The 142,275-nt window shown below is 43.6% G+C and overlaps 1 protein-coding gene across 1 annotated transcript; it reads right to left on the reverse strand.

The window, feature by feature from the left end:
- Positions 1 to 3,992: 3,992 nt before the first annotated feature.
- Positions 3,993 to 118,579, reverse strand: LOC117512200 (LHFPL tetraspan subfamily member 4 protein-like). The gene is made up of 4 exons (XM_034172190.1): positions 117,350 to 118,579; positions 16,319 to 16,555; positions 14,300 to 14,316; positions 3,993 to 4,821 (listed from the first exon to the last, which is right to left on the reverse strand). Exons 1-4 carry the CDS (start codon positions 117,756 to 117,758, stop codon positions 4,768 to 4,770), a joined length of 717 nt encoding a protein of 238 aa, XP_034028081.1. The 5' UTR covers positions 117,759 to 118,579; the 3' UTR covers positions 3,993 to 4,767.
- Positions 118,580 to 142,275: the final 23,696 nt, after the last annotated feature.

The following is a 142,275-nucleotide window of genomic DNA, read 5'->3' on the forward strand; positions in this document are numbered from 1 at the left end:
AGCGGGGAGTCCGATAAGGTTCTCCATCCTTGTGCCTACTATTCCCGCAGGTTGACCCCCGCTGAGCGGAATTATGACGTGGGCAATCGAGAACTACTCGCGGTGAAGGAGGCTCTGGAAGAGTGGAGACACCTGTTGGAGGGAGCTACGGGGCCTTTCACGGTTTTTACGGACCTCCGGAACCTAGAGTACATCCGGACCGCCAAGCGGCTGAACCCCAGGCAAGCCCGCTGGTCCCTGTTCTTCGCGCGCTTTGACTTCCGGATCACCTACCACCCCGGGACCAGGAATCAATGATCCGATGCACTGTCCCGGGTGCACGAAGAGGAGGCCAAGGCCGAGTTGTCGGACCCCATCGACACCATCCTTCCCGAGTCCACTGTCGTGGCCACCCTCACCTGGGACGTGGAGGAGACCGTCCGGGAGGCCCAGGCAAGGAACCCGGACCCGGGAGACGGTCCGAAGAACAAACTCTACGTCCCACCAGAGTCTAGGGCTGCTGTCTTGGACTTCTGCCACGGATCCAAGCTCTCCTGTCATCCCGGAGTGCGTAGGACCGTGGCAGTAGTCCAGCAGCGCTTCTGGTGGGCGTCACTGGAAGCCGACGTCCGGGACTACGTCCAGGCCTGTACCACCTGTGCCAGGGGCAAGGCGGACCATCACAAGACCAGGGGTCTCCTCCAACCCCTGCCTGTGCCTCATCGCCCCTGGTCCCACATCGGCCTGGACTTCGTCACGGGCCTCCCGCCGTCCCAGGGCAACACCGCCATACTGACGATAGTGGACCGGTTCTCCAAGGCGGCCCACTTTGTGGCCCTCCCGAAGCTCCCGACGGCCCAGGAGACAGCAGACCTCCTGGTCCACCACGTCGTGCGTCTGCATGGGATACCGTCGGACATCGTCTCGGATCGTGGTCCCCAGTTCTCCTCGCAGGTCTGGAGGAGTTTTGTAAGGAGCTGGGGGCCACCGTACGTCTCTCGTCCGGGTATCACCCACAGACGAACGGCCAGGCAGAGCGGGCGAACCAGGACCTAGAACAGGCTCTTCGCTGTGTCACCTCCGCGCACCCGGCGGCCTGGAGTAACCATCTGGCCTGGATCGAGTACGCTCACAACAGCCAAGTATCATCTGCCACTGGCCTCTCCCCTTTTGAAGCGTGTCTGGGCTACCAGCCCCCATTATTCCCACTTGTGGAGGGAGAGGTCGGGGTACCCTCGGTCCAGGCCCACCTGCGGAGGTGCCGCCGGGTGTGGTGGACCGCCCGCTCTGCCCTGTTGTGGGCCCGGACGAGGGCCAAGACCCATGCAGATTGCCGGCGTTCCCCGGCCCCTGCATACCAACCGGGGCAGGAGGTGTGGTTATCCACCAAGGACATCCCGCTCCAGGTGACATCCCAAAAACTAAAGGACCGTTTCATTGGGCCATTCCCCATCGCCAAAATCCTCAGTCTGGCCGCAGTGAAGCTGACACTCCCGGCTTCACTGCGGATCCATCCGGTTTTTCATGTCTCTAAACTCAAGCCATACCACACCTCACCACTCTGCACCCCTGGACCCGACCCACCTCCTGCCCGGATCATCGACGGGGAGCCGGCATGGACTGTTCGTCGGCTCCTGGACGTCCGTCGGAAGGGCTGGGGTTTTCAGTACTTGGTGGACTGGGAGGGTTACGGACCCGAAGAACGCTCCTGGGTGAAGAGGAGCTTCATCCTGGACCCGGCCCTTCTGGTCGATTTCCACCACCGACACCCGGACAAGCCTGGTCGGGCGCCAGGAGGCGCCCGTTGAGGGGGGGGTCCTGTTGTGTGGGCCGCTGAAGAGGAGGTACTGCTGGCCCACCACCACCAGATGGCGCCCTGCTTGGAGTGCGGGCTTCAAGCACAAGTGGGCGCCAGAGCCACTGGGAGTGACAGCTGTCACTCATCCTCAGCACCAGCTGTCACTCATTCATCTCATCACCATCACCATAAAGGCCGGACGGCAACTCCACCTCCTCGCCGAGAAATCTTCTACGACTAGAGGTAATCTTCTCTGCTGTGATTACTGATTATCTAATATTGTTCTGTGTGCAGTCGCATGCCCGTGAAGACCCAGAAGAGGGACAAATGGGAGCTGCACGAGTAAAGACGTACCTGGAGGTGGAGGTTATCCCTCCCGGAGGAATTAATTGTAAAGGTTGCTGGGTGTGAGGACTCACACTCACCACCTTCTGTTTCTTGTCTGCCAGCAGTACCAGGGCCGACAACGGAGGACAGAGACCACCTGGGGACTCAGGGCTTGGCGGCTTCGGTGTTCTTCAGGCCGTTGGTGGTGGAAGCGGTGTGGGCCCCGGCTCTTCGTTCATCCGAGGTCTCCTATCTTCAAGCCTGCCCACAGTCCTCCTGTGTATAATTGGCATTATTATTCTTGTTTGTATTCCGTTGTGTTCTTTCACAACATTAAATTGTTACTCCTTTTCTTATCCATTGTCCGTTCATTTGCGCCCCCTGGTGTGGGTCCGTGTTACGACACTTTCCCAACAGGAAACTGTTAATAGTGTGAAAAGAAGTCATCAGAGTGATGTGCAATACGGTGAGGAGCCAGGGGTTGTTTGTGCCCACACAGGTGCTGAACACGCTGGGCTTCTGGCTGATCAGTCAGGAGTGTGCCAGTCAACCTTGAGCCAAGCCATGCCAGCTGTGTAGACAATAGTCACCCGAATGTCATCCAGGTACATCACATTCCAACATTATAGCGCATTTTGCAGTGATAGCCAGTTTCCCTAATGTAATCGAAGCTATTAATTGCACACATATTTCTTTAAAGGCACCCATACATGATGAATTTGTTTTTGTTAATAGGAAACATTTTCATTCCATCAATGGTCAAATGATATGTGATGCGTAAATGCATTGGGTTGGGAACAGGCTAGAGGCTGGCATAGTGCATGATGGATGGCTGCATGGGTAATTTTTTTTTTTTTTTTTATGTAATAGTTCCAAACAAAAACCAACATGGGTACATTTGTGAATTTGCAGCATGAACTCACTGTGTCTACAGCCTCACACACACACACATGCACGCTCCCACTAACATATTTCCCATTTATCCCGTTTAACAGGGTAACAAATAAACTATCCCTGCATGTGTGCACACCACTTCCAGTCACCTGTGGCTCACAATTGGTGTAATTTCTTTTTTGTGTTCATGTTGACTGATCTGACGGAGGGGAAATCCCAGCTCCAGGGCCTAGTTACATGGTTTTGCATATTTAAATAGGGGCATGGAAAGGGAGGAGCTTGGTGCGTGTGCATATGAATTCCACATTGACTGCGATGTACAAAGGGAACATGCGTGGATGCATGCCTATGCACACTTTGATATATCTGGAAATTTTTGTGCTTACGCCAATTTCTGAGTTTTGGCGTATGCCATGTTTTAGTAGGAAATCCACACAAGTCTTTGTACATGAGGCCCCTGGAGTGTTAATCTAGCCTAAAAGTGTTTCCACTCATGTCACTTTAAAATGCGAAGTAGCCCCTTTCCTTTCAGAGATGAGTAATTGTACGCCTCAAACAGTTCATATATGGATCTCTGTGACATATATCACATATGTCTGAAATGAAGTGTTTTGAGCCATAATTTAGCTTTTAACACAAGGGTTTTTAACATCCCCAGATGTAGAATTGTGGGACTTATTTAACATGAAACATTATGCATATTATGACAACATGACCATACAAAACCAGTACCACAATGCTTAAAACTTATGGGGGGGGGGGGTTAAATGTTAATTAAGATGGGACACTAATAAGGTCAAGCAGGATATACTATAGGACTAGCTGGACACGGATGGTTTGAAGCCATTACTGAATTTGTGGAAATGTTCATGATGATTGTTAATGCACTCATTTGTATAATCATTACTATAAAATTGTAACTATGTGTCAACACCTTAATTCACGGTGCTTTGCTTTCTGTTTAATATCAAGCAAACTATCCACTCTGTTCCCATTTTCCTGATTGGGTTTTGGTGTTTTACAGAGTCAGATGTTGCTGTGGCACCACACACGCTGAAACCAAGGGGAGAAATGCACAAACCAAATGCATTTGAGTCACATGAGGTTTTGTTGTCAGCAGTAATGTTATTTACATTGTTCAGTATGTACAACAGAGAATCTCCCAGAGATGTTAAGTTCTGTAAAGCTGCAATGGGGTACTCCTTTAAATTCCTCCACATTTGAAGTCCTCAGATGAAGAGCCATACAAATCCCTGCTGAAGCGATTTAGAGTGTTGGATGTTCTTCTTGCTGGATTGAGAAACTTGATTATATCACGGTAGGAGGATCCACGTATGAAAACAGACAACCCCTGCTTTCTGATGCTAAGGATGCGCACGATGCATAACTGAAAGTGAACCAACAGCACAACTTTAAATAAATCATTAATTTCAAAAAAATGTACATGGTTCTTCATCTTCAGGATTGAACATCTCACACAAATCAAGAGTTTAAATACAGGTATTTTTTCATAAAGGTATTCATTAAGAAAGTTGACTGTTAAATGCACTGTACAACCTTGTATAACTTTTTTTTTTCCAAAATATAGTTTATCCCAGTGTGTTTTGTTGATTTAGGGTTTTTTTTTTTTCTCATTTACAGAATCCTGTACACTTTGTGTCTGCATTGGGTGATATCCTGATCATCGGAGAGTAGAGAAGAGGAGCAGAAGAGAAATATGAATTTAGAGAAGAGAAGAAAAGAGAAGTCATCCAGTGCAGTCACCGGTCTCAGTGAAGACGCTGCACCCCGTACCTCGGCTCTCTTCTGTCCCGGACTTCAATCTGAAAAAAAAACAAAAACAACAACAATAAGTTTAAGTTTAATAAGTAAGGCTCCAGAAGTGAAGGTGAAGCCAGAGACCATGATTGAAACAAAGGCACAAAAAGGCAAGACGAATGTTTGCATAAACCTCCACAGATACTCTACTGTCTCTCTGGGATTGTATTCTATGAACACATAAACCAGTGTGCAGTCCTTTGGGGATGGATGGAGTCCAACATGTTGTTGGGAATACAAAATGAAGACCATAAGGAAATCAATTTTGCAATAAAACATGGCAGAAGATCTGTTATGCTGAGGGACTGCTTTGCTGCTTCTGGTACTGAATACTCTAAGGGTCTGATTTGCTAAAATTTTCTATGTATAAAAACATGCAAACTCAATATCATCAGTAAACACATATGCAGCCTGATCTTTTTAAATGAACAAAATAACATGTATTGCCTAAGTCACACAAGAGTATAAATTAAAATGGCAAAGTTTTTGCAACTACAACAAAATCATAGACTTTATATACAACCCCTGGCAAAAATTATGGAATCACCGGCCTCGGAGGATGTTCATTCAGTTGTTTAATTTTGTAGAAAAAAAGCAGATCACAGACATGACACAAAACTAAAGTCATTTCAAATGGCAACTTTCTGGCTTTAAGAAACACTATAAGAAATCAGGAAAAATAATTGTGGCAGTCAGTAACGGTTACTTTTTTAGATCAACCAGAGGGAAAAAAAATATGGAATCACTCAATTCTGAGGAAAAAATTATGGAATCACACATCACTAGTATTTTGTTGCACCACCTCTGGCTTTTATAACAGCTTGCAGTCTCTGAGGCATGGACTTAATGAGTGACAAACAGTACTCTTCATCAATCTGGCTCCAACTTTCTCTGATTGCTGTTGCCAGATCAGGTTTGCAGGTTGGAGCCTTGTCATGGACATTTTCTTCAACTTCCACCAAAGATTTTCAATTGGATTAAGATCCGGACTATTTGCAGGCCATGACATTGACCCTATGTGTCTTTTGGCAAGGAATGTTTTCACAGTTTTTGCTCTATGGCAAGATGCATTATCATCTTGAAAAATGATTTCATCATCCCCAAACATCCTTTCAACTGATGGGATAAGTGTCCAAAATATCAACATAAACTTGTGCATTTATTGATGATGTAATGACAGCCATCTCCCCAGTGCCTTTACCTGACATGCAGCCCATATCATCAATGACTGTGGAAATTTACATGTTCTCTTCAGGCAGTCATCTTTATAAATCTCATTGGAATGGCACCAAACAAAAGTTCCAGCATCATCACCTTGCCCAATGCAGATTCAAGATTCATCACTGAATATGACTTTCATCCAGTCATCCACAGTCCATGATTGCTTTTCCTTAGCCCATTGTAACCTTGTTTTTTTTCTGTTTAGGTGTTAATCATGGCTTTCATTTAGCTTTTCTGTATGTAAATCCCATTTTCTTTAGGCGGTTTCTTACAGTTCGGTCACAGACGTTGACTCCAGTTTCCTCCCATTCGTTCCTCATTTGTTTTGTTGTGTATTTTTGATTTTTGAGACATATTGCTTTGTTTTCTGTCTTGACGCTTTGATGTCTTCCTTGGTCTACCAGTATGTTTGCCTTTAGCAACCTTCCCATGTTGTTTGTATTGGTCCAGAGTTTAGACACAGCTGACTGTGAACAACCAACATCTTTTGCAACATTGCGTGATGATTTACCCTCTTTTAAGAGTTTGATAATCCTCTCCTTTGTTTTCAATTGACATCTCTCATGTTGGAGCCATGAGTCATGTCAGTCCACTTGGTGCAACAGCTCTCCAAGGTGTGATCATTCCTTTTTAGATGCAGACTAATGAACAGATCTGATTTGATGCAGGTGTTAGTTTTGGGGATGAAAATTTACAGGGTGATTCCATAATTTATTCCTCAGAATTGAGTGAGTCCATATTTTTTTTCCCTTTGCTTGGTCTAAAAAAGTAACCGTTACTGACTGCCACAATTTTTTTTCTTGATTTCTTATAGTGTTTCTTAAAGCCAGAAAGTTGTCATTTGAAATGACTTTAGTTTTGTGTCATGTCTGTGATCTGCTTTTTTTCTACAAAATTAAACAACTGAATGAACATCCTCCGAGGCCGGTGATTCCATAATTTTTTGCCAGGGGTTGTATACTGGACAAATCCTGCATGATGTCACTCATACATTTTCTCTAGAAACCTTGATGACCCATTTGAAGCCCAAAAACTGCTGCTCTGGGTGTCTTCAGGTTGGCAGCACTTACTTTACCTCTTTCACAGCCAATCTATATTTGTATAAAGAGGATGAGCTTGGGCAATGGCATGCATGGCAGAACAGGACAAATAAAGACTGAACATGTCCAAACCCAAGCTAAGCTACCAGGCTAAACTCACTTTGGGTGGCCACCAAGGACACAATAAAATCAAGGGTGTTTATTTATTTGTCTGTCTGTTAGCAGGATTACATCAAAACTACTGCACAGATATTGACGACATTTTCACCACAGATAGATATTAGGTCATGGAAGAATCTCTTAAATTTTGGAGGTGATCTGGATTCTGGATCAAGATAACACTTTATACAGGCTTTGAAGGATTATATCAACACAACTTTACAAATTCTCATCAAATTTGCACCACAGATATTACGACATGGAAGACTCCACTGAATTTTGGAGGTGATCTAGATCTGGATTCTGGATCAAGATTTAATTTTATAGGCTTTTATGGGATGAGAGATGAGATGAGATGACACACAGAATCTCATCTCTGCTGTTTGCGGATGATGTGGTCCTGTTGCCTTAGTCAAACCAGGACCTTCAACGTGCACTGGGGCGGTTTGCAGCCAAGTGTGAAGCATCCGGGATTAGGATAAGCACCTCCAAATCCGAGGCCATGGTTCTCGACTGGAAAAAGGTGCCTTGCCCTCTTCAGGTCGGTGGGGTGTCCTTGGCTCAAGTGGAGGAGTTTAAGTATCTCGGGGTCTTGTTCACAAGTGAGGGACGGATGGAGCGTGAGATCGACAGACGGATCAGTGCAGCGTCTGCAGTGATGTGGTCGCTGTATCGGACCGTTGTGGTGAAGAGAGAGCTGAGCAGCGGGGCAAAGCTCTCGATTTACCGATCGATCTACGTTCCAACCCTCACCTATGGTCATGAGATTTGGCTCATGACCGAAAGAACAAGATCGGGAGTACAAGCGGCCGAGATGAGTTTTCTCCGCGGGGTGGCTGGGCGCTCCCTTAGAGATAGGGTAAGGAGCTCAGTCACTCAGGAGGAGCTCGGAGTCGACCCACTGCTCCTCCACATCGAAAGGAGCCAGCTGAGGTGGCTCGGGCATCTTTTCCAGATGCCCCCTGGACGCCTCGCTGGAGAGGTGTTCCGGGCACGTCCCATTGGGAGGAGACCCCGGGGAAGACCCAGGACATGCTGGAGGGACTACGTCTCTCAGCTGTCTTGGGAACGCCTCTGGGTTCCCTCAGAGGAGCTGGGGAAGGTGTGTGTGGGTCCAGAGGTCTGGGTGGCTTTGCTTGAGCTGCTGTTCCCGTGACACGACCTTGGATAAGCGGAAGAAAATGAATGGCTGGATGGATGGATGGCTTTTACGGATTACATCAAAACTACTCCACGGATTTTGACAAAATTTTCACCACAGGTAGATATTAGGCCATGAAAGACTCCACAGAATTTTGGAGGTGATCCATAACCAGATTGGAGGATGTCAGAAATCTCTGATTGCTCATGTTAAATTGTATTTTTGGTGACTGTGTATAATAAAAATACTCAAAATAGCAGACAAGCCAACCATAATAGCTGGCAGCCACAGTGAGCAGCCTCTGAGCTACTAACACATAGAGAGTCGGTGATGCATGGTGATTGGAAAAGTGTGATTTATACTGGAGTGTCCTTGCCTCAAGTGGAGGAGTTTAAGTATGTTGGGGTTTTGTTCACAAGAGAGGGAAGGATGGAGCGTGAGATCGACAGACAGATCGGTGCAGCATCTGCAGTGATGCGGTCAATGTATTGGACCATCGTGGTGAAGACAGAGCTGAGCAGGGGGGTAAAGCTCTCGATTTACCGATCGATCTACGTTCCGACCCTCACCTATGGTCATGAGATTTGGCTCATGACCGAAAGAACAAGATCGCGAGTACAAGCAGCCGAGATGAGTTTCCTCCGCAGGGTGGCTGGGTGCTCCCTTAGAGATAGGGTGAGGAGCTGGGTCACTTGGGAGGAGCTTGGAGTTGAACCGCTGCTCCTCCACGTTGAAAGGAGCCAGCTGAGGTGGCTCGGGCATCTTTTCCAAATGCCCCCTGGACGCCTCGCTGGAGAGGTGTTCCAGGCACATCCCATCGGGAGGAGATCCCGGGGAAGACCCAGGACACGCTGGAGGGACTACGTCTCGCAGCTTGCTTGGGAATGCCTCGGGGTTCCCCTGGAGATGCTGGGGGAGGTGTGTGTGGATTGGGAGGTCTGGCGGCTTTGCTTGAGCTGCTGCCCCCGTGACACAACCTTGTATGAAGCGGAAGAAAGTGGATGGATGGATGGATGAATGATTTATACTCCACAAAAAATTATATATAAAAAAGTGATACAAAATTGATTAATTAATACACTGTTGTGACTCTACAGTATGCTATGTTTTTCGAAATCTCAAATTTTAAAATTTTGAAGAGTGGCTTTTCTTAAATGCTTTTTCCCACAAATATACTTCTATACTAGCACATTGCCTATGTGGATCCAAGGGCTGTAGATTGGGTATTGTTTATAACATAGCATTACAACATTTTTCAAGGGTGGTAATAAAGTGTGCAAAGTTTCTACATTGAGTTGGAATGGTGTGTGATTCCAGAATGTTTTTAGAACCTTAGACCATAACAGTTTTTAGAAGAAGAACTCAACCCTGTTATTTCCTGTTAATTACATACGATTTTAATGTTAATTTACTGTCCTAATATATTTTTAAGTGCATCACAATGGGAATAATTGTTTTTATTGTGTCATCCATGCATTTTACCATATTTACAATTATATTTTGTACTTACATTGAACTTGCTAAAGAAAATCTAGCAATGCACACACTCATGCTTTTAGTACATAGATGATTTGCTGCCCTCTGCTGGATTGGTGTGTGAGTTCGGAATGTAAAAATGTCCATTGTTCAGTGTTGTTGGCAAATATATATATAGCTTAATTAAAGATATTAGTCCTATCAATTGTCTGTTTTGACCACGTTCATCCTTGACCCAAAATACGTAAACATACCATTTGGCAAATGTCAGCTCTCCCCCAGTTTGTGTGTGATCAAAATTGCATGCACATATGAGCACATGCATGCATGCACGCACGCAAGCACGCACGCACGCACGCACGCACACACGCATAACTTTTTGTGTTTTCTGCATTCTGCTGTAAGCAAGTGCTTTTAATCTGACAAACAGAGACTGTGGTGGAAGACATTAAAAGCACTACACTTTCCACTTATGGTACCAGAAGCATGATTCTTAAGTCACTCATGGTAACAGCAACATAACACTTAACTAAACTGACTATATGAATTGAACTATAAAAACACAATAAGTCAATAACACTAACAAAACTGTTAAACTAACATGAACCACAATAACAACATTTAAAACCCCAAAACTCTGAACTCCCATGGTGCATTGCAGCACAATGCCCATTGTTTTCTGGTTAACTAAAATTACTAATTTCTCAAAAAAAAAAAAATTGTTCTGTCAACTGTCCACTTTTGCAGTGTTCATCCTTGACCTAAAATACATAAGCACACCAAATGGCAAATGTCAGCTCTCCCTGATTTCTGCATGATCGAAGCCATACAAACATGCACGCATACAGAGGCCACTTGCCTATTATAATATAGATATTATGAAGATACAATAATCAGTTGGTTTAATAGGTTGAGCAGTTTTTATTGTGGTGTGAGACCACAGAGCCAGCACAGACAGGAGCCGATGGGTTTGACTGTGCACACACTAATCATGTGTTTGCATGATTAATGTGTGTGTGTGGGTTTTGAAACTATTTAATTGCTATGTTTATAGAAGTTGATGGGACACTCTGCTCCCACTGCAACTCTCTGTGGGCTACTTTGTGACTGACTTTTGCCCCCCATACCTCATGGTGCTGAAACAGAGGGAAAATAAAGACAGAAAATAAAATCTCCCACACTTTCGAAGCATGTGGCTGCCCACCTGTAAACGCACACTCTGTGTGTGTTTAAATATAGACATGCACTTTTGGCTGAAAACCCCATGAAAACTTGTGTGGCACATGGCATAGTACTGGAATGGATGCAGTGAAAATGTGGTAATGAGTGCAGTGCGATGTGATTGTAATAGGCTTGCATGTGGTATGTGCATGATTATAGCCTTGGTAAGAAAATATTGGGAACATAATAGTAATATATTTTACTGCTCCATCATTTACTTCACTCGCAACCCACCCAATAAATCAGAATTTTCCTGTTGCTTGAGCCATCCAACATAGTGTGCATACCTGCAAGTGGGTGACTGAATTTCACTTCATGCTTACAGTCACTAACACACGCAAAATCCTCATTTACTTACTGCTGTCTGTGTCATGTTGCCACCTGCTGTCATTTCCGTAGTTTCTCTTCATAGAACACCATCAAAACATTCACCAAACCAATGTGCAGAATAGTCAACACAATATTGAAATTTCTAAAACATATACAACTGAGTTGAAAGTCCAAAACATGTCAGAACTCTTTGAGCCAAAGAAAATAAGTGAGTGGACATTTTAACATTTCCCATAATGCCCCTGGCGCCCCCCTGTGCTTTCCAGAATGCACCGCGGTGCCAGCAGAGTTCCGACGTCTCACAGTGCGTGTAAACAATGGCTAGCGAGGATGTGGATGCCACCGATTAAGCGAATTCACGGGTGATTATGATTAGGGATTTCCCGATCAGGTTTTTTTTGGCCCCGATCTGATTCCGAGTCATCTGATTTTGAGTATCTGCTGATACCGAGTCCCGATCTGATACTTTAAAAAAACTGAATGAACAATGAACAAATGCTAAATATATAATATTTTCATTTTAATCACCTTATTTTATTATTTACCACTTAAACAGTGCACTTCTCCTTGAGGTAGCTTGAACAATCAAGTAATAATCTACCAGACTTAAAAAATGTACAAATTTCCATGTTATTTTATTTGTCTAAAAATAAATGTCCAAGGTTCCTTATGTTAAACAAAAAATTATCTCATCTGAAATAACAGGTGGTTTTAATTTACAGATGAAAGGTTTCTAAAGAATCATTTATTGATTGATTTAGCTATTTTAATTACAATTGTTCTATAGTAGAGAAGCTTGAATCTTCGACTGGACTGGGTTGCTTGACGCGAGGACGTTTCGCTTCAAATCGCAGAAGCTTCCTCAGGTAAAATTCTTGTTCTGGTAGTCTGACTTCTGTCTTGACTCTTGTAGAGAAGAAAATACAGAAGCCAGACCGAGAGGCCGACTGCTATAGGCTAGTGACTAAACAATAGCTCTAATTAGCACCTATTGTGTTCTAGTTAGCACCCTCCTAATGACAGGGCAGCTGTCCCTCCTAATGATGGGACGGAAGCCTCTCCTAATGGCTCCCTTGACGACTCTCCTGATGACGTGAATGACTCATTACTTCTTTTGTTCATCTTTTGTTCATGGTAATGAGTTGGATTAGTTGAAAGTTGGATTAGGTTGAACTTGTTATTTTTTTTTCTTTTGTTCAATTAAAAAAAAAAAAAGAAGATTGGGTTGAACTTTGACCGCGTCAGCCTGCCGACAAGCGGCAATGCGCGCTTCATCAGAAGCATCGCTTTAGTTCGGCTTTTGATGCGATGCTTCTGATGCCTCTAAAAAGCAACACGTCTCATTGAAAGTAATGCTTTTTAGACCAATTCTTGATGCTTCCGACGCATGAAAGGCCCATTAATCTGCAATAATGAGCTTGAAATAGCGCTGATCAAAATAATGAGGATAAAATCTATATCGGATTCCTGATCGGGATGCAACGTCCAATTTCGATCAAGTCTGAAACCACGCGATCGGGCCCGATTTCCAATCACGTGATCGAATTGGGACATCCCTAATTATGATGATGACACGTTCTCCAAAGTTAAGAGGGTTATCTAGAGGAGGTGTAGCACTTGTGATGGACTTCTGCTGTGCCTCGATGTTTTCTTGTTGTCCACACTTCATGACGCTTGTTTACATTGTGCCTTGAACCGGTGTCGCAGAACGAACGGTCTGCCCCTAAAAATTGGTCTGCCTTTTGCATCTAAGCATGCGTCATTTCGGAGCTCTGCCGCTCGTCAAAGACAGAGTCTCTTCACCCAAAGCAATCAAATGGATTAATATGATTATTAACCATCAGGTGAAGGTAAAACCTCTTAAATCATTGTAAAGTCAGTTTTATTCAGAAACCAGGCCGGTTTAAGCAGAAGCTCAGCGAAATTCCACGATGCTTTGAAATGGCCGAGGCGCAGTGAACGCATCAGCTAGCAGCTCATTTAGCCATGGCGCTCATGATCGCTTCTGCTGCCTTTTATGATGAAATAACACTGAATTTATGTGGAAATGATTGTTGTACAAAAGCTTCAGATATCTGTCGCTGAGATAGATGATGACTGGAGTGCAGTTTTAAGCAGAAACGAAGTTTTAATTCGTGAACCGCAGCTAATAATGCATGCGCAGATGCAAAAAGCGGACCAAACGGTTGGCAAAACTGGAACTCTCTGCTTAAACTGATTTCTTGTCACAGACCACGAGATGGCGCGAGATTCACAACTGCAAAACAACGAATGGGTATCAAACTTTTTAGTTCTTTTTTCTTTTCCAGGGATTGGAACAGACGGAAAGATTGTCTGCTTATGCATGGCACAACAAATAGAAGCTCAATGTTTAACATGTTGCTGTTTCAAAAGATTAAAATTTCAGAGCACAGATTTCGATTCAGATTGACTTGTTCTTGGTGCAGGAATGAGCCACGGCGACATCCAGCCTTACTGAAAAATTACAAGTCACTTCCAAGCACATTGTTGGAAGTAGAGTCCAATACACCATGAAAGCTTTAATCTCTGTTAAACATAAAAGAACAAAGAAGCAAAACTAAAATAGGTTTTTAGACACAACATCTGTGTGCTCTTAAAAGACAGATTATTATTTATTATTATGAGACATCATGTCCACAGGCAGGCAGACACTGGACAAGATCAGTGTACATATTCAAGTTCTTCATTAAGATTTGAACGTACGTGACCATAATGTATGTCCTTTGACAGGATTCTTTTACCAAACAAACTCAGTTATTACAAAATCCAATGCAATGTAGCTGCAGATCAACGATACCTTAGTTAATTGTGTCTTTATGTTGGGCATGCACTGTATTTCTGAACACATATCACATAAAGCAAAAAGAACCTTACCCTTGACACAGCAAAATCTGCAACGAAAGAAACAAATAGTTGGCATATGCACATAAATGCACCAGCACAAATAGTACAGAATTGTGCAAAAGTTGAAAGTGATTGAATCAGTTTAGTATTTCATCACTCAATGTTATAAAATAGTTCTTACTCATTTATTGTTCTTGCAGGGGTGGTGGCCAAGTGGTTAGTGTACTTGCCGCATTTCTCTATGTAATGTGTAGTTGCGTCAGGAAGGGCATCTGGCGTAAAACTTGTGCTAATTCAACATGCAGATCCACCTTGGATTTGCTGTGGCGACCCCGAGTGCAAACAAGGGAGCAGCTGGAGGGACTTACTTTTACTCATTTATTGTTCTTAGATATTTTTGTTTTTTATTTCAGTCGTTATGCTAATTTGTGACATTTAGCATTACTGGCTGTCATCTGAACATTTTAACTTTGAAACAATTTGAATTTTAGAAACTTACTTTTAATGCACCTGATGTACAGGGTGTAGTTGAGGTGCTACGACCACCCGCCTACACTCCTCCTTGGCCCTTAGATGACTTGAGAACAACTGGGATATTCCCAAAAATAAAAACTGCAGGAGACACAGATATTGAAGATGGTGTCCAAAATGGCCACCAGAATATGATGTTAAATTATTATTAATTCTCTCGGTTACTAATGAGGCATTATGAGGGAATTTTAATTAAGTTTGCTGGGCATGTTGGATGCAATTTTGAATTCCAAAGTCCTGAATTATTTTGTGACAAATGTGTTTACTGTGACCTAAAAATTTCTCCTCATTAAATATTCTTGGCAACTAAGTTTTTTTTTGTGTATAGTTTTAATATGTTTTACTGAAAACAAGTATTGTGGTAGCCATTTTGGACATTACCTTGGGTATCTGGCTTGCAGTTAGTTTTCGTTTTTGGGAACATCCTGAGCTTGTTTGAAGTTGTCTAACCAACCGAACAAAGTTGGTTTGGTTTAGTTCTGTATGGGTGGGCCGGGGGAGGGTGGGGGGGGGGTATGGCTCCCCAATTCATACATTTGTTGAGTGCTTGTTTACTGTGACCACACCAGCCCTCTCATGATTTACTACAAATCTGCTCATTCACAGCTGTTGCTCTCAATTTTTGTTGTTTCCCAGTTTTTAGTTTTTGCTTATTTATAAAATAATTGGAGATGACTTATAAATCATGTCTTTATCTATAAGCCACGCCCACTCATGAGATGTCATTTTCTTTATATCTTTGGAACCAAACACATTAGCTTTTGACACATTTATTTAGAGAAGCAAACTTTCTAACAGCTGTGGTCGCGGTCGAATCGGTATATGACACCTGCTGACATAAAGGCACAAACAGGTGTCCATTTCTACTTTAAAAAAGTGAGAGGAGAAAAATAAGCCGCATAGACAAATGATACATTAAATCTGTAAAATAACTGAGACTGTCAGTGAGATTAATCAGATAAGAGCACAAAGACACGCCCACGTGCAGCAATATCCCTAGTTACCATAGAAACCACTGTGGAGATAGACCGTCAGAGAACTGAGATATCTTCTGTCACTTCTCTCTCTCTCTCCAACTCTCTATCAGTTAGTCTCTTTTCCTAACTACATCTCTGTCTTTTACCTCCTCTCTAATGATGTATGTCTGTGTTTTTATCCTCCCCTCTGTCTCTCTTTGCTTTGATACTGTTATATATTGGTTGTATAGAGCGAAACCGCAACAGAAGGTGACTACTTCTTTCTGTTGTTTTGGTCGGTGTCATTTACTTTTGCCCCTCCGTCCATCTTCTTTTCTGCTGTCATCCTTCTTTTCTTCACTCTTTGTTCAAACAGCTAAAACATTGTGATTCAACTGTCCTGATGCAACGTCTTGCAAACTACTGGAAATACTCTGGAGGGCTCTCTCTCTCTCTGTCACTCTTGAATACAGCACAGAAAGTAATTGTGCAGAAATTACTGACGTCATGATGCAAATCTACATTATTAATGTTACTACTACATTTTATGTCCTCGATTTACCTTTGTTGTCTGTCTGCAAGTCATCCAGATAGAAGTCTGTCTGCTGGTTGCCAAGGACAAAGGCCAGGAAGGACAGGAAGAGAGCATCCAGGATGCCCATGATGGCCAGCATATAGGCCCAGCGTACAGAGCAGTCACCCAGGGAGTACTTCCCCGTCTGCTCCCCGCACATGTCCCGGATCACCTCGGCATCCCAGCCATTAGGAAAGATCATGCAACCCAACACCAGGCACACCCCTGCAGGAGGACAAAAAGAGCCAGGCTAGAATCGGATCAAAATAGAGAGGCAGAACCTTGGATTGAGTTTAAATGAGGGGAATCAACAACAAGATATCATGGAGTCATGTTAAAGAAAAATAGACAAGTAAAAAGATAAATGTAAAAAAGTGAGTGAGACAAAGCTTTGTTGCATCAATGAATGCATAAATGCATTTATGCATTTGCATAAATGCATTTATGCAAATGCATAAATGAAATACTCATGGGTTAATGATATAGACACAACTCTACTACTATTTAACCCTTAACCCTCAAGTGATTGAGTAGGGCCATTTATGACACCGAGCATATATTTTTGTGCACCATTTTTTTTTCTAATTTTAATCAGAAAAAAAAATTCCTACCATGAATTTGTCAATCTATTTGTCCTGCATTTGTTCATAGAATTTTGCAAGGATCGGCCGATCCATGTGGCAAGTATAAGCCAAAAGTGCGGGGCCACTTATGACCCTGGGGAAGATCTGACATTTTTGACATTAGAGTTTCAGATGGTCTTGTGATTTGACAACTCTGATCATTATACTTTACTGTGTGCAAGGAAGCAGGGCTTACAAACATAGAATAGCAAGATTTATAGCTGCACAGGCATTGAGACTGATTCTTGATGCCCAGAGTGTGTATGAAAAGGATAATGGACAAATATATTAGAGAGTGAAATAAATATGAAGAACCCTAACACAGTAATTTATACTGAAGTATTCCAATATAAAGTCAATGTGGTCATAAATAACCCCAATCGATCATATTAGTTGCTAAAATAGATTGGTCGCTTGAGGGTTAAATTTGTCCTTCATCAGTGGTGACCATAGTAATCACCAAACCTTTTACCCAAGTAACATTTTAATTATTTATTTATTTTAATTACAGGCCTTTAAATGTAGGAATGGCTGAAATAATTAACAAATAAAACTGAGTTGATGACACAAGACATGAAATATCTCAGGTATAAAATGTCTGCAATGAAATACAAGTCAAAATAAATGAAAAATCATTGCATTTTTTATTGACTTTGCCACAAGTTCCAACCTTTTCTGATTTAAAGTTGTATGTAATGGGTTTTATGCAACAAATTTATCTGACAGATACTGAGTTGAGTTGTGGATCTTGGTCTTGCTGTAGGCCAGCGGTAGGTTACAAAATTGTGTAAATTCCTCTTTAAAAATGGCAGACAAAAATATCACTAAAAGGAGCTGGATGTCTCATCCAGAGCTTATTAAGCTCTACGTACTTACCTGCACTGTCCCTCAGATACTGTCCCTCTGATGTGCACAATCGTAATTCTGTCTATCCTCCTCACTCCCAAAGAAAAGTGCAACAATTTCTGCCCTTCTACTTCCAGGTCCGCCTTCTTTTATTAGCACCACTGCATCTAAGCTCTACAGCATATCTTGTCTCACTACTGTCTTGTGGACTTTCCCTTTCACCCTTGCAGACACACTTCTCTTACAAAGCACTCCTGCAACTACCCCACTCTCTATTACCTTGGATAGTTGATTCAGAGCATTTAAATTAGGCTTGTCCAGTTACATTTCATTTATTTAAAAGGGACAGTACATATTAATGAACATATGAATATGTAAATATCTCAGAGTGTAGCCATAGGCTAATTTCCATCTGTAATCCCTGACAGACTGGTCTAAAAATTAATAAACAGTTTTCAATAAGAACACACAAAACGTCATTTATCGGCGAGCTGATAATCGGCCCAGCTTAATTGCAACCCAGTCTCACGTCATGTCGTGATTCAGCAGCATGAAATATAGATTAATCTATTGGTTCGTCATATTGTCACGAAAAGTGCAAAATTTTCATCATGGGAGCACAAATTTATTGTAATTCATTCTGTGATGGGTGTACGAAATTAAAAGTGCAGCAGGGGCAGGGGTCAGGGTGGTTAGGGTTGGGAGTAGGAGTAGGGTTAGTAATAGTTAAAAAAAAAAACCTGTCATGCAAATTTTGAATCATTTCGTGACAGGAGGATGAAAAAAAAAGTGTGAGACTGGGCTGGATAATCGTCTATCCCTAATTTAAATTAATCTACCTTCACTACCTCTACTCCTTGTAACCGCACTATTTCACTGGGCTCCCTCTCATTCACGCAAATGTACTCAGTCTTGCTCCTATACGGACTTCCATTCCCTTTCTATCCAGATCATATCTCCCCTTCTCCAGGCTAATATCAATCTGCTCCCTACTATCACTGTAAATCACAATGTCATCTGGAAACACCGTAGTCCATGGAAACTCCTGTTTGATCTCATCAGCATGTCCATCACCATTGCAAACAAGATGGGGCTCAGAATCAATCTTTGATGGAATCCCACCTCCTCATTTTAAATGCATTTGTCATCCATACTGTGTATTGCACTCCTGTCACACTGTCCTTGTACATATCTTACATATCCTGCACCACCAGTGATTCAGCTGGGACAGCGGCCTGCTTCAATAATACAATAAATAAAGTAATGTATTGTTCTGACCTCTAACGCATCCAAAATCAACCCTCAACACTTTTCCATGGTGTGAACTGTGGATAAAAGGCAGATCTGGCAAGTTGCTTCTGACGGATTGTTTGTTGCTGTGACGCCATTCTGAACTTCACACGGTTGTATACGCTTCTTTTATTTCTGTTTAGCACTCTTCTGGTTATTAATTGTATCTACTCTGAACGTTATTTAACAACAGTCCTGTTGTGAATCGCTAGCAGTTAGCATTTGCTAGCAGTTAGCATTCGCTAGTGGTTAGCTTTCGCTAGCTAGGTCGACACCTCCCCTCTCCGTTGTTACTTTTTATAGCTGCTTCTTTTCTACCCGTTTAATACTTCTGTTCATTTTTCAGTTGAACTGCTGTGAATTTTAAGTAATTTTTACTCCTGTGTAAAATCTTAGGAGCGGCTAGCATTTTCGCTAGCGGTTAGCTTGCGTTAGCTATTTCTGACCCTTCTCATCATTTTTTCATTTAATTTTTTACACTCCTGTTAGTTAATTAACTGTTTAGTGTATTTTATAGCTGCTGCTTTTTTTAACCTGTTTAATACTTCTGTTAGTTTTTCAGTGTAACTCATTCATTTATCTGCGTCTGTGTGAGCCTTAGGAGTGGTTAGCTTATCCATTATTGGTTAGCTTGTGTTTGCTTGGCTACATTTTTGAATTTCTTAGTGCACAAAGTACACTACTTATTATACTTTATACCCTCCGTAAATCCTGCGTGATGTTGGAAGATTGGGTGGCTCTCTTAGAGAGCCATGTCCGTAAGTTAGAGCAGCTTCTTAGCGCAGTGGAGTTAGATGTTACGGGCACTCCAGATGAGGAGTAATGTTTGGCCGGCTAGCAAGCCCATTAGCATCAGCTTAGAAACGCCGGCTGTGGAGGACGGCTTTCGGACTGTGGCTAGGCGGAGGAAGCCCCGTAGGGCTTGGTGCCCCGGTTGTGGCACCCCGATCACACTCGCCAGTGCGAACTGTGAATCGGTTCTACCGCTTGGATTTGCCAGATGTGAATTCTCTGAGCCCATGAGTGACTTCCACTCCTGTCTCCAGGCCGAAACACCGGACTTTAGTGATAGGGGATTCTATCACCCGCAAAGTCAGGTTACAGACGCCGGCTGATGTTAAATGTATTCCTGGGGCCAGAGCTCCCGACATTGCATCTCATCTTAGGGTGCTGACGCTGCAGAAGGGAAGACAGATGAAGGAACATGACATGAGATATAGTCACATAGTTATTCACATTGGCACCAGTGATATTAGGATGAAGCACTCAGAGGTCACAAAAATGGACATAGAGAGGACTTGTGACCTTTCCAGAAAGATGTGTCGGCATCGATTAATAGTCTCTGGTCCCCTCCCCTCCCGGGGTACTGATGAGGTGTTCAGCAGGCTGCCATCATTAAATAGGTGGCTGGCACAGTTTTGTAGACAGCAAGGCTTTAGCTTTATTGATAACTGGCCTTCGTTCTGGGGCCACCGTGGCTTGCTGATGCTGGACGGCCTCCACCCTACTGGGGAAGGCACCGCTATCTTGTCTGCGAACAAAGATAGAGCTCTACAGGGAGGGTAACATTAGGAATCTACAGCAGGCCACGAAGCAGATGATTAGAGACCCTGCAAGGCTTATGACAAATATGGGTGTGGAATCCATTAGCTTAGTGGGAAATTTAGTGCAGAAAACCCACTATGGTGATAGTGCAGTTTATTTGCCAGGGAGGGAATTTCAACAAGTTGAGACTGTGGCCTGCTTCCGTAGTCATTTCCATAAAAATCATAGAGGGATATGCTTTCCAAAGTTAATACCCATTACTATATTGGATGATGTTGAAATTGAGGATGGCCCAGTGGTTGTTCCAGCAATAGCAAAGATTTCGTGTCTGCTACCTACAACGCACATGGAATGTCTTAAACCCAAACCTACTTCTAGGCATCTTATATATGCTACTCTGGAACCACCCCTAAACCCAAACAGTTCAACTGTCAACCCCTCTGAGGTCCTTAGACTGGCTCTCATTAACATAAGATCACTGTCCTCAAAATCATTGTTGATCAATGATCTAATTATTGATCATCACTTAGATATGATTGGGCTATGTGAAACCTGGCTTAAACCTCCCCTTAAATGAGGCCTGCCCACCAGCATATACAATTAGTCACATCCCTCATGATGCGAAGCAAGGCGGGGGTGTTGCTCTTATTTATAAATCTAGGTTTAGCTTATTAGCTGTTGGGGGTTACAAATATCACTCATTTGAGCATCTGATTCTCAGCTCTGCTCAGGATATTACACATTGCCAAGGTCAGAAGAATAAAAATCAGTCGTATTACTTTGTCACTGTATATAGGCCTCCTGCCCCATATTCTGAATTCTTAGATGAATTTGTTGCATTCATCTCTAACTTGTCAACTGTCGTAGATAACATTCTGATCATTGGTGACTTTAACATTCATATAAATAAGCCTTCTGATTCCCTCTGCAAATCATTTATGGAAATTGTGGATGCATTAGGATTTCGGCAATGCGTTCGGGATTCGACGCACATTAGTGGAAATACCCTGGATCTGGTTCTTGCACGTGGTATTGCTGTCACGAATATTGACATCATGCTTCTTACGTTAGTGGTGTCTGATCACTCACTTATTAAGTTTACAGTTTTGCTGCCGTGTTTAGTGGAACAACAACCTTACGAGGTCTGTCCAAAAAGTATCGTACCTTTTTATTTTTTCAAAAAACTATATGGATTTGAATCACGTGTGATTACATCAGCCAAGCTTGAACCTTCGTGCGCATGCGTGAGTTTTTCCACGCCTGTCGGTTGCGTCATTCCCCTGTGGGCAAGCTTTGAGTGTAGTCACATTATGTGCCGCATCAACACAGTGTTCAGTTTAGAAATGATCTGGTCGATCCAACCTGTCGAATGGCCGCTTAGCGCGCCGCGTGCCCTCCGCCGCTGTGGGCCATCTTTAAAAAGGTTTTAACAGTCCATAATCCGCGTGACGCCGACAGAATCTTCACCGATATCCAACTGAATCTTTCGAATGGTTTCCAACTGCCTGTCTCTAACAGTTTCTGAAAAAAATTTCATGGAGCAAAGCGGCAGTCTCTCAGCAAGTTCTCAGACAAAAGAAATCCGATGGGAGAGGTGGACCAGTACTCACTCAAAGCCTGCCCACAGGCGAATAACGCAACCGACAGGCGTGGAAAAACTCACGCATGCGCACAAAGGTTCAAGCTTGGCTGATGTAATCACACGTGATTCAAATCCATATAGTTTTTGAAAAAAATAAAAAGGTACGATACTTTTTGGACAGACCTTGTATATATCTTTATGGCGATGAATCAACTCCTCAACTAAGACTGAACTCGAAGCTAGACTGCCTGATGTCTTAGCTTCATATTTGACAAATACCCAGTCAGTAGACAGACTTGTGGATAGTTTAAACTCAGTGCTCAAAACTACACTCGACATGATTGCACCACCTGTGTTAAAACCACGCTCCCCTAAATCACAGTCACCTTGGTTCAATGATTATCTGCGTGACCTCAAACAGAAAGCAAGAGTTCTAGAATGGAAATGGCATCGTTCAAAATTATTCAAAAGTATTTCACCTTGCATGACGTGATGCTATCTTGGACTATAAGCATGCATTATTGGCTACAAAGCGGACTTACTACTCTGATTTGATCAACAAAAACAAGCATAACTCAAAGTTCTTGTTCGACACGGTGGCAACACTTTTGCATGGACAACCATCTGTAGTTCGCTCTCCTTTTACAGCACAAGATTTCCTGGATTACTTTGGGAAGAAAATAGAAGACATCAGGTTAAACATATCCCGGCATGCCTTAATCCAGCCACTACACCCTGCTATTGATGTAGGCGCCACTACTGAGGTATTACCTAGATTTACAGAATTTGACAGTATCTCACTAGGCATGCTGACAAAACTCGTAATGTCAACAAAAAGCACAACCTGTTCATTTGATCCTATACCAACAAAACTATTTAAGGACCGTGGCCCACTATTGGGCCTACTGTGCTGGAAATTATTAATCTTTCTTTAACTTCTGGATCTGTTCCTAAATGTTTCAAATCTGCAGTGATTAAACCATTACTTAAGAAACCTAATCTTGACCCTAGTATATTGACAAACTATCGGCCGTTATCAAATCTATAATTTTTCTCTAAAATTCTGGAAAAAGTGGTGTCACGGCAGCTCGTAGACTATCTTACTGAGAATAATCTCTTTGAGCCACTGCAGTCTGCTTTTAGAAAATATCATTCCACAGAGACGGCTCGCACTAAAGTGGTGAATGATCTTCTGCTTACAATGGATTTGGACACCACTACGGTTCTGTTGCTGTTAGATCTCAGTGCTGCATTTGATACAGTGGATCATCATATTCTACTTGATAGGCTGGAAAATCATTTTGGGATTACTGAGAGTGCCCTTGCATGGCTGACGTCATACTTGACCAGTCGTTCTCACTGTTTTGTACAGTAACACTACCTCTAACATTAGTGACATGAAATTTGGGGTTCCACAGGAGTCTGTCTTAGGGCCCCTGCTTCTCTCCCTTTATATAGTACCCCTTGGGCACATATTGCGGCGTTTTGGGATTACCTTTCACTGCTATGCAGATGATACTCAGTTATACATGCCAATAACTGCTGGTAATCGCGTTCACATAAAAGCCTTAGAAGATTGCCTTGCAGCAGTGAGAAGTTGGATGTCTAGAAACTTCCTACTTTTAAACTCTGATAAGACTGAAATGATGGTTCTTGGTCCAGTGAGACATCAGCATCAATTTGACGTTAACGCTCAGCCTCGGCTCGTGTGTCATACATCACACTGACAAAGTGAGGAACCTTGGGGTAATTTTTGATCCTTCGTTGTCCTTTGGCCTCCACATTAGAAATATTACTAGGACTGCTTTGTTCCACCTGCGAAATATAGCGAAGATTCGTCCCATCCTGTCTATGGCTGATGCTGAGACCCTGATCCATGCATTTATCTCTTTTAGATTGGACTACTGCAATGTTCTATTTTCTGGTTTACCGCAGTCTAGCATTAGGGGTCTCCAATTGGTTCAAAATTCTGCAGCCAGACTTTTGACACAAAGCAGAAAGTTCGACCACATTACACCCATTTTGGCATCCCTTCACTGGCTTCCTGTCCCAGTGAGATCAGATTTTAATGTTCTGCTACTAACCTATAAAATTATTCATGGACTGGCACCTCCCTACCTAGCTGACCTAATTAAACTGTACGTACCGGCCCGGGCTTTACGTTCTCAGGGTGCAGGACTATTTTTTGTCCCTAAGGTGAATAAGAAGTCTGCGGGTCACTGAGCTTTCTCTTATCGTGCCCCTGTTCTGTGGAATGATTCTGTGGAGACTTTCAAGTCCAGACTTAAGACACACTTATTTTCCCTTTCATATGGCTAGCATACTGGTACAGTTTTGTTTTACGCTTTTTACTCTTTTAATTCATTTTATTAGTAATTGGAGCGGGCCGCGGCCTCAACTTTACCTAAATTCTGGGTCTTTTAGTGAAGTTTAGGGCTAGTGGCCGGCGATCACCTTAATATTTCTGTGTTTTTATTATTGTTTAATGCTGACAAATTATATAGTATTTCTTGTCTTTCTGATGCCTGATTCTGTTTTTTCTCTCTGTTTAAGGTGCAGCTCCATCCAGAGATAGGAGTTGTGTTCGTGTTGGCGATCCTCCTGTCCTGTGCGCCAATTGCATTTCTTGTATATTTGTCCGTGAATTGTTCTGTGAATTGTTCTGTAATTTATGTTTTGTAGCATGGCCCAAGCAAAGGGTCACCCCTTTGAGTTTGGTCTGCTTGAGGTTTCTTCCTCAGAGGGAGTTTTTCCTTAGCACTGTTGCTCTGGGGGTTGGTAAGGTTAGACCTTACCTGTGTGAAGCACTTTGAGGCAACTCTGTTGTGATTTGGTGCTATACAAATGAAAATAAATTGAAAATTGAAATTGAAATTTAAAGTTTATGTACATTGAGGAAAATAAGTATTTGAACACCCTACGATTTTGCAAGTTCTCCCACTTAGAAATCATGGAGGGGTCTAAAATTTTCATCTTAGGTGCATGTCCACTGTGAGAGACATAATCTAAAAAAAAAAAAAAATCCGGAAATCACAATGTATGATTTTTTTTAATGATTTATTTGTATGTTACTGCTGCAAATAAGTATTTGATCCCCTACCAACCAGCAAGAATTCTGGCTCACACAGACCTGTTAATTTTTCTTTAAGAAGCCCTCTTATTCTGCACTCTTTAGCTGTATTAACTGCACCTGTTTGAACTTGTTAGCTGTATAAAAGACACCTGTTCACACAATCAATCACACTCCAACCTGGCCACCATAGCCAAGACCAAAGACCTGTCTAAGGACACCAGGGACAAAACTGTAGAACTGCACAAGGCTGGGATGGACTACAGGACAACAGGCAAGCAGCTTGGTAGAAGACAACAACTGTTATTATTTTTTAGAAAGTGGAAGAAACACAAGATGACCGTCAATCTCCCTCGGTCGGGGATTCCATGCAAGATCTCACTTTGTGGGGTAAGGATGATTCTGAGAAAGCTCAGAACTACACAGAAGGACCTGGTCAATGACCTGAAGAGAGCTGGGACCACAGTCACAAAGATTACATTAGTAACACATGATGCTATCATTGTTTAAAATCCTGCAGGGCAGCAAGGTCCCCTTGCTCAAGCCAGCACATGTCCAGGACCGTTTGAAGTTCACCAGTGACCCTCTGGATGATCTAGAGGAGGCACAGGAGAAGGTCATGTGGTCAGATGAGACCAGAATAGAGCTTTTTGGAATCAACTCCACTTTCCATGTTTAGAGGATGAGAACAACACCAAGAAAACCATCCCAACCGTGAAGCATGGGGTGGAAACATCATACTCTGGGGGTGCTCTTCTGCAAAGGGGACAGGACGACTGTACCGTATTGAAGGGAGGATGGATGGGGTCATGTATTGCGAGATTTTGGCAAACAACCTCCTTCCCTCAGTAAGAGCATTGAAGATGGGTCATGGCTGGGTCTTCCAGCATGACAATGACCCCAAACACCCAGCCAGGGCAACTAAGGAGGGGCTCCGTATGAAGCATTTCAAGGTCCTGGAGGTCCTGATTTGCAAATCCTCTTCAAACTATATTCAGTTGAATACACCACGAAGATAAGATCTATAATATTCAAGCTGATAGATTTTTTTTTGTTTGTTTTTGTGCAAATATTTGGAACATTCCACAGGTGAACAGGTTAATTGGAAACAGGTGAGTGTCATGATTGGGTATAAAAGGAGCATCCCCAAAAGGCTCAGCCATTCACAAGCAAAGATGGGGTGAATTGTTCACCACTTTGTGAACAACTGTGTGAAAAAAATAGTCCAACAGTTTAAGAACAATGTTTCTCCACGTTCAATTGCAAGGAATTTAGGGATTCCATCATCTACAGTCCATAATATAATCAGAAGATTCAGAGAATCTGGAGAACTTTCTACACGTAAGCAGCAAGGCCAAAAACCAACATTGAATGCCTGTGACCTTTGATCCCTCAGGTGACACTGCATTAAAAACCGACATCACTGTGTAAAGGTTCTTACCGCGTGGGCACAGGAACACGTCAGAAAACTATTGTCAGTTAACACAGTTCGTCGCTACATCTAGAAGGCCATCCAGATTGTTACCAGCGCAAAGTTCGAAAGCCAGTATGTGTGATGGTATAGGGGTGTGTTAGTGCCCATGGAATGGGCAACTTACACATCTGTGATGGCACCATCAATGCTGAAAGGTACATCCAGGTTTTGGAGCAACACATGCTGCCATCAAAGCAACATGTTTTTCAGGGACATCCCTGCTTATTTCAGCAGGACAATGCCAAGCCACATTCTGCACGTGTTGCAACAGCATGGCTTCGTAGTAAAAGAGTGCGGGTACTAGACTGGTCTGCCTGCAGTTCAGACCTGTTGCCCATTGAAAATGTGTGGCAAAATACGACAATGGAGACCCTGGACTAGAAATGGGTATTGATAAGATTTTATTGATATTGATCCCATTATTGATTCCGCTTATTGACCCGGTTCCTTATCGCTTCCCTTATCGATGCGTCTTGTGAATTTTCTGTGTACTAAAAGTAGGCTTTACAGGTTTTTTACGGAGGAACAGTTCGCATGAGTGAACTACGAAAACTTCGAGCAGACAGGCAGGTGTGAATGATGCCACTGTGACGGTTTTGTGCACGTGGGAACACAGTGCAAGCAGCTGCAGCATGTGTAACCACATCACGTAGCTGCTGTGAAAATAAAAAAAAATACATGCCACCCATGGGATTCAAACCTGCAATTTCTAAAAGCTCTGATTGCTAGCCAGAAACTTTACCACTGAGCTACGATTACTGTCATGTAATAGGTGCAGGAAAATGCCTGACATCAAGAAGGACATGGATGTATTTAAGAAAAAAATAAAACCACACACCATATGAAAACTACACATTTTATTGAATCCCTCTTATCAAGCAGACAATACAAGTACACTCAACAAAAATATAAAGGCAACACTTTTGGTTTTGCTCCCATTTTGTATGAGATGAACTCAAAGATCTAAAACTTTTTCCACATACACAATATCACCATTTCCCTCAAATATTGTTCTCAAATATTGTTCACAAACCAGTCTAAATCTGTGATAGTGAGGACTTCTCCTTTGCTGAGATAATCCATCCCACCTCACAGGTGTGCCATATCAAGATGCTGATTAGACACCATGATTAGTGCACAGGTGTGCCTTAGACTGCCCACAATAAAAGGCCACTCTGAAAGGTGCAGTTTTATCACACAGCACAATGCCACAGATGTCGTAAGATTTGAGGGAGCGTGCAATTGGCATGCTGACAGCAGGAATGTCAACCAGAGCTGTTGTTCGTGTATTGAATGTTCATTTCTCTACCATAAGCCATCTTCAAAGGCGTTTCAGAGAATTTTGCAGTACATCCAACCAGCCTCACAACCGCAGACCACGTGTAACCACACCAGCCCAGGACCTCCACTTCCAGCATGTTCACCTCCAAGATCGTCTGAGACCAGCCACTCGGACAGCTGCTGAAACAATTGGTTTGCATAACCAAAGAATTTCTGCATAAACTGTCAGAAACCGTCTCAGGGAAGCTCATCTGCATGCTCGTCATCCTCATCGGGGTCTCGACCTGACTCCAGTTCATCATCGTAACCGACTTGAGTGGGCAAATGCTCACATTCGCTGGCATTTGGCACGTTGGAGAGGTGTTCTCTTCATGGATGAATCCCGGTTCACACTGTCCAGGGCAGATGGCAGACAGCGTGTGTGGTGTCGTGTGGGTGAGTGGCTTTCTGATGTCAATGTTGTGGATCGAGTGGCCCATGGTGGTGGTGGGGTTATGGTATGGGCAGGTGTCTGTTATGGACGAAGAACACAGGTGCATTTTATTGATGGCATTTTGAATGCACAGAGATACCGTGATGAGATCCTGAGGCCCATTGTTGTGCCATACATCCAAGAACATCACCTCATGTTGCAGCAGGATAATGCACGGCCCCATGTTGCAAGGATCTGTACACAATTCTTGGAAGCTGAAAATGCCCCAGTTCTTGCATGGCCGGCATACTCACCGGACATGTCACCCATTGAGCATGTTTGGGATGCTCTGGACCAGCGTATATGACAGCGTGTACCAGTTCCTGCCAATATCCAGCAACTTTGCACAGCCATTGAAGAGGAGTGGACCAACATTCCACAGGCCACAATTGACAACCTGATCAACTCTATGCGAAGGAGATGTGTTGCACTGCATGAGGCAAATGGTGGTCACACCAGATACTGACTGGTATCCCCCCAATAAAACAAAGCTGCACCTTTCAGAGTGGCCTTTTATTGTGGACAGTCTAAGGCACACCTGTGCACTAATCATGGTGTCTAATCAGCATCTTGGTATGGCACACCTGTGAGGTGGGATGGATTATCTCAGCAAAGGAGAAGTGCTCACTATCATAGATTTAGACTGGTTTGTGAACAATATTTGAGGGAAATGGTGATATTGTGTATGTGGAAAAAATTTTAGATCTTTGAGTTCATCTCATACAAAATGGGAGCAAAACCAAAAGTGTTGCGTTTATATTTTTGTTGAGTGTATGATCCATCTGTTCCTCTGTAGATGACCCATGGTCACAGACATACAGTCATGAAATGACATGAATGAGAAGCAGGGCGCTGTTATCATGTCCACATCATATGAAACAGAGCTCACGTGGGTGATGTGACATTCAGATCACCTGCTGGGTGTTATGATCTGACGGCCTGTTTCACCTGGGATAGCCTGTCAGTGTGCGCTGTGTGAGCTCGCTCACTGCAGCCTATTGCAACACTGGTATATGTTTTTACGTATGTCCATGTGAGGACAACAAGCTGACACACGTGTGTCAGAATGGACAGTTGTTAGTTCATGTCCATCCAAACACAGTACGTGTTCCCCAGCCATGACGTCCAGAACCACAGATCTCCACAGCTGCTCCTGTTGGCAGACACACCCCCTGTCAGTTAAGAGCACACACCAACGTATCACTGTGTCTGTCTGCAAAGCCACACTCATGGCATAACTTAGACAAATTTCACATCCACCTCGACAGTGATCGTCTACTGACTGGCCACACATTTTCTAAGTGTCAAGCGAGCGGTGTTAGATGTTGATGTGTGTCAGCTGGAATTTGGCCGACACCTACCGTGAAAGGGTTCGATGGGCTCTCACAGTGCACACTCGCTGGTGTGTGCAAATAGTTGATCATGTCTGTGACTTTTCCGGCACATTGAGACAGACATGCGGAGGAGTTCCGCGTGTCACGGTGCAGCCGTGAAAAACTCCTGTAATGGTGGAATGTGCCGGAAAAAGTGCTGATGTCCACGTCTTTTCACAATTCCGGTGCTAGTCAGATGACATACCGGATCAAGACAGCGTCCAATTTTAAAATGAATGGCACATTTCACTGTTACAGGAGTTTTTGTCATGGAAAGAGAAGCTGCTCCACCATGCGTCGCGGTGCAGCCACTCGGCGCAAAGCAACGCCGTGATGAAGCCTCACGGGACATGTTCTGGCATGTCCAGCTCATGCACAATTACAATCGGATATTCACACGACTGGAAAGCAACTGGAATCCATCTGAAATCCACCTGAAAGCTGTCCTGAGAGACCAACACCAAGGTGGTTTTGTCCCGCATAATGAACGGAGCCTGGGCGCGTCCCTCCGCTTTTCTTTCCATGAAAAAACTTCTGTAACGGTGGAATGTGCCAGAAAAAGTGCTGATGTCCACATCTTCTGCCTTTTTGGGAAAGTCAGACAAGGTCCCGGATCAACAAAGCTTTCACGTTGGAAATGAACTGGTTGTTCCAGCGGGGTGTCAGCCTGTCGATGGGGGCTGGGAGCGCGCCGCGCTCTCAGCAGTTGTGGGCCGTCCTTAAAGCAGCAGTAACACCCTGTAATCTGTTTAATCCCCATAAAATCGTCCCTGAAAGCCATATTAATTTTTCGAATGGTGTCCACCTGGAGGTCTCTCACAGTTTCTGGAAAAAAATTGATGCAGCAAAGCTCCAAATCGTTCAGACATTTATTCGCAATAAAAAATAGATGAGAGGGGTGGACCACACCTCACTCGAAGCCTGCTCACAGGCGAATGGCGCAACCGACAGGCATGAAAAAACTCACGCATGCGCATGAGGGTTCAAGCTTGTCTGACGCAATCACACGTGATTCAAATCCATATGGTTTTTAAAAAAAATAATAAGGTCGGATACTTTTCTAACAGACCTTGTATGATGAAAGCTGCTGGGATTCATGTAATTTTACAGGCAAAGGTGTCACCTTCAACTGAGTACTATTAAACCAACAGTATGTGCATGTGTGCATTTCCAGATTTACACAAAAGTAAACAGACAGTAGAAAGATGAAAACCATGGTGCAGTGTATACATTATTCACCTGGAATAATTGGGAGTCTGCAAAAACATGCATGAAAGAAACAAACCCAAAGAGAAGCAGATGCACACGTTGAGTGGAAAAGCTCTCCAGGGTCGAGCTTACATGCAATTTTGATGCTACAACAGAAAAATGGTAATCTATATTCTACCTCTGCTCATTCATCAAAGTGAGCATCACTGGGGAGCTGATTGTGCCACATTCCTCGCTTGCTTACCAGCACTGTTTAAATAGTAGCAGCCTAAGGGACTGTAACGCATCATGATCTGCTGAGAGATGGCAAACATACATGGCAAATGTCACGCCAAATCTAGTACATGCCAGACCAGACATGTCTTTTCAGACAGTTTCACTCATGATAAACCTGAAAGATTTGGCTTAGTCAGTGATTATTACACTGCAGTCTTATAAATGTTCAAAACATTCCATGTCTGAAGCTCAATTGTTGAACTAACATGAATATTTTAAGTGACATGTATGTGTAGCGAACCTGGCCTCGTTCAGAATTATTCCCTAACAATGATGCCGGTAACGCATTACACTAATCTGACCGCTTTTTTCAGTAACCAGTAATCTAACACATTAATCTTTCCAAATCAGTAATCAGATTAAAGTTACTTCTCCAAATCACTGTGTGTTACTATTATTTTTGCATTGCGGGTTGATTGCAGCATTAAATTTGGCCCATGGGCAGTGGGTCGGGGTTCGACTGAACTGCCCACTTTCAGTGAGGCAGGAGCTTTTCATCCGCAGTTTTCTTCAACAGCTACGATTAGTCCTCATCTCTCAAAGTGTGATGACAACAGCACACCTGCACTGAGATTTACAAAGACATTTTTATGTTTTTTCCCCTTTATTTAGAACTCTGAACTGAGCCGCTCCATGTCTGCTCTTAATAATGATAAAATACTTAAACTTGTGACATCTTATGTTGCTGCCGTGTGTGGCCAAAGTTTAAACTGCAAATTATTTAAATCTGCTACATATGTATGCATGTATTTAGTATACTGTGCCACATAGTGTGAAAAATTATTTGGTGAATCCACTTGAGTCTTTCAAGTCAGCCTGTTGCTTTTAGTGAAATGTATTATGCCAGTTAAATTGTCATGGTTTCATACAATATCCAACCCTTACATACTCTTTTCATGCCTTCACATAATGGTTGGGGTTCATTAAAACCCTGGTCAAACATTCCCTCATCATTACGTAGTAAACTATGCCAAATTTTGAAGGACATATCTATTTATAATGGAAATATAGCCTATCTGACTTTAATAAATGGATGATTAATGCTTAATTAATATATCAGGGAGCAGGGACAATGTATTTATTAGGTTTTATAACAGCTGTTTTTGGAGAAAACCATCTGCAATCGCACAATATGTCGCAGTTTAATCAAAACATTAAAAAAACATAATAGCCATAATGATTTAATATATTTTATTGAAATATTCTGGAACCGTTTGAATTATATGACCACATATAATATTTTTAGAAGGGCTGTAATCAGAGTTTTCCCCTATGTTGTCATCCTGCTCTGACACATCCTCCTCCAAATTGTTACTTGCTTCTTGAATTTGGAAGATTAGGAATGAAGATCAGTGGCTGAAACCCCTCTCTCACAGATTGCATTGTTGTGCTTTTTCAAGGTGCGTGTAGGACTCACCATCCAACTTGCCACTACCCACCACAAACATGTCACACACAGTCGCAGTTGGTAGTAATGATTTTTAAGAGGGCACACCTTCCTTCACTTGTTCATGAATGGGGATTTGGTACAGGGCTTTCCACTAGGTGTACCTACTAAACCCGCAACTGACTGCGTATTTGTAGACAAATACTGTAACCTTGATCTCTCTCTCTCACACACACACACACAGTCATGGCATAGAACTGTTATAAACTGTTAAAGCGGCTCTTCAGATAGTGTTAATATTTCTCCTAGGCTGTATAGGAGTATGACGCCAACTGAGAAGTTTTGAACCTGACCCAGAAAAAGTAGGGTGTAATTCTTCATCTTTTGCAGTCTGAGAAACAAACATTTCTTAGGGCCCCTTCACACATAGTACGAATGTGGCCAAACTGCGCATGAAGTGCGCATGAAACAGGAATCGTATGCAATATGTGTAAAATCATAACTGCCTCCAATGCCTTGTACACCTGTTGCTATGTTTGTGCAGACTCCCAGTTATTTTCAGGTGAATAATTATACACTGCACCATGGAATTCATCTTTCTACTATCTTACTGTTTACTTTTGTGTAAATCTGGAATTGCAAACATGCACATACTGATGGTTTAATAGTACTCAGTTGAAGGTGGCACCTTTGCCTGTAAAATTACATGAATCCCAGCAGTTTTCATCATACAGTAGATGAAATCCTCACAAACTGACAATCTTTCATCCAACTTATGAGCAAGAACTTCACCAAAGAGATATGAATATTGTTTTATAATAATATGTGAGTATAGTTCATGGAGATGCCATTGAGGATTGTCAGTCATGTGTCTAAAAGGTAAATGAAAAACATAGACTGTATATATCCTGGACAAACCCTCCAAGTCCTTCTGGAAGGTTCTCCTCTCTCCACAGTGTATGCTGGAGCTCTGACAGAGTGACCATCAGGTTCTTGGTCACCTCCCTGACTAAGGCTCTTCTCTCTGATCTCTCAGTTTAAGGCCCTGACACACTTTGACAATTTAGCCTGCGTATGCCGACCGTATTGAAAACGCTGGCACACGTCTAACAAATTAATGCAGCTGTCACACCTTGACTATTAGCCAGCATATACCAACAGCCCTATTTCCACCGAGTGGTTTAGGTCGGTACTGCAAGTTGTGGTGCAGGTCAGAAACAGAGTAATTTAACATTATTTTATTTTTTATCTTGGCGGACCATTTTCATTGTTTACAGAATGCTAAAGAGTCGACTGGCTGTGGTAAACGCTGCCATGAATGAATGATATAAACTTTTAAATTGTTGCGCGGTTGCTTTCTGATCAGGTCCGCTGATCAGACCTGATCAGGTTATCACAGACATGAACACCTGTTACAAGAACTATTTGCGCACACCAGTGGCTGAAAGATTGATTTTGTCCTGTGACAGCCCATCGAACCCTCTCACGGCAGATGTCGGCCAAATTCCAGCTGACACACATGAACATCTAACACCGCTTGCTTGGCACTTAAATGTGTGGCCACTCAGCAGATGATCACTGTCAAGCTGGGTGTGAAATTTGTCTACGTTACCCCACGAGAGTGGCTTTGCAAACAGAAACAGTGATACGTTGGTGTGTGCTCTGAACTGACAGGGGCTGTGTCCTCCCACAGGAGCAGCTGTGGAGATCTGTGGTTCTGGACGTCATGGCTGGAGAACATGTATTGTGTTTGGATGGTCGTGATCTAACAACTGTCCACTGTGACGTGCATGTGTCAGCTTGTTGTCGTCACGTGGACATACATAAAAACATATATTGGTGTTGCAATGGGCTGCAGTGAGCAAGCTCACACAGTGCACATTGACAGGATACCCCAGGTGAAACGGATCATCAGATCATAACACACAGCAGGTGATCTGAATGTCACATCACCCACGTGAGCTCTGTTCCATATGATGCGGACATGATGTGGACATGATAACAGTGCCCTGCTTCTCATTCATGTCATTTCATGACTGTACGTCTGTGACCATGGGTCATCTACAGAAGAACAGACGGCTCATACTTGTATTGTCTGCTTGATAAGAGGGATTCAATGAAATGTGATGTTTTCATATGGTGTGGGGCTTTATTTTTTCTTAAATACGTCCATGTCCTTTTTGATGTCAGGCATTTTCCCGCACCTTTTACACGACAGTAATTGTAGCTCAGTGGTAAAGTTTCTGGCTGGCAATCAGAGCTTTAAGAAATTGCAGGTTTGAATCCCGTGGGTGTCATGCATTTTTTATTTTTTATTTTCACAGCAGCTGCGTGATGTGGTTACAGATGCTGCAGCTGCTCACACTGTGTTCCCGCATGCACAAAACCATCACAGTGGCATCATTCATGCCTGCCTGTCTGCTCGATGTTTTCGTGGTTCACTCATAGGAACTGTTCCCCCGTGATTCACCCTGAGTTGTAGTTATTCATAGTATGTGTGAAGGGGCCTTATTGTTATGTTTTGCCCTGCCTGGCCCTGTAATGACTTGCTTTCTCCACTAGGGGCTCCTGTTCTGTTCATGTAATTTTTCTGTTCTCCACTAGATGGGGTCCATAGGTTGAACTACACTATTTAATCCTCTGGGGTCCGAGGGCATTTTTTGGACAGTTCTCTCGCCTGTCATAAATGTTTTATTATTGCTGTTAACAGCTCTTCCTGCATCCCACAATCAAGTTTTATGTCTCTTTTTTTCCAGGACAACCTGTGCTTTCAGAATATATATGTTTTTGTTGTGTTTTATAAGTGTAATAAAGGTTTACAATCAAAAATAGGCAAGGAAAAAATAAAGCAAAAAATAATTTTCCACACACATTTATTCAAAACACACAGCAAACTATAATAAACAATTGTTTTGACACTTTATAAAGGTAATTTGAGGTATTGTGTGAAAGACTGAACAACAAAAAGGTTCAAACAATAAACACAAATGCACATTTTGAACAATATATACAAAATGGTCTATGCGTTTTGTTGTCCATTGATATGGTAAACAGTGCCTTACGCAGAGAAAGCAACAGAGTTATCCAGTAATATTCACATGCAAACTAGTGGAGCAATCCTGATAGTTACACACTCTTTGTTTGAGCATGTGAGATTGTCATCAGAGGTTCTCTGTGTGCTCCTGCTTTCACTGATCGCTGTGAGTAATGGCGCAGGGCACACTGAGTATGTACTAATAGTATGTACTCATTGGAGCTCCCAGGGGCCTATTCAAACGGGCCAACTAGTAACATATCACTCCTGAAAACGATCTTTGTGTTTCACGTGAGGTAAATCTTCCCTACGATTGGATTTGGGAAAACCATGTGACCGTTAACCAATTCCGATTGGACACTCACATTGCACATGTCATCACGCAGCTTCTATGAGGAGTACAAAGATGGCTGGCTCGAAAGTCAGCGGAGTTAACTTTTCAGCAAAAAAAAGTACGTTTCTATCTTATATCATTCAGAAGTTATTTATAATTTAGTAAAGCTTGGTCTTATTCATCGTATACGACGGCGTCAGCCCCAGAGGGTTAAACTCAGACTTTATGTTCATTAATTGCCAGATACTTGGTTTTGTCTTGCCAGCCTAGGTGAAATACCACTGTGGACTCCCATGTCTATTTGTCTTGCCTGGCTTAACCTTTTGCCTCGCCAGCTGCCACGCCTCATCCACGCTCCAGACGGAGATCAGAGAAGTTTAGCTTTTTTTAACTCACTATTCCTAACCCTACTCCCACCCCCAACCCTAACCGTAACCATAACCACACTTACTCCTTCGCCCCACCCTAACCATAACCACCCCGAACCCCCCGCTTCACTTTTAATTTTGTGCAGCCATCATGGAATAATTAGATGAATTCATGCTGCTATAACAAAAATGAGGCGCTTTTTGTCACAATATCATAATATCATGAACCAATAGATTAATGTATTTTTTGTGCTGCTGAAGCACGACTTGCCGTGAGACCATGTTGTTATCTCCTTGTGTGCCTTATCCTTCTAAGACTGGCTCGGGAATCTGCAGCTCCCTATTTTCACCACCAGGAAGTGGGCCACTCTCCATAATGCAGAAGGACCCCAGCGCAGCATCCTTATTTATATTAATAAATAGTATTTCTTTTTGTACTCCTGTGTCCAGCTCCCTGCGTTTGGGTCCATAGTTTGAATGGTTTGGTTCCACCCAAACCCCTAACTATAACACTTATGGAGTCAAGAGGTTGCTGGGTAGAGATCTTTGGTGATGCCATTATCTTTGCAGGCAAACGAAAGTCCAAGTCTTTTGGGTTCTTGTACTGCCTGTCTTGCTGTGTGGTTGTGAGACTTGGTGTTAACCAGAGACCTAAGGTGACGACGGGATGTCTTTTGTACTAGGGGTATTTGGAGGATCCTTGGGTACTGCATGGAATGACTTTGTATCCAAACAACTAGTGACTGAGAGTGACTAAGATGAGGAGATTAATTTGCATTAAGAGAGAGCATCAGTTTTGACATTTTGGACATGTGGCTCATTTCTCTGTGCATGATCCTGCACACAGGTGCTTGAGTGCTGAGGACCCCAGTAACTGGAGAAGGCCAATGAGGTGTGTAGGTTTCACCTGGCTGTGGCAGATAGATGGTAGTTTTAGAGATGTGGGAATGAACAGTTTATCTGCCTGGGTAGTTGCCAACCAAGACCCAAGGCAGTTCCGTGGTGTCATGATGCAGCAAGGCACAGCACTAGTCCTTCCAGGCCTGACTTGACTCGATGACCTGCTCAAGTGGAGTCATCAAATCTTTACAGTGCATGTAAGTAGCGAGTGAAACTTGCAGCCCCAATAATAACTGAAAATAGTTTGGACTTTAGAATACTAACTAGTTTCTAGTCTGTTATCCTCTTCAAAATCTGAATGAACAAAACTGCATGTACGAGGTCTGTCAATAAAGTAACGGTGCTTTTTATTTTTTTCAAAAACTATATGGATTTCATTCATATGTTTTTACGTCAGACATGCTTGAACCCTCGTGCACATGCGTTGAGTTTTTCCACGCCTGTCGGTGATGTCATTCGCCTGTGAGCACGCCTTGGGAAGGAGTGGTCCCGCCCCTCGTCAGATTTTCATTTTCTGGAAATGGTGGAATGAAAAGGACTTTTTTTCCATCAGAATTTTTTCAAAAGCTGTTAGACACTGGCACCCGGAAACCATTCGAAAAATTTAACTGGCTTTCGGTGAAAATTTTACGGGCTTCACAGAGAATAAGGTCTGTTACTACAGCTTTAAGGACCCCTTTAAGGACGCTCGGCGCACCGCGCTCCGAGCTGCGACGACGCGGCACAAATCACCGGACCATTTCTAAACAGATGGCTCTGTGGATACGAGACCGTCGTGTGCTCTTTCTCTGGTTATCACAAGAGCTGTACATCAGCCATTTTCCGGCAGATTTCACTTTTAACAAGAGATTTTGTCATGGAAAGCCGTGCGGAGGCTTCGTGCGTCACGACCAATTCGCTGATGAAGCGAGACAAAGGAACACCTCCGTTTCGGAGTGATAAAGGACAAGTTGGGACATGCCCAGCTCTCCACAATTTCACTGATACTTACTGGACTGGTAAGCATTGAAAGCTGAGCTAGACATGTCCAAACTTGTCCTCTGACACGCCGAAATGGAGGTGTTCCTTTGTCTCGCTTCCAAAGCGAATCAGTCTTTACGTTTGAAACCTCCGCGCGGCTTTCCATGACAAAAATTCTTGTTAAAAGTGAAATCTGACGGAAAATGGCTGATGTCCAGCTCTTGTGATAAGCAGAGAAAGAGCACACGACGGTCTCGTATCCACAGAGCCATCTGTTTAGAAATGGTCTGGTGGCTTGTGCCGCGTCGTCGCAGCTCGGAGCGCGCTGCGTCGAGCATCCTTAAAGGGGTCCTTAAAGCTGTAGTAACAGAACTTATTCTCTGTGAATCCCGTAAAATTTTCACTGAAAGCCAGATAAATTTTTCTAATGGTTTCCAGGTGCCAGTCTCTAACAGCTTCTGAAAAAATTCTGATGGAAAAAAAGTCCTTTTCATTCCGCCATTTCCAGACAATGAAAATCCGACGAGGGGGGGCGGACCACTCCTTCCCAAGGCGTGCTCACAGTGCGAATGACGTCACTGACAGGCGTGGAAAAACTCACGCAATGCGCACGAGGGTTCAAGCATGTCTGACGTAAAAACATATGAATGAAATCCGTATAGTTTTTGAAAAAAATAAAAAGGACCGTTACTTTATTGACAGACCTCGTAGTTGTTCTGAAGGAAATGAATTTAAGTGTATTACAGTGGAGTCTGTTAGTCATGCAGTTGAACCTCATCACATTAGAGATTCCCTCTGAAGACCTTCCTTTTTGCCTGTTGCCAAAATCCATCAAAAGAAAAATTGTGGGCGGTGAACCTGAGTTTCAATAAATGAGGGTGGATATGAGATTAGTCACCATCTCTATTGTGTAAAGCAGAACATCATGCATATATGAACAGCTTTATTTCAAGATGAGACGGACTGTAACATCATTTGGAAATTCTGACTGCTATTCTGACAAAATAATTGCAGATATCATGAGAGAATATAATGAGGAAGAATTAATGAAGACAATACAGTAAGTAATATGAGAGCAGAAGAGCAATGGGAATATCATCATGGGAAATCATCACGTTATTAGCTTATTTTATGACCTTTATGGAAGATATTAACATGCATAAAGGGTGATGAACCATTAACTTAAGTAATCAAGCATCAGGTAACATGTGTAATGGATTTTGATGAATGTACCCCCTGTAATGAAAATCCTGAAAAGTTAGAGTGTTCAACTTTTCAGAAATGTGGATCCAACAGTTTATGATGAGAGAAACAACTTCACTCTTAATGAATTAAGATAATACTTATTGATAATAAATGCTATTTTGTTTCTAAAGTCAATAATGAGGTCCAAAAGGCACAAATGTCAGATGGAGAAAATACAGAATCAAACAGTGAAACAAATATATCTTATATTGGTCTTGAGGCCCATTGACAACCAGACGTTATCCTCAGATACATAGCATGAAGTGATTATACAATTATGTGATGTACTGCATACTTCCCTTATCCATCATCAGAAGGAATTGCTTGCTTTAGCGAACGCCCAGGTGTACTGGTAGTCTATACTGACTAGAAGTTATTTAGCTGCTGTAGCCAGGTCTCCTTGACTTTGTCCAGTTGCTCAGTTCCTCAGCATGAGGTTCCTTAGTCATAGTTGTTGCTTTGGAGCCTCAGTGTTGTTGAATGTTGGCACATGTCAATAGTCATATTTGATGTTCCCACAGAATGAAACTGCAGTCTCCCTTAGCAAAATTTGTTCCAGTGGTACACAGTGATTCTTCAGAGACAACTGGTACCAAACACATTCAGTTCTCATCTTAGGTCAATCATCTGTGTGCAGATCTCACAGTCACACTGGAAGTACCAAGATGCTGAAGTACTCTGACTTTGTAAGCTGACCGAACTGTCCCCCCTAAAATTGGTCGCCCTGTCTTCACTGCGCATGCATCATCAGCTGCAGTTCACCGATTATCTTCTTGTTTCTGCTTAAAACTGCACCCCAACCATCATCTGTCTCAGCGACAGATATCTGAAGCTTTTGTACAACAATCATTTCCACATAAAGTCAGCATTATGTCATCATAAAAGACTGAGGAAGCCATCAGAGCGACACGGCTACATGGGCTGCTAGCTGCTGCGTTCACCTGCTCAGCCGTCATTTTAAAGCGTTACAGAATATCGCCTCGATTTCTACTTAAAAGGGCCTCGTTTCTTCTGCTTAAAACTGACTTTAGAATGATTTAAGAGGTTTTACCTTGTCATCTGATGGTATAATCCCATTAATCAGTTGATCATCAGGATCTTCAACTTTTCTCTGGACCAGGCAGTTATCCCGTCCGACCTCAAAGCAACCATAATAATACCTGTGCCGAAGAAGTCTCCCATCACCAGCCTGAATGATTACCGTCCGGTGGCCCTTACTCCGGTAGTCATGAAGTGCTTCGAGAGACTAGTTCTCCAACACATCAAGGTCTATCTTCCTCCAGACTTTGACCCTCACCAGTTTGCATAACGTGCGAACTGATCCACAGAGGATGCCATCGCCATAACTCTCCACTCTGCGCTGAGCCACCTGGAGCAGCAGCAGAGTTACGTTCGGATGCTCTTTGTGGATTACAATTCAGCCTTCATACAATAATCCACATTCTCACTACAAAACTGGCCGAATTCCTCCGCTCCTCTTTCCATGACAAAAACTCCTGTAACAGTGGAATGTGCCGTTTATTTCCAAACTGGACGCTGTGTTTTATCCGGAACGTCGTCTGACTACCACAGGAATTGCGGAAGACGTGGGCATCAGCACTTTTTCGGCACATTGAGACAGACGTGCAGAGGAATCCGCGCGTCGCCGTGCCGCATGGCGCAAAGCAACACCGTGATGAAGCCTCACAGGACATGTTCTGGCATGTCCAGGCTCATCCACAATTTCTCAGATAGTCACATGACTGAAAAACCACCGAAAGCCGTCTGAAAGCCATCTCAAAGCCGTCCTGTGAGACCAACACGGAGGTGGTTTTGTGCTGCGCCATGAGCGGTTCCGTGGTGCATCCCTCCGCTTCTCTTTCCATGAAAAAAACTCCTGTAACAGTGAAATGTGCCGAAAAAGTCTTGATGTCCACGTCTTCTGCCATTTTTGTGTAAGTCAGACGACGTCCCGGATCAACAAAGCTTTCACGTTGGAAATGATCTGGTTGATTCAGCCTGTCGATCGGTGCTCAGAGCGCGGCACGCTCTCAGCAGCTGTGGGCGGTCTTTAAACCGGCTGGAGCACTCCTTAATCTGTGTAATCCTCATAAAATCGTCCCTGAAAGCCATCTGAATTTTCCGAATGGTGTCCACCTGGAGGTCTCTCACAGTTTCTGGAAAAAATTGATGCAGCAAAGCTCCAAATCGTTCAGACATTATTTGCAATAAAATCCGACGAGAGGGGTGGACCCACTGCTCACACAAAGCCTGCTCCCAGGCGAATGACGCAACCGACAGGCGTGAAAAAACTCACACATACAGCACGAAGGTTCAAGCTTGGCTGATGCAACTCACGTGATTCAAATCCATATGGTTTTTGAAAAAATAAAAAGGTTGGATACTTTTCTAACAGACCTCGTATTTTTCTGATACATATTATTTGATATCACTGCTTTTCTTCTTACTTGCCTGCACTGATTTGGAGTTGGCTTTAATCTCATACATCGTATAATGACAGTAAAAGGCATTCTATTCTATTCTATTCTATGATTGCTTTGGGTGAAGAGACTCCGTCTCAGACGTGATGCTGTGGTCTGAAATGATGCAGGCGCAGTGGAGGCAGGGCGGACCTGCTGGAATGACTGTGTTTCAAATAAGTGGTAACTTACAACCCATTTACACCGAGTCCACGACCGAGTTGCAGTCGACTGACCTCTGCCCAACGTCACTCTCATTGGACTCCCACTGGGTTGCAGGCTGGTCACAATGGGGTCTCTATGTTTGGAAAGAAGATCCTCTTGGTCGCCATCACTCTCCATCACTCTCCAACAGGTGTGCGAGTGTATTAAACTGTTTAATACACTCACACAAGTTGTGTGACCAGTTAACATATATATCGGTCTTAAAGTTTCACATCTCACTCACTCTCACTTGATCCTATGGGTCGCAATAGACTCTCAACTGACTCTGCATGGGGTTGCATCAATGATCATGGATATTAACATATTTTTCACTCACACAATTCAGATCGCAATGCGAGCTTGGTGGAATGCAAATAACAAGATCACAACAGAGACCAGCCAAGACTTGTGAGAGTTGACAAAATGCCATGATCTCAGTAGGTCTTATGTAGGGTCTGGTGAACGGAGTGTTAAGGAGACACAGATGACGCTTACTACTAGAATTATAAGGAACTATCAGTTACAACACTATTGCTATTTGGTGTGTTTTCCTGAACTCTACCAGGTGCCTCAGTGCTGTAAGCTAAGTGGCTAAATGAACCAGATGTGGACAGATTTGTGCATGCTCCTAATTGAACTTACAAGCTGATTTAATGAATTGCATTTATTTACTACTGCATTTCAGAAGCCACAACAGACCTTTCAACTACATGAACTCCAAGCCACACCTCAAGCCTTCACCATGAAGTCTGTGGGTGAGAGGAAGAAAGGGAAGTTATCATCTCTGCTGGAGAAATCAGCCTCACCCCCTGCAGGACACCATCACACCACTGGGTGGCTCCTGCAGTGACAGACTGTTTCACCCGAAAAGTCTAAAGGAGAGGTATCACAGGTCCTTCTTCTTGGTGCTGATGGATTGTATAATCTACATGAACTGTTCCCATAAGTGTACTTATGTATATCCCAGGTCACAAACTGTGCAATACTTTTGTTTAGTCTGTTTTACTGGACACTGGGGCAGCATAGTGGGTAAGTGCTTAGCACTGTTGCTTCACAATGAGAAGATCCTGGGTTTGATTCCGACCTGGTCCTTTCTGTATGGAGTCCCCCCCCCCCCCCCCCCCCCCCCGGTGCTCTGGCTTCATCACACTTCCAAAGACATGCAAGTCATATGGACCAAAAACATTAACTTGACCATAGGTATGAGTGACGGTGTGAATTTGTTTACCTGCTGTGTATCGCCCTGCGACAGATTGGCAGCCTGTCCATGGTTTTCCCCCGACACTCACCCAATGACTACTGGGATAGGCTCCTACCGTCTCATGATGCTTAATTAGAATTAGCAGGTAGAGAAAATGAATGACCTCCCGCTTACAATGTGCATGGTATTTCTATATTTTTCATTTTCTTGATTTACCATGTCTGGGTATTTGTGTTTTCCTTCTGGGTATGTGTGTTTGCCAATGAGTGGCTCGATGACCCCCTCCCCACCCCACCCCCACCCGCCACCCTTGATGGTGGACAGGATGCCCGCATGGACTCTCATCAATTGTTGTTTGTGTTGTGTTCTGTACTGTAAACCTTTTGGTAGAATGGTCTTTGCAGTGGGTCACCACCATTGAGTCTGGGCTGCTTGAGGTTCTTCTTCCTCAAATCATCAGAGGAGTTTTTCCTTACCACTGTCACCTGTGTTCTTGCTCTATGGTGTTGTATGTTGGGGGGTTTGGCTGGACATTTTTGGTGCTGCTTTTTCTTTTCTTTGCTCTCCAGGTGGGTGTGCAAAACTGTTTTTCTGTGGAGAAGGTGCTGGCGGAAGAGTCCTTCACCCTCATCAGAACTATTGGCTGCACCTGTGGAGGATGCTCACGTGCAGCCCTAACGACTTGCAGCACCTGTGGATGATGCTCACGTGCAGACTTAAAGACTTTCAGCTGAAGCAGATTATGAGATGGGCATTCTGCATTTAAGCCATGAGTGATTTGAGCAGAATTGCCAGGAACTCGACCTTGTGAACATTCGTTTGTGAGACGCTGAGGACCGCGCCAGGGTTTGACACATTGTGCCTGGGAAGGAGGACAGGTGAGGACACATGCTGTCAGCACACATCAGAGGTGAATTAGTGTCTGAATAATTGCTAATAGTAATTTGGCGTTTTGTTACGCAGTATATTTGAACATTGATGAGAATTGTGCAGTTTGCTCCTCACTGCCGTGGCATACAGACTGATGATCCTCAACCTGTTGTAGAAGCTGCTCATTTACATAAAGCTTAAATTCAATCAATCAATCAATCAATTTTTTATATAGCGCCAAATCACAACAAACAGTTTGCCCAAGGCGCTTTAATATTGTAAGGCAAGGCCATACAATAATTATGTAAAACCCCAACGGTCAAAACGACCCCCTGTGGAGCAAGCACTTGGCTACAGTGGGGAAGGAAAAACTCCCTTTTAACAGGAAGAAACCCCAGCAGAACCAGGCTCGGGAGGGCAGTCTTCTGCTGGGACTGGTTGGGGCTGAGGGAGAGAAACCAGGAAAAAGACATGCGTGGAGGGGAGCAGAGATCGATCACTAATGATTAAATGCAGAGTGGTGCATACAGAGCAAAAAGAGAAAGAAACAGTGCATCATGGGAACCCCCCAGCAGTCTACGTCTATAGCAGCATAACTAAGGGATGGTTCAGGGTCACCTGATCCAGCCCTAACTATAAGCTTTAGCAAAAAGGAAAGTTTTAAGCCTAATCTTAAAAGAGAGAGGGTGTCTGTCTCCCTGATCTGAATTGGGAGCTGGTTCCACAGGAGAGGAGCCTGAAAGCTGAAGGCTCTGCCTCCCATTCTACTCTTACAAACCCTAGGAACTACAAGTAAGGCCGCAGTCTGAGAGCGAGAGCGCTCTATTGGGGGTGATATGGTACTACGAGGTCCCCTAAGATAAGATGTGACCCTGATTATTCAAACCTTATAAGTAGAAGAAGAATTTTAAATTCTATTCTAGAATTAACAGGAAGCCAATGAAGAAAGGCCAATATGGGTGAGATATCTCTCTCCTTCCAGTCCCCGTCAGTACTCTAGCTGCAGCATTTTGAATTAACTGAAGGCTTTTTAGGGAACTTTTAGGACAACCTGATAATAATGAATTACAATAGTCCAGCCTAGAGGAATAAATGCATGAATTAGGTTTTCAGCATCACGCTGAGACAAGACCTTTCTAATTTTAGAGATATTGCGTAAATGCAAAAAAGCAGTCCTACATATTTGTTTAATATGCGCTTTGAATGACATATCCTGATCAAAAATGACTCCAAGATTTCTCACAGTATTACTAGAGGTCAGGGTAATGCCATCCAGAGTAAGGATCTGGTTAGACACCATGTTCTAAGATTTGTGGGGCCAAGTACAATAACTTCAGTTTTATCTGAGTTTAAAAGCAGAAATTAGAGGTCATCCATGTCTTTATGTCTGTAAGACAATCCTGCAGTTTAGCTAATTGGTGTGTGTCCTCGGGCTTCATGGATAGATAAAGCTGGGTATCATCTGCGTAACAAGGAAAATTTAAGCAATACCGTCTAATAATACTGCCTAAGGGAAGCATATATAAAGTGAATAAAATTGGTCCTAGCACAGAACCTTGTGGAACTCCATAATTAACTTAGTCTGTGAAGAAGATTCCCCATTTACATGAAATTGTAATCTATAGACAAATATGGATTCAAACCACCGCAGCGCAGTGCCCTTTAATACCTATGGCATGCTCTAATCTCTGTAATAAAATTTTATGGTCACAGTATCAAAAGCAGCACTGAGGTCTAACAAACAGCACAGAGATGAGTCCACTGTCCGAGGCCATAAGAAGATCATTTTTAACCTTCACTAATGCTGTTTCTGTACTATGATGAATTCTAAAACCTGACTGAAAACTCTTCAAAATAACCATTTCCTCTGCAGATGATCAGTTAGCTGTTTTACAACTAACCCTTTCAAGAATTTTGAGAGAAAAGGAAGGTTGGAGATTGGCCTATAATTAGCTAAGATAGCTGGGTCAGTGATGGCTTTTTAAGTAATGGTTTATTACTGCCACCTTAAAAGCCTGTGGTACATAGCCACTAACAAAGATAGATTGATCATATTTAAGATCGAAGCATTAAATAATGGTAGGGCTTCCTGAGCAGCCTGGTAGGAATGGGGTCGAATAAACATGTTGATGGTTTGGATGAAGTACTAATGAAAATAACTCAGACAGAACAATCGGAGAGAAAGAGGTCCTAACCAAATACCGCATCACTGAAAGCAGCCAAAGATAACGATACTTCTTTGGATGGTTATGAGTAATTTTTTCTCTAATAGTTAAAATTTGTTAGCAAAGAAAGTCATGAAGTCATTACTAGTTAAAGTTAATGGAATACTCGCTCAATAGAGCTCTGACTCTTGTCAGCCTGGCTACAGTGCTGAAAAGAAACCTGGGGTTGTTCTTATTTTCTTCAATTAGTGATGAGTAGAAAGATGTCCTAGCTTTACGGAGGGCTTTTTTATAGAGCAACAGACTCTTTTTCCAGGCTAAGTGAAGATCTTCTAAATTAGTGAGACGCCATTTCCTGTCCAACTTAACGGGTTATCTGCTTTAAGCTACGAGTTTGTGAGTTATACCACGGAGTCAGACACTTCTGATTTAAAGCTCTCTTTTTCAGAGGAGCTACAGCATCCAAAGTTGTCTCAATGAGGATGTAAAACTATTGACGAGATACTCTATCTCCCTTACAGAGTTTAGGTAGCTACTCTGCACTGTGTTGTTATATGGCATTAGAGAAATTCAGACCTGAATGTGTTGCTGATAGTGTGTGCTTCTGAAGGATATTGGTGTAGCTCTGTTGACTTACCTCACCTTTCCGTCCTTCACAGAGTCAGTTTGTTATATCCACCTGGGAGGTGTTCGGCGGTGAACCTGGGTCCAGAAGTGCCGGGCTTTGATCCATTTTGGGCGCTGGAGAGCGTGCCGTCCTTCACCTTGCCAGGCAGCTGAACATTTATGTTGTACACGAATTATTGCACAGGAGGGAAATAATTTGTTTCTTGGAACCGCTTTCTGGTTATTTAGCACTGGGCCCTTGTCAGACGCTGGTTCGGTTCTCTGACCCGCGTGAGCTCATAACAGTAGTTCCCGGCCATTACAAAATGGACCCAGCAGCAGAAGCGGTTCCATTTGCTGAAAGAGTTTAAGAACACTTGGAGAAGATTTGGGAGCAATTACAGCATCTCGCAAACCAAATTAAACAAACAGATGCCCGCATTATGGAGCTTGCAGCGCAAGCCGTTCTGCTTCCTGCTGCTCCAGCTGTGGCACCATCGATACCGGTGCAGATAACGCCGTCACCCAGAGATTCAGCTTCCGAACCAATTATTTGTCATCCGGAGCCATATGCGGGAAACGCTGAAGCCTGTGCTCCGTTTTTGATGCAATGTTCTCTGGTTTTTGCTCAGCGACCGACGTCCTTCTCTTCTGATGGTAGCCGTGTCTCATATGTGACAAATTTGCTTCGAGGTGACGCCTTAGCTTGGGTCACTGCGTTGTGGAGCAATAAATCTCCGTTGCTAGGATCCTTTATGGATTTCTCCCGGGAGTTCCGATTGGTTTGACCATCCGGTAAAAACAATACCGTTGCCCAACGGTTGCTGAATCTCAGGCAGGGGAGGCGGAGTGCGGCGGATTATTCTGTTGATTTCTGAATTTTTCTGCTCAGGGTCCGGTTGGAATGCCGCAGCTTTGAGAGGAGTGTTTGTAGATGGTTTGAACGATTCATTAATAGACGAGCTAGTAGTCCGTGACGAACCAAAAGATTTAGATGAGCTATATCTTTGGTTATTCGTCTAGATGATCGGATATAGGAGCGTGGACGCGAGAGAGGGCGGACATCCGAGCAGGTCTTTACGTTTTGGGGTTTTCCCCGACACAGATCAGGGCCGCCTCTTCTTCGCCCCACTGAGACTCCTCTGACGGGACCTCTGGCTCCTCTAGCGGATGAGCCCATGCAGCTCGGACGAGCTGAAACAGCCATATTGCCCCGGTCACATAAGCATCAAGAAAGATAATGATGACGTTTCTCCAGGTGTTTATAGACAGGCATCATAAAAAAAAAAAAGAAAAAAGGGCAGACCACTGGTTATTTAGTTATTTGGTCTGTTTTTGTTTTCATGTAGGGGTTATAAAGTGTTTATGGAATTAGAGGCGGTCCTAGTGGAGTGAACGACTGGCAGTTCGGAGCTTGGCTGGACTCAGGTAATCGTATGTTTTAATTATTTGACCTTAGGTAATTTTTGTTTGTGGATAGGGTCGTTTTGTTTTGTTGTTTTTATTTCCCTGTTCCCTAACCTCAACCTCACATACTCTAAGACCGTTCGTCTTTTGGGTTGTGGGGTGGTGCAGGTTGGTTACGCTGAGCATTTCTCAGACAACCTCTGCACCTGGGGGGGGTTTCAGGGGCGTTTTTTAGGTTTGGTTGATGCCCGGTTCCACTCCAGCCCCGGTGGGCCTTTGACCATTCGTCATTGGCGTTACCGGGGTGTAGTGCAGCGGGAACGTACCTCAGTCGGAGCGGTGGGCCGATCTGTGCCATTCGCCATTTCGGTTGTTCCACCCCTCCCGATAGGCTGGTGGTATGGTCGGTTTAGGGGCACCGGACGTATTTCCGGTTTTCCACTGCGTTTAGGGGATGGGACTGGGTTAGTTTTTCCAGTTTCCTTCCCCGGCTTGGTAGTTTTGTGCCATTCGCCTAAATTGAACTGACGATGGGCTCAGGGAGTAATCTGGGGTCTTTCGGGATGCTGGAGAGGGCAACAGAGTTTCCGGTTGTTTTGTTTGCCCCCGGGGTGGTTTAATGAAGTCTGCTGGGGGTTTGGAATTTTGTGTTTTTTTATGTTTCCTTCCAGGTTCCACCTCCAGGGTTGATGGGACGGTCCTCTGGGGGGGGAATTGACTGTGGGGCCGACTAACCAGGTGTGGCCGGGTCTGGGGTTCCTGGGTTGTGGGAGGGGGAGTGCCTTCTGGGGTTGATGGTACGGTCCTCTGGGGGGCGCTGTTGCTCCATGTATGCCTGGGGATCTCTGTGGGATTCCGGCTTTGGTTATTACTCCTGGAGCTGGCGGTAAAAGTCCTCTGGGGGGTGTCTGGAGGGGTTATTTGTTATTTTTCTTTGTGAAACTGTGTTTGTATTGTGTTGTTGGGGCTATGTTGGGTTATTGGATTTGGGAGTTTTCCTTTTCTTCCCGGGGTTGGATGGGACGGTCCCCTGGGGAGGGTATGGGTGGGTTTTGTATTTTTCTTGTATGTTAGGTTGTATATGGGATTCTTTTGGGGTTGTTTTTGTTGATGCCAGCCGGCCTTCCAGCCACGGTGCCCTGTCCTGCTGCCTGCTGTGGACTTTGGGAATGTTACACCGTTTGCTTCCTGCCGTGGACTCCGGAGGGAGGTGCTGTTCTCGGGCCAGGTCTGTTCGGTCGCCGGGAGGCTTCCCGTTGATTGGGTACTGTTGTGTGTTGGGGGGTTTGGCTGGACATTTTGGTGCTGCTTTTCTTTTCTTTGCTCTCCAGGTGGTGTGCAAACTGTTTTTCTGTGGAGAAGGTGCTGGCGGAAGACTCCTTCACCCTCATCAGAACTATTGGCTGCACCTGTGGAGGATGCTCACGTGCAGACCTAACGATTGCAGCACCTGTGGATGATGCTCACGTGCAGACTTAAGGACTTTCAGCTGAAGCAGATTATGAGATGGTGTTCTGCATTTAAGCCATGAGTGATTTGAGCAGAATTGCCGGGAACTCGACCTTGTGACGTTCGTTTGTGAGACGCTGAGGACCGCGCCAGGGTTTGACACATCGTGCCTGTGAAGGAGGACGGGTGAGGGACACATGCTGTCAGCACACATCAGAGGTGATTATTGTCTGAATAATCGTTAATAGTAATTTGGCGTTTTGTTACGCAGTATATTTGAACATTGATGAGAATTATGCAGTTTGCTCCTCACTGCTGTGGCGTACAGATTGATGATCCTCCACCTGTTGTGAGAAGCTGCTCATTTACATAAAGCTTAAATTCAGACCTGAATGTGTTGGTGATAGTGTGTGCTTCTGAAGGATATTTGTTGTAGCTCTGTTGACTTACCTTTTCCGTCCTTCACAGAGTCAGTTTGTTATATCCACCTGGGGGGTGTTCGGCGGTGAACCTGAGTCCAGAAGTGTCGGGCTTTGATCCATTTTGGGTGCTGGAGAGCGCGCCGTCCTTCACCTTGCCAGGCAGCTGAACATTTATGTTGTACACGAATTATTGCACAGGAGGGAAATAAATTTGTTTCTTGGAACCGCTTTCTGGTTATTTAGCGCTGGGCCCTTGTCAGACGCTGGTTCGGTTCTCTGACCCGCGTCAGCTCATAACATATGGGTTGGTAAGGTTAGACATTACTTGTGTGAAGCACCTTGAGGCAGCTTTGTTGTGATTTGGCACTATATAAACTAAAGAAACTGAATTGAAATTGAATTGAAATTCTGTTTGCAAGTATGATATGAGTGGAGCAGCGAGCTGAGTGGATAGGGAGCTGGTATGCTGACATAGTGTTCACATGTCGCTCATGGTGCCTCTGTGTCCTTGGACTAGACACTTAATCAACATTGCTTCTGTCCATCTAGCTGCAAATGGATACTGGCCTCACCTGGGGAAGTATCCTATGTTGGACTGGCCATCCCGTCCAGGGTAAGTTGTAGACTCTTGCTACGAAATCTGGAGATAAGCACTGTTCCCAATGCACCCAAGGGTTTATGTAGGACTTACATCTTCTATTTGCACATTTTACTCTATCTTACTGTTGAAGAAGAAGAGCCTTTATTTGACATTGTACATATATACAATGAAATTTGTCCTCTGCATTTAACCCATCCTAATTACGGTTAGACACAATCCAACCACTTGAAGAAGTAGACTGCCACAGTCCAGTGCACGGGGACCAACCCCAGATGTAGAGATGCTACCTTGGTCAAGGGCAGAGAAAGACTCTAAATAATCATGGTTTGATTGTGGGAGGAAGCCGAACTGCCCGGAGGAAAACCACACAGACACAGGGAGAACATCCAAACTCCACACATCCAAACAAAGGGTGGGAAGCGATTCCATGACCTTCTTGCTGTGTGCTAACCACTAAGCCACCAAGCCATTGCATAATTCTATTACCACTACTGTGACACTGCAAATTTCTCTACACAGAACTAATAAAGGAATATCTCATCTTATCAATAAGATATCATGCCTTAAACCCAAACCACTCTATCAAGTTTTATCAGTTCATTTGCATAACACTGGTGACAACTGATCCAACCAACCAATCAATTAATTAGTGGAGATGACAAATAACTCTGTGGTATGTTCCAGGGCAGAATGACAGATGTGACAGTGACAGATGATATTGTCATATTCCTGCACTATTTCCTTTTTCTGGCCTTATATTTCAAGTCAAGCATTTAAGTCTGCACCAGGACTTTAAAAATAATGCCAACCTTCCCACAACCCAAGAAAAAACCCTTTGAAGTTGTTAGGGTTGGTCCTTTTCTTTTCCTCCTTTACACCCTTTCAGCCTCCTCTGAAGACTACATATTTTGAACAACAAGGGAGGAACATCAAAGGTGGCACACAGAGGGATCGAACAGAGAGGGATAGGACGAAAGACAGAGAACTGAACAAAAAACAATAAAAGCAAGTCATGTGCTGCTGCAGTCCTCTCCATTACTTAATTTTCCTCGTCTCCTTCCATCACTCAGTGTTTTGCTGTTGTTTCAGCTTTCACAGCCCATCAGCTGTTAGAAAGAAAGCATCAAAGCAGACTCATAAAAGCATCAGAAACATGTTGCCAGGCCCCATTTCTCAGCCAAAGTTGTGAAAATGACTGTGAATCAACTTATTTATGGTGCGATAAAGATATTTATCAATTTATTACATAACCATTTTGTCAGGCTTTCCTATCCACACATTTTTTTTCATTCCAGACAAACAGCAAACATATATTACATAAGAGCTCTAAAAATACCATCTGTCTGCTATATATAAGTATGTGATGAGAGTATTTGTCCTGAGAAACTCACCATGACTCCATTCAACACAGTGTCTTGTACTCTGACAGACTTAATTTGGACCAGTAACTTCTGTAATTAAATAGTAAATGTGCTGTATTTCCAAATCATGTCCAATCAACTCAATTTACCTCAGATGAACTCCATTTAAGGTGTAGAAACATCTCAAGGATGATCAGTGGAAACAGGATGTACCTGAGCTCAATTTTGAGCTTCATGGAAAAGGCTGTGAATAGTTATGTACATGTGATTTGTATTTTTTAAAATTTTAATAAATTTGCAAAAATCTAAAAAAAAACAACACCTTTTTTCACTTTGTTATGGAATACTGTGTGTAGAATTTTGAGGAAATAAAATAATTTTATTCATCTTGGAATAAGGCTGTAACATAAAATGTGAAGTGCTGTGAATATGTTCTGCATGCACTGCATTTATTCCTAAAATCTTACAAAATCAGACTGATGTTTCTGTGCAATGATGAGTACTCAGTGCTGAATACAAGGGCTCAAAATGATAATTCAATAAATAATCAAGAAGGTGGTTAATAGCCATGTCTTACAAAAACATAAAAAAAAAATAAAATATGAATTACAACTGAGACTATAATTCTTCAACAACCCAGACTGCAAACTGACTTTCTTTGGAAAAAGTTTCAACCTCAGCATAACACTTGGAATGTTGAAAGCTTGGAGGAATCAATCAATCAACCAATCAACTTTTTTCTTATATAGCGCCAAATCACAACAAACAGTTGCCCCAAGGCGCTCCATATTGTAAGGCAAGGCCATACAATAATTATGAAAACCCCAACGGTCAAAACGACCCCCTATGAGCAAGCACTTGGCAACAGTGGGAAGGAAAAACTCCCTTTTAACAGGAAGAAACCTCCAGCAGAACCAGGCTCAGGGAGGGGCAGTCTTCTGCTGAGACTGGTTGGGGCTGAGGGAAAAAAACAGGAAAAAGACATGCCGTGAAGGGGGGCAGAGATCGATCACTAATGATTAATTACAGAGTGATGCATACGGAGCAAAAAGAGAAAGAAACAGTGCATCATGGGAACCCCCCCACAATCTGCGTCTAAAGCAGCATAACCAAGGGATGGTCCAGGGTCACCCGATCCAGCCCTAACTATAAGCCTTAGCGAAAAGAAAAGTTTTAAGCCTAATCTTAAAAGTAGAGAGGGTATCTGTCTCCCTGATCTGAATTGGGAGCTGGTTCCACAGGAGAGGAGCCTGAAAGCTGAAGGCTCTGCCTCCCATTCTACTCTTACAAACCCTAGGAACTACAAGTAAGCCCGCAGTCTGAGAGCGAAGCGCTCTAATGGGGTAATATGGTACTACGAGGTCCCTAAGATAAGATGGGACCTGATTATTCAAAACCTTATAAGTAAGAAGAAGAATTTTAAATTCTATTCTAGAATTAACAGGAAGCCAATGAAGAGAGGCCAACACGGGTGAGATATGCTCTCTCCTGCTAGTCCCCGTCAGTACTCTAGCTGCAGCATTCTGAACCAACTGAAGGCTTTTTAGGGAACTTTTAGGACAACCTGATAATAATGAATTACAATAGTCCAGCCTAGAGGAAATAAATGCATGAATTAGTTTTTCAGCATCACTCTGAGACAAGACCTTTCTGATTTTAGAGATATTGCGTAAATGCAAAAAGGCAGTCCTACATATTTGTTTAATATGCGCTTTGAATGACATATCCTGATCAAAAATGACTCCAAGATTTCTCACAGTATTACTAGAGATCAGGGAAATGCCATCCAGAGTAACGATCTGGTTAGACACCATGCTTCTAAGATTTGTGGGGCCAAGTACAATAACTTCAGTTTTATCTGAGTTTAAAAGCAGGAAATTAGAGGTCATCCATGTCTTTATGTCTGTAAGACAATCCTGTAGTTTAGCTAATTGGTGTGTATCCTCTGGCTTCATGGATAGATAAAGCTGGGTATCATCTGCGTAACAATGAAAATTTAAGCAATACCGTCTAATAATACTGCCTAAGGGAAGCATGTATAAAGTGAATAAAATTGGTCCTAGCACAGAACCTTGTGGAACTCCATAATTAACTTTAGTCTGTGAAGAAGATTCCCCATTTACATGAACAAACTGTAATCTATTAGACAAATATGATTCAAACCACCGCAGCGCAGTGCCTTTAATACCTATGACATGCTCTAATCTCTAATAAAATTTTATGGTCAACAGTATCAAAAGCAGCACTGAGGTCCAACAGAACAAGCACAGAGATAAGTCCACTGTCCGAAGCCATAAGAAGATCATTTGTAACCTTCACTAATGCTGTTTCTGTACTATGATGAATTCTAAAACCTGACTGAAACTCTTCAAATAGACCATTCCTCTGCAGGTGATCAGTTAACTGTTTTACAACTACCCTCAAGAATCTTTGAGAGAAAAGGAAGGTTGGAAATTGGCCTATAATTAGCTAAGATAGCTGGGTCAAGTGATGGCTTTTTAAGTAATGGTTTAATTACTGCCACCTTAAAGGCCTGTGGTACATAACCAACTAACAAAGATAGATTGATCATATTTAAGATTGAAGCATTAAATAATGGTAGGACTTCCTTGAGCAGCCTGGCAGGAATGGGGTCCAATAAACATGCCGATGGTTTGGACAAAGCAACCAATGAAAATAACTCAGACAGAACAACCGGAGAGAAAGAGTCTAACCAAATACCGGCATCACTGAAAGCAGCCAAAGATAACGATACATCTTTGGGATGGTTATGAGTAATTTTTTCTCTAATAGTCAAATTTTGTTAGCAAAGAAAGTCATGAAGTCATTACTAGTTAAAGTTAATGGAATACTCAGCTCAATAGAGCTCTGACTCTTTGTCAGCCTGGCTACAGTGCTGAAAAGAAACCTGGGGTTGTTCTTATTTTCTTCAATTAGTGATGAGTAGAAAGATGTCCTAGCTTTACGGAGGGCTTTTTATATAGAGCAACAAACTCTTTTTCCAGGCTAAGTGAAGATCTTCTAAATTAGTGAGACGCCATTCCTCTCCAACTTACGGGTTATCTGCTTTAAGCTACGAGTTTTTGAGTATACCACGGAGTCAGACACTTCTGATTTAAAGCTCTCTTTTTCAGAGGAGCTACAGCATCCAAAGTTGTCTTCAATGAGGATGTAAAACTATTGACGAGATACTCTATCTCCCTTACAGAGTTAGGTAGCTACTCTGCACTGTGTTGTTATATGGCATTAGAGAACATAAAGAAGGAATCATATCCTTAAACCTAGTTACAGCGCTTTCTGAAAGACTTCTAGTGTAATGAAACTTATTCCCTACTGCTGGGTAGTCCATCAGAGTAATGTAAATGTTATTAAGAAATGATCAGACAGAAGGGAGTTTTCAGGGAATACTGTTAAGTCTTCTATTTCCATACCATAAGTCAGAACAAGATCTAAGATATGATTAAAGTGGTGGGGTGGACTCATTTACTTTTGAGCAAAGCCAATAAGAGTCTAATAATAGATTAAATGCAGTGTTGAGGCTGTCATTCTCAGCATCTGTGTGGATGTTAAAATCGCCCACTATAATTATCTTATCTGAGCTAAGCACTAAGTCAGACAAAAGGTCTGAAAATTCACAGAGAAACTCACAGTAACGACCAGGTGGACGATAGATAATAACAAATAAAACTGTTTTGGGACTTCCAATTTGGATGGACAAGACTAAGAGCAAGCTTTCAAATGAATAAAGCTCTGTCTGGGTTTTTGATTAATTAATAAGCTGGAATGGAAGATTGCTGCTAATCCTCCGCCCCGGCCCGTGCTACGAGCATTCCCAAGCTAAGAGGAGGTCAGAGTCCCGCCCAATCTGGGGACGGTGCCCGGTGGAGTACCACGACCTTGTCGACGCTGTTCAGCAAGGATCTGGCTCTCACTCTTCCCCCCCACCGTCCGTACGATTGTGCCATTGATTTGGTTCCGGGCAGTGGGTTCCCGTCCAGTAGGCTGTACAACCTCTCACGGCCTGAGCGTGAATCAATGGAGACCTACATCCGGGACTCGTTAGCTGCCGGGTTGATCCGGAATTCCACCTCCCCGATGGGCGCAGGTTTCTTTTTCGTGGGTAAAAAAGATGGCGGACTCCGTCCATGCATCGATTACAGAGGGCTGAACGAAATCACGGTTCGCAACCGATACCCGTTACCCCTGTTGGATTCGGTGTTCACGCCCCTGCATGGAGCCAAAATTTTTACCAAGCTTGATCTTAGAAACGCGTATCATCTGGTTCGGATCCGGAAGGGAGACGAGTGGAAAACGGCATTCAACACCCCCTTAGGTCACTTTGAGTACCTGGTCATGCCGTTCGGCCTCACAAACGCCCCCGCGACGTTCCAAGCCTTGGTTAATGACGTATTGCGGGACTTCCTGCACCGGTTCGTCTTCGTTTACCTAGACGATATACTCATCTTTTCTCCGGATCCTGAGACTCATGTCCGGCATGTACGTCAGGTCCTGCAGCGGTTGTTAGAGAACCGACTGTTTGTGAAGGGCGAGAAGTGTGAGTTCCACCGCACTTCTTTGTCCTTCCTGGGGTTCATCATCTCCTCCAACTCCGTCGCTCCTGATCCAGCCAAGGTTGCGGCGGTGAGAGACTGGCCCCAACCAACAAGCCGTAGGAAGTTGCAACAGTTCCTAGGCTTTGCTAATTTCTACAGGAGGTTCATTAAGGGCTACAGTCAGGTAGCTAGCCCCCTGACAGCCCTGACCTCACCAAAAGTCCCCTTCACCTGGTCGGATCGGTGCGATGCCGCGTTTAAGGAGTTGAAACGGCGCTTCTCGTCTGCACCCGTTCTGGTGCAGCCCGATCCTAGTCGCCAGTTAGTGGTTGAAGTGGACGCCTCGGACTCAGGGATAGGAGCCGTGCTGTCCCAGAGCGGGAAGACCGATAAGGTCCTTCACCCGTGTGCCTATTTTCCCGCAGGTTGACCCCAGCCGAACGGAACTATGACGTCGGCAATCGAGAGCTCCTTGCGGTGAAAGAGGCTCTTGAGGAGTGGAGACATCTGTTGGAGTGAACGTCCGTGCCATTCACGGTCTTCACCGACCACCGGAACCTGGAGTATATCAGGACCGCCAAGCGGCTGAACCCCAGGCAAGCCCGCTGGTCACTGTTCTTCGGCCGTTTTGACTTCCGGATCACCTACCGTCCCGGGACCAAAACCAAAGATCGGATGCTTTGTCCCGGGTGCATGAAGATGAGGTCAAAACGGAGCCGTCGGATCCCCCGGAACCCATCATCCCGGAGTCCGCTATCGTGGCCGCCCTCACCTGGGACGTGGAGAAGACCGTCCGGGAGGCCCTGACACGAGACCCGGACCCCGGAACCGGACCGAAGAACAAACTCTACGTCCCACCAGAAGCCAGGGCTGCAGTCCTGGACTTCTGTCACGGTTCTAAGCTCTCCTGTCACCCTGGGGTGCGAAGAACCGTGGCAGTCGTCCGGCAGCGCTTCTGGTGGGCGTCCCTGGAGGCCGACGTCCGGGGTTACATCCAAGCCTGTACCACCTGTGCCAGGGGCAAGGCGGATCATCGTAAGACACCGGGATTGCTACAGCCGCTGCCCGTGCCTCATCGCCCCTGGTCCCACATCGGCCTGGATTTTGTCACGGGTGTCCCGCCGTCCCAGGGGAACACCGTCATCCTCACGATAGTGGACCGATTCTCCAAGGCGGCCCACTTCGTGGCCCTCCCGAAGCTCCCAACGGCCCAGGAGACAGCGGACCTCCTAGTCCACCACGTCGTCCGTCTGCATGGGATACCATCAGACATCGTCTCCGATCGCGGTCCCCAGTTCTCCTCGCATGTTTGGAGGAGCTTTTGCCGGGAACTGGGGGCCACGGTCAGTCTCTCGTCCGGGTACCACCCCCAGACCAACGGACAAGCAGAACGGGCCAACCAGGAGATGGAGCAAACCCTACGCTGTGTGACAGCCGCGCACCCGACGGCCTGGAGTACCCACCTGGCCTGGATCGAGTACGCCCACAACAGTCAAGTGTCGTCCGCCACCGGCCTCTCCCCCTTTGAGGTGTGCTTGGGGTATCAACCCCCGTTGTTTCCGGTGGTTGAGGGGGAGGTCGGTGTGCCCTCGGTCCAGGCCCACCTACGGAAGTGCCGTCGGGTGTGGCGTGCCGCCCGTTCTGCTTTGTTAAAGGCCCGGACGAGGGCGAAGAACCATGCAGACCGGCGGCGGGCCCCGGCTCCCACGTATCGTCCTGGGCAGGAGGTCTGGTTGTCCACCAAGGACATTCCCCTTCAAGTGGACTCCCCGAAACTGCAAGAACGATACATCGGCCCCTACAAATCCTCAAGGTCATCAATCCCGCCGCAGTGAGGCTCCAGCTTCCGGCCTCACTGCGGATTCACCCGGTATTTCACGTCTCCAGGATTAAACCCCATCACACCTCACCCCTCTGCACTCCGGGTCCGGCGCCGCCTCCTGCCCGGATCATCGACGGAGAGCCGGCCTGGACCGTACGCCGGCTCCTCGACGTTCGACGAATGGGCCGGGGCTTTCAGTATCTGGTGGACTGGGAAGGGTACGGCCCCGAAGAACGCTCCTGGGTGAAGAAGGGCTTCATCCTGGACCCGGCCCTCCTGGTTGACTTCTACCGTCGCCACCCTGACAAGCCCGGTCGTGCGCCAGGAGGCGCCCGTTGAGGGGGGGGGTCCTGTTGTGTGGGCCGCTGAAGAGGAGGTACTGCTGGCCCACCACCACCAGAGGGCGCTGCCGCCTCACAGGAGCAGCCAGGACGACAGCTGTCATCCATCACGGGAGACAGCTGATCCCAATCAAGACGGAGGTATATCAGCAGGACGGCATCTCCACCTCATTTGCCGAGATATCGCCATACCAAAGAGGTAACGTACTCAGCCACTTGTGTTGTCTTTTTGAACATAATACGTTGTTGCTTTTGCGCAGATAGTGAGTGGAACAGCAGGAGACCGTATTGGACCTTTTGATAAGTACACATATTCCTGCACTTCAGTGTTGCTTTGTTGACGAGAGGTGAAGGTGGACTCTCCACCCTCCGTGTTGCTGGGTGCAGCCGCACCCACACCTGACTGTTTCTGTTTCCTGCCAGCAGTACCGGATCCGGCGAGCGGAGGCCGTGGCCACCTGGGAATTCGGGACTTGGCGGCTCCAGTATCCCCGGGGTCCGGTGGTGGAGGAGATCGGGTTGGTTCCGGTTCGACTTGGACGGACGTCTCCTATCGTCGAGCCTGCCCACACGACACCTTTGAATCAGACTTAATCTTTCTATTGTTATCAGTTGTATTTGTTGTGCCTTTTTCACAACAGTAAAGACAGTGTTATTTGATTCCTCCATTGTCCGTTCATTCTCGCCCCCTGTTGTGGGTCCGTGTTCCTACACTTTCCCAACAAGTTGTCCGCAGCTCCGCACAGCAGACAGGGGGGCGGTGTGAGTGGCCCGCTGCCGTGTTTACCGAGCCCGCAGACTCAGTAAGTTCATTGGAGGCAGTGAGAGCAATCGCGGTGATGCCAACCGGTGCCACGACCAGCATGCAAAATTGCACTAAAAAAATCTGCGAAACTGCGAGGCCGTGAAAGGTGAACAGCGTTATAGCGAAGGACCACTGTATTTGGTTTTATTATTTGGTACTATATGCCCTGAGAAATTAAGTCATAAACATGGCAAATTTAGCTTGATAAATACTTGTACTCAGAAACGTGAACCTGTGAGGAATTTACACTTGGCATCATGTAGGGCCATGCCTCCTGAGACCCTCTCATGAAATGAATGGAGAAAACAGAATTTTTGCAGTTTGAAATCAATGTTTTTTTTTGTGGAGTTTGTCAATGAGTATGTCAAAATGGTGAAAGTTGTGTGTTTTAGGAAAGTTCAACAACAGATGTATTCTGGTTGTGTTATCATCAATTTTGTTTTTCTGCTTGTGTGTTTGTTTGTGGGCTGTCTAGAGCCCACAATTTTTCATATATCGTCATGACATTTTACTGAAGTTTCATATCCTGATAGGCAAGAAGTGATCAGTTTTCAAGGTCATAGGTCAAAGGCAAAAGTCAGGAAAAATCTTCGAAAATTGGAAAAATCCCTATCTTTAACATTGAATGAATTTTCAAAAATTCATAACTGTCAAAAATATATAAAATTTATTTCATATTTGATAGCTATATGTAGTACTGTATCCTTTATTGACAAAGCTTAATCTGGATCTGATCCAGATTACAGATTTCATAGTCATTTAAATTTAACATTGAAAACCCCACTTCATTCATATTTTACATTATGTCTTAATCAAACATGCCCCAATCACTCTCATATTTGAAAGTGAGGGTCAGACTGGCACCCACTGTTGCCTGACAAAATTTGATCCAGATCTGATCCGGATTGTGGATTTTGTGGACACTTGAATTTAATATTGAAAGCTCATTTGGTGTACATTTGTGACAGTGAGGTACAAACTGGCACTGTCAATGAATAGACTAAGTTTGATTGGCATCTGATCCGTATTGCGGATGGAGCAGATATTTGATTTTTAACATTGAAAAGCCCTTTTGAGCTATATTTTGTATTATATTTCATCTTAGGAAATTTGACCTTGAATTTTCAAGGTCAAATTTCATTCTTTTTTTCAATGAAAAACAAAGGAAAAAATGTGGAACTTGTGGAAACTAGTGTTGGTGGAGGTTTGTGTATGTTTATGCTTATGCTCTATCAGGAGTCGCGCAAATCAGAGAGTTGGAAGTAATGCTTCCAACTCGCCACAGCAGATACAGCCAGATCTGCATAGGTATTTGGCACAAGTTTTATGCCGGATGCCCTTCCTGACACAACTCCAGTTTCACCTGGAGAAACACACACAGCCACTGGCATTCCAAAGCGGTCTCCCAGTCCAGCTTAGCTTCTGAGATCTGACGGGATCAGGCTTAGACAGAGCAGACTGGCAGCACTTTATAATCTGGTATGTCATTTTTTTAAAATGCTGACTGGAGTGAGATATGCCCTTTAAACAAATATAGAGGGTTAACAGGTCCAGAAACTACATATTGCATTGACAATGTTAGACAAATTCTCAAAGGAAATAGTGTTCAATTCAGATAAAAGCCATCTTGAGTCAGATATTCCATTTAATAATACCAAGAAATTCCTAAACCCAGGACGACTGAGTTGTTTGTTTCTAATATCTTCCATTTGACTATTTCAGCTCAGTGATTCGGAGCTGGGATACCAGTATGTAAACCTGAGTCTACAACCTATATTTTATTCTTGGTCGTGTTACCTATTTGTGTCCTTGGACAAAACACAAACAGTTTTCCCTCTTTTTTGTGTGACACATAGAGGCCACAGACGTCAGAAAACACATTAACATACCTGTCGTGTTTGAGTCAAATCTGACCGATTTACAACTTAAAACACTCGTAAAAATTGTGTTTTACATCTGACTGCCTCAACACCTCAGATGAGAAAACATCCTCACACACACACGAACTACACGTTTCAGACTGAACAAGGTGTTTTGTGGGTACACATCTCTTTCCCACCCTTACATGTCAATCCTCCCATGTGAACCACCTTCCTGATGAAACAATATATCATATTGTCACACAGACTAGACAGGTGTCTGAAACCCATCTCTTTCCACAACCTGCAGTTCCACTTTGGATGTGCTGTGGCAACCATGAAACATGGGAGCAGTGTACTTGCTTTTTTAAGAAACATCTTTTTTTTTTAAGAAAGACAACTTAGAACCGTTAATGTATTTTAACAGACTTTTTGGTGTTTTGGCCATTTTTTGAGAGAATATGAATGATAACACAAAAACGTTTTGTTACACTCATGGTTAGTGGTTGGGTGAAGCCATTTATTGTCAAACAACTGTGCTTACTCTTTTTAAATGTATTGCCCCCTTTATCAATCAGTGACAGCTTGGAGTCTTTTGTGGTAGTTTTAGATGAGGATCTCTGATGGTAAAGCTGCCACTGAATATGTCTTGGACTTTATTTACATCAATTATGAAGAAATACAAACAGTATGGCACTCTATGGTAAATCTGTATGGAGTAGACAGTTCTCAAAAACTGAGTGACTGTGCAAGGAGAAGAGTGAGGAAAGCCACCAAGACACCCAGAAAACCCAGAAGTTATAGGCTGTGATTGGAAAAATTGAGCAAAGTGCAATGGAGCAGAGCGGAAAAGGATATTCTTTCACTAAAACAGATCAAATCTAGGCTTGCATCTCAGATGTACCTTCTGGCAATTTGTAGCCAAAATTTCAGGTATTCTTTTTAAGAAAATCCTCCTCTGTACCACTTCATCATGAAGGTGTATAACTTGTAACCGATAACCATGAGTAAAAAAAAAAAGTTTTAGTGTTATCATTCATATTCTCATTCATATTCATATTGAAAAAATGGCCAAAACACCAAAGAAATGCCAGTGTGCAAACCTTGTGCCTGTAGCATACGTGGTCTTCTCTGGGTTTAGAAAATATTCCATGCATTTCAGTTTGGAAGCACTTCAGACCCTTCGTGGATGAAGTCTAAGCTGACAACAAGATTATACCTATGGCTATGACTAAATTGTAACCTACGAGGTTTGTCCAAAAAGTAACGGACCTTTTTATTTTTTACAGAAACTATATAGATTTGAATCACGTGTGATTGCATCAGCCAAGCTTGAACCTTCGTGCACATTCGTGAGTTTTTTTTACGCCTGTCAGTTGTGTCATTCGCCTGTGGGCAGGCTTTGAGTGAGCACTGGTCCACCCCCCTCGTCGGATTTTCATTGTCAGGGAAATGTCTGAATGATTTGGAGCTTTGCTGCGTCAAATTTTTCCAGAAACTGCCAGCTAGGTGGACACCATTCGCTAAATTCAGATGGCTTTCAGGGACGATTTTATGGGGATCACACAGATTGAGGAGTGTTACAGCCGGTTTAAAGACCGCCCACAGCGGCTGAGAGTTCGTCGTGTTCCGAGCGGCAATCGACAGGCTGAAATGACCAGATCATTTCCAAACTGAATGCTGTGTTGATCCGGGACGTCGTCTGACTACCACAGAAATGGCAGAAGACGTGGACATCAAGACTTTTTCGGCACATTCCATTGTTAGAGGAGTTTTTGTCATGGAAAGAGGAGCGGAGGAATGCGCCACCGTGCTGCGAATGGTGCAGCACAAAACCACCTCCATGTTGGTCTCACAGGATGGCTTTCAGATGGCTTTCAGACTGCTTTCGGTGGCTTTTCAGTCGTGTGACTATCCGTGAAATTGTGGATTAGCTGGACATGCCAGAACATGTCCTGTGAGGCTTCATCACGGCGTTGCTTTGCGCCATGCGGCTCCGTCCCGACTGGTTCACGGCACCACTGTAGCAGCTGCACTCTGTGTTGTGTTGTGTTGTTTGTCCCTACCCATTTGTTCCTCTCAGGACACAAACTCAAAGTACCTGGCATGGGAGGCGGACTCTCAAACCAGAAGGCCAAAACCCAGGGCTCTGGCCTTGTGACCAGAGAATCCTTTTGAGCTGTTGGGGAGTGAGGTTTACGAATTACATATGCACAGGAATTCCTGCTGGCCTCCGTTAGATATTGGTCACCCAACTCCTATTCCACAGAAGAACTGATGCAAGTATGGAATAGTTCTATTCATTTTCAAGCCAAATCTGCATGAAGTGAGCTAACAGTACATCTGAGATTTTTTTTTTTTTTTTTTTTTTTTTTACAATAGGGGCATGTTACAACAACCTTTATAGGTTGTGAAGCCAGTTGGTGCTGGTACTTATACCAGGATCCCATGGGCTAAACAGGATGAGAGTTGATGCATCCCCTGCAAGGAATACCAGTCCATTGCAGGTATTTTCCCCAGCTGGGTGGACTGGGACAATGCTGATGAACTGTCTTGATCAATGACACAAACAGGTAGCTTGAAAAATAAACCTAGAATTGAACTTGAGTAATGGTAGTCCAACTCCTATTCTATAGACCCACCTGGTCTGTAGCTACAGGTACAGAATGGTACTATTAAATTGTTAACCAAATATAGGCCCTGAGAACCATTGGTTCAAGTCCTCATCCTCAGATTCCCTTGACTCTTATCTGCAAAAGCCGGTAGCCATTTACAGTTGGGTGGACTGAGACAATTCCTATCAAATGTCTCTTTCAAGGCAACAGGCAAGTAGTGTGACTGGGAATTGAACCCAGGTTTACATCTTGGTTGCCCATCTCACCCTGTTTTTTTTTTTTTTTTTTTTTTCTTAACACTGCAACAGGAGACATTTATGCTGCTACTGGACTTACACAATGTAGAGTTTATAAATTTGTCATTAATAAACCTTTTTTTTCCCTTTCTCCGTAAAATGAATGAAATAATTGAAAGAGGTCATAAAGGTGGCTGAAGATCCAAAGGGAGGGTTAAAGGTCAGGATTTTAAAACAATGGCAAGACCAGGAGTAATACTGGCGGAACTGGTAAATATAATAATAATGATAGTATATCCTTTATTGTCATTGTATTTACATACAATGAAATTTGTTCTCTGCATTTTCTAAGTTAACCGGATGCAGTTGTGTTAACTTTGGGAACATGATGAAACCAAGATTAATCCCTAATCCCTGTCCTAAACCCTATGACTTGTTAAAATAAAAATACTATTTTCAAGTGCATGACCCTACTGGTACACAGAGGCAGCTCACAAGAATGTGTTGATGTTTCATAAATGTCTTTGAAATTTACCCAAAATGAATAAGTGTAGATTTGATTCTGTCCTCCATCTGTCTGTCCATACATCCATTTTGTAAACCCATGTTGTCCGGTTAAGAGTTGGGACAGGGAGGTGCGGGTTGGCTGGAACACTCTGCACAGGCTACCAGTGTTGCAGGGATTGACACATATGGACAAACAAATTCATTCACACTCTAACTCACACCTACAATCAATTTAAAGTTTCTAATTCACCTAACCTGCATGTCTTAAGAAGTGAGATGAAGATGGAGGACCGGGAGTGAACCTTTGCAAACACAGGAAGAACATGCAAACTCCACCCAGAAAGGACCAGGTCAGAAGCGAACCCAAGACCTTCTTGCTGGACAGTCTCTCGTATGCTGCTACCATTTTCATGTATGCATCTACTTTGATTTTTCCCAGAAAGTCCTTTGTCTTCAGTTACCAGGCTCTTGTTGCATCATGGGATAGTATAGTGTTGACTATTTGTACACTATGCTGGTAATGCAGGGAACATTTTGGTGCTATTAAATGCATACTGAGCTTTTGGACACTTTACACATTGTGGATAGTCTTCATGCCTCTTTTGTTGTTGCTTCTCAAAGCCTTTGATTTTTCTCACAGAGAATAGGTATTCAATGGTACGCGCTACCATACTGTTGTGACGGAAAGGGAGCTGAGCCAAAAGGTGAAGCTCTTGATCTACTGGTCAAGCTTCATTCCTACTCTCACCTATGGTCCTGAAGGTTGGATCATGGCCGAAAGAACTAGATCCTGGGTACAAGTGGCCACAATGGGCTTCCTTAGGAGGGTGGCTGGTGTCTCCCTTAGAGATAGGGTGAGAGGTTCGATCATCTGTGGGGAGCTCAGAGTAGAGCACCTGCTCCTTCGCATTGAAAGGAGCCAGTTGAGGTGGTTCGGGCATCTGGTAAGGATGCCCCCTGGGCGCTTTCCTATGGGACATGCCTATCTAGGCTTTCAGTGCTTACCAGTCGAGTGAGTATAAGAGAAATTGTGGAGAGCTGGGCTTGTCCTCTAACACTCCGAAATGGAGGTGTTCCATTGTCACGCTTCATCAGTGAATCGGTCGTGACGCGCGAAGCCTCCGCGCGGCTTTCCATGACAAAATCTCTTGTCAAAAGTGAAATCTTCCTGATGTCCAGCTCTTGTGATAACCAGAGAAATTGCACACGACGGTCCCGGCTCCACACAGCCATCCGTTTAGAAATGATGTGGTGGTTTCTACCTCTCGATGGCGGCTCGGAGCGCGGCGCGCCGTGCACCATTGTGGGCCGTCCTTAAAGCTGTAGTAACAGTCCTTATTCTCTGTGAAGCCCGTAAATTTTCACCGAAAGCCAGATACATTTTTCGAATGGTTTAGAGCTTCCTGTCTCTAACAGTTTCTGAAAAAATTCTGATGGAAAAAAAGCCCAAATCATTCCGCCATTTCCTCGCAATGAAACGACGATGAGAGGGGTGGACCAGTGCTCACTCAAAGCCTGCCCACAGACAAATGACGCAACCGACAGGCGTGGAAAAACTCACGCATGCGCACGAAGGTTCAAGCTTGTCTGACGTAAAAACATATGAATCAAATCCATATCGTTTTTGAAAAAAATAAAAAGGTACGATACTTTTCTAACAGACCTCGTACAAAGCACCAATCAAATGACAAGGATCCACTCAGCCGTTATATAAAGTAATCTATTATTCAGCTGTCATGATATTTTTAGAAACACTCTGGTAACTTGGGAATTATTTATTAAATGCTTGATAATTAAAACATATACATTTGGATGGTAGGAGCTGCCCAGAGAGAGAGCGAGAGAGAGGAGAAGGCAGGGATATCCCCAAGGAAATCTCTCTCTCTCTCTCTCCAGTTCTATATTTAACTCGACCACTGCAGCATCTGTTTAGCTCCAGCTGAAAACACATGAATATGATTTAGCTATGTGCACTGACACAGCTGCTCATGCCCACGCACACACACACATATGCTCACATTCTTCCACATAATCTCTGCACATTATCACACAGAGTACAGAAAGGAAACGCTCTCAATAATGCAGCTCCAGCGCCAACATCTATACATTTGTACCAGCTGTCGTGTGCGACTGTGTGTCTCCATATGAACAAACAGAGCAGATTTTTAAGAACACACATGAGAAACAGGCCAACAACCAAAGGACAGCATAAGGAAAAATATCAGAGGGAGAGATTTGAAATCAGGAGGAGTACTGTTGAATCTCCAAAGACTGTGTCTCAAATGAGTCAGCAGTGAGTCTTTTCAACAACAGTGACTGCAGATTTGGATCATTTCAGTTCTTTGATATTATTGCGTAAACTTTTATTCATGTTTATTTCAGCATTATAGAATTTGCAGTCGGAGCCAAATGGTGTCAATGACAAATGAATAAGAGGAATTTTACTCATAAAAGAGAGCAATATCTTGTGACTTCTCAAAGGTAAGCACTTCTTGCAATATTCTTGCACACTCGACTGTATTTAGCATCCAGGATCTGGCATATGCTGAACGAGATCAAACGAGTGCAGACACCGTAGTGTATAAAAATTCAAACACATGATGTCCTCTCTTAATGGAAAATGACCAGTTATTGTTCGGCTCAAAACCTACTTTTAAAAATTTGTTGCAAAAAACAGACAAACAGGCAAAGTGAGGTGAGGTGAGTCAAATATGCATGAGTCATATATACAACTATAGGGGCACTCCGTGGCGTGCATATACCTCTACTTAGGTGCAAGAGTAGGGCTGGGCATTTAAATGATTTCGAGACTAAATCAATACTCAAGAGTTATTTATCATTATTATTATATGGCAACGATGGTACGAGCACTCTGATTGGCTGATTTCCGTTCTGATATTTTCCCATTTGAGACCGTTACTATGACAATCACTCTGGATCACGTATGAGATTTGCAACTTTGTTTACATTTTTCACGGCGCAAAAGAAAAGAAAAGAAAAGAAAAAGCGAACAAAGAAATTATCAGCAAATGTTATTACACTGACAAGTTTGAATTGGAGGAATTAACAGCAAACAAGCTTGAAGTGGACATGCAAAAGGAAGACCAACAAGATGAAAACACAGCTCCAAACAACCATATAATAAATGATTTATTAACCTCCCTTGCTTGGTCTGTACGGTAATATCAAATCACATTCTTTTTTGTACCGTCAAGACCTCAATCTGATATTTCCCATACATACCTTGAACTCAGTTAATAATCCTTTATTATTGATCATTTTTAGATATATTTTATATAGTTTAATTCATTTGTTCTTTTTTAATGCTGTGGTTTATTTGGTCACATCTTTCCACAAACAGACCAGGATTGTAGGTTTTTTGTCAACAAACATTTTATTAAAAAAACATCCCCATGCAGAGCAACCACAAAGTGCCATCATTATATCAGCAATGTAAATATGTCAGACTTCTATGCAGTTGTTGTTTATCTCTCGGCTGTCTACAGTCATCTGGGGTTACCACAGTAGATCCTGTACAGATTTGTATGAGGATTTGGCACAGCTTTCACACAGGCCTTCTTGACACAACTACAGTTCAGCATGGAGAAAGATACTCAGCCCTTATGCCGCGTTCACACCGGGAGCGACCAGACACCACAAATTCGCATTGGTCGCGTGGCGACGGACACGCCACCATCGCCCAGTGTGTCACTCTGCTTTCGCTGCGAAAATGCACCCCAGTGCGTCATCATATAGGAGGAGCTTCCATTCCGCTCGCCTGCTCTGGTTGTCAGTCAAGTTAACATGACGGACCTTGATCACACGGAGCGAGTTGTTGTGGAAAGCTGACAAACGTCATGAGATGTTCCCAATTCGGGGAGTATCATTATTTGCTGCAGGAGCTGCGTCTGGATGACGGCCGCTTTCAGCGGTCCTTCTGCCTCTGCAGTACCCGGTTTGAGGACCTCCTGTCCCGTGCACGCGCACACATGTAAACAATAAAAAAAAAACTCAGCCGCCCCTGCTGTGGGGCTGCTGCTCACTCTCTCCACAAACTCTGTCATAATTGTGTTGATGAACCAGTCACCATTTGTTTTATTATACATCTGTGTAGTTAATAAATAAAATAGTCTTCACGGACGATTCGCTCGCGCGTGCATGTAAAAAGAAAAAAAAGAAAAAGAAACCTCCGCTCCCCCTGCTGCAGGGCCGCTGCTCGCTCCAAAAACTCTGCCATAATTGTGTTTAGAAACCAGTTACCATTTGCTTTATTATACATCTGTGTAGTTAATAAATAAAATAGTCTTCACAGATGATTTGCTCGCACGTAAAAAAAAAAAAACTCCACTGCCTGTTGTGGGGCTGCCGCTCGCTCTTCCCCCAAACTAACATAATTGTGAAATAAAGGACAAAAGGGACATAAGTCCTGCTCACAGGCTGGCTACCAGAGACAGGACATGTTCACATCTTCAGTCAAACTCCAGACATCTCCACGTCACTACATATTCAGTCCCTGATTGGTCATTGTGGCGCGACAAAATGAAAAAGTTCAGATTTTTCAACTGGGGGAGGAGGGCAACGCGACATGCGCAACGCAATATCGTGCCACAAATGCGCTCGCTCAAAATTGCTTCACTTGCGTCGCTTCATTCGCGTCCATCGTGTCCCGCTGCATGGCTTGGTGCCACAACGCATCCTTCCATAGGGATTACATGTCAACCTGTCGCTGCTGACGCTCGCGTCGCGCCCGGTGTGAATGCAGCATTAGTATTTCCAAGCAGCCTCAGCACCAAGTGCTAATTAGGACTGAGATCTTATCTGACAGAATCAGGTGCACAGAACACAGTTTGTGATTTTACTAAATACTTTATCTGCACAGTTCTTTCATATATGTGTGTGATTAGTTCTACATTGACAACACAATAACCATTGGTGGGCACAGTTATACTCATTCACTAAACGCTAATTAATGAAGCTAACATTTTTGTTAGTGAATTAGCTTTTCAGCTAACTTTGAAAACCATCAGCGCTAACATTTTTTTTTTTCTGCTGGTAAAGTGAGTAAATGTAATGGTCAAAATGTTTGTAAAGCCTAAAATCATGTTAGTTCCTGTTTATGAATGCACTGAGCTAGCTAACACTTCCAGTTCACAGGTGACAGCACACAAACGCTGGTAAGAAGACAAGAAGTTACACTTTGGACGAAAACGTATGTAAGCAGCTCAAAAGTCAGTATTTTTATTTATTTATTTTTTGTGCATTTGTTTTGTGTTTTTGAATGCAATACAGGTGAGCCATAGCTTTGTCAGTGGTTTATAAATGTATAATATAGAGATAAAATGTGACATCTAATACTGCAATTTACTGCTTGTGTTTGGGGGTTTATTTTTTATTTAGTTGTTTTTCGTGTGTTCCTTTTGTGTTTGTGATCACCTCTGAAATTACCTATAAGCCCTTGCAGTGCTTAAACTCGAAACTGGCTTATCAGTAGCCGACAGCGGCCGAGTCAATACTAAATGTTAGCAGTAACGTCCGGTTTAGCATTATAAAAGGTAACTTTTCAGTTTGCAGTTTAATGGTTATCAAAGGTAACTTTTTGGTTAGCTGTGCCCACCACTGACCATAACTACTACCAATCTTCCACCTGATCATATTTGAGTAGACAAGGTCGGGAAAGGTCTGGGCATATAAAATTGCTGCCATAAATTGCCACAACCACCACAGCATGGAACCACACTGAGTCATAACAGGCAACCACCCAGACATCCTCATCCTCCAAAAGTGATCATTTATCTGCTGCAGCCAGGTAATAATGGGCAGCCCCTCTGTTTGTTGCACTTCTGTGGTCCTTGGCACTGAGGTACTCATTCACTGGGTTATGCTTAGCAAACACACTACATGCTACAATGTTGTAATTGACATTCAGCTGAGTTTCTATATAGAACTGACCATTTGACATAAAGTCATTCAAGCGGTAGCAAAGTATTTTTCAGATCGACTGCTCACACTGACGAACGTTCATGAAACCGCTGGAGTGGGATCATTCACACCTGTCCAACCATGTGTCGCTCCCGACAGCAGGTGGAATTTTTTGTGGATGAACAATTTTTTTTTTTCGTTCTTTTTCGGCCGGTTTCTTTTTCTTTCGACAAACTTTGTATTATGTGTGAAGGGGCCTTTAGCAGAGTTCATACAAGGTGTTTTTTCCATTACCCTCCAAACTGCAAAACAATAATAAACTCAAAATATGCTTAATGGAAATGAGTGTATTTTGAAAAACAAACAAAAAACAAAACAAAACAACAAAACTCAAATATTGCAAAACCATTTTTACACTCACATGATGTGTACTATTTACCAATCAATCAATCAATCAATCAATCAATCAATTTTATTTATATAGCGCCAAATCACAACAAACAGTTGCTCCAAGGCACTTTATATTGTAAGGCAAGGCCATACAGTAATTACAGAAAAACCCCAACGGTCAAAACGACCCCCTGTGAGCAAGCACTTGGCGACAGTGGGAAGGAAAAACTCCCTTTTAACAGGAAGAAACCTCCAGCAGAACCAGGCTCAGGGAGGGGCAGTCTTCTGCTGGGACTGGTTGGGGCTGAGGGAGAGAACCAGGAAAAAGACATGCTGTGGAGGGGAGCAGAGATCAATCACTAATGATTAAATGCAGAGTGGTGCATACAGAGCAAAAAGAGAAAGAAACACTCAGTGCATCATGGGAACCCCCTAGCAGTCTAAGTCTATAGCAGCATAACTAAGGGATGGTTCAGGGTCACCTGATCCAGCCCTAACTATAAGCTTTAGCAAAAAGGAAAGTTTTAAGCCTAATCTTAAAAGTAGAGAGAGTGTCTGTCTCCCTGATCTGAATTGGGAGCTGGTTCCACAGGAGAGGAGCCTGAAAGCTGAAGGCTCTGCCTCCCATTCTACTCTTACAGTGTACCATTTACCAGTGGTTTACATTTTGGGACACCTCCCAAATCCGACATCACACACAAATGGCTGTTCACATGTCGTCTTTGGCTGAAAAGGCTGTGCTCCATAGACGGCTGTGTGCACGTTCGTGTGCCGTCTTTGGCTGAAGTGGACATGCACGTGTGCACAGACGTCTGTGGTGCATAGGCGCTTGTGTGTGTGTACAATGTTCGTGCAAGATGTCGGACTTGGGAGGTTGAACGAAGTTGGATGACAGTCAAACGGAACGCTGACGGTACGGGAAGTATGTAAATAATGAGGAACCATCAAGACAGAAAGCAAGATGGAATATAGACGACTTCAGGTTGTTGTCGGGATTCCTACAGGAACGACGTTGGACGATGGTTAAATGATGTCTCTGAAAGTCAATGTAACATTTCTTGTTTCGTTTTGGCTTCAGTGTTCTTCATTAGTGCCATGTGACTGGGGCTTCAGCTCAAAATTCATACCACTACTGCACTCCTTCTCATTCCTTGTGGGTTAACAACAACGACAACAAATTTACTTTCCGATACAGCATGGAATTCACCTCGAGTGGCCATTTAACTCCCTGGAAATCTGATAGCTGAGCAGGTGTTTCTAAAGACACCAAACATGCGTTCGAGAGGTTCACTGTTACGCAGTATTCAGCATTTAGCACAGCTCCCTCAATCCACCAAAGATTCTTGCTGGGAATCACTCCCAATAATGAGACTCTTTAATTTCTTTTCCTCATTTATTTTAGGTAGAGGTGAAAAACCTTTAACACACAAACACCAGTGTAGGTTTTCCACAATTTTAAAATACAATTTTAGCCAAATTTGTAATTTGTTAATTCACTGTAAATATTCACAATTAATTTTTGTTTAACATTTAAAATACATAATTTCATATTTTTTAAATTAGCAATCATACAAGTTTAATTTTGAATAGATTTTTACTGTTTCTAGAATTGCCCCATTTAATCATTAAATGGTAAAATGGTAAATGAACTGCATTTATATAGTGCTTTTCCATCTGCATCAGACGTTCAAAGCCAGGGCTCGAAATAGTATGTGCATGTGCTAGTTTGTACATGTATTATTCGAGTGGTGCACGTAATTTTATACTTCACTAGCACTGGTGCAAGTAACTTTATCTAAGTTTTATCAGTAGAATGAACCAATAAAGGAATAAATAAGGAAAAAACTAATTTCCAGTGTGTTGTCTTCGTCTTCCCTGCATTTTAAGACTCTCACACATGGAGCGAATTCCTGTGAGGATTTGTTCGCGCGCACACATGGAAAAAAAAATCTGCTGCTGCTCTTCCCTCAAACTCTGTCAGAACCACAACAGACCTGCTTCTAGTTGATTCCTGTGGCGTCATGACGACGCATGAATATCTGTGTCAGGTGCGTGCAGCAGGGGGCAGAGAGGAGATGAGAACGCAGCCTGCAGGTTCTCTGCACAGAGAAGTCAGACTGCACAGTTTGGCTGCAGCCAGACTGTGCACTCTGACTTCTCTTCTAGTTTATATTTGTTCTTGTGCTGAGCTGCAGGTCTGCGCTCTGAGTTCTGTTATAGTTTATCTTTCCTCCTTTGACCGTGAGATGTGCACGCGTGAATGAACCATCTGTGAGCAAATGTGGAGATGTCTGGAGTTCTACTTAATGTTGACATGTCCTGTCTCTGACAATCAGTCTGTGAGCAGGACTTATGTCCTTTTTTTTAACACTGTGATGAGAGAGTTTGAGCAGAGAACAAGGAACTGCCTGCAGCCAGACAGTTTTTTTTTTGTTTCTTTCTTTTAATTGTTCACATGTGCGCGCGTGAACGAACCGTCCGTGAGCAAATGGGGAGATGTCTGGAGTTGTACTTGATGTTGACATGTCCTGTCTCTGACAATCAGTCTGTTAGCAGGACTTATGTCCTTTTTTTTAACACTGTGATGAGAGAGTTTGAGCGGAGAACAAGGAACTGCCTGCAGCCAGACGGTTTTTTTTTTTGTTTCTTTCTTTTAATTGTTCACATGTGCATGTGTGAACGAACTGTCAGTGAGTAAATTTGATGTCTGGAGTTATAGTTGATGTGGACATGTCCTGTCTCTGGCAATCAGTCTGTGAGCAGGACTTATGTCCTTTTTTTGTCCTTTATTTAACACTGTGATGGGAGAGCATTTTATTTTCTGTGCTCTTTTTTGAGCATGTAGTTTTACTGCATTGTGTACACGGTATGAAAACAATCCTGCCTGATTTAAACTTCAGGAACAATGGAACACAGACGGCAGGAATCATAAATTGGCATCGGGTAACGTTGACTTGTGTGGCGTCCAGTCACGTTGAGTACCGTCCTGTTGCTCTGACTTGCGCTGAAACCACTTAATTTCTGCATTGAGCAGAGGACGCAAACAAAAATTAAACATGTTTAATTTTTGGCATCTGATTTGCTTCGTCCTTTGCCTCCCTCCTGTTGTTGTGGTGTCAAGCTGCTTGTCTCGGCACTGAGTTGCTTCCACGCAGCGTCGTCATGACAACACATGACAACTGGGAGCAGCCCCGGTGTGAAAAAAGGGGCTTTACAGGCCCAAGGGCCCAGAGAGGAAGAGTCTGACACATCACAGGAGGAGTTTTAAGGTTGATATAAGACTGACTTTTGGTTGTGCAAGTAACTTTTTTTGGTGCAAGCAATTTTTTTGTTACTAGCACCAGTGCAAGTAGGTTAAAAAATGTATCTCGACCCCTGAAAGCGCTTTATAAATAATGCCTCACATTCACCCCAATGTCAGGGTGCTGCCATACAAGGCGCTCACAACACACCGGGAGCAATATGGGATTAAAGACCTTGCCCAAGGGCCCTGAGTGATTTTCCAGTCAGGCTGGGATTTGAACCGAGGCTCTTCTGGTCCAGTGTGTTAAAACCGCACTCCCCCAAATCACAGTCACCTTGGTTCAGTGATTATCTGCATGACCTCAAGCATAAAGCAAGAGGTCTAGAACGGAAATGCCGTCGTTCAAAATTAGAAGTATTTCACCTTGCGTGGCGTGATGCTATCTTAGACTATAAGCATGTATTACTGGCTACAAAGCGGACTTACTACTCTGATTTGATCAACAAAACAAGCATAACTCAAAGTTCTTGTTCGGCGGTGGCAACACTTTTGCATGGACAACCACCTGTAGTTCGCTCTCCCTTTACAGCACAAGATTTCCTGGATTACTTTGGGAAGAAAATAGAAGACATCAGGTTAAACATATCCCGGCATGCCTTAACCCAGCCACTACACCCTGCTATTGAGGTTGGCGCCACTACTGATGTATTACCTAGATTTACAGAATTTGATAGTATCTCACTAGGCATGCTGACAATGTCAACAAAAAGCACAACCTGTTTATTTGATCCTATACCAAGAAAACTGTTTAAGGACCTGTGGCTCACTCTTGGGCCGACTGTGCTGGAAATTATTAATCTTTCTTTAACTTCTGGATCTGTTCTTAAATGTTTCAAATCTGCAGTGATTAAACCAGTTTTTCCTTCCCACTGTCGCCAAGTGCTTGCTCACAGGGGGTCGTTTTGACCTTTGGGGTTTTTACGTAATTATTGTATGGCCTTGCCTTACAATATAAAGCACCTTGGGGCAACTGTTTGTTGTGATTTGGCACTATATAAATAAAATTGAATTGAATTGAATTGAATTGTAGTCTGCTTTTAGAAAATATCATTGCACAGAGACGGCTCTCACTAAAGTGGTGAATGATCTGCTTACAATGGATTCGGACACCACTACGGTTCTGTTGCTGTTAGATCTCAGTGCTGCATTTGATACAGTGGATCATCATATTCTACTTGATAGGCTGGAAAATCATTTTGGGATTACTGGGAGTGCCGTTGCATGGCAGTCGTTCTCACTGTGTTTTGTACAGTAACACTACCTCTAACCTTAGTGACATGAAATTTGGGGTTCCACAGGGATCTGTCTTAGGCCCCCTGCTTTTCTCCCTTTATATAGCACCCCTTGGGCACATATTGCAGCGTTTTGGGATTACCTTTCACTGCTGTGCTGATGATACTCAGTTATACATGCCAATAACTGCTGGTAATCTCGTTCATATGAAATCCTTAGATTGCCTTGCATCAGTGAGAAGTTGGATGTCTAGAAACTTCCTACTTTTAAACTCTCATAAGACTGAAATGATGGTTCTTGGACCAGTGAGACATCGGCATCAATTTGACCAGTTAACACTCAGCCTCGGCTTGTGTGTCATACATCACACTGACAAAGTGAGTAACCTTGGGGTAATTTTTGATCCTTCGTTGTCCTTTGGCCTCCACATTAGAAATATTACTAGGACTGCTTTCTTCCACCTGCGAAATATAGTGAAGATTCGTCCCATCCTGTCTATGGCTGATGCTGAGACCCTGATCCATGGATTTATCTCTTGTAGAATGGACTACTGCAATGTTCTATTTTCTGGTTTACCGCAGTCTAGCATTAGGGGTCTCCAATTGGTTCAAAATGCTGCAGCCAGACTTTTGACACAAAGTAGAAAGTTTGACCACATTACACCCATTTTGGCATCCCTTCACTGGCTTCCTGTCCCAGTGAGATCAGATTTTAAGGTTCTGCTACTAACCTATAAAATTATTCATGGACTGGCACCTCCCTACCTAGCTGACCTAATTAAGCCTTACGTACCAGCCTGGGCTTTACGTTCTCAGGGTGCAGGACTACTTTGTGTCCCTAAGGTGAATAAGAAGTCTGCGGGTCACAGAGCTTTCTCTTATCGTGCCCCTGTTCTGTCAAATGATGTCCCTGTGTCAATAAAACAGTCAGATTCTGTGGAGATTTTCAAGTCCAGACTTAAGACGCACTTATTTTCCCTTTCATATGGCTAGCATACTGGTAAAGTTTTGTTTTACGCTTTTTACTCTTTTAATTAATTTATTAGTAATTGGAGCGGGCTGCGGTCTCCACTTTACCTAAATTCTGGGTCTTTTAGCGAAATTGAGGGCTAGTGGCCAGCGATAGCATTTCTTGTATATTCGTCCGTGAATTGTTCTGTGAATTGTTCTGTAATTTATGTTTGTAGCATGGTCACCCCTTTGAGTCTGGTCTGCTTGAGCTTTCTTCCTCAGAGGGAGGCTTTCCTTACCACTGTTGCTCTGGGGGTTGGTAAGGTTAGACCTTACCTGTGTGAAGCGCTTTGAGGCAACTCTGTTGTAATTTGGCACTCTATAAATGAAAATAAATTGAAAAATTGAAATTCTGGTCTCAAGCCCAACGTCTTAACCTCTAGACCATCACCTCCCCCTTAAACATCACTAGTAAATAAAATGTCAAATGAGCTGACTAAAGAGGCGGTTCATCCAGGCCCGAGGCGTCAGCTAGATCTGAGGCTAACAGCGGCTACGTCCGAGGCTAGCAGCGGCTACGTTCGAGGCTAGCAGCGGCTACATCCGAGGCTAGCAGCGGCTACATCCGTGGCTGGCGGCGGAGGCATCGGTGGAGGCGGTTCATCCAGGCCGAGGCATCGGTGGCGGCGATACATCCAGGCCCGAGGCGTCGGCTACATCCGAGGTTAACAGCGGCTACGTCCGAGGCTAGCAGCGGAGGCATCGGTGGAGGCGGTTCATTCAGGCCCGAGGCATCGGTGGCGGCGATACATCCAGGCCCGAGGCGTCGGCTACATCCGCGGCTAGCAGCGGCTACATCCAGGGCTGGCGGCGGCTACGACCGTGGCTGGAGCGGCTGTGAACGAGGTTAGCAACGGGGAGGGTTGGGGTGTGGCTACCGGACCTGTGGTGGTGGAGGCTACTGGTGAGAATTGTTTTTGTAATCAATAGTGGCCATACTGAGCCACGACAGTCGGCATGGCACCACCCAGGAAAACAGATAAACTCGAGGAAGATATAGAGGAGATAAAGACCTCACTAAACCATATATCAAAAGACATGTCTAATCTAGACAAACTGATGGTGGAAATTAAAGAACTCCAAAATCTGGTTAAAGAGAAGGACAAGATCATTAAGAAACTTGAGCAACGTGTAGATGAACTTGAACAATTTACTAGAAAAGATGACGTTATAATATCTGGACTAGAAACAAGGCATCGGACATATGCAAGGGTGGTGGATTCTGGTGTAGCCAGTGGGGAGGATGCACCACCTGAAGAAAGACAATCATTGGAACAACAAGTTACAAACTTTTTATATCAAAAAGGTGTTGTCATCCATCAAGATACAATATCAGACTGTTATACTATTCCAACTAAAGATAGAAAAAATAAACTATCTAACATTGTTATACGATTTACAAGCAGAAAATATAAATATGAGTTATTAAGACAGGCAAAGAATTTGAAAGGAACGAGTGTCTATATAAATGAGCATCTAACAAAAAAAAATGCAGATATTGCTAGGGAAGCAAGACTACTAAGAAAACAGAAACATATTGTTGCTACATGGGTCTGGAATTGTAGGGTGTGGATTAGAGTGAAAGAAGGAACAAACGGTATACAAATCAAAAACATGGAGGACCTTACGAAATACAGACCTGAATAGACAATCAAATATAACATCTGTTGGTAATTGGACCAACAAAAAATCAGATCAAACATGGAAACAGAGGATAAAATATATGACATAGACACTAATATTGATGAAAGTATATTTGACTTAAAAACGATTGGTTGTGAGTATTATACAGTAGAACAGCTGAATAGTGAAAAAATTGCAGAAGATACCCTGTCACTCATACATATAAACAGTCGAAGCTTGTATTGTAAAATGTCACAAATAAAAGATTATTTAAATCAGTTTAAAAATAGATTTAGTATTGTTGCAATCACTGAATCTTGGCTTAAAGATGATCTCATGGATGAAGTTCAAATGGAGGGATATGAGCTGTATTTTGTAAACAGAAGATATAAAAAAGGCGGTGGTATTGCTCTGTATACAAAAAGAGATCTGATGTGTACAATTGTTTAAGAAATGACAATTATGAATGATGTCATAGAAATTGTAACAGTGGAACTTGTACATGAAACATCTAAGAATATTTTAGTTAGTTGTGTATACAGAGCACCAGATTCTTGTGTTGTGAAATTTACAGATAAAATAATTGAATTATTCCATCAAATTAAAAACAAAACGCTTTTTATGTGTGGGGACTTTAATATTAACATAGAAAGCTCCAGCTGCCAAAGATCAAGTGATTTTGTGAATACAATGTATAGTTTGGGGTTATTCCCCTTGATAACAAAACCAACCAGAATTACATCGCAAAGTGCAACGGTAATTGATAATATATTTACAAACAGAACAGATGAAATTATCAAGAATGGGATCTTCATGACAGATATTAGCGACCATTTACCAATTTTTTCAATATTTAAATATAAAAATAGGTACAACAAAAAAACTGATATAAACTTTAAAAGAGATAAGTCAGTAAAAGCCTTAGAGGCATTAAAATATGACCTTAAAAATCAAAACTGGGAAGAAGTTTATGTCAGTGATGTTAATGTAGCATATAACTCATTTATGAAAATATTGATGAAATCATACAATAAAAATTGTAAATTAATTGAAATTAGTAAGAAAAGAGTAAATAAACCATGGCTGACAAAGGGAATAAAAAATGCTTGTGCAAAGAAAAACTATTTATACAGGTGCTTTTTAAAATTGCAAACAAAGGAATCAGAACATAAATACAAAAAATATAAAAATAAACTATTAACAATAATTAGGAAACAAAAAAAAGATTATTACAGTGAAAAACTAAATAAGAGTAAAGATAATATGAGGGTAACATGGGGAATTATAAAAAGTGTGATTGATAGTGATGGAACGAAAGAAACTATTCCAAATTACTTTGTTAAGGAAAATAAAGAGATATATGATATAAAAGAAGTTGCAAATGGGTTTAATGATTATTTTTCAAAGTCTGGTGGGAAATAAACCAATAATAGAAGATAAATTATGTACATTGGTAAATACGGTCAATAGTATTTTCCTGGACAATGTGGAAAAAGATGAAATAAGAAATATTGTAAAAAACTGTGTAAGCAAAAGATCAACTGACCATGAAGATTTAGACATGATGACTGTAAAAAGTATAATAGAAATTGTTATTGAACCATTTACTTATATTTGTAATCTGTCTCTGTCAACTGGGGTTTTTCCAGATGAAATGAAAATTGCTAAGGTAGTCCCATTATATAAAAATGGAGACAAACATAATTTTTCTAATTACAGGCCAGTATCATTGCTTCCACAGTTTTCTAAAATTATGGAAAAAGTTTTTGTAACAAGATTGGATAAATTTATTGAGAAACATCATATTTTAAATAATGCTCAGTATGGATTCAGAACAAAACATTCGACAGCTATGGCAATTATGGAACTGATAGAGAAAATATCAACAACAATAGATAATAAGGATTATTTTGTAAGTATTTTTATTGACCTGAAAAAGGCTTTTGATGTTATAGACCACTCAAGATTGCTCCACAAGTTACAACAATATGGAATAAGAGGTGTTGCACATCAGTGGGTAAAAAGCTACTTAGAAAATAGAAAACAGTTTGTTCAGATAAATAATACCAAATCAGAATTGTGTAACATTATTTATGGAGTACCACAAGGATCGGTACTTGGACCCAAACTGTTTATTTTGTATATCAATGATTTTGTGAATGTATCCAATGTGCTTGGCAGCATTTTATTTGCTGATGATACAACGCTGTTTTACTCTGGATCAGATATACAGGAAGTAGCACAAGTGATAAATACAGAGTTGGAAAAAGTTAAACATTGGTTTGATATAAACAGATTGTCACTAAATATTAATAAGACAAATTTCATATTGTTTAATGATAGAGCGAAAGAAAATAATGTGTCATTACAAATAGATGGAATGGATATACAAAGGGTAAAAGAAATGAAATTTTTAGGAGTCATGATTGATGAAGATCTTACATGGAAGTCACACATAAATTACATAAAAGGAAAAATAGCGAAAGCCATTGCTGTTTTGCATAAAGTAAAATATTCATTAAATAGTTATGGTTTATTAACATTGTACAATTCATTGATTGTCCCATATTTAACTTACTGTGTAGAAATCTGGGGATCAACATATACAACCTATATACAACCTTTATTTATTTTGCAGAAAAGAGCTTTAAAAGTGATTAGTAACAGTGGTTTTAGAGATTCATCTAATCCATTGTTTATTAAGTATAGGGTACTTAAATTTCATGATTTAGTTGATTTGAAAATATTACAAACGATGTACCAAGTTAATAAAAATACTTTACCAACAAACATTCAAAATATGTTTGAAAAAAGAGTAAGTAGTTATAAATTGAAAGGAATAGAAGTCTTTAAAAAACCAAGATTTAGAACCAAAGTAAAGGAAAGGAGTATTGCAGTAAATGGTGTCAAATTATGGAACAATCTTAATAAAGAAATTAAAGAATTAAGGTCGCTTAAATTATTTAAAAAACATATTAAATTAGATGTATTAAGTAAGTATGAAACTATGAAGTAAGTCAGTGGGCTGCAAGAAAGTCAAAAAAAAAAAAAAGTAAACTGTTAATAATGTTTGGAGTGTCTTAAGTTTAAATGTAACCTGTCAGTGATGTAATCTATTAATTAATGGTCATAATTATGAAATGGGTCAGTGGTATGTGACAAGTTAAAGAAATGCAATCTGTTAAATAATGTTGACTATGATGCTGTATATTGAAAGATTGTATTGTTAAAAGGGGCAGAAATCATAAGACTTGTTCTTCTTTCTGCTCCTTTTCATTCTGGTATTGTGGTGCTTTTGTTTTTTGCTTTTCTGTTTTTCTTTTAAATGAATGAAATAAATATTAAAGAAAAAAAAAAAAAAAAAAAACCCAAACTTTCCAATGTTCACACTGAAAGTGCACGTGAAGCCCATATTTACAGAGCACACTTCAAACGCACCGCCAAAGAAATGGAGTAGAGTGCTGCTTACCGGCAGTTTTCTTCAGTTTGTTTGGTGAGTTTCATCCGTGCATTTACACTGGTTTTATTTTGCTTTTTCTTTTGTTATAAGCCCATCTCCTTGGCTACTTTTCCTCCTTTTTGCGCATACACTGCAGCGCCCATGCCCCTTGCCTTTTGCTGTGCGTCACATAACATAAAGGGGGAATGGGGCAGGCTTAACTCTGTTCGCCGCAACATTCACTAAGTGGAAGACTCGGTTTCAAGATTGCGGCACATCTTGAAAATTGTCCATTCTGAAGATAGTCATTCTTCCTCTTTGAGAAAAACCCCACAGTTCAGCACCACAGACAGCTCCTGTGGGAGTGACGGCAAAAAAAGACAACAGTCTTAAATTCGTGTCACATACACTGTTGTCAAGCACTTTTCCAACCATCGTGCATGTGCACACATCTGTGCCGTTCGCAAAAGAGTCTTATATATGTGACTGCAACTTTTCATTTTTCATACTCAGTCCACTACTAGGAGCTATGATGGAAACTATTGGCGAATCTCTCAATTCACTGGCATTCTCATCTCTGTGTGACTGAGGCTTTAGTCTTAATCCAGAACAATCACAAGCCCAGACACTCTAATACTCAGTTTCTGAAGCATTCAAAGTATTTGAATTGGCTGACAGGGCTGCTCTATGGCCCATCCTAAGAAAAAGTGGGCTTCCCCACAACTTTACTGAACATCATAGGCAGCTTATAAACAGGTAACAGTACTATGTGGAATGAGGGCAGTGTCTATGAATCCTCACCAGTGAATTCTGGCATTTGTCAGGGATGTGCTCCAGCTCCTACTCTATTCAGTGTTCATTTTGACTGGGCGTAAGGATGGACTGTGGAGTCCAGCGCATTAGGTGCATTTGTAGGCGAGGAAAAATTTACTGACCATGACTTTGTGGATGATAGCTTCCTTGACTGCCAGTGAAAATCCAATTTATGTCCTCATGTGCTTATCTGATCTGACTGACTGTGTTAACTCTTGAACTTAAACGCAAATTGGAAATCATCTCGGAGCAAATGCCTGCCCTGCAAAGGAATTGATATTGGAGACCAGTGAATATTCACAATTGGATCTGGACGGTTAAAGAGAGGCCGTATTGGAACTCTGTGCTTCTGTTGTGTGGGCCGCTGAAGAGGTACTGCTGGCCCACCACCACCAGAGGGCGCCCTGCCTGGAGTGCGGGCTCCAGGCACCAGAGGGCGCTGCCGCATCATGGGAGTAGCCTGGGTGACAGCTGTCACCCATCACCAGACACAGCTGTTCTACTCAGCACCGAGGTATATCAGGAGGACGGCGTCTCCACCTCAGTGCCGAGATATCGCCTAAGACCAAGGTAGTATTCTCTGCAGTTATACATTGCATCATCAGCTAAGACTGTTAAAACCTTTTTCAGGACTGGTGACTACTGAAAACCTCATTCTTTGGATAAGTACTCACCTTCCTGCTATACTTTGCCAAGAGGTGGAGGCGGCTTCTCCCCTCTCTGTTACTGGGTGCGTTCATCCACTCCTGTGTGTTGTTGCTCTCTCCTGCCAGCAGTACCGGATCCGACGAGCAGAGGCAGTGGCCACCTGGGAATTCGGGACTTGGCGGTTCCAGTATTTCCAGGGTTCGGTGGCAGAGGAGATCTGGGTGGTTCCGGTTCGACTGAGACAGACGTCTCCTACCTTCGAGCCTGCCCACACGACACCAGCGGATTCGACCCCAAATTGTGTTTGTTGTATTACTCGTGCTTGTTTCAGTAGTAAATCTTGTTATTTACTCTCTCCATTGTCCGTTCATTGCGCCCCCTGTTGTGGGTCCGTGTTCCTACACTTTCACAACAGCTTCTCTGCCTAACCCAAACATGGCAGCCTTACCAGCTACCGAAGACCAAAATGCCCCGTTTGTTTTCTTCCAGAAGGATTTCAATGACCTTGGTGAAGCATCTGGCTCTTCTCCATTTGCTCTCTCCTACAGTCTGTGGTTGTCATCAAGACCACTCCAGACTCTATGCATACACGGGCAGAGACTGATATGAACTCATCTGCACACATGACACATGCCCCCCCCCCACCCCCCACCCCTACCTCACCTTGTGTTTCTGTCCCCACCCCATCTCCGCTCTGCCACTCTCCCCAATTCAGATGGATGACGGACTGTTTCAAAGCTTAGCCTACATGAACAAATCAAATGTATATGTGTGGTTGTTTTAATTCTGATGTGTACCATTATTACGTTCAACTAGTAACAATTGTGGATTAATTGCTGTATTTTTGTTTGCGGTAACTGGATGTGAAGATGAATTGCCCTTTTAGGGATCAATAAAGTTGTTTGAATATTTGAATCTGATCCTATGTTGCATGTCTGAAAACTCAAAAGTCATGAAATCTGTTTGTTTTCCAACTCTCTTTCAAGTCTCATTTGTACGTGGTTTGATTTGATTTAAATTGCATTCTTGCAAATCTGCTTTGGTCTGAATGCTCAGATGGGACTCAGGGTGTGATCTTTTATGAGCTGTGCTCTTCACCCACCACTCACAGCCACTGTAGGCCTCTTTCCTTATTAGCCCATTATCTCTCCAGTCAATTTTCACTTCGCTCCAATGAAATCATTCACTACTTGCTCCAAAGAAGAAAACAAAATGTTTGACATGAGGTGTGTTTACAGGGGCATGCAGTCAGGTGACAGCTGCTGTTCAACTAAATGAGACCATGTACAAAAAATGCACACACCCAAACACATACACACATACAAAACAAGACCCAAGTAACCCGTAAAAACAGTCACAGAAGACAGACTGCAGCATAAAAGTGACTGTCAAAGAGAAATGACGTGAAAAGATTAACTAGTGATGCAACAGCTGCCTTCATCTGCAGCATGTGTATGCCGTTTGTGTCCAACATGACTCTGGGTGAGTCACGCTTCAGATGCATGGTGGGAGCAGGACTGGTAGCGCTCCAGTGTGTGAAAGTGGAGTGAAACAGAACAAGTGATTTTGTCTGGTCATAAGCCTAAAGGGGTAACCAGTGAGAGATCAACTTGATGGTACAGCTTATTTGAAATATGCTGCTCCATGTTCACTCCTGCTATTCTCATTTATGAAGGCAGCATTGTGGCTTGCCTGGTTAGCACTGTCACCTCACAGCAAGAAATTTCTGGGATCGCTTGCCCCCTGGGCCTTTCCTTTGCATGCTTACCCTGACGTTTGCATGGGTTGCCTCCGGGTGCTCCAGCTTCCTCCAACTTCCAAAGATATGCAGGTTAGGTGAATTGGTAACTGTAAATTGGCCATAGGTGTGCATGAAAGTGTGAATAGACTTGTATGTTTATATGTGGACCTGCGATAGACTGGCGTCTTGTCCAGGGTGTACATGTGTCATCCCTATTTCTCCTGGGATAGGCGAAAGCCCTCTTGTGACTCTTGATTGAAGAAAGCAGGTATACAGAATGAGTGACTTTTAGGAAGTGGTGCTGACCTCAAAACGTGAATCTGCTGCAAATGGTGAATTATCCGCAAAACATTCATGAAAATTTATCCAAACTGTGAATATCTCCATCCATCCATCCATCCATCCATTTTCTTCTGCTTTATCCAGAGTCGGGTTGCGAGGGCAGCAGCTCAAGCAAAGCCGCCCAGACCTCCCGATCCACACACACCTCCCCCAGCTCCTCCGGGGGAACCCCAAGGCGTTCCCAAGCCAGCTGAGAGATGTAATCCTTCCAGCGTGTCCTGGGTCTTCCCCAGGGCCTCCTCCCAATGGGACGTGCCCGGAACACCTCTCCAGCAAGGCGTCCAGGGGGCATCCGGAAAAGATGCCAGAGCCACCTCAACTGACTCCTTTCGACGTGGAGGAGCAGTGGCTCGACTCCGAGCTCCTCCCGAGTGACTGTGAATATCTGCGAACTGTTAATAATTTTCCTGCAAACCATGAATTAAATATCACACAAAATGTGAACACAGGTCTCGCTGTCAGGCGTGGCACAAACCAGGTGGACACAAATGCAAACTCTCACAGCGAATGCAGTTAGAATTAGGTTTAATAGAGGGAACAAGCAGGGATTCGGTACACGTGTGGTCCAGCAGCGATGCAAAGGTACAGACAGGCAGAAGACTAAGGCTAGGTCCACAAAACAGGCTGAGGTCAAAATACATGGTGTGGTGGCATTCAGAGGCAAAGACAAAAATGTGATCACAGACAGAACAAGGTAGGCTGAAAAAATAAGACAAAACAAGACAAGGTGTGAGAGCTGAAAAGTGAATAACATTCAACAGTCTGGCGAGGGACTGTGAGACTGTGAGAGCTTAAATAGTGGCAGGCTAATCAGGGCGTGGAATGAGGAACAGGTGTACTCAAGGTTCTAGAAGGGGCGTGACAGAGAAAGAAGAGCAGATGCAAGAGGGTGTCGTGAGACAAAAAGCAAAGCGGACTGGGGCAAGATAAACAAGTGACAGGAAAACCAACGGTGACAAACGTGACGTGCTCAAGACAAATAATAGATGTGAACAACACAAAGGGAGCAACCAAGGAAATAACGTGACCAGCCTAAAAAGAAAGATAAGCAAATAAAAGACAATCATCCAAAATCAAAACAGAATTGATGCTGGCTTAAGTATAAATGTAAATGCAATAACAGATAATAAGATGGAAAAGCAGACTAGAAGCTAAACAGAAAATAAATGACAGAAAACAAAACCAGTGACTAAAGAATACAGATTATATAAATGCAAAATAAATGATAAACAGAGAATGCAATAAATAACTAAAGTAACATCACCAGTTTACTAAACACAGAACGTAAATGAAGCAAAACCAGACTACAAAATGATCAACAGAAAACCAGACCAGTGACAAAAACATAATACAAGAAATGAAATAAACATAATCAATCTAAGACTGAAGTGACTAAGAGACCAAGAGTGAAAAAATAAAAGGCAACACAATAACCGAAAACAATATGGCAAAACAGCTACTAAGATAAAACTACACAGAAGACCACAAATAAAAGAATGATGAACAGAAACAAAACCAATGATAACATCACCATAACCATGATGACATGACAAGACATGGATAAACACTGAAGACTCAGAGCACGGAAGTGGATACGAATCCATAACTATGGCAGATGGCCCTAAAGGGCCGAATCATGACACTTGCAAAACATACGTTGCAAAACATGAAAATCATCCATGATATTTATTTTCTTTCAGTTTAAATAGTTTGCAAATTTCAGTTTATGGATCAAGTACTTGAGGAAATTTTGATCCCAAACCCTATCTCCGCAAAAATATTTGAGGCGGTGAGGCACTGAGCCGGGAAGGCGAACCCGAGCAGCCCAACCCAAACTCAAACGGTAATGCAGGTGTCCAAAGGCAAACTTGAGAAGGACAGAAACCTCCCGTGGAGCAGAAGGGCAAAACCTTGCTTGATCCTGATTTTTGTTATGAATACAGACCATGAAAGTGGAGCCTCTCGATTCTTGTGACTTTTAAGGGTTTTAAGCAGGAGGTGTCAGAAAAGTTACCACAGGGATAACTGACTTGTGGCAGCGAAGCGTTCATAGCGATGTCACTTTTTGATCCTTCGATGTCAACTCTTCCAATCATAGTGAAGCAGAATTCACCAAGCCTTATCTTGTTCATCCACTAACAGGGAATGTTAAAGAGTCTAACGCACATGTGAGTCGATGTGCGTTCACGTTTCAGGAGATATTTTTTTCAGTATTCACATTTTGCAATTCACAGTTTGCGGATCATTTATGATTTGCAGCCGATTCATGTTTTGCGGATTAACAACGGTACTTTTACTGTTAAGCAGATTTGGGAAGCATTACAGGTTTTAGCAGCAGCTTTAAAAAATCAGTGTCATGTAATTTTATCTATCTGAAGCTCAATACAGTGATGACAGAATATCAAGGAGTTCATTGTAAATGGACTGCATATATATATATATATATATATTTAAATTTAATTTAATTAGCTTATAATGCGCCAAATCACAGCAAAAGCCATCTCAAGGAGCCTTACATAAAACAAGTCAACATAAAATTGAATAAATAATTAGAAATGAAAAAAAATTATATATATATATATATATAGCGCTTTTCCATCTGCATCAGACGCTCAAAGCGCTTTACACATCAATGCCTCACATTCACCCTGATGTCAGGCTGCTGCCATGCAAGGAGCCCACTACACACCGGGAGCAACTAGGGGATTAAGGACCTTGCCCAAGGGCCCTTAGTGATTTTCCGGTCAGGCCGGGATTTGAACCGAGGATCCTCTGGTCTCAAGCCCAATGTTTAACCACTAGACTATCACCTCCCAAATACCAGCAGACAATATGAATAGGCTGCATATCAATAAAGCTTTTCCATCCATGCTCAATGTTTCAGAATGATGCTTCACACACACACACACACACACACACACACACACACACACACACACACACACACACACACACACACACACACACACACACACACACACACACACACACACACACACACACACACACACACACACACACACACATTCAGTCATTTATGCTATATGTCCTGATCCCATTGATGCTGATTCTTATCCCTGAATTCCATATAATATTGTGAAGTGGTCGAGTATACTACTCCACTTGGATGGCACACCCGTCCAACACAGTTTACTTCCCCATTAAAGGTCAGAACCCATATACAGCTTAGAGGACAACAAACAGCAACAGGGTATTAATGGTGGAATCTTGTCCAAATAAAAAACTTTATTATATGGCTGCGACTCTATGCATGCTCTGACTGGCTGATTACTGGTTGGATATTTTCCCATATCGGGCCAGGTACCATGACAATCAGTCCGGAGTGCATATTTTCGTTACCAGATAGATAAAACACAATTAGAAAAACCAAGTCAGACATAAACGTACTCTAGAAATATATAAACAGCATTAGAAAAAAACAGATTGAATGACCGTTACCATCTGTTAAGCTAGTGGAGGTAAAGAAAGCGAATGGGTCTGACTACAAGCTCAACACCGTCAGCAGCAGCCTTCATATTTGGGCGATACTATATTTTTGTGTGTCTATATCAGCCCAGTCTCACGTTTTTTTTTTTTTGTTTTTTTTTTGTGCTCTCGTGACGAAATGAGTCAAATTTTCATGACAGGGTTTCTTTTTTAAACTCACTATTACTAACCCTACTCCTACCCCCAACCTAATCTTAACCATAACCTAATCCTACTCCTTCCCCCCACCCTAACCATAACCACCTTCCCCCCTGCTTCACTTTTAATTTCGTGCAGCCATCACGGAATGAATTAGAATGAATTTGTGCTGCCATGACGAAAATGAGGCACTTTTCGTCACAATATCACAAACCAATAGATTAATGTATATTTTGTGCTGCTGAATCACGACTTGCCGTGAGACTGGGTTGTTTGTATATATAATAGCCATATAATAAACAAATTATTAACCTTGCTTGCTTGGTTAAAAATCCTTTATGATAACGATATTGTGTGAGTGGAGAACAGCTTGCCAGCCTGCCATCCGTCACACACACACACAAACTCAGGCACTGACAGGTTGGTTCTCCTAGGACCGCTTCTCCCCATTGCCACGGCCTGTGTCCTGCTTAGTTCTGCTTAATTTTGCAGCAGGCAGGGTCAGACATGAGTGAGGGGTCGAGCTGAGAATAGATGGAGGAGAGGAGGAAGAAAGAGAGTCACTGTGCTTCTGCATTCTTTTGAGGGTCATTGCTACAGGAACAATAGGAAAAAACATTGGCGCTGGGGCCATACCTGAAATTCTCTTTTTTAGAAAGTTACAAGGATACAAACTTTGTCTGCATTTCCTCCAAGCCACTTGCACAAAATTCATCTTTGTTCAAGAAAGGGTGAATTAAAACTTAAGCTGTACCAATTTTCCCAGGAGCATTTTCCACAGAAATAATTTAAATTCAAGCAAAGGTGAGAGCGCGTCACAGACCTGAAGATATGACTGGGAAATCTTGCATTCATCTTGTTCTTGTTGTTTGAGAAAAAGTGCAGCTTAGTCTGGAACCTAAGTATAAAATGACCCCATTATTCACTCTCACAATGAGGTATGACATAACTGGAGAAAAACACAAGGAAAGTGAACGCTTTGCTGGAAGTTGTACATCAACTTGTGGTCCACATCGCACTTACTTTTTGCCATTTTTGGTTTTTACCTTTCCATCAGTTTGTGTTAATGCAGTCCAGTTATCATCAAGCAAGATTAACCACCAGCATCAATGTGATATGTATGTATTCATTCATTCATTTTCCATACCTGCTTACTGCAATTAAGGGTCATGGGGGGGGACTGGAACCGATGCCAGCAGTCATAACATGAGAGTGGGGTTCACCCTGGACAGGACACCAGTCTACCGCAGGGCCACATATAGACAAATAAACGCATTCACCCCTATGGTCAATTTAAGATTCCAAATTCCTCCAACCTGCATGTCATTGGAAGTGGGAGGAAGCCAGAACACAGAGAGAACAGGACGCAGAGGCAGGACGCAATCCCAGGACCTTTTTACTGAGAGGCAACAGTGCTAACCACTAAGTCACCATGCCTCCTGATAAGCATATAGATGATTAAAAAAAATGAATAATTACAGCTATGTCTGCTGGCACAGCACTCTTTGCCCATAGTCTATCCTGCAGATTTTTGCTTCTCTATTGCTCTTCTGCTTTGCCAGCATATTCTACAATAAGTCATAAACTTTTATCCAGATAATTGTTGCTCTGTTCCATTAATACATTTGCTGTTTATTTCCAAGTCATGTTCCAGTTTTTTAAGTGCATTAACCTTATTTACACTTGGTCAGTTGAGTGTACATAGAGGCCTATATTGGCTGGTTTTCAGCGTATAGATGCCAAGACTCACTGTGTCACTCAGCTCTGCCAAGAGGTCTGTATGGCCAGTTTTTGGCCTATGTACAATAATGTTTCATTCAGTGTTTTTACATTAAGAAATCCTATTAAGAGTAAAGGAATAGTATTTGACAAACAACACAAAGAAGGATAAGAACATTGAATTTTACATTTTTATATTTTGCACGTTTGGCCCAGTTGGTAGAGCCACTCAAACTTCCAGTGTCCTACATTGAAGTTTGATTGATCAGATAGTAAACAAATGTTCTTTTGGTGAAAATTTCTCTCAGGTTGTCGAACACAAAACTACAACCTAATTGACACTTTTGTTCCTTTAGGCCTAAATCTAGGCAGCCAACAGTTCAAAGTGGCCTGTACTTTATTTGCTGCGGTACACTGCATCACTGTGCTGTGCCAGGAGACCTGCTGCTACACCCTGGAAGGCCAGAGTGGATGATTAAATGATCATCTCCAAGGTCTTGAAAAGCATTAGGCTGTCTGCCAAGCCTATTAACCAACTTATGTCTGCTATCATATCATCTACATCCACTGGAAGGACAGAAAAAAACACCTAAAGTCTCACAAACTCAGATGCATACTTACTCATGCTGCAATAAACTTTAAGAATTAAATGAAGTTGACAGTTATGTTGGTCTGGTAGTTCATGACATTGATCATCTATGACAGCATCCCTCATTCAGTGCTGAGTTTGTGAAAACTTTTTCGAACATCTATCATTATTTTGCTGCCATCTCTTTATCATACACAATATTGAATGCAAAAATGTAACAAAACATATCTGAATGAAGTTACTAAAGTCTAAATTACTGCCATGACCTGGCACATGGCAAATATGCTTAGGAAAAAGAGATTTCCAAAATTACTATTATATGAGAGAAATCTGTACTGTATGTAGTGTCATCTTCTGATTGATTTTTATCACATCAAACAGCTATGTGGGATAATTTATTTTATTTTCTCAGGTTTCATTCAATATTCTTGTCTGTTGTGAGTATTTTTTTTTTAACATGAATTCAGTATTCTCAATCTTTCAAAGTTCACAGTTTTCATTGAATAGGGTTCCAGGGTGCCACCCCCTCAAACTATTGAGAAAGGAAAATGAACTGCAGCATAATTAATAAATACAAAGTATAGTTTGCTCAAGTTCCTGTCAATATCGGTATGCATTTAATTATGTTCCAACACTTTGTTTTAGTGTTTTATAATTTAATTTCATTCCCAGTTGGGTCGCCAGTCTTATGAAAGTATATGGAAGGTCATAAACTTTTCACAATGATGTGTCCTGAGGCTGAATTTTAATCTGAGTATCAAACTGCACCTTAGGGATGCAGCTCTGTACATACCGGACAAATTGGAATAATTGCTCGTGTTTTTAAATTTAATTTTATTGTACAATGGACAACTTGCTCACACCCACCACAGGATTTTCACTCAACCAGCATCACTCTGGTCATAATACCTGGAAAAAGATATTGGTATGTTGGTGACAGCCTTTGCATTCCAAGTTCAACTTACAGCTACTTTTGTCTTATTTCATCTGTGCAGTTTTGTGATCATTACATTACATCACATAATTCACAGCAAATGTTAGCGCGGAGCACTCAATGGAATCTTAAAACGTCCTTTGAAGGTTTGAATCAAAATGTTTCACTGGTTAAATTCAAAACAAGAAGCCGACTGTGGATATACTAAGCCATAATACTGACTTATTGATTGATAATGTTAGATTTACATGAAGGATATCACATAATTCGAAGCAAAGATTGCTGCCACTGGACTATTCTAAGGTTTACGCTGAACATTTGAATCAAAGATTCAAACAAGAAGTGGGTGGTTTGCAGCATGCAGCCAAACAACTTGATCAAACTTCAATAGGTTCATCAGACGGTGAGTTTGAAAGCATTTCTGAATTCCTGTTTTCTGTTTCTTCAGCCTTGCAAAACTTTGTAAAAACCTTGTAACTGTTAGAATGCCCTAAACAGGGGGTCACCCCACTGAGTCTTGTCTGCTTGAGGTTTCTTCCTCAGTGTCATGAGAGGGGGTTTTTCCTTACCACTGTTACCTGTGTGCTTGCTCTAGAGCAGGGGTGGGCAACCTGTTCCAGAAAGAGCCATGAGGGTGCAGGTTTTCTTTGCAGCCACTGACTCCACCAGGTGATTTTACTGATTAATATCACTTTGAGCAGATGGAATCAGTTAATCAGTGAAATCACCTGGTGGAGTCAGTGGCTGCAAAGAAAACCTGCACCCTCATGGCTCTTTCTGGAACAGGTTGCCCACCCCTGCTCTAGAGGTTGGTAAGTTTAGACCTTACTTGTGTGAAGTGCCTTGAGGCAGTTTTGGTGTGATTTGGCACTATATAAAATGTAACAAATTGGAATTGGAAGTTTCCTGGTTCAACTACGTCAGCCATGCTCCTGTTTAGACTAACAGAGTGACAATAATATGCCATGAACAGCTGCCTGAATAATTTATAGAAGTTACACTGTGATCATTAAATACATTGATTAATTGCTGCATTCGATCATCTGATGACAGGTGAGACTCTGTGTGTGTGTGTGTGTGTGTGTGTGTGTGTGTGTGTGTGTGTGTGTGTGTGTGTGTGTGTGTGTGTGTGTGTGTGTGTGTGTGTGTGTGTATATATGTGTAAAAATGTTGACTGCATATTCCCCTTCTTGAAGAAGTGAAGGTACGCCCTCTTAAAATATTTCTTGGTCAACCCTTTACAAAATATTTTCAAAATTACTGTTTTTCAGTTGCAGGGGTGGTGACCAAGTGGTTAGTGTGCTTGGTTTCAGTGCGGAAGGTTCCCGGTTCAAACCCCACCCCTGCCATATTTCTCCATGTAATGTGGAGATGTGTCAAGAAAGGCATCCGGTGTAAAACTTGTGTCAATTCAACATGCAGATCCACGTCAGATTTGCTGTGGCAACCCCAAGTGCAAAACAAGGGAACAGCTGACGTGACTCACTCACTCTGTTTTTCAGTTAAAATATATATGTTAACCCACTAATGTCAGGGTGCTGCCACACAAGATGTTCAGCTGCACACTGGGAGCAACTGTGTGGTTCAAGAACTTACCAAAGGCTCCTTAGCAGTTTTGCATTCTTATAGGGATTTGAACCAAAGATGGTGGCAAACCTACTGTTTACCTCTCGACAGATGTTCAGTGAATATTTTCAACATTTCATTTAGTAGATGGAGATTTTTATTCAACATTGTCAACTTTTTAGTCAATGAATAGCAGTGGTGGGCACAGATAACCAAAAAATTAACTTCGAGAACAGATAATAACTGAAAAGTTATCTTTTTAGGGGAGGTGATGGTCTAGTGGCTAAGGTGTTGGGCTTGAGTCCAGAAGATCATGGGTTCAAATTCCCACCTGACTGGAAAATCACTAAGGGCCCTTGGGCAAGGCCTTTAATCCCCTATTGCTCCTGGTGTGTAGTGAGCGCCTTGTATGGCAGCACCCTGACATCGGGGTGAATGTGAGGCATAATTGTAAAGCGCTTTGAGCGTCTGATTCAGATGGAAAAGCGCTATATAAATGCAGTCCATTTACCATTTACCATCTTTTATAAAGCTAAACCAATAAACCACCCAAAAATGTATCAGAAGTTACAGATAGCCGATAAATTCTAGTATTGTCTCCAGTACACTTGCAACTATACTAACAAGCTGATTTTGAGTTTTAACACCACAATCTCTTCTGGTAGCATCAAAAGTGACAACAGACCCAAACAATGAGTCAGCACTTCTGTCTTTGAGCATCTTGCCTCCTGCTGAAAGCTCCTGTTCACTACATGGCATCCAGCACAGAAACACGCTGAGAGGAGCCACAAAGCTCAACTCTCTGTTGGGAAGGTGTCGTAGCACGGACCCACAACAGGGGGCGCAAATAAACGGACAATGAGTAAGCCAAAAGGTAACAATTTAATGTTGTGATAATACACAACGAAATGTGTCGTAATTTTCACAGTCAATAAACACCAGGTGACGTGTGGGCAGGCTCGAAGATAGAAGACGCCCGACGAGAGAGAAGCCGCGTCCCACACGGCCTCCACCACCAACGGTCTGAAGAACACCGGAGCCGCCAAGTCCCGAGTCCCCAGGTGGCCTCTGTCTTCGGCTGTCGACCCTGGTACTGCTGGCAGAAAGCAGAAATATGATGTGTGAGTGTGAGTCCGCACACTCAGTAATTCACAGTCCAGACACCGTTAGGAGGGAGCACCTCCACCTCCAAATCACACACACTCGTGCAGCTCCTGGTCAACCACTTATCTGGGATGGGGTGTGAGGTGAAGCCGTCACTGTCACACCAAACGCCAATCCTCCAGACAAGGCAACACTTCAGGAAAATGGCTGCAACAGAAGTTCAGATTGTTACACAATGTGTCAGTCAGCAGAGAAATTACCTTGGTACTGGTAGTCGATTTCTCGGCGGGGAGGTGGAGTTGCAGTCCGGCTTATATAGTGGTGTAGATGAGTGACAGCTGGAGTGATGAGTGACAGCTGTCACTTCCTCTGGGTCTGGCGCCCTCTCGTGCTTGGAGCCCGCACTCCAAGCAGGGTGCCCTCTGGTGGTAGTGGGCCAGCAGTACCTCCTCTTCAGCGGCCCACACAACAGGACCCCCCCCTCAACGGGCGCCTCCTGGCGCCCGACCAGGCTTGTCCGGGTGTCGTCTGTAGAAATCGGCCAGGGGGGCCGGGTCCAGGATGAAGCTCCTCTTCACCCAGGAGCATTCCTCAGGTCCATACCCCTCCCAGTCCACCAGATATTGGAACCCCCGGCCCTTACGACGGACGTCCAGGAGCCTGCGGACCGTCCAAGCAGGCTCCCCGTCGATGAGCCGGGCAGGAGGCGGCGTAGGTCCAGGTGCACAGAGGGGCGAGGTGTGGTGTGGCTTGATACGGGACACGTGGAAGACAGGGTGGATCCGCAGTGAAGCTGGGAGTCAGAGCTTCACTGCGGCCGGGTTGATGATCTTGAGGATCGTGAATGGTCCGATGTATCTGTCCTTTAACTTGGGAGAGTCCACACAGAGGGGGATGTCCTTTGTTGACAGCCACACCTCCTGTCCGGGCTGGTATGTGGGGGCCGGGGAACGTCGGCGGTCCGCATGGGTCTTGGCCCTCGTCCGGGCCTTTAACAGGGCAGAGCGGGCGGTCCGCCACACCCGGCGGCACCTCCTGAGGTGGGCCTGGACCGAGGGCACACCGACCTCTCCCTCCACCAGCGGGAACAATGGGGGCTGGAACCCCAAACACGCCTCAAAAGGGGAGAGGCCGGTAGCAGACGAGACTTGGCTGTTATGGGCATACTCGATCCAGGCCAGATGGTGACTCCAGGCCGCCGGGTGCGCGGAGGTGACGCAGCGAAGGGCCTGTTCCAACTCCTGGTTAGCCCGCTCTGCCTGGCCGTTGGTCTGGGGGTGGTACCAGGACGAGAGACTCACGGTGGCCCCCAGCTCCTTACAGAAACTCTTCCACACCTGCGAAGAGAACTGGGGACCACGATCTGATACAATGTCCGATGGTATCTGGAAGTCAAAGCGCCCGAAGAACAGAGACCAGCGGGCTTGCCTGGGGTTCAGCCGCTTGGCGGTCCGGATGTACTCCAGGTTCCGATGGTCTGTGAAAACCGTGAAGGGCAACGATGCCCCCTCCAGCAGGTGTCTCCACTCTTCAAGAGCCTCCTTCACCGCAAGAAGTTCCCGATTGCCGACGTCATAAGTTCCGTTCAGCTGGGGTCAACCTGCGGGAATAAAAGGCATAAGGATGGAGGACTTTATCAGCCTCCACGCTCTGGGACAGCACGGCTCCTATCCCTGAGTCAGAGGCGTCCACTTCTACTATGTACTGGCGATCAGGATCAGGCTGCACCAGAAGTGGTGCAGACGAGAACCGGCGTTTCAACTCCTGGAACGCGGCTTCGCACCGATCCGACCAGGCGAAGGGGACCTTGGTGGAGGTCAGGGCAGTCAGGGGGCTAACTACCTGACTGTAACCTTTAATGAACCTCCTGTAGAAATTTGCAAAGCCTAGGAACTGCTGTAGTTTCCTGCGGCTTGTTGGTTGGGGCCAATCTCTCACCGCCGCAACCTTAGCCGGATCAGGGGCGACGGAGTTGGAGGAGATGATGAACCCCAGGAAGGACAAAGAAGTGCGGTGGAACTCGCACTTCTCGCCCTTCACAAACAGCCGGTTCTCCAATAACCGCTGTAGGACCTGACGTACATGCTGGACATGGGTCTCAGGGTCCGGGGAAAAGATGAGTATATCATCCAGATATACGAAGACGAACCGATGCAGGAAGTCCCGCAAGACGTCGTTTACCAATGCTTGGAACGTCGCGGGGGCGTTAGTGAGGCCGAACAGCATGACCAGGTACTCAAAATGACCTAACGGGGTGTTGAATGCCGTCTTCCATTCGTCTCCCTTCCGGATCCGAACCAGGTGGTACGCGTTTCTAAGATCCAATTTAGTGAAAATTTGGGCTCCATGCAGGGGCGTGAACACTGAATCCGACAGAGGTAACGGGTATCGGTTGCGAACCGTGATCTCGTTCAGCCCTCTGTAATCAATGCATGGACGGAGTCCGCCGTCTTTCTTGCCCACAAAAAAGAAACCAGCACCCATCGGGGAGGTGGAGTTTCGGATCAGCCCGGCAGCTAAGGAGTCCTGGATGTAGGTCTCCATTGATGCGCGTTCCGGACGTGAGAGGTTGTACAATCTACTGGACGGGTACTCAGCGCCCGGGACCAAATCGATGGCACAATCATACGGTCGGTGCGGGGGAAGAGTGAGTGCCAGATCTTTGCTGAAAACGTCAGCAAGATCGTGGTACTCCTTTGGCACCGCCGATAGATTGGGGGGAACTTTGACCTCCTCATTAGCCGTAGTGCCGGGAGGAACCGAGGATCCTAAGCACTCCCGGTGGCAGGTTTCGCTCCACTGCGTCACAACCCCAGACGGCCAATTAATCCGGGGATTGTGCTTCACCATCCATGGAAAGCCCAAAATCACTCGGGAGGTAGAAGGTGTTACATGGAACACTATCTCCTCCCTGTGATTCCCAGACACAACCAAAGTCACTGGTTGTGTCTGATGTGTGATTAATGGAAGCAGGGTGCCATCTAGTGCTCGCACCTGCAATGGTGCCGGCAGAGCCACCAGAGGGAGCCCTACTTCCTTTACCCATCTGCTGTCCAGCAGATTCCCTTCAGACCCCGTGTCTATCAGTGCTGGGGCATGAAGGGTTAAATCCCCACAAAGGATTGTTACTGGGATTCGTGCAGATTTGCGGGGTTTTCCCGCGTGCGTGTTATGACCCACCCTTAGCCCAGTTTCTAAAGACGGGCGTTGTAGTTTGACCGTTTTAGGGCAGTCCTTCTGCATGTGCTCGCAAGAGCCGCAGACAAAACACTCCCCGCGGGCCAGCCTCCTTTGTCTGATGTTTGATTTTAATTTGGCCCTACTCGTGTCCCTAGCCTCCTCAGCAGGGGGAGCTGTAGCCACACGGAGCTCTCTGGCAGTGAAGCGTGGGGACGACGTCACCTTGTCGGAACCGGAAGGGGGAGGGACGACTCGTGCCCGGTCATGCCTCCCGGCCTGCTCCCGACGATGCTCGCTTAAACGGTTGTCTAAGCGTATAACCAAATCGATCAGCCCGTCAAATTCCCGCGGTTCCTCCTTGGCCAGTAGGTGCTCCTTAAGGACCGGGGACAGTCCATTTACAAAGGCGGCGCGGAGCGCAACGTTATTCCAGCCGGACCTCGCTGCCGCGATGCGGAAGTCGACTGCATACTCGGCTGCGCTACGACGCCCCTGTCTCATCGACAGCAGCACGTTCGAAGCGGTCTCGCCTCTGTTGGGATGATCAAACACTTGTTTGAATTCCCGTACAAACCCAGTATAAGACGTTAGGAGCCGTGAATTCTGCTCCCAAAGCGCCGTAGCCCATGCACGTGCCTTTCCTTGAAGCAAATTAATAACATAAGCCACCCGACTAGCGTCTGATGCGTACATGACGGGGCGCTGTGAAAAGATGAGCGAACACTGCATGAGGAAGTCCGCGCACGTCTCGACACAGCCCCCGTATGGTTCCGGAGGGCTTATGTATGCTTCAGGGGACGGTGGGGGGGTTCGTTGAACGACCAGTGGAACGTCTGATACAGGCCCAGGACCACCCAGAGGAGTGGCTGCAGCAGCGCCCTGATCGCGCACTTCCACCCTGGAGGTGAGAGCCTCCACCCTCCGATTAAGGAGGACACTCTGCTCGGTCACTAATTCTAACCGGGCCTTGAAGGCGGTTAAGATCTGCTGCAGCTCACTCAATCCGCCTCCCGCTGACGCCTGCGCTCCTGGCTCTTCCATTGGCCGTTCAAGCTGGAGTTGACGCCCCTCGCAGTCCATGACGATGGCCGAGAAATCCTGTTGGGAAGGTGTCGTAGCACAGACCCACAACAGGGGGCGCAAATGAACGGACAGTGAATAAGCCAAAAGGTAACAATTTAATGTTGTGATAATACACAACGAAATGTGTCGTAATTTTCACAGTCAATAAACACCAGGTGACGTGTGGGCAGGCTCGAAGATAGAAGACGCCCGATGAGAGAGAAGCCGCGTCCCACACGGCCTCCACCACCAACGGTCTGAAGAACACCGGAGCCGCCAAGTCCCGAGTCCCCAGGTGGCCTCTGTCTTCGGCTGTTGACCCTGGTACTGCTGGCAGAAAGCAGAAATATGATGTGTGAGTGTGAGTCCGCACACTCAGTAATTCACAGTCCAGACACCGTTAGGAGGGAGTACCTCCACCTCCAAATCACACACACTCGTGCAGCTCCTGGTCAACCACTTATCTGGGATGGGGTGTGAGGTGAAGCCGTCACTGTCACACCAAACGCCAATCCTCCAGACAAGGCAACACTTCAGGAAAACGGCTGCAACAGAAGTTCAGATTGTTACACAATGTGTCAGTCAGCAGAGAAATTACCTTGGTACTGGTAGTTGATTTCTCGGCGGGGAGGTGGAGTTGCAGTCCGGCTTATATAGTGGTGTAGATGAGTGACAGCTGGAGTGATGAGTGACAGCTGTCACTTCCTCTGGGTCTGGCACCCTCTCGTGCTTGGAGCCTGCACTCCAAGCAGGGCGCCCTCTGGTGGTAGTGGGCCAGCAGTACCTCCTCTTCAGCGGCCCACACAACACTCTCTACTCAGTCACAACGCTGCCGTCAGGTGGAGGTCTTGGAAAATAAAGCAGTGCTGAGTTATGTTTTGGTGTATAAATAAAATAAATACTGATAGAATAACTCCATTAATGTCAAATCTGTCATTTGTACAAAGTTAAAATATAACATATATCTTTTAATGTTGAATAATGCACTAATTCTGAAGTTCTGTAACAAACACAGACAGATCGCAAAAGATTCTGGGTAAAATGTGCCTCCGCTAACACTGATTGGTTGACTCATTCATTAGGTAAACCAACACGTTAATGTGAGGTGTGTCGTGTGTTGGTGTTTACAGATAAATGTGCTTTTGTAAAATATTCTATTTTTTTAATTTGTAAAAAAGGCATTTTCAAAAAAAAAAAGCCAAGTTGTAATTAAATAACCATGTGATATAACCCGTGTCAAAAATAAATAGAACACTGCCATGATCTACTGGTGCCAGACGTTCAGTACTTAAGCTGGGTTTCACTGTGTGAGTTTTGGCCCTTTTTCAGCTGATTTTTCATTCGTGTGAGAATTTTTTGGATTCCACTGAGTTTCAGGTTAATCGCGTGTCCTGCATCGTTTAGTATACATGGAGTAACGAGCTGCGTTTAACATCTCACGACCACCTCCTGATTGGCGATCATATGGTCAGATGAAAATCAAACCTGTTTGATATTCTGGTCGGCCGTTGTGAGGGTATCCCGCTGCTGAAGTGATACAAGTGTCCAACCTCTCGCACTGTGCCTGTGCAAACACCGCAGACCTGTCTTGTAATGTTTTTTTTTAACTTTGATGTCTCCCATTGAGAGTTTTTGTAAAAAATAAGAAATGTAAATTAAATTTGAAAAAAAAGCTTCTGTTTACGTTTTGCTTCTGGAAACATGAGTCCAACGTGGTTTTTGAATGTACAATGTGTAAATTGTGCACTCTGAACTTTTACACCGTGCGGTTCTGTAGTACAGTTTGAGCTGGAACCGAGTACAGTGATTGAAAATATCATATAGTGTCTGCCCAGCTTCAGGGCGAATGCTGCCATGAACATTACTGGCCAGTAGATGGCAGTAGAGACCATAAAAACTTGCCAAAACAAAATTCCAGGTAATCAGTGTCTGCTACATTTAAGATGTGTGGAATTTAATAAATGCAAACACAATAACAATGTCTATAAACCAAGAGAATATATTCACAAGAGTTTTAGGCACGAGAGTTTAATGCTGTTGTCCGTGGAGCCTGATCAGAGTGTCTGAAATGCATTTCTCCTCTCGTGAACGTACTGAGATTACTCTAGCCTACCCATAATGCACTTGGCACAGCATGTCCACACTAAAACTTTAAAAATGAGTGCATTACTTTAAAACTAAAACATACGAGGTTTATTAGAAAACTAACCGGCAGTTTTATAAAAAAAAAAACTATATGGATTTGATTCACGTGCGATTACACCAGACATGCTTGAACCCTCGTGCGCATGCGTGAGTTTTTTCACGCGTGTCGGTGACATCATCCGCCTGTGGGCAGGCTTTGAGTGAGCTCTGGTCCAGCCCTCTCGGCTGAAATCCTTTGTCTGAGACGCTGCTTTATCAAAATTTTTTCAGGACCTGTGAGAGATATCCGAGTGGACACTATTCGAGAAATTCAGCTGTTCTCGGTGAAAAGTTTAACGGCTGATGAGAGATTGTGGAGTTTCTTTCGCTTTAAGGACAGCTCACAAAGCGGATCGGCGCGGTGCGGTCAGAGGTGGCGTCCGTCTGGCTGTTTCGAGCTGAAAACATCCTAATTTAAGGCTCTGTTCACCCAGGTCGTCGTCAGAGAACAGAGAAGTTTCAGAAGAAGTTGGCATGAGGAGTTTATGCGGACATTCCACTGTTAAAAGAGATTTTGTAATGAAAGAATGTGCGGGCAAATTCGCCGAGTCGGTTCCGTGACGACGACGCAAAATCCGTCTGCGCTGCGACAGGAAAACACCTCCGTGTTGAAAACCATTTGTAAAATTCAGGCGGCTTTTGATGGCTTTCAACAAGTGAGTATCTGAGAAATTGTTTTAACAGCTGCGCATGTTCCAACTTGTCCGTTAAGGTTTCCAATGGAGGTGTTTTTCCTGTCGCGACCCCCCGCGGTCGGGTCCGGCCCGACATGCGAATCTGCCCGCACGTTCTTTCATTACAAAATCTCCTTTAAGATTCAAGATTCAAAGAAATTTATTGTCATATGCACAGTACAGAAGAACATCTTCCCTGCACAATGAATTGTGGCTACTGCATTTAACCCAATCCTATTTGCCAGTAGGAGCAGAAGTCGCCATTAGGCGCCCGGGGACCAGCTCCAGATGTACATCCCTGCCTTGGTCAACAGCAGGGCTGAGCAAACCAACACCGACCCATAACAAACAACACACACACAACACACAACACATAGGCCGGCCCGGTACATAAAACATATATATGAAAGCAAAACACGAGGGAAAAGGAGAAGAAAAAAAACCCTCATAGCTGCTGCATTACACAACAGCAATGAGGAAAAAAAATCCTCATCAGCACAGAAAAACAATAATCACAGAGACAAAAACAAGGACACAGGACGACAACCTATATTTGAAAGGACCAGTTTATCAGCACACTCCGGAGGCAGCCTGTTCGGCGCCGTCAACGGCCTTGTCCGACAATCCTGGAGGGGGGAGGGAACAGCCCTGCGCAGTCTGAGCAGTCCTAGACAGTTCTAACACAGTTAACGTCAGAGCTGGAGAAGCTGAGGGGAGGGGGGAAGACCAGGGAGCGAGGCTTAATTGTTGATCTTCTGAGGAGGTTTTTATCACAGCGACCTTGAAGTGCAGCTGTATTTGGGGAAGCCAAATGAATAGCCAGATTAGCAGACGCCTGAAAGATTCCACAGTTCTGAGAACAGAGTGGCTCTCAATGCATCTGAATGTAGAATGTGGTCTTCACAGACGGTCATAGCGGGTTTCCAGGGCTGCAATCTTGCTCGAGATGTTTTCCAACGCACGGTTAACCCCCACCGACTGCGCAACCACTGCCTTCCCAATCGAATCAATCATATAGGGCAGCCAGGAAGGACCAATCAAAGCTGCTTCCACTTTCTTGATTTTCCGGTAAACCAGCAGAGTTTCCGCACCACACATCAGAAAGCCGGTCACCACCAAGCCGAATATGTACACATCTTCGACGTCCTCCACAGAAAGCATGTAAAGGCACATGACCTGCCATCTCCTCCACGAGTCCATCACGTAACCCATCACACGCGTCCCAGCAGGACAGGTCGGGTCCTCCGCTCCCGAATGTCTTGTAGAAAAAATAGTGTCAATTGCGTTCAGAGACCACTTTAACAGATCCATTTTTGTCGTTTCCAGAAGAGCAAAGCTGCAGCCTCACAGACAACACGCCACAGAAGCAGGAAAGATAAGGAGGGAGGGAGAAGAGAAAAGTGCGTCCGTCTCAGTCGAGTGCAAGCTGGCAAAAAAAAATAAAAAAACAGTGGAATGTCCGCATAAACTCCTCATGCTGACTTCTTCTGAAACTTCTCTGTTCTCTGACGACGACCTGGGTGAACAGAGCCTGAAATGTGGAAGTTTTCAGCTTGAAACAGCGAGACGCCGCCGCCTCGGAGCGCAGATCGCCGTCAGGCGCTGTGGGCCGTCCTTAAAGCGACACTTACAGACCAAAATCTCTCATCTGCTGTTAAAATTTTTACCGAAAACCAACTGAATTTATCGAATGGTGTCCACTCAGTTGTGCCTTACAGTTTTTGAAAAAATTTTGATCAAACAAAGCAGCAGTCTCTGAGCCATTCCTAAACAATGAAAAAATCGACGAGGGGGTGGGCCACTCCTCACTCAAAGACTGCCCACAGGCGAATGACGTAACTGACAGGCGTGAAAAAACTCTTGCATGCCCACGAGGGTTCAAGCATGTCTGATGTAATCACAAGTGATTCAAATCCATATGGTTTTTGAAAAAAATAATAAGGTCTGATACTTTTCTAATAGACCTCGTATATCTGATATTTTCACTTTAGAAAACTTCAGACGTGACTTTAATTTAAATAACTTGTCCGAAATTAGTTTGGTTAAAATTTGAACCATAAGTTAAAAATGTATGCCTCTGGATGACTTGGGTGATATTACCCACGTATCAGTATGGGGTTAAAAAAAGAGGGTTTTTTTTGTGTGTGTTACCAGTTCTTCTTTGACTGCAGAGAATAGAGTGGTTTCTTCTAGAAACAGCTCTCCTCTGTTTGCAGAGGGTAGAACTACACATATGCTACAAAATATTTAACAGGTAGGTGCTCAACTGATTTTAAATTTTATAAATGTTTGTAGCTGTTCAGCTTTGTTTACCATGTTAATGGTCTAAAAATTATCGGACAAAAATTTATCGGAAGATAATTAGTCCGATAATGGTTTTTAAAGTTATCTAAAAAGATAATCCGATAATGAAAACATTATCTTCGATAGTTATCGGATTATTGGAACTGTGCCCACCACTGATGATTAGACTTCACTCTCTCTCTTCCCTTTCCTTTTGAACATGTCCAGGACATACTCTGTGACTGATTTTCACCCAGTGCCACATCACTGACACACATTTTTCAGTAACATTTGATCGAATGTGGCTGAAACAGACTCTGCAACTGTGTAGACAAACAAACATTAAATCCCATCACACTTAGTACAAATGAGCATGAGCCAAGCCGAATCAGGCAGAATGTGAAAACAAACAAAAAAAACAGTATTTGTGCCACTTCTGGGAGGGAGTAAGAATTGCAGAGGACAGCCGTCCGAACATCCAGACTGCGCTATGACGTGCCCCAATGGATTCATGCATATGGCGTGCACATTAGTCGAACGCAGTACAAATGTACTTGGAAAATAGTAAGAGTACCTGTACAGCTGTCAGATTGCAGTAAGACCAATAAGAATGCACTTACAGAGGGGCCAAAAAGTATTTAGTCAGCCCCTGATTGTGTATGTTCTCCTACTTAGGAAGATGAGAGAGGTCTGTAATTTTCAACATAGGTACACTTCAATTATGAAAGACAAAATGAAAAAAAAATCCAGAAAATCACATTGTAGAATTTTTAAAGAATTTATTTGTAAATTATGGTGGAAAATAAGTATTTGGTCACCCACAAACAAGCAAGACTTATGGCTCTTACAGACCTGTAACTTCTTCTTCAGGAAGCTGTAGCCCATGGCCTCGATTCACCCTAATTAAATAAATACATAAATGCTGTCTCAACAAAAACCTGAGTTTTGAACTGCAGAGAGAGACTGTTTCACTCCCAGTTGGAAAATTCCTATGTCATCTGGTGATCTAGAGATAAGATGGAGACATCCCCCCATGGGCCAACACTGGGCTTCACAGCAAAACATAACTGTAAGTCAAAGTTCTTCAAAGGGAACCCTTGCCTTTTTAACGGTTACATTTCGGTCACTATGAATTACATGACATTATAATGGCTTCACGTCAGAATCTGAGCTTCTCCAGGCCAGGAGAACCCAAATTTTATGACTTCACCCAAGGCCAGAACCTCTCCACACTGCCAGAGGACCATCTCCCATGATAACACATGGCTATAAACTTTGAGTCTTGACAATCAGCTTTTATCTTTAGGTCTAAGCAAAGGAAAAGACCTTTTGTTTAAAATAAAAATAATTAGATCAGTATTCTTTTATTCATATATAAAACTTCTAATGTTGTTTGTATTGATTAATCAAACAAAATGCTTTGCATATAATCATTCCATTTTACTGACATGTGTTCCTTGTAACTGATGTGTGTTTAAGCATGATCTTTCTGCATTATCAATATATTGATGGTGAAATATTCTGTTTTGACCAAATGGAGTGTTTAAGTAACGATTAATAATGTGTATCCATTCGCGTGTCTTAAAACAATAGTATACCAAAATAGCTAATGTGTTTAAATAGTTGAATCATTTGTGTCTGCCCTTTGGAGATGAAGTTTTCTGTGAAGTTACCCTAAATGGGTGGAGTTTGGTGACGTCAGTCCCACTTTAAAAGTTGGAACAGAGTTTCTGCTTGCTCTCTTGCCTTTTTCCTAACTCTCTCTTGGAGCGCTCTGCAACTCTTCCTTGCTTTAAAATGCTTAATTATTTTTGGGTCAACCAGGCCCCATGCTAAGCTAACCTAACTGAAGCTACCACATGGCATTCATTCTTTGTTTTATTCTTGTCTCAATTTTTGAGAATTTTAACCTGACGCTTTAAGGTGCATCAAGTCTTTCGAAGTTTTAAGAGAACGTCTGATCTGAACTTTTCAAAATAATAGCGAATTTACAGAAAAGTGACTTTCTTTTTCTGTCGGCTAATTTTCCAATGCTTTTAAAGTTTTAACTTTTTTCATAAATTCACAAAGACTTTTAAACTGGCTCCAACAAACTTTTTAAAAGCTACCAGAAACAAAGACCTTACACCTCTGGGGTCCAGCAAGCTGATGACCTGACTGTAAGCAGCCATCCTGTCGGTAAAGCCAGCCGACACAAGCCTTTGGGATCACCCGGGGAGACCACTGAGTTAACCCCTGACCCAAGTGAGCATGCTGCAAAGAGCCTACATCAACAACAGATGGACGGGCCATCCGAACCATCTTCTCAATGAACTAGCTAAGTGACCCGGTTCAAGGTTCCAGAAAAAGGGTTTGTTGTCAATGGATACAAAGTGTCTTCTTCTTCTTCTTCTTCTTCTTTTTAAACATATTCATATGTTTGTTTAATACTTTTCCTAAAATTAATTGGCTTCAAATGTCATCACTAAATTCTAATCAGATTTATTTACTTAGCTTTAAGCTTTATCTCTCTTTCTTTCACGTCTCATGAGTTAAGCAAATTGTGTCCATAAATTAACTTATTTAATCACTGTGCACAAAATGCCATTAAACTGTTCATTTCTTGTATAATTGTAAATAAACTGTAAATATTTCTGCTGAGGTTCATTTGGTGTTCAGAAGGAAACCTTTGGTCAAAAGTATCGTAGAATTCAGACTTTCAGACCCAAGACTGATTAATTAAATTGAGACATAAATTAATGCATGTTAAAATTAAAGTACCTATGCTTCAAACAGTTTGCCAGAGAGCATATGGATGATCGAGAACAGGACTGGGAGAATATCATGTGATCACATGAAACCAAAATAGACCATTTTGGTAAAAACGCAACTCGTCGTGTTTGGAGGAATAAGAATTCTGAGTTGCATTCCAAGAACACCACATCTACTGTGAAGCATGGGGGTGGAAACATCATGCTTTGGGGCTGTTTTTCTGCAAAGGGGACAGGACGACTGATCTGTGTTAAGGGAAGAAGGAATGTCGCCATGTATTGTGAGATTTTAAGCCAAAGCCTCCTTCCTTTAGTGAGAGCATTGAAGATGCAACGTAGCTGGGTCTTCCAGCATGACAATGATCTCAAACACACCGCTCAGGCTCGTAAAAAGCAGTTCAAGGTCCTGGAGTGGCCGAGCCAGTCTCCAGCCGTCAACCCCATAGAAAATTTTTTAAGGGAGTTGAAAGTCCTTGTTGGCCAGCGACAGCCCCAAAACATCACTGGAGGAGATCTGCATGGATGAATGGGCCAAAATACCTGCTACAGTGTGTGCAAACCTGGTGAAGACTTACAGGAAACGTTTGACCTCTGTCATTGCCAACAAAGATTATGTTACAAAGTATTGACTTGAATTTTTGTTATTGACCAAATACTTATTTTCCACCATAATTTACGAGTGTGACTTCCCGGATTTTTTTTTCTCATTTTGTCTCTCACAGCTGAAGTGTACCTATGTTGAAAATTACAGACCTCTCTCATCTTTCTAAGTAGGAGAACTTGCACAATCAGGGACTGACTAAATACGTTTTACCCCATTGTACAAGCTGTATGATTGTGCTTCTGCAGAATTTAATCCAGCAGCACTCAAAGCGCACTCGTGGTGCATTCAGACACATTCGGGACTCTTGGCTACCATACGACATGGCAGACACATGCCAAACGCAATTAGAATGTCACAAATGCTGTTTTCACGCCGTCCAATTGGTTAGACCACAGATTGCAGTCAGACTGCTGTCAGATGGCACTTTGACTGCCGTTCGATAGTAGTTCCACCTCGACTACACAACTGTTTTGAACATGCACAAAGTATGCATACCCGACTGTGCCTGACTTTTTAGACTGCTCTGAGAATGCTGTCCGATGTTTTCGAATGCACCTCAACACTGTGGGGGTATAGCCCATGCCACGCCCACTGTTACTCAGAATGTTTTATTTATATATATATATACGAGGGCTGTCCGTAAAGTATAGGTCCTTTTTATTTTTTTCAAAAACTATATGGATTTCATTCATATGTTTTTACGTCAGACATGCTTGCACCCTCGTGCGCATGCGTGAGTTTTTCCACGCCTGTCGGTGACGTCATTCGCCTGTGAGCACTCCTTGTGGGAGGAGTCGTCCAACCCCTCGTCGGAATTCCTTTGTCTGAGAAGTTGCTGAGAGACTGGCGCTTTGTTTGATCAAACTTTTTTCTAAACCTGTGAGACACATCGAAGTGGACATGGTTCGAAAAATTAAGCTGGTTTTCAGTGAAAATTTTAACAGCTGATGAGAGATTTTGAGGTGATTCTGTCGCTTTAAGGACTTTTCACGGTGCGAGACGTCGCGCTGCGCTCTCAGGCAGCGTCATCAGCCTGTTTCAAGCTTAAAACCTCCACATTTCAGGCTCTATTGATCCAGGACGTCGTGAGAGAACAGAGAAGTTTCAGAAGAAGTCGGTTTCAGCATTTTATCCGGATATTCCACTGTTAAAGGAGATTTTTTTAATGAAAGACGTGTTGATAACCATTTGTAAAATCCAGGCGGCTTTTGATGGCTTTCAGTGGAGTGAGTATATGATAAATTGTTTATCAGCTGGAGATGTTCCAACTTATCCTCAAGGCTTCCAACAGAGGTGTTTTTCCTGTGGCGGAGCGTCGCGGCGGCTGCGAGCCGACGCTGCAATCTGCCTGCACGTCTTTCATTAAAAAAATCTCCTTTAACAGTGGAATATCCGGATAAAATGCTGAAACCGACTTCTTCTGAAACTTCTCTGTTCTCTCACGACGTCCTGGATCAACAGAGCCTGAAATGTGGAGGTTTTAAGCTTGAAACAGGCTGATGACGCTGCCTGAGAGCGCTGCGCGACGTCTCGCACCGTGAAAAGTCCTTAAAGCGACAGAATCACCTCAAAATCTCTCATCAGCTGTTAAAATTTTCACTGAAGACCAGCTTAATTTTTCGAACCGTGTCCACTTCGATGTGTCTCACAGGTTTAGAAAAAATTTTGATCAAACAAAGCGCCAGTCTCTCAGCAACTTCTCAGACAAAGGAATTCCGACGAGGGGCTGGACGACTCCTCCCACAAGGAGTGCTTACAGGCGAATGACGTCACCGACAGGCATGGAAAAACTCACGCATGCGCACGAGGGTTCAAGCATGTCTGACGTAAAAACATATGAATGAAATCCATATAGTTTTAGAAAAAAATAAAAAGGACCTATACTTTACGGACAGCCCTCGTATATATATATATATATATATATAAACTTGATCCTCCCAAACCAACTGATTATCTGCAGTGTCTGCAGATATAGCCACTGACCTGTGCATCTCTAATGCACAATAAGAATGCTGAGACTCTGGGGATGTTTGACATGAAACCCAAACCAAATGTAAATGTCATATGAAGACTATTTTTGCAATAAATGACCCCTTTAATGCCTTTTACAGCTTTAGGTTTTGCATGAATATCAATCCACAACCATCACTGGTGATATTCCAGAGCTTCCTGGAATATGTAAAGGAAGATCTGATTTTGCTGTGTGGATGGATGATTATAGGTCGATTGGATTAATGATGTTTCGTCTCTTGGGTTTGTGGGTGGATTACAGTTTGCTGAAGATGATTTGAGATATTGGTGACTTCCTTTCACATGCAGGAAACAATGCGTTGTTGCATTATCATGGATGTGGACGATTCTGATTCTGTTTCTAATGAGAAATCACTTTGGAGCCTTTTTGACACAGTGTTTTCACATGAAAAAGTAGTTGTAAAACATATGAAAATGTGGTGCGCATTTATTTTTGTACATATCATTTTTTATGTGGGTATGCAGAATTCACACATATCCCATTCATTTTCCACTGGGAGGCGGTGATGACATCACTGACACCAAGATGTCATTTTATCCAAGTGAAAACAGAAAATTATATTTATTATTATTATTAATAATAATCAAACCCAAAACCATCAAAAAGCAAATGTGTGTACATGGTGAACTTTCAGTCACTATTTGTAACCCTAACCATAACCAATATCATCACAAAATGTGTTACATTTTTGTAATGATATCACAGACTAATATATTAAATCACTTTTCATGATGCCATCACAAACTTGGCGTAAGATTGAGTTGGGAAATTCATACGAATATGCACAAAATATGGCACCTAATGTTTCGTCTCATATTGTGTGAAATGCACCATGAGACTTATCAAACTGGTTTATAAAATGATGCATTCATTCTGACTGGTTTTATTTATCAGGGTTTACCTTTGTACCAAAGGCATGCCAAACTTTTGCAATAAATAATTGATTTCCTATGTACATTTCTCACGAGCCTCCTGTGTATACCCATCTTCTATATAAGCTGATCAACATGATAAATAGGCCAAGTGAAATAGTGTGGGAGCCAGTTTTCTGTACAGAAACAGTCAGAGTGCTGAATGAGAAAAGGAGAGAGACACACACAGATCAGCACTTTTCCCCCTTTTCCTATTGTTCTTTTTCACATGCACATCTGCCCACTCTGTCCTCTGTTCTGCCGAGTACACTGAAAAAAGGTTTGGTGCTGTGCAATCAGCACGGATCAGGCACAATAACACAAGTATAGATTTGACTCTATTCTAATTTCTATGTGTTAACAAGAACTGAATCTGGATCTTTCTGCAAGCCATTAATCAAACTAAATATTGGCAGGAAGAATGAAAACAGGGAACAGCTCACTGTCTGAAGCCTTGTCAGCCAGCGGTGCCTCTCATGCTGATTAGAAACAGAGGAGGAGGATGCAGAAGATGATCACACTTCTGCATTGTGATCAAGACTGATGCCATTCAAATATCAGTCAGAATGTGAGGCCTATTTTCTTGAAAAATTTGAATTGACATAAAAAACCAATACACAAACATTTGTTAGTATTCTTTTAGATATTCATTGGGGGTGAGTGGGGGCTGGAGCATATCCCAATGGCCAGTGAGTGAGAGGCAGGGTACACCTGCGCAAGGGCGCAATGTAGAACTAGAAATTGGCCCGCAGGGCAAAAGCCCATAGGCCGGGGGTCTGGGGGCTGCATTAGTCCCCCAGAAGCCAACGGTTTCTAGATAAGCTCAGATGCATTCTGAGCATTCAGAACAGTAATTTTAATGTTTTGAGAAGACCATAAAGTGGACACCATTTGACTTATGCAATTTGAAACTGTGGATATAAGTACTTTATTCTGAGAATAGCCAGCAATGATTTTATTAACATCCTGGTGTACATAAGGTTTCACTACATGTGTAGAACTCAAAAGAATGATAGTTTGAGTTTTCATTAAAAAAAAAAAACAACTGCAATGTGGTAAAATGTATTCATAAATATGAATGAACAGGCTCTTAATAATTATTAATTATCGCATACTGTATTTTTTTTCTCAAGATTTGTTTTTGCATAAGTTTGAAAAAACAACAGATCATAAGTTTAGGATAAAATACTTATCATGAATTTAATTTTCGAAGTAGCACTAATGACAACACTCATACTGAACATAATTTCGCTTGCATAGACTGATTTTGGAGATCAAGCAATAATTGCAGATGGGCTTTCTGAGGTCCCAGATAGCTTTTCTGATTTCCTTTTCTAACTTTCAGAATTTAGTAAATTAGCATATGGTCCATTGATAGTCCCTAGAGGCAACTATTTTTGGTTTCAAATCTGGGCAAATGCAGTCCCAGAAAATTCCGAATGTGACAAACAAGAAACAGATGTAAACAAGTCAATGCTGCTAAAAATACAAACTGCAGAAACAAAGATACTATTCTGACATGGTTTTGCACATAAGACTGTCATGGTTTGCACATAAGACTGGCATAGCATGTTTCAAGTACACACATATATGTCAGAAGGTGGGGTGGACATACCATATTCTGTCCCCCCGTGGTTGAAAAGGTGGGGGAGACATGTCCCCCCTATCCCCCACCAAATTGCGCCCATGCACCTGCGACAGATTGCCAGTCTCCTACACGGCCACATACATAGAGACAGACAAACACATTCACACTCTCGCTCACACATACAGTCAATTTGGAGTCATCAATTCACCAAATCTGCACGTCTCTGGAGGTTTGAGAAAGCCAGAGCACCAAGAGGGGAACATACATATGGGGATATGGGGATAACATACATATTCCACACAGAAAGGACCAGATCAAAAGCAAACTATGTTCTAAATGCAGTTTAAAGATGATATATCTGTAAAACAAGCCAATCAGATTATTTTTCAAGATCTTATTCGTATTCTTTCAGCTCAGTCTTGCTTCTACTGAGTTTCATTCCCTTCTCTCCATAGCATATCTCTACCTCTCCAGACTAGACTCAACCTGCTTTCTACTCTCACTACAGATCACAATGTCATCTGAAAACATCATACTCCATGGAGACCCCTTTTTGATCTCTTCTGTCAACCTGTCCATCGCCATTGTGAACAAGAAAGAACTCAGAGCTGATCCTTGGTGTAATCCCACCTCCACCTTGAATGAGTCTGTCATTCCTACTGGGAATCTCACTGCTGTCACACTATCCTTGTACATGTCCTGCACTACACTCACATACTTCTCTGCCACGCCAGACTTCCTCATACAATACCACAACTCTTCTCTTGGCACCCTGTCATAAGCTTTCTCTAAATCCACAAACACACAATGTAACTCCTTCTGGACCTCTCTATACTTCTCCATCAGTATTCAGAGCAAATACTGCATTGTAGTGCTCTTTCTCAGCATGAAACCATATTACTGCTTGCAGCTCTGCACCTGTTTTCTAAGCCTAGCTTCTAATACTCTTTCCCATAACTTCATGCTGTAGCTGATCAACTTTATGCCTCTGTAATTACTGCAGCTCTGCACATCACCCTTGTTTTTAAAAATAGAAAACAGCACACTACATCTCCACTTCTCGGGCATCCTCTCACTTTCAAAGATTTTATCAAACAATCTGGTTAGAAACTCCACTGCTATCTCCCTGAGACATTTTCATGCCTCCACTGGAATGTTATCCGGACCAACTGCCTTTCCACTTTTCATCCTCTTTATAGCTGCCCTCATTTCATCCTTACTTATCCCTTGTACTTTCTAATTTACTCTCGCCACATCACCAGCCTTTTCTCTCTCTCATTTTCTTCATTCATCAGCTCCTCAAAATTTTCCCTCCACCTTGCAAGTCCTTTTCTCCTTCCTTACTATTCAACTTCTTGTACAGCTGGCTAAATAATTTTTCCTTAGCTTTTGCTACTTCTCTTTTTGCCTTACACCACATCGCCTTGTACTCCTGTCAACTTTCTTCACCTCTCTGTCTATCCCAAAACTTTTTCGTCAGCCTCTTTCTCCTTATGCTTTCCTGGATATCTTCCTTCCACCACTAACTCTCTTTGTCTTCGTTCTTCTGTCCAGATATCACACCCAGTCCCTTCCTAGCTGTCTCTGTCACCACATCTGCAGTCCTTTTCCAGTTGTCCAACACTGCTCCTCCTCCATCCAGTGCCTCTCTCACCTGCTCACTGAATTTCACACAACCTTTTAAGATAATTTCTTGATTATATAACCATCTATGAAGCTTGCCTCGATGATTGTTATGAAAGCAAGACCAGCTGATAATAATTGATCTTATGAATTGTTCTACAACAAACAGCAGAGCTCTTAGACCATGCATGCCACTTATTAGAAGCAAACCTTTTTGTTCTTGTAAGGTTTGAAACCTATGTACATGAAACTTTGGGTGTAAGGACCCAGGCAAGGTGGCTTAAGTGTCGACCTACCACAAAGAGACAGAGAAAGACCAATGAAGAGGTGGATGGACAACTTAAGTGAAATACTAGAAGGTCATCATTGGAAGATATTGAGTGGACAACCCTATATGATGACCAGGTAAAATGGAAGGCATTCTGGCAGATTGGACGCTACACCTAATTGGTGTTTGATGGCCATTATTGCCTACAGAAATGAGGTTCAGATTGAAGGCATAGAACCTTCACTCAGTTATTCTACAGTCTTTTCTGGACCTGTTTTTTTGGTAACCTAGAATAGGTTAGGGTACACAAAATCTATCTGTCTATCTACACAGAAAAATCATGTGTAAAATTTGCGTTGGCAGTGTTAAATTAACACTGGTGATTTTGCTGTCTATCTGTCTATCTATGTATGCAATGCATCTGGAAAGTATTCATAGCGCTTTACTTTCTCCACATTTTGTTATGTTACATCCTCCTTCAAAATTGAGAAAATTTATATTTTCCCCTCAAAATTCTACTAACAACACCCCATAATGACAACATGAAAAGTTTTTTTTTTTTTTTGCAAATGTATTAAAAATGAAAAACTAAGAAATCACATGTACATAAGTATTCACACCCTTTGCTCAATACTTTGTTGATGCATCTCTGGCAGCAATTACAGCCTCAAGTTTTGAATAGGATGCCACAAGCTTGGCACACCTATCTTTGGACAGTTTTGCCCATTCGTCTTTGTAGTACCTCTCAAGCTTCAGCCGGTTGGATAGGGAGCATCGGTGCACAGCCATTTTCAGGTCTCTCCAGAGATGTTCAATCACATTCAGGTCTGGGCTCTGGCTGGGCCACTCAAGGACATTCACAGAGTAGTCCTGAAGCCACTCTTTCGATAACTTGGTTGTGTGCTTATGGTCATTTCCCTGCTGAAAGATGAACACTCGCCCCAGTCTGAGGTCAAGAGTGCTCTGGAGCAGGTTTTCATCCAGGATGTCTCTGTACATTGCTGCAATCTTCTTTCCCTCAGTCCTGACTAGTCTCCCAGTTCCTGCTGCTGAAAAACATCCCTGCAGCATGATGCTGCCACTACCATGTCTCATTATAGGAATGGTGTCTGGTTTCCCCCAAACACAACGCCTGACATTCACACCAAAATTCTCTGGTCTCATCAGACCAGAGAATTTTGTTTCTCGTGGTTTTAGAGTCCTTCAGGTGCCTTTTGGCAAACTCCAGGCAGGTTGCCATGTCCTTTTTATGAAGGAGTCGCTTCTGTCTGGCCACTCTACCATACAGGCCTGATTGATGGATTGCTGCAGAGATGGTTGTCCTTCCTCCACAGAGGAATGCTGGTGCTTTGATAGCATAACCATCTGATTCTTGGTCATCTCCATGAGTGAGGCCTTTCTTCCCCAATCACTCAATTTAGATGGGCGGCCCACTCTAGGAGGCGTCATGCTGGATGCAAAATTCTTCCATATACAGATAATGGAGGCCACTGTGCTCACTGGAACCTTCAACGCAGCAAAAGTGTTTCTCTACAGTTCCCCAGATTTGTGCCATGAGACAATCCTGCCTCAGAGGTCTACAGACACTTCCTTTGACTTCATACTTGGTTTGTGCTCAAACATGCACTGTCAACTGTGGGACCTTATATGTAGGCAGGTGTGTACCTTTCCAAATCATGTCCAATCAATTGAATTTACCTCAGGTGGACTCCAGTTAAGCTGTAGAAACATCTTAAGGATGATCAATGGAAACAGAAAGCACTCAAGCTCAATTTTAAGCTTTATGGCAAAAGCTGCGAATACTTAAGTACATGTGTTTTCTTAGTTTATTTTATAAATAAATGTGCAAAAATAGCAAAACATTATTTTCATATTGTCATTATGGGGTATTGTGTTTAGAATTTTGAGGAAAAATTTAATTTCATCCATTCTGGAATAAGGTTGTAACATAAAAAAAAAACTGTGGAAAAGTGCAATGCTATGAATACTTTCTGGACACACTGTATCGCACAATAGTGATGAAAGTAAAAAAAAAAAATTCTGGATGCAGGGTCACAACAAAAATGAATGGTTTCCTTGGGCGGGCCCTCTACCAAACCCATTGAAATTCATATATTGTTGTGTAACTGGTAGCAAATGCAGACAATGAAATGCAATACAGGTGAAAGGAAAATAGTGCTTAACTGTAAAACAAAAAGGAAAAGTGTAAAGGAAGTGACAAACAAGGCCAGTAAACATTAGTGATCAGAGATCGAGTTGAGAAGAACAGCAGATACAATCTGGCCAAATTTCACAGTAAACTTTCTCTGCATATCTGCTTTAAACTCAGACAGGTTTGCTGTGTGAATTATGAAGCTAACCATTACTTATCATTACAATGGTTTTACTTGGTTTACCAACACAAGTCAATGGGATGACTAATGTTTTTGGTGTTCTATATAGTTTTTATTAGACCCTCTTCTACTTTCTTTTTTCCCAAGTTGAAAGTTGGAAATTCCGTTCCCAGCTTCCATGGAATACAATGAACTTCAAACCTTGTACATGTGCACATGCGATTCTTTCATAATGTTATCTGCAAGAGCTTGAAGTGTAAACTCTTATTTCCCCTGGAATGCTCCCAAAATAAACACTCTACCAGCACATTTTATGATATATCACAGCAATCAAGCTATTTTAACATAAGTAAATGCCAAAACAAAGTACATTTTGGAAAATTTCAAAAGGGAGGACCCCTTTAATACCTGGTGAGCTTTATGAACTTGCTGAAAAGGTGCATAATATGACCCCTTTAACCCTTGCTGCAAACCATCACTGTGGACCACTCCCTAGCATCACTGCTATAGTCTGATTCTGACAAATCTAACGTGGGTTTCGAACCTCTTACTGCTCTTAAGGAGTTGTGATCTGCACCAGCAGATTTTCACAAATCTGACAAAAAAACAAAAAACAAATCATGCATGATCAGGCGGATGAGGGAAACAGACAATGATCACATGCACTTCTTCCTAATCACACAGAATGCTTTGATGGCTTTGATTTTTCACGCAGTTATTTCCTTCCTTTCTTTCTTTTTTTTTTTGTCTTCCTACCGCACAGCAGTTGCATCCAGGCGCAGGTCTTGTAAACGGTGGAGGTGTTGCAGAAGAAGAAGAGCGCCATGCAGGCGATGCAGCTGAGGGTCAGCACCATGGACAGCAGCACGAACACCGAGGCCGCCTTGAAGGCTCCGGACGGGATGGAGCTGAAGTCGGAGAAGCTGCCCACACAGGTGAGCTCCCGGCTGGGCGACGGCTCGCTGCCCACGCAGTAGTGGAAGAGGCCGAAGTATCCGGCCTGCGGCGTGTTGACGCTGTCGCCGATCCAGTAGGGCTGGATGAACACCACCACGTTGACGATGGCGAAGCAGATGGTGAAGATGGCCCACAGCACCCCGATGGCTCGGTAGTTGCGCATATAATTGTCGTGGTAGATCTTGGAGGCTTCTTGGGAAGGCAACATGTTTGGTTTCTCACTTTCCACCTTTCTTTTTTTTCTTCTTTTTTTTAGTTCCTTTTAATTAGAAAAAAAAAAAATTAAAATAATAAGGCCCACGTGCGCCTCCAGCTCTGCTTTCTTTTCCTTTCCTTTCTTTTTTTTTTAATATCGACTGGCTTTGGCTATTTCATGTGTGGCTGCTAGAGGCCTACATAACCACACTATGCAAATACATGATCTCACCAAACATTGCAGAAATGAATGGGTGAAAATGCTACATTGAAGCAATGAAAAATCATATCCTACCCATTGGTGCCACTAATGAATAATTAACCAACACCAGTGATTCAACATTGCTGAGGCGCGTTTTTCTTGTGGGGCTACACCACCAAGAAAAATGAAAATCCATCCAAACGGGATTCACAGTCGTCGGGTTGGGGGGGGTGATTAAAGCTGTTTTTCATCCTCATCCATCAGTCCAAAGCTGTGCGCGTTATGTTCTTTATGTCCATCCAACGGATGTGATGCGTCTTGTCGCCTATAGCGCGCGCGGTGAGCCCCGTTATTACCTTCCGTGGCATCCGTGGGGTGATCCCCTTCCTCTGGCTCGGCTTCAGCGTGGATGTTCACGCAGCATGTGGAAATCCGAGCGCGATCAGGAGCGAGGAAGAGCTTTCGACGAGCCTTTCTGTCAAATATCGACAGTCCTTCCTCGCAGATCAGACATCCTCCTTCTGCTCGACTCCATTATCATCACGGTTTGTGCCGTAGAATCTCTCTCTCTCTCTCTCTCTCTCTCTCTCTCTCTCTCTCTCTCTCTCTCTCTCTCCTCTCTCTCTCTCCTCTCTCTCTCTCTCTCTCTCTCTCTCTCTCTCTCTCTCTCTCTCTCCTCTCTCTCTCTCTCTCTCTCTCCTCTCTCTCTCTCTCCTCTCTCTCTCTCTCTCTCTCTCTCTCTCTCTCTCTCTCTCTCTCTCTCTCTCTCTCTCTCTCTCTCTCTCTCTCTCTCTCTCTCTCTCTCTCTCTCTCTCTCTCTCTCTCTCTCTCTCTCTCTCTCTCTCTCTCTCTCTCTCTCTCTCTCTCTCTCTCTCCTCTCTCTCTCTCTCTCTCTCTCTCTCTCTCTGTACACGCCACTCGGAAGATGCTGATGTTGTACTGATGACAGCGATGAAGCGCGTTCACGTGCGCGGACGTGGCATTTGCATCAAAGCGCGTGTCCGCCTCTCTTCACCTTGAATATGGATTCAAATATCAGCACACATTTGCATGAATAATGAGCTTTTGTGAAACCATCGAGGTGTGTTTAACAATAAGTAAATACATATTTTTAAAGGATCCATGTTGATCCCAGTGAGAGAGAATGTTGCTGTGATATTAAAGTCATATATTACACGTATTCCTGATCATTCATACTTTGGGTGATGCTTTTCTCAAAGGGTCTTTGGTTAACCTGCAGATTTTGTGGCTGTTTTTTGACAATTCAAGAACACAGTGGTGTATCTAGGATTTTTATAAGCCAGGGGCCATTAAGGGGCCACAGAGGGTCCAAGTCATTGATTTCTATTTACTCGGGGAGAGGTGGGGAGCTGATGGTCTAGTGGTTAAGGTGTTGGGCTTGAGACCAGAAGGTCCTCAGTTCAAATCCCCACCTGACTGGAAAATCACTAAGGGCCCTTGGGCAAGGTCCTCAATCCCCTATTGCTCCCAGTGTGTAATGACTATCTTGTATGGCAGCACCCAGACATCGGGGTGAATGTGAGGTATTACTGCAAAGCACTTTGAGCGTCTGATGCAGATGGAGTCTGATGGAGTCCATTTACCTTTTACTCACTCGATGGAGGACCAGGGCGATCCACTCATTCACTGGCTGTTGCCAGAGTGCGTCTAACAACCAGGAATAAATAGAAATCAGTTGGTATGATCTATTTTTCAAGAGTGTTTCACCATAAATCTGCATTTTCCGTGCTTTACGGTGCTCTTACGAGGTCTGTTAGAAAAGTATTGGACCTTTTTATTTTTTTCAAAAATCTGATGGATTTGAATCACGTGTGCTTGCATGAGCAAACCTTGAACCTTTGTGCGCATGTGTGAACTTTTTCACGCCTGTCGATTGCATCATTTCCTGGTAAGTAGCCTTTGTGTGAGGTGTGTGTCGTGCGCTCGGCGTTTTTTCATTCCAAGGAAAAAGACGGAACGACTGGAGCAGCGCTGCATCAAATTTTCGGTGACGATCCTATGGGCATCACACAGATTAAGGAGTGGTACTACGGGTTTAAAGACGTCCGCACAATGGTGGAGAGCGAGTCACGCTCTGGTCGGCCATCAACATGCTGAAATGACCAGATCATTCCAAAGCGAACGCTGTGATGAGACGGGACCGTCGTGTGACTGTCCGAGAAATTGCAGAAGAGGTGGACATCAGCACTTTTTCGGTACATTCCACTGTGACAGAAGATTTGGCCATGAAAAGAGTGTCTGTGAAATTCATGCTGCTGCTAATGGCGGAGCAAAAGCGCCTCCGTGTTGAAGTCTCACAGGACATGCTGTGACATGCCCACCTCTTCCACAATTTCTAGGATAGTCACACGACTGAAAAGTCACAGAAAGCCGTCTGAATAATCCGAATGGTTTCCACCTGGCTGTCGCCCAGTTTCTGGCAAAATTTGATGCGGCGCTGCTCCAGTCGTTCCGTCTTTTTCCTTGAAATGAAAATCTGCTGAGCGCACGTCACACACCTCACACAAAGGCTGCTTACCAGAAAATGATGCAATCGACAGGCGTGAAAAAGTTCACGCATGCGCACGAAGGTTCAAGGTTTGCTCATGCAAGCACACGTGATTCAAATCCATCAGGTTTTTGAAAAAAAAAATAAAAAGGTCCGATACTTGTCTAACAGACCTCGTATGTTCATTCAGATTCAGTCCCACATTTGTACAGCCACCTTTTGTCAAAACAAATACAGAAGAGAATCACACTATTTATATAATAGACTAGTCTATTATATAATTATGAATTTGTTTGACCCAGTCCAGATGTTGTGAAGCAAGATAGAAGTCTGCCACGACACGACATACTAGTCTGATCCTCAGTTAATTTCAATATGAAGTTAAGTTAAAGATGGGAAATAATGAGGGGTGAAAGTAAGAGCTTCTTACGCTCCCGTCATATAAAAGATATTAATATTAAAGACTGCTCTTAAACCCACATGTGGCGCCACTTTTACAGAGCGATCTCCGGGAAAATTTCAAATAAAATAAATAAAATGAAACAGCCACACCAGCCAGGATGAAAGTCAATCAATCAATCAATTTTTTTATATAGCGCCAAATCACAACAAACAGTTGCCCCAAAGCGCTTTATATTGTAAGGCAAGGCCATACAATAATTATGTAAAACCCCAACGGTCAAAACAACCCCCTGTGAGCAAGCACTTGGCTACAGTGGGAAGGAAAAACTCCCTTTTAACAGGAAGAAACCTCCAGCAGAACCAGGCTCAGGGAGGGGCAGTCTTCTGCTGGGACTGGTTGGGGCTGAGGGAGAGAACCAGGAAAAAGACATGCTGTGGAGGGGAGCAGAGATCGATCACTAATGATTAAATGCAGAGTGGTGCATACAGAGCAAAAAGAGAAAGAAACAGTGCATCATGGGAACCCCCCAGCAGTCTACGTCTATAGCAGCATAACTAAGGGATGGTTCAGGGTCACCTGATCCAGCCCTAACTATAAGCTTTAGCAAAAAGGAAAGTTTTAAGCCTAATCTTAAAAGTAGAGAGGGTGTCTGTCTCCCTGATCTGAATTGGGAGCTGGTTCCACAGGAGAGGAGCCTGAAAGCTGAAGGCTCTGCCTCCCATTCTACTCTTACAAACCCTAGGAACTACAAGTAAGCCTGCAGTCTGAGAGCGAAGCGCTCTATTGGGGTGATATGGTACTACGAGGTCCCTAAGATAAGATGGGACCTGATTATTCAAAACCTTATAAGTAAGAAGAAGAATTTTAAATTCTATTCTAGAATTAACAGGAAGCCAATGAAGAGAGGCCAATATGGGTGAGATATGCTCTCTCCTTCTAGTCCCCGTCAGTACTCTAGCTGCAGCATTTTGAATTAACTGAAGGCTTTTTAGGGAACTTTTAGGACAACCTGATAATAATGAATTACAATAGTCCAGCCTAGAGGAAATAAATGCATGAATTAGTTTTTCAGCATCACTCTGAGACAAGACCTTTCTGATTTTAGAGATATTGCGTAAATGCAAAAAAGCAGTCCTACATATTTGTTTAATATGCGCTTTGAATGACATATCCTGATCAAAAATGAATGAATGAAAAAAGTGAGATTATTCAAAAATTTCTGGACCAAGCTGAAAGAAATTTGAAAACACAACACTGGAATATGGAGTATATCAGAGAGAAATTAATCTCATTTATGTGTATTCTTATAATTGTTGTGTGGGCCGCTGAAGAGGAGGTACTGCTGGCCCACCACCACCAGAGGGCGCCCTGCTTGGAGTGCGGGCTCCAAGCACGAGAGGGCGCCAGACCCAGAAGAAGTGACAGCTGTCACTCATCCTCTGCACCAGCTGTCACTCGTTATCATCACTACCATAAAAGCCGGACTGCAACTCCACCTCCCCGCCGAGAAATCGACTACCAGAACCAAGGTAATTTCTCTGCTGACTAATACGCTGTCTAACTTTATTCTGTGTGCAGTCGCATTCCTGTGAAGACCCAGAAGAGGGACAAACAGGAGCTGCACGAGTGTGTGTGATTTGGAGGTGGAGGTGCTCCCTCCTAACGGTATCTGGACTATAGATCACTGAGTGTGCGGACTCACACTCACACATCATATTTCTGCTTTCTGCCAGCAGTACCAGGGTCGACAGTCGAAGACAGAGGCCACCTGGGGACTCAGGACTTGGCGGCTCCGGTGTTCTTCAGGCCGTTGGTAGTGGAAGCCGTGTGGGACGCGGCTTCTCTCTCGTCGGGCGTCTTCTATCTTCGAGCCTGCCCACACTTCACCTGGTGTTTATTGACTGTGAAATTACGACACGTTTCGTTGTGTAATATCACAACATTAAATTGTTACCTTTTGGCTTACTCATTGTCCGTTCATTTGCGCCCCCTGTTGTGGGTCCGTGCTACGACACCTTCCCAACAGGATTTCTCGGCCAACGTCATGGACTCCGAGGGGCGTCAACTCCAGCTTGAACGGCCAATGGAAGAGCCAGGAGCGCAGGCGTCAGCGGGAGTCGGGTTGAGTGAGCTGCAGCAGATCTTAACCCCCTTCAAGGCCCAGTTAGAATTAGTGACCGAGCAGAGTGTCCTCCTTAATCGGAGGGTGGAGGCTCTCACCGCCAGGGTGGAAGCGTGCGATCAGGGCGCTGCTGCAGCCACTCCTCTGGCTGGTCCTGGGCCTGTATCAGACGTTCCACTGGTCGTTCAACGAACCCCCCCACCGTCCCCTGAAGCATACATAAGCCCTCCGGAACCGTACGGGGGCTGTGTCGAGACGTGCGCGGACTTCCTCATGCAGTGTTCGCTCATTTTTTCACAGCGCCCCGTCATGTACGCATCAGACGCTAGCCGGGTGGCTTATGTTATTAATTTGCTTCGAGGAAAGGCACGCGCATGGGCTACGGCGCTTTGGGAGCAGAATTCACGGCTCCTAACGTCTTATACTGGGTTCGTACGGGAATTCAAACAAGTGTTTGATCATCCCAACAGAGGCGAGACAGCTTCGAACGTGCTGCTGTCGATGAGACAGGGGCGCCGTAGCGCAGCCGAGTATGCAGTCGACTTCCGCATCGCGGCAGCGAGGTCCGGCTGGAATAACGTTGCGCTCCGCGCCGCCTTTGTAAATGGACTGTCCCCGGTCCTTAAGGAGCACCTACTGGCCAAGGAGGAACCGCGGGAATTTGACGGGCTGATCGATTTGGTTATACGCTTAGACAACCGTTTAAATGAGCATCGTCGGGAGCAGGCCGGGGAGCGTGACCGGGCACGAGCCGTCCCTCCCCCTTCCGGTTCCGACAAGGTGACGTTGTCCCCACGCTTCACTGCCAGAGGGCTCCGTGTGGCTACGGCTCCCCCTGCTGAGGAGGCTAGGGACACGAGCAGGGCCAAATTAAAATCAAAAATCAGATAAAGGAGGCTGGCCCGCGGGGCGTGTTTTGTCTGCGGCTCTTGCGAGCACATGCAGAAGGACTGCCCTAAAACGGTCAAACTACAACGCCCGTCCTTAGAAACTGGGCTAAGGGTGGGTCATAACACGCACGCGGGAAAACCCCGCAAATCTGCACGAATCCCAGTAACAATCCTTTGTGGGGATTTAACCCTTCATGCCCCAGCACTGATAGACACAGGGTCTGAAGGGAATCTGCTGGACAGCAGATGGGTAAAAGAAGTAGGGCTCCCTCTGGTGGCTCTGCCGGCACCATTGCAGGTGTGAGCACTAGATGGCACCCTGCTTCCATTAATCACACATCAGACACAACCAGTGACTTTGGTTGTGTCTGGGAATCACAGGGAGGAGATAGTGTTCCATGTAACACCTTCTACCTCCCGAGTGATTTTGGGCTTTCCATGGATGGTGAAGCACAATCCCCGGATTGATTGGCCGTCTGGGGTTGTGACGCAGTGGAGCGAAACCTGCCACCGGGAGTGCTTAGGATCCTCGGTTCCTCCCGGCACTATGGCTAATGAGGAGGTCAAAGTTCCCCCCAATCTATCGGCGGTGCCAAAGGAGTACCACGATCTTGCTGACGTTTTCAGCAAAGATCTGGCACTCACTCTTCCCCCGCACCGACCGTATGATTGTGCCATCGATTTGGTCCCGGGCGCTGAGTACCCGTCCAGTAGGTTGTACAACCTCTCACGTCCGGAACGCAAATCAATGGAGACCTACATCCGGGACTCCTTAGCTGCCGGGCTGATCCGGAACTCCACCTCCCCGATGGGTGCTGGTTTCTTTTTTTGTGGGCAAGAAAGACGGCGGACTCCGTCCATGCATTGATTACAGAGGGCTGAACGAGATCACGGTTCGCAACCGATACCCGTTACCTCTGTTGGATTCAGTGTTCACGCCCCTGCATGGAGCCACAATTTTCACAAAATTGGATCTTAGAAACGCGTACCACCTGGTTCGGGTCCGGAAGGGAGACGAATGGAAGACGGCATTCAACACCCCGTTAGGTCATTTTGAGTACCTGGTCATGCCGTTCGGCCTCACTAACGCCCCCCGCGACGTTCCAAGCTTTGGTAAATGACGTCTTGCGGGACTTCCTGCATCGGTTCGTCTTCGTATATCTGGACGATATACTCATCTTTTCCCCGGACCCTGAGACCCATGTGCAGCATGTACGTCAGGTCCTACAGCGGTTGTTGGAGAACCGGCTGTTTGTGAAGGGCGAGAAGTGCGAGTTCCACCGCACTTCTTTGTCCTTCCTGGGGTTCATCATCTCCTCCAACTCCGTCGCCCCTGATCCGGCTAAGGTTGCGGCGGTGAGAGATTGGCCCCAACCAACAAGCCGCAGGAAACTACAGCAGTTCCTAGGCTTTGCAAATTTCTACAGGAGGTTCATTAAAGGTTACAGTCAGGTAGTTAGCCCCCTGACTGCCCTGACCTCCACCAAGGTCCCCTTCGCCTGGTCGGATCGGTGCGAAGCCGCGTTCCAGGAGTTGAAACGCCGGTTCTCGACTGCACCAGTTCTGGTGCAGCCTGATCCTGATCGCCAGTACATAGTAGAAGTGGACGCCTCTGACTCAGGGATAGGAGCCGTGCTGTCCCAGAGCGTGGAGGCTGATAAAGTCCTCCATCCTTGTGCCTTTTATTCCCGCAGGTTGACCCCAGCTGAACGGAACTATGACGTCGGCAATCGGGAACTTCTTGCGGTGAAGGAGGCTCTTGAAGAGTGGAGACACCTGCTGGAGGGGGCATCGTTGCCCTTCACGGTTTTCACAGACCATCGGAACCTGGAGTACATCCGGACCGCCAAGCGGCTGAACCCCAGGCAAGCCCGCTGGTCTCTGTTCTTCGGGCGCTTTGACTTCCGGATCACGTATCGCCCCGGGACCAAGAACCAAAAACCAGATGCATTGTCCCGGGTGCACGAAGAAGAAGCCAAAGCGGGGCTGTCGAACCCCACCGAGACCATCATCCCCGAGTCCACTGTCGTGGCCACCCTCACCTGGGACGTGGAGAAGACCGTCCGGGAGGCCCTGACAAGGAGCCCGGACCCGGGGACTGGCCCCAAGAATAGACTGTACGTCCCACCAGAGGCAAGAGCTGCCGTATTGGACTTCTGTCACGGGTCCAAGCTCTCCTGTCATCCCGGAGTGCGTAGGACCGTGGCAGTAGTCCAGCAGCGCTTCTGGTGGGCGTCCCTGGAAACCGACGTCCGGGACTACGTCCAGGCCTGTACCATCTGCGCCAGGGGCAAGGCAGACCATCGGAGGACGACGGGACTCCTCCAGCCCCTGCCAGTGCCTCATCGCCCCTGGTCTCACATCGGCCTGGACTTCATCACGGGCCTCCCGCCGTCCCAGGGCAACACCGTTATTCTCACGATAGTGGACCGGTTCTCCAAGGCGGCCCACTTCGTGGCCCTCCCGAAGCTCCCGACAGCCCAGGAGACGGCAGACCTTCTGGTCCACCACGTCATGCGGCTGCATGGGATACCATCGGACATCGTTTCAGATCGTGGTCCCCAGTTCTCTTCGCAGGTGTGGAAGAGTTTCTGTAAGGAGCTGGGGGCCACCGTGAGTCTCTCGTCCGGGTACCACCCCCAGACCAACGGCCAGGCAGAGCGGGCTAACCAGGAGTTGGAACAGGCCCTTCGCTGCGTCACCTCAGCGCACCCGGCGGCCTGGAGTCACCATCTGGCCTGGATCGAGTATGCCCATAACAGCCAAGTCTCGTCTGCTACCGGCCTCTCCCCTTTTGAGGCATGTTTGGGGTTCCAGCCCCCATTGTTCCCGCTGGTGGAGGGAGAGGTCGGTGTGCCCTCGGTCCAGGCCCACCTCAGGAGGTGCCGCCGGGTGTGGCGGACCGCCCGCTCTGCCCTGTTAAAAGCCCGGACGAGGGCCAAGACCCATGCGGACCGCCGACGTTCCCCGGCCCCAACATACCAGCCCGGGCAGGAGGTGTGGCTCTCGACCAAGGACATCCCTTTGTGTGTCGACTCCCCAAAACTGAAGGACAGATTCATCGGACCCTTTCGTATCCTCAAGATCATCAACCCGGCCGCAGTGAAGCTTCAACTCCCGGCTTCACTGCAGATTCACCCTGTCTTTCATGTCTCCCGTCTCAAACCACACCACACCTCGCCCCTCTGTACTCCGGGACCTACGCCGCCTCCTGCCCGGCTCATTGACGGGGAGCCTGCCTGGACAGTCCGCAGGCTCCTGGACGTCCGTCGTAAGGGCCGGGGTTTCCAATATCTGGTGGACTGGGAGGGGTATGGACCTGAAGAACGCTCCTGGGTGAAGAGGAGCTTCATCCTGGACCCGGCCCTCCTGGCCGAATTCTACACAAGACATCCGGACAAGCCTGGTCGGGCGCCAGGAGGCGCCCGTTGAGGGGGGGGTCCTGTTGTGTGGGCCGCTGAAGAGGAGGTACTGCTGGCCCACCACCACCAGAGGTGCCCTAACAGTAGAATATACAATGTCAAAGAGACTGTCATGGGACCCACCAAATTGAGAGAACAAACATTTCTATTCTATAAATTTGCTGTTACCATGTATCTCAGGATGGAAAACCTGATGTGAAGAAAAAAACCCAGAGGCTAATTAAAAAGGGATAAATTGAGACTTTTGAAAGTGTGACTTCCAATTGAATCGCTAAACGAATGGTGAGATATTTATCATGAGAAAGCATTCAGTCAGTAAAACTGAAGTCACTAATTTGCAGAATACAGATTGACACAAAAATAAATCAATTTCTAACCTTTATTCAGCAATATGAGTCATTTCACCACATCTTTATTACATATAATACACACTTATGAAAGCTCACTCCACAGTCCTTTTTGAGCTTGTTGTTGCACCCGAATGCTGCACAAAATAATAATAATAATAATAATAATAATAATAATGCTAAGCAAGATGGAGGCTTCCTGGCAACAGCTCACAGGCTGCATCCACCAACTGGATAAAATAGAAATCAGTGGTCCAAGTAGTACATATCCCTGTTCAGTACAATGTATACATTTCACCAGTCATTGCTTCACCAATGGCTACAGTTTCTGATGAAAGAAAAGCCCCTTTCTTGAATATATTTTGCATATTGCTCCTTGTTCAAAGGCTTTCATTTACTGTAGTGGTCATTATTTTTGGAGAAATATTGTAATACATTTATACTTAACTCCTTGAATAAGTATGATCACACAGTAACTGTATTTTGCAGCTGTCTTCAGATTCAAAAATGTAAAAAGGAGACTGAGTTCCACGACTTACTCTGTAAGCCACAACACCAAACAAGTTCATTTTAAAATCTGCCATTCAATAAAGCGCTAAGAATGAGACATGTCATTCATCAGAGTTACTGCAGCTTCTGCAAATCTGAATTTAAAACTATTTTGTTTATGTATTTATTTACACTGTATTACTATGTGACATTTTGGGAGGAATAAGACTGACCATCAGCCAAAAGTGTGCATTTTTTTTTGCCTTCACAAAGGAAAACACTGTTCGGTGTCAATGTGAAATATACGCATAAAGTGTGATATTGATATTGAACAACTTAATACTCCTGGCAAAGTTTTTCATCCACACATGTAAATAGTTGAAAATGAAACCCCTCCTCTCAGTTTTTAAAAGAGACCTCATGCAGCAGTCATGGTGCGTGAGACAGGGTACACCCTGGACAGGACGCCAGTCTGTTGCAGGGATACATACAGATGGACAAACATTCACACTCACTCCTCTGGCCAATTTAAAGTTTCCAGTTCACCTAACCTGCATGTCTTTGGATGTGAGAGGAATCCAAAGTAGCTGGAAAGAACCCACTCAGACATGGGGAGAACATGCAAACTCCACACAGTAAGGGTGGGAAGCAACCCCTGGATCTTCTTGCTGTGAGGGATCAGTGCTAACCACCAAGCCACCATGCTGCCTTATTATTATTATTATTATTATTATTATCATCTTGTTTCTGTAGTTTTGGTTATTTCTGTTTTTGATGTTACCTCTCTTAGTCTTTATTTGACATTTTTGTGGATGCGGAGAAGTACAGCACCAGTACGTGCTCAAAGATCGACTTGACTTGTTATTATGATTTTATTAAGTATTGTGCCTTAATTGTTTAATGGTGTTCACTAATATAACTATGTCAATGAAATTAAAAAAACAAACAAACAAACAAACAAAAAAAGACCCAGTTGTTTTAAGTCTTTAGTTTGGGCGTTCTTCGTCTTGTTTTACTACAGTTGATATCCAATGTAATGGTGCATTACTGCCACCTTCTGCTTTTGAGGGAGACTCACTCATGCACTTCATTTTGACATTGCAATCAGATTTCAGCTGCAGCTAGCATCCATTTGGCACCAACTTTGGAAATGTACTCCAGTCAATAAAGGCTCAGATAAATTCATCCAGTGGGGATGGTGATGTTGTATCAACATTGTTTTTTTGGTTCATTTTGTTTTAATGTCAATCAACATGATGTTGATATCACTCCAACATCAGTTTTCCAGTGCTGTGACAATGACAGCATATGGCATTGATCATCAAAATGTGTGGTTTTCATTTCTGTCAGAATCCCATAGAAGGTGTATTTATTTAGCCAAAATATGAGATGTGTTTCTTGATGATTTTAACATCCACTTATTCATTTTCTATACTTGCTTAATATAATCAAGGATTCTATTTAATTATAGTTAAACTCGGCTATATGTCAGAGAGTAACTGTTCTAAAATGGATCAAGATTTCTTTATTGCTGTGAATGATGTAGTTTGGGATGGTAGCCAAGCGGTTAAGTGCACTTATTTCCAGTGTGGAAAATCCCTGGTTCAAACCCAACCCATCCATTGTCCATGTCATATGGTGATGTATCAGAATGGGCATTTGGTGTAAAATATGCATACCCATGCCAGATCTGCTGTGGCAACCCTGAGTGGACAAAGATTTATTTAATTTTATATAGCGCCAAATCACAACAAAACTGCCTTAAGGCGCTTCACACAAGCAAGGTCTAGCCTTACCAACCAGTAGAGCAAGCACACAGGCAACAACGGTAAAGAAAACCTCCCTCTGATGATATTGATGAGGAAACCTCAAGCAGACTAGACTCAAAGGGATGGCCCACTGCTAAAGCCATTTTAACAGTTACAATGTTTTTACAATGCTTTACAAAGGTGAAGAAACAGAAAACAGGAAATCAAAACAACATGACATAATAACAAAAGATTATGTATACGATGAGAAGACCATGCAAGTGGTTATGACACAGGCAGGGGTCATCCAACAGTCCTCATACTGTCAATGGTCTGGTTCCCATGTCAGTGTCCATGCCAAATACAGACTGAAGTGCGTGGCACCAGCTTCCGGTGTGGCATCTCACGGTGAGTCTTCAGTAGCTGTCCCGCTATCTGTGCCTTGGACAGAGAGAGAAAGAGCAGAATCAGTTGGTTGGAAAACCTACACCTAAGGTAAAATTCATCAGCAGTAAATCAACAGGAAAGCAGAGAAAATACTACAGTAAGTGCCAGTCACTAGCACTAAGCTTCACTAACAGACCCAGCATTTAGATAAAATTGAGGCTGAGACCCATCACTAATAAAATGAATTTACATGGATAGGAAGCATAGTTCCACATTATGCCAGTTTGCTAGCCATAAGCAAGGGAGAATAAATGCATCTTAAATCTGGACTTGAAAGTCTCTATACAGAATCAGACAGTTTTATCTCCATAGGTAGATCATTCCACAAAACAGGTGCACGATTAGAGAAGGCTCTGTGGCCCACAGAATTTTTATTCACCCTAGGGACACAAAGTAGTCCTGTGCCCTGAGAATACAGAGCCCAAGGTGGTACATAGGGTTAGCTAAGGTTAGCTAAGTAGGGAGGTTCTCGTCTGTGAATAATTTTATATGTTAATAGCAGAACCTGAAAATTTGATCTCACAGAGACAGGAAGCCAGTGAAGAGATGGCAAAATGGATGTAAGGTGATCAAACTTTCTGCTTCCTGTCAAAAGTCTGGCAGCAGCATTTTGAACAAATTGGTGACCCCAAATGCTGGACTGCAGTAAACCAGAAAATAGAACATTGCAGTACCCATTTAGAAGAAACAAATGCATGAATCAGGGTCTCAGCATCAGCCATAGACAGGATGGGACAAATCTTCACTATATTTCACAGATGGAACAAAGCAGTCCTCATAATATCTCTAATATGGAGGTCAAAGGACAATGTAGTATCAAAAATTACCCCAAGGTTCCTCACTTTGTCAGTGTGATGTAAGAGTCATGAGCCTAGGCTAAGCGTTAGCTGGTCAAATTGATGCTGATGTCTCACGGGACTAAGAACCATCATTTCAATCTTGTCAGACTGTAAAAGTAGGAAATTGCTAGACATCCAGCTTTTCACTGATGTAAAGCTAAGGATTTTATCTACATGAGATTACTAGCAGTTATTGGCACGTACAGTAGTGTTCAGAATAATAGTAGTGCTATGTGACTAAAAAGATTAATCCAGGTTTTGAGTATATTTCTTTTTGTTACATGGGAAACAAGGTACCAGTAGATTCAGTAGATTCTCACAAATCCAACAAGACCAAGCATTCATGATATGCACACTTTTAAGGCTATGAAATTGGGCTATTAGTAAAAACAAGTAGAAAAGGGGATGTTCACAATAATAGTAGTGTGGCATTCAGTCAGTGAGTTTGTCAATTTTGTGGAACAAACAGGTGTGAATCAGGTGTCCCCTATTTAAGGATGAAGCCAGCACCTGTTGAACATGCTTTTCTCTTTGAAAGCCTGAGAAAAATGGGACGTTCAAGACATTGTTTATAAGAACAGCGTAGTTTGATTAAAAAGTTGATTGGAGAGGGGAAAACTTATACGCAGGTGCAAAAAATTATAAGCTGTTCATCTACAATGATCTCCAATGCTTTAAAATGGACAAAAAACCAGAGACGCATGGAAGAAAATGGAAAACAACCATCAAAATAGATAGAAGAATAACCAGAATGGCAAAAGCTCACCCACTGATCAGCTCCAGGATGATCAAAGACAGTCTGGAGTTACCTGTAAGTGCTGTGACAGACGCCTGTGTGAAGCTAATTTATTTGTAAGAATCCCCCGCAAAGTCCCTCTGTTAAATAAAAGACGTGCAGAAGAGGTTACAATTTGCCAAAGAACACATCAACTGGCCTAAAGAGAAATGGAGGAATATTTTGTGGACTGATGAGAGTAAAATTGTTCTTTTTGGGTCCAAGGGCCGCAGACAGTTTGTGAGATGACCCCCAAACTCTGAATTCAAGCCACAGTTCACAGTGAAGACAGTGAAGCATGGTGGTGCAAGCATCATGATATGGGCATGTTTCTCCTACTATGGTGTTGGGCCTATATCGCATACCAGATATCATGGATCAGTTTGGATATGTCAAAATACTTGAAGAGGTCATGTTGCCGTATGCTGAAGAGGACATGCCCTTGAAATGGGTGTTTCAACAAGACAATGACCCCAAGCACACTAGTAAATGAGCAAAATCTTGGTTCCAAACCAACAAAATTAATGCCTCGCATATGTGAAGAAATCATGAAAAACTGTAGTTATACAACTAAATACTAGTTTAATGATTCACAGGATTGCTAAAAAAGCAGTCTGAACATAACAGTTTTGAGTTTGTAGCATCAACAGCAGATGCTGCTATTATTGTGAACACCCCCTTTTCTACTTTTTTTTTTTTTTACTAATAGCCCAATTTCATAGCCTTAAGAGTGTGCATATCATGACTGCTTGGTCTTGTTGGATTTGTGAGAATCTACTGGTACCTTGTTTCCCATGTAACAATAAGAAATATACTCAAAACCTGGATTAATCTTTTTAGTCACATAGCACTACTATTATTCTGAACACTACTGTATAACTGAGTATCATCAGCATAGCAATAAAAAGTAATCTCAAAATGCCACAATATGTTGCCCAAGGGGCACATATAAAGGGAGAAAAGCAGGGGACCTAAGATGGATCCCTGTGGAACCCCAAATTTCATGTCACTAATGTTAGAGGTAGTGTTGTTGTACAAAAGTGAGAAAAACTTGCCAGGTATGATACAGGACATTCACAGTAATTCCAAAATTATTCTCCATCCTCTTGAGTTGAATATGGTGAGCGACCATATCCAATGCAGCACTAAGAGCTGACAGTACCAGAATTGTAATGGTGTCTGAGTCCGTTGTAAGCAGAAGATCATTTACCACTTCAGTGAGAGCTGTCTCTGTGGAATGATATTTTCTAAATGCAGACTGCAATCACTCACAAATATGATTCTCAGTAAGATGGTCCACTTTTTTCCAGAATCTTGAAGCAAAATGACAGATTTGATATTGGCCTATACTTTTTCAGGGTAAGATGAGAATAGATTTCTTAAGTTATGGTTTAATCACTGCAGATTTGAAACATTTTGGAACAGAGCCAGAGGTTAATGTCAGATTAATAATTTTTAACACAGTCGGCCCAAAGTAGGCCACAGGTCCTTAAACAGTTTTGTTGGTATAGGGTTGATTAAGCAGGTTGTGCTTTTAGCAGACATTAAAAGTTTTGACAGCACACCTAATGAGATACAATCAAATTCTGCAAATCTAGGTAATACCTCAGTGATGGCACCCACCTCTATAGCAGGATGTCGTGGCTGGATTAAGGCGTGTTGGGATATGTTGAACCAAATGTCATCTAATTTCTTCTTCAAGTAAACTAAAGCCTGGTTCACACGACAGGATTTTAAAATTATCTTTAGGTTTCCAAAACCTGAGAGACCACACACGTGAAGATAAAAAATCATGGATCTAACAGATTTGGTCATACAGTGTGTAGTGTTCAACCACCACACAACACCACACACGAACAGATTTCACACACGAACATTTACAGTTCAGACAGGAAATCTCGCAAAATCTCTCAAGATTAAACGTGACTTCAGCGTAAACAAACAGAGGTACTTTGTGGACTATTTAAAACAGAGGGAAAAAATGATACAAAAAGAAAAAGAAAAGGCGTTCTTTAAAGGAGTGGAGACAGAGCAACCACCGGACTTTCTGGTAAGTCAGAACAGCTGTTCTGATTTTATTTTCTGCTCCGTGCGTCCGTCACCTCGCTTTCTGATTGGCTGAACGTCACATTCAGCAGGCTGTGAGCTTGTTTTGGTCGGAGGACACAACACACAGTGCGATATCGGGCCAAAAAAATCCAACATGTTGAACATCCCCGATTTGCGATCGGAGTGCTCCCGACGTCCTTCCGAGGAGATCAGAGTCCTCTTAACACACCACACACGGCAGGAATATCTGATAAGATTATCTTTAGCGTCATCACAATTGTCGGGGCGTCCTTAAGATTGTCGGAAGTGGAAGATCGGGTCCGATATCGGCCTAATTATCCTGCTGTGTGAACCCGGCTTAAGAAATCTTGGGCTGTAAAAGGAGAGCGACTTACAGGTAGTTGTCCATGAATACGTGTTGGCACCCTGTCGAACAAGAATTTTGAGTTATGCTTGTTTTTATTGATCAAATCAGAGTAAGAGATGCGCTTTGTAGATAGTAGTGCATGCTTATAGTCTGAGACAGCATCAGGCCATGCGAGGTGGAATATGTCTAATTCTGAACTACGCCACTGTGTTTTTGGGGGTGTGGTTTTAATGGATGCGGACCAATCATGTCAAGTGTAGTTTTGAGTGCTGAGTTTAAACTGTTCTTACTGTATTGGCATTTTCCAAATGTGACGATAAGATATCAGGCAGTTTCACTCTGAGTTCAGTCATAGTTGAGGAGTTGAAGTGTCACCGCAATGATAAATAAGGTTTTTGTTCCACTAAAAAAAGCAGTGCAACTGAAAACTTAATAAGTGAGTGATCAGCGACCACTGATGAAAGAGGCATGACATTTAAATTTGTGACAGCGATACTACTTGCGAAAATCAAATCCAGGGGACTTCCAGTCATGTGTGTCAAATCCTGAATGCATTGCTGGAATCCTAATACATCCATAATGTCCAGACATAATTTGCAGAGGGAATCAGAACGTTTATTTATATGAATGTTGAAGTCACCAACAATCAGAATGTTATCTGCACAGGTTGACAAGTTAGAGATAAACTTACCAATTTCATCTAAGAATTCAGAGTATGGGACAGAGGGCCTATATACAGTGACAAAGTAATACGGCTCATTTTTATTCTTGTGACCTTGGCTATACGTAGTATTGTGGGCAGAGCAGAGAATTAGAAGAATCAGATGTTCAAATGAACTATATTTATGACCCCCAACAGGTAATAAACTAAACCTACATTTATAAATTAGAGCAACACCCTTGCCGTGCTTCATATCACAGTACCCACAAAACTGGGTACTGTCCGAAAGTTCCCGGTGCAAACTCAATACCTCCACAAAATATCCCTTAAACCAATCAGAAAGACAGCTGCTGAAAAAAAAATATATAGGGAAATAAAAATAACTGCAGTGGCTCCCCTTTAAAATGGAGGAAACAATCTACAATTAGCATTTCTAAATGTTCAGACAGATTCTAAATTAAACTTCACATGCAAATTTCATGACAAGCAGGGTAAACGTCCTACCAATAACATGGGCCCTCAAATGCCGCCTAAACATTTCTGTCAACCTGACTGCAGAAAGGGCAAAGATGGTGCAGGTTTCTTTCTAACCAACTCCACCAGGTGATTTCACTGATTAACAGCAGAGGGGATGAGCAGATGAGATTAGTTCATCAATGAAATCACCTGTACACATCATGACCGCTTACCCTGACCACAGACCACACCACACATCACTCCACAACACCATAACCAGTTTCCAGACACTCATCCCATGGCCATCCAGCCTACACATTGGTTCTCAGCACTCCATTGTAGCGAGGAGCCTGTATTCAACAACCCCCTAAGCTTGCATTAAGCAAAAGTTGTAAAATTTTTTCAAAGCAAACCCATCACATCGAGCTCTGGGATATATCACGTTGTCAAAAGGAGGCTTTCCTGACCATAGCACAGGATGGCCAATGGTCATCAACCCCCACCACTAAAAGGATTTATGATTCACTAAAGTGCATTCCGCACAGAGCTGTGAGTTCTTATCAGCCCCAAAACCAGATGTTGCCAACTCCTTTCTCATCTAAAAAAAAAAAAAAAAAAAAACAGACCACAGAAAGACATATTTGTCCAGTAAGGTCATACCACAGACGAACTGCCCTCAACTTGGAAATCACACTGCAGTTTGTCTGGTTAAAATCAGTGCAAGATTAACGGATTTCATGTTTTATGATGAAATCCAAAACCCAGTCCCTTCCAGTCCATGAACCAAGAGTGACCCCTGTTGCACAAATTGAGGAAGGGCCTGTAAGTGACTTGTACAGTATTATAAAGTGTAACCACATTTAAAAAAGTGTACTTTGTTGTTGTAGCCAGGAAAAGAAAATAACTAACTGTGATCATTTAATCTCACACATGGAATTTATGTATATCCTGCATTTTTGCTCTGATCATAGATTGTAGAAAGTTTATCCAATGTGCTTTTTCATATAATCATGTTGTGTGATCGTTCTAAGGAAATTATGTTTACTAGAGTTTTATAATACAGTACTTGCTTGGTTTTTGAGCGGGAAGTTAAGATAGCAGATACTGATTTATTATAAAACTAGACAAAGAAACGCAGAGAAAAACTACAGTACACAGAATTCTTTGGGGTGGAGCTTTTAACCCTTTAAAAGCATGCGCCCCCGGGGAATCACACTCTTACTCTTGCTCCTCTTACTCTTGCTCTGACTCTTACTCATGCTTACTCTTCTACACTCAAGCTTTTCTCTTCTCTTCATCTTCTCTTGGGTCTTGAGACACTGCCTTTCCGTCCAAATTTTTATGACTCTTTGTCTGCAACCACGTGTTGTGGAAACTTATTTCTTGTTTGTTTGCACCAACAAGAAATTACTTTTTCATTTTTTCTACAAATAACTTTTTCTCCACTTCTGAAAAGTTAAACACGCAGGCGCATTTAACTTCCTTTTGCAATTTTTCATCTTAAAACCTTTCTCTTCTTGAAATCCAAATTCATCTCGTGAACATTGTTCTTACAAAGTCAACTATTTTTGTATCAAATTTTTGGTTTGATCTGGCTTCCAAAGACGATGACAAAAGACGAATTTTTGATTTTTGGTGAATAGAGAATAAAGACACTCAAACCTTTATTCTGACGATCCCAGACTACAAGCGCTACAGAGATAAAACATCCAGGTCAGCCGAGCCACGACAGCAATCCGAAGCACCACCACAAGTCACAGCCTAACAACTGAAAGAGCCCCTGGTACCCAACAAAACCTGGTGCGGTGACTGGCAGAGTCTCTCTGCCAAGGAACCGGAGACAGCTGCGCAGATGGACGGTTCATCGACTGAAAACCAGACGGCTCCCAGCACCTGAGCTCATGGAAACCAGCTGCACAGCGCAAGTCCGGGCTATGGTGTCAGATAAAAACAGAGTGGCTTTATTTAACTCTATCCCCCGTCATTAACAATATCTCCCATTAATAAATACTAAAGTAATTCCCTGCTGATTAGAATGAAATTCATTCTTAGATTCCCGCAACTAAACGAAATGATCTGAACTTCATATAAGAATTGTTCAGGAAATGTCATCATCATCAAATTGCTTGCTGTGATGTGTCCTGTTATTTAACTCCTGACTGAGTTAAATAAATGTTTTAACACTAGAAGTCCCCCCCATTTGGCTGTTCTACTTATAAAACCCACAGGGCAGCTGATCGCTGTATGGCTTTTAGCTTATCTGCTAAATCACCTGTGAGCACTCATTTTGTTATGTAAACGAGGCGATCATTGGTGCACCACAGGAGGGGACATGCTGACAAGGGTGTGGTTGACCCATCTGATAGCCTATTGTATATGCAGCTTGCTCTCAAAGGAGAGATAATCCCTTTTGTGCTGAGATGGACTGTTCAACATGCACAGCAAACAGAGCATAAGGATTGGTTCATGGCCCTCCCTGAACTAATGGCATTTATTGCTATTGTCATCTTGCGGGAGCTGACCAAGGTTCCATCACTGCGTGACTACTGGTCAGCAAACCTGGAAAACCCACAGATCATTGGGACTGTGTCCTAAAAACACTTCCAAGACATCATGCGTCACCTACGCTTTGATGACAGGGACGCCCACAGTGAGCAAGCAAAGACCTCTGCAATTTCAGGTGTGTGGGTATCGTTTGTCACCAACTGCATCACAACTTCAACCCTGGCCGACACTTCACCATTGACGAACAGCTTTTCCCGTCAAAGACTCGCTGCTGTTTCCTTCAGTACATTGCAACAAAAGCTGACAAGTTTGGGATCAAGTTTTGGGCGGCTTGTGACTTGAAATCTAAGTGCATCTGCAATGTCCTCCCATATCTTGGCAAGGACCCCAGTTGTCCCAGTGGGGAGAGACTGACTGAGAATGTAGTTATGAGGCTAATGGAACCATTCCTGGACAAGGGCAGAAATGTTACCGCGGACAATTTCTGTACATTGCTGTCACTTTCTCGACGACTACTTAGCCGGAAAACCACCATCCTCGTCACAGTCAACAAGATTCGCTGAGAAATTTCACAATCAACTCGACAGAGGGACCGCAATGAATTCACCACTCAGGTGTTTTCAACCACTGGTGCCATACTGACGGTGTATGCGCCCAAATGGAAGACGGCCGTCTAGATTCTCAGCAGCATGCACAGCGTGTTCCAGACTGGGAATACCACCAAAAGGAAGCCAAACACCGTCACCCTTTACAACACTACAAAGTGCGGCGTGGATGTGATGGACCAGATGGTGCAAGAGTACACTGTCCGCACAGGAACACTGCGCTGGCCAGTTGCCGTGTTCTATAACATCATTGATATGGCAGCACTGAATGCACATGTGTTGTATCAATAAATCTCAGCAACAAAGGAAAGAAACCCCTGTGTGTTGGTGTTTTGTCTTTGGGATGAACCAGTTTCTTTGCCAGGTTTAGAAGAGTGAAGCCACCCCCTCCCCAATAAGTTTGTCCGGTGTCCAGTCCCTCCTGTGGTACACCAGTGATCATCACCTCGTTTACATAACACAATGAGTGCTCACAAGTGATTTAGCAGATAAGCTAAAAGTCATACAGCCAATCGGCTGCCCTGTGGGTTTCATAGGCAGAAAAGCCAAATGGCTGCTCTGTGGGTGTGAAGTTGTCTGTGGTTTGTATGGTTTTACAAAGGGGGTTGGACTTGACTTGTAGAACTTACTACTGTAAGATTAGAGACTGATTTTAATATTTCCTATTGGCTGACCCTAAAATCGGTGATATTATAACCTTGTTATAATATCATTCAGTCATAGGTGGTGCCTCCATTATTCGAGGCAAAATTATCCACAAGTGATAATTTCAAAATATCCTAAAACACATTCTTCCCGCTACACCATCAGAAGCTCAGGAGACCTCTCACATTCTCTGCAGCCAGTGAGCTGTCATTTCCTTTGTTTTCTTTGCTAGCAGAACCCAGACACCACCAGGTCCATTGACTTTAGCGGATTCCCCCTGATGCATGTGAGGCTTGCCCCAGAGGAAGAAAAGACACAGAGCTAAGTCCGGCCATGAGAACCACTGTCTGGCTCTTGAGGAGGCTGTGGCTCTCCAGCTGCCACCGGCTGGTTCAGTGGCCAGTTTAACATCTGAACCAACTGTAGCTCTGTCTTCCAGCTCATGGGTGGGTGGGGGTTCATGGAGTGACACTCCTTCGGTTCTCTTGTGCCCAGGTCTGAGAAAGGGCCTAGGTACTACCAGCTGTACTACTGCAGCCCTGTGGGAGCCAACGGACTCAGCTTCGGATGATGACATGGTTTTGGAGAGATCACCTGTCCAGTCCTCTGGTGTCAGCAGAACCCCAGAGTAGCCAGCCAGCTCCATGCCCAAAGGTGTCCGTGCTCCTATGGAGCTGTCTACCTCTGGGCTTGGGGGCATCATGACCCCAAGGAACTGACAACTTCAGTGCCAGATGACATCATTGATGGAGCTCTCACCTCCTGCTCCTGTTGACTGTCAGTGGGGTGCCATTGGCCCACACATTCAGTGACGACACTGGGGAGCTGTCCACCCCCACACCTGTAGATGTCACCAGCAGGGTACCATCCGCCCCCGCAGAAGATGATGTCGGTACTCCCCGGGGTCATGTGGTTGCCCTATGGCTTCAGCTTTGGAGACCAGTGGTCATAATGGTTGCTCTGCTCGCCCTGCTATGGACACCTATGTTCCGTGTGGCCATGCACCTAATGCAGTTCTGGACGTTTGAGGGGTGGGTCTGCCGTCAATCAGCTTCAAAGACAGAACTCTGTGGGCCATTCGGCTGTCCACCCACAGCTGAGGTGGAACTCTGTGGGTTGTCCGGCTATCCACCCCTTGTTGAAGTGGAGCACTGTGAGCCATCTGGCTCTCTGCCTGCAGCTGTGGCTGAGCTTGAGGGGCAGTCCAACCACTCACCTGACACGAAGGTTGAAGACAGGGTCCCATCTGGCTCTGCCACGGCCTTGATGGTGGAATCCTGTGGTTCATCCTGCAGCACTCCTGGCCAGGTGAGAGACTCCAGCCACCCGCTTAGTCAACCGGCTGGTCCTGCAACCAGCCAGACTGGCTCTTTCAACTTTGCTGGCCATTTGGCCTACACTGTTGAGTGTAGCGCCATGGCCTCGATTCGTCCTGATTAAATAAAATCACTGGAGACAGAGACTGCATTTCCACCCTCAGTTGAGAAATTCCTAAGTCATCTGCAGATCTTCAGATAAGTCTGGAGACATCATCCGATGGTCCAACACTGCTTCAGCAGAGGAAAAACAAAGCTGTAATTCAAAGTTCTTCAAAGGGAAGCTCTCGTCTTTTCTCGGTTAAACTCCGGTCATTATGAATTACATGACATTATAATGGCTTCACGTCAGCATCTGAGCTTCTCCAGGCCAGGAGAACCCAAACTTTTATGATCAAGCTAAGACAGAACCTCTCCTCATCCGGGGGGGGGCTTCTTCCATGATAACACATGGTCATAAACTTTGTCCTGACAATCAGTTTTTATCTTGAGGTTAAAGCAATGGAAAAGGACATTCTTTTAAAATAAAAGAATCACATCAGTATTGTTTGATTCACATGTATAAAAACTTCTAAGGATGTTTGTATTGATTATTAAAGCAAATATTGTGCATGTATTCCATTTTATTGACCTGTGTCCTTTTTAACTGATGTGTGTTTAAGTGACCTTTTTGCAGTGTCAACATGTTGATGAAGTATCCTGTTTTAACCAAATGGAGTGTTTAAATGTCTATTAATAATGGGTGTCCATTTGAGTGTCTGAGAACAAATAGTATTTCAAATGAATTAATGTGTTTAAATAGTTGAATCATTTGAGTCTGCTTTGAGGACATGAAGCTTCTGTGAGATTACATACACGTGAGATTACACACACCCTAAATGGGTGGAGTTTGGTGACATCAGTCCCCCTTTAAGAAGTTAGGACAGAGCCTCGCTTGGCTCTTCTGCACCCTTCTACTTCTGTTGCCTTCTCCCTTCTTTCCTTTTTCTTTGTAAACACATAATTTTTTTATTTTTTGGGGCCCAGGCCCCATTGCTAAGCTATGATAAGCTAAGCTACCATGTGGCATTCATTCATTCTTTACTTTTGGACAAACTTAAAGTTTTAACCTGATGCTTTAAGGTGTGTCAATTTTTTTGAATTCTTAAGAGAACTTCCGAGCTGAGCTTTTCAAATTAAGAGTGAATTTCCAGAAAAGTGACCTCCTTTTCATAACTTTCAAAGCACTTAAAGGTTTACTTTTTCTAAATTCACAAAGACTTTAATTTGGCTCTAACAATTTCTAAAGCTACCAGACCCCATTTTCAACAAACACCTTCTACCTCTGGGTTCCTGCAAGCTGACAACAGAGCTGATTTCAAACCTGACTGGAAGCAGCCTACCGTCGACAAAGCCAGTCGACACAAACCCTGGGATCACTCGGGGACACCGCTTGGTTAACCCCTTCGACCCAAGTGAACTCACGCTGCCCAGAGCAGAAATATCGACGACGGACGGACGGAACCAACCCTCCAACAGCAGCTAATTGACAAAATCCAGGCTCCATGAAAGAGGTTTGTTGTCAATGGATACAGGTGGCTCCTCCCTTTTGTTAAACGTATTCATGTTTAATATTTTTTCTTCATGATTGGCTTCAAAATTCATCACTGAATTCCAATCAGATTTATTTCTTAAAGTTTTAAGCATTATCTGTCTTCCTTCCAATGTCTCATGAGTGAGTAAGAAAATTGTTT

The sequence above is a fragment of the Thalassophryne amazonica genome, chromosome 6 (genome assembly GCF_902500255.1).
Source record: "Thalassophryne amazonica chromosome 6, fThaAma1.1, whole genome shotgun sequence".
Lineage (NCBI taxonomy): Eukaryota > Metazoa > Chordata > Actinopteri > Batrachoidiformes > Batrachoididae > Thalassophryne > Thalassophryne amazonica.

Excerpts from the sequence above, each read along its gene's own strand:
- LOC117512200 (XM_034172190.1), bottom strand. The coding sequence starts at position 117,758 with ATGTTGCCTTCCCAAGAAGCCTCCAAGATCTACCACGACAATTATATG. Across the intron at positions 16,556-117,349 it reads CTGGATGCAACTGCTGTGCG|GGGTGTGCCTGGTGTTGGGT; the intron begins GTAGGAAGACAA and ends GTCCTCCTGCAG.